Source organism: Drosophila teissieri, unplaced genomic scaffold (genome assembly GCF_016746235.2).
Source record: "Drosophila teissieri strain GT53w unplaced genomic scaffold, Prin_Dtei_1.1 Segkk10_quiver_pilon_scaf, whole genome shotgun sequence".
In the NCBI taxonomy this organism is placed as follows: Eukaryota; Metazoa; Arthropoda; class Insecta; order Diptera; family Drosophilidae; genus Drosophila; species Drosophila teissieri.
The window spans coordinates 375,140-488,302 of record NW_025224980.1 but is presented as its reverse complement, the minus strand read 5'-3'; the positions used below and the strand labels follow the sequence as shown (position 1 = coordinate 488,302).

At 41.2% G+C, this 113,163-nt stretch overlaps 1 protein-coding gene, 1 long non-coding RNA gene and 1 pseudogene across 4 annotated transcripts; 1 reads left to right on the top strand and 2 right to left on the bottom strand.

Annotated features, from left to right (window-relative positions):
• Nucleotides 1–2,029: 2,029 nt before the first annotated feature.
• Nucleotides 2,030–3,096, bottom strand: LOC122625464. Its single transcript, XR_006326599.1, has 3 exons — nucleotides 3,032–3,096; nucleotides 2,546–2,967; nucleotides 2,030–2,456 (listed from the first exon to the last, which is right to left on the bottom strand). It is a non-coding gene; the product is annotated as an uncharacterized LOC122625464 (long non-coding RNA).
• Nucleotides 3,097–6,698: 3,602 nt separating this feature from the next.
• Nucleotides 6,699–7,442, bottom strand: LOC122625463 (annotated as a pseudogene).
• A 33,762-nt stretch (nucleotides 7,443–41,204) lies between these two features.
• On the top strand, nucleotides 41,205–88,209 carry LOC122625461 (unextended protein). 3 transcript variants are annotated; one of them, XM_043805546.1, is made up of 9 exons: nucleotides 41,205–41,422; nucleotides 41,477–41,702; nucleotides 50,511–50,844; nucleotides 59,421–59,609; nucleotides 59,658–59,873; nucleotides 63,148–63,321; nucleotides 63,385–64,030; nucleotides 64,099–64,365; nucleotides 87,084–88,209. In XM_043805546.1, exons 1-9 carry the CDS (start codon nucleotides 41,320–41,322, stop codon nucleotides 87,632–87,634), a joined length of 2,706 nt encoding a protein of 901 aa, XP_043661481.1. In that variant the 5' UTR covers nucleotides 41,205–41,319; the 3' UTR covers nucleotides 87,635–88,209. The 3 variants fall into 3 exon arrangements, with proteins under 3 accessions (XP_043661481.1, XP_043661480.1, XP_043661482.1); XM_043805547.1 differs by having other exon boundaries at nucleotides 41,319–41,428; nucleotides 41,487–41,702; XM_043805545.1 differs by having other exon boundaries at nucleotides 41,205–41,702.
• Nucleotides 88,210–113,163: the final 24,954 nt, after the last annotated feature.

Sequence of the window (113,163 nt, the reverse complement as noted above, 5' to 3'; positions counted from 1 at the left end):
AATAAATAGATGCGAATAAATAAGGCGGATTAAATAAATAAATAAATAATTATTCTACATTTTTTTCTGGCCGAGCTTCTCCCGGGCGGTTTGGCTTGGTCCTCGGCGGGATTTTAGGTTGGAATCCACCACGGGTTCCAGAAAAGGTCTCCCCGGGTCCAAACTGTGGATATCCCGGGGTCAAGAAAATGCCTGTATACCCTCTGCAACCCAGATATATAAATATAATGTCTATGCCCTCTCGGAACGAACTCACATTTATTTTCCACTTCCGGCTGCCGGGTCTTCCTGTTCTGCTCCCGTCCTGCTCCCGTCGATCTCCGGATCGGGTTAAATTATCTGAATTTTCCTATACCAACAATAAAAAAAAACATCACTAAACGTTTCCTCGGAGCTTTCACCTCCGGTAGACCGACCGCACTCACACGTTTATGTGTGCCACCGATTTTAAAATACGGCCGTTAGATTTAGTTTGCGGCAGCGGGTCGTCCGATTCCCAAATTTTCTCTGGCCGCCATGTGGGTCACCTCGCCCTATTTATGGGCTCGGCTCTGCCGGTTCCCTTTCCTATTCTTTTGCTTCCTCCTTTCCCTTCACATAGGTCGAGAACCGACTTCAAGGCCAATGCCAGTGCTCATTTCCCGTCTTAGTGTGGGTGGATGCACTTCGTCGGTGTTCTCCTCTCTCCACATACCATCCACACTTCCCCTTTCTTGGGTGTGGACGGTAGGGGGCGCTTTACATACATCCCACTTTCCCCTTCTCCTCTTGGGACTGCCAACCTCGCCTTAGGTGCTCATTCCAGACGATATTTCTTTCGCCCGCGGCTATCGATCACCGTCAGAATGCAACAATTGAGTGTATAGCAACTCGATAATATGCTCTTGCAAAGTCAAGAAAGTGAGTTATGTTTGCTAGTGTTAATGAAGTGATCATTTGAAGTCGATTTGAATTTTTAAAATCCTAGTTGATATCTATGTAAAAACCACCATAATCAATTAGCTATAATTTTATCAAGCATATGATCATATATCTTGTCTTTTTCGGGCTTAAGTATAGGTAAAGGGCGTATTTTTCGAAGTATAGAACTTAAAGATGGCATTACTGTTCAATATGGCGACAAATTTAAGAGCTTTAAGTGATTTATTCTCTGTTTGGCTTGTAAATAGTGCAATTTTATTTCGAAAATAATACGTATACGGAATACGTATCGCAAATATATCCATTAACCAAGGACCGTTTTCGCACCACATTTTCTCTTATTCACAACCCGCATCCCCACAGACGCAGAAGAAGAAGAAGCTATTGCTGCTGTAGAGCGTTGCATTGAGGAAGACCCGAATTAGTACATCCGCCATCAAAATTTGAATGATTATTTACTTTTTAATTCCTGAATTGAACAACCATTCCCCTTTAAATGGCAGCCATATGCTTAACCTACTTACTGTGACAAAGCTTAGTAAAAAATGGGGGATGTGCGCGCGATGGCACGTGCTAGTCGCGTGTCCGCTTACCACCGTTTTTCTGTGTTGGTTGGTTGCTGAGCGATCCGTCCGTGTCTGTTGGCAGCGGATGCGAGAGTGACGATCGATTCTCTTTTTTTCCCCCTCGCTTGCGTTGGTAAGGAAATAATACTACAAATGCTGCAGTGGTTGTTTTCCTTATAAACTAGGGATAGATATACTTAATAGTAAGAATAAAAGTAGTAGTAGTGATGTAGGGAACTAACTGATAATTGTGATAATAATAATAATAATAGTAGTTATATAGGAAACAAAAATTGTGCGCCTGGAGCTCCGGCTCAGGCGTCACATTATTTTAATAAAATACACGTTTGGTACGCCCTAATTTTACGTCAATTCACCTTCTAGATCTTCTGATTAACACAACAGCGCTTAACAGGGTTTCAGATTAAGTAAGCTTCATTGTTAGACCACTTGTAAGACCGATATATTATCGTCGGGTGCGCGTTTATCACTCTCGGGTTTGTCATTCACTGCCTTCTTCATATTTTCTGACAGTCCGGCTAACCATTGACTGACTATTTTGCGGCAAATAAATTCGATGCAATTTTATTTAAACGCTGAATCGGTTAATCAGTTTAATGAAGCTGAAATAATGGCCGGCTTCAACCGCTGCCAATTCAACATCTTTCAACATTACTAATTTTGCGGATCTATCTTTTCGATCTATGAAGCATCTGTTTCCAAATCTGGAAATTGCTCGAATTAATGGATTCTATTCTGATTGATTACCCAATCCACGGTAGAGTTTAGGCGACGTGACACTGGAGACTTTACGCTCGCTCGAACCCTCGAATGCCAATTATAAAACGGCTTTCAATTTGCTTTGATTTTGATACTAAAGTTTTACTTTTTCCGGCACACGTTCAGGTAATATTTGGTTTAAAAGGTGTCGAGAAGTAGGGGTCTTCGGGAGCTCAGTGAAACATGGATCTGAGGACGCGGGAAAAATGGGATTAATGAGCATCTACCTGGAAGGCTATGAAGACGTTTTTGGAGAAGAGGTGCATCGAAATAATTACTATGGGACAAATTCATTTGGACAGGACGTTGCAAACGTCAAACGAGGTTGGAAAGCATCTGTAGGAATGTCCAGTATGCCAATTCATAAATCGGTTTTAGCAGCCTTTGTCAAGGACCCTGTGATTATTTTGATGATGACTCACTTATCCCAATAATAAAGCGATTTTGGGAAATCAAAGACTTAACTTCGTCAAAGCCATCTATGTTTTCGGAAGATTTGCGATGCGAGCAACTTTTTAATGAATATTGTACTTGACTTGGGAATGGTCAATCCTATGTTCTCCTCTTGTCTACTTCAGGATTTGAATCTCTAGATTCCTATTGCCCGGCTCGTTGTCGTTTCAGTAATTTGGAAGCTAAATTGTATAGAAAGCCACACCTGAAAGCCCGGTACTCAGCATTTTTACGAGAGTATGTCGATCTAGGGCAAATGTCTCTTGTAACAAAGGAACTTTTTGCGCAATAATTGCGTTCGTGTTTCGTACCCTGCGTTTTTTTGTAGTGTATCGTTTGTCGAGTGAACTTCTCGGACAAATTAAGCATTTTTAAATTGAACACTGTGACTTATGGAACCAAGCCAGCTGCCTTCTTGGCTATAAGAGCCATGCATCAGCTCTCTTATGATGAGGAGGATTCAATTCCAGTTGGAGCTAAAATTGTGCGCAGAGATTTCTATGTGGATGATTTCATCCCTGAAGGGGACTTATTTGAGGAGGTGATATAAATTTGTCGTCCGGTGAGCTACTGCCGCAAGGTCACTTTCCAATCCGTAAATGGAGTTTGAACGAGTGAGCGGCCCTGAAAGGAAGGTCTGACTGCGACTATGAGCAGTTAATCTAATTTCACGATGGATCGGATATCGCCCAGGCATTGGATTAGCCTAGGATCCAGCCTAAGATCAACTTTTATTTCATTTCTCTCGTTCAATTAATTTCGGAGTACACACGGAAAGCTGCTGTTGATCGAACAATAAGAACGGAAAAGTACAGACCACCCACTGAAGTATTGGTTGAGTAAAGTGAGAAGTTTACGCTCAGCTGTCACGGGAGAAGTTACCAAGGAGATTCCATCGAAGCCGCAGGCAACATCAGAGTCTTGCGACCGGTCTGCTGAGACCGACAGACCTGGGCAAGACGAAATAAGCAGCCTACTCGACATCGCGAAGACGTATGCAACCGGCGACCGTAGGGCAACATACATGCAACTTGAGACACGATTTGGTGTATCTTCACCACCCCGCGCCACAAGTGGCCACGTTTGCACAGTTCTTGCTAGTCCTTCGGGAAACCTCACCACCCAGCTCCGCGAGCGGCAGCGTATCCCATTGCTCCGTTAAGCTACCTCATGGAGGGTGACCGTACTGAACGAAACATTAGAGCGATATTACGTAACCTAACCAGTCACGCTCGGCTTCAATCCCGAATCTGACCGGAGTTTGATATAGGACGATGAACATTAAATCCTTCAAGTATCATAAGCCAACTCATATTCAGCCCTGCCTATCACGCGGTAATCCGGAAGGCGATTCTGAACTTGATAAGCAACGTTAATTATGCGCACAAACGCACGTGCGTCGTGCCAACTGTCTGAAATGCGAAGACGCAGATTCCTTCGTATCTATTAAGGAAAACCATTCAGGAGAAGAAGAATTAAATTAAATCAATTTATGCTTTATTTGTCTAGGACCGAAAATATCTCTTTAATTTCTAAGCATAACGAACCGTGTATACCACACAAAAAATGTTGTCAGGAATTAATGTTAAAATAACTTTACAAAGCATACTAGCACAGCGTCTTTGACGGGGCCACCGAACCTGCACGAACGGAAATTGGCGTAAGTTAACTATTTTGATTTTTCCTGTCTAAAGTATATTGAAATAATTTAAATATTGTGTCATAGATCGTTAAATAATTTTTCTTGAAAGATTTAAAAATAATTTTGTATTGAAGAATAATAATAGTAGATATAATATAATATATAATAATGATAGATATATTGTTTTTGGTTATTTTATCAATGATGATAGGATTCTTAACTATGTTTGATTGAAGTAAATATTGTGTTCGCGTTTGATTATACCATGCGGCTTATATATGAATTAAAAATGTAATTAATGAATATAGTTGAATAAGGGATAACAACCGATAATTTCTCACGTGTTATCAAGGTAGGGAGGCTACAGAAAAGGGGATAGTATTCGCCCACCCTATTATATTTAAAGCGGTCGCAAATTTATTCAGCTAAACTACTGTTGTAAGCTTATGCTTATAAGTTTATATTTTGAAGCCAAGCTTTTACTTATGCAGTCTGCATCTCCGAATGAACCAAAAGTCAAATAAACTATTCGTGCGTTCTTACTAATTATAACAATATGGTTTGTCTACCGCACAAACAGTGTTGTTGAGGTTTTTCCGTGTATAAGTCTGGCTTGTTTACTTAGTATACCAGGGTTACTGCATCAAATCTGCTTGATGGTATGTTTGTTCTTGGAGTGATATCATTTGTATAGAGTGCTTCTTATAAGTAATAATAGGTGGTTATAGTTGTTTATGTATTCCCTAATATTCCAATGCAATATTTTTAATGACCTTCGATTAATAGTGGTCGGGATGCAATTGTTCGGCTTTTGTTCCTTAGCTATTCGGAGGTGAAAGGTTTATAATCGATGTTTTATTTTAAGCATTAGGGGCTTACATATTACAGATTTGTCTTCATTTTGGCTTCTTAACTTATGGTCTGGTGTCGGTCTTGTCGATTTCCATTTCCTCGTTTTTGCTTTTAGGTGTCGGTGGAAAATTGCAGTCGGGAAGTGGATTGTTTGTTTGTCTAAAACGTCGACGTAGTTAAGTAAAGATCGTTGTTGGGGTTTTTAAATTTGTTTCATTTAGCTATTTAAGCTTCAGTGGCATTTAAGAGGTAAGGCGATGTAGGGTCGTATCTTAGCACTTTGGAAGCCAATTTACATGGTCGCTGAGAGGATTGAATGCCGACTATCGCAAACGCGGCGGAGTTGCAGGTTTCTAGGGTGATGAGTTAAAGAGTTGAAGAGGTCACCCAACCACCCATCCACCCACTCACTTACACATGCATACGTCACACACGCACAGAAACATTGCTTTGAGATTAGAGTAGAACTGCCCGAAAAAGATTTCCATGGAACAAGAGAGTATAAATGGGCAGATCTGGTTAGAGAGTGGTAAAACAAATCGATCGCATCAAGTGAAAGTATTTAAGCTAGCTATGTCTTTTTTACATTCTATGTATATCGTACGTTACATAAATGTGTATGCTACTTCCTAACTACTTCCTTATAGAATTAAAATAAAAACAAACAAAAACCAAAACAAGTGTCGTTTCTATACACTCTAATTATCTACACAGAAAAACCGGTTAAATCTTAATGTATGCATTTATGCATTGGTTTTGGGGAAAAAAAGATGCAAAACCATTTGCTTGGATTTCAATAAACTTAATAGGAATTCTTTATTTCTGGAAAGCAACACTGAACGTTCCGAAATTTGTTGGCAATGGACATCGCTGTCGATATGGCTATACAAGTATTTGTAATTGAAATATACATTGTTATATACAGGCGATACGCTAAAACTAAGAACTAATTGCTACCCAGTATTTTTGTAGTTTAATTCCCGCCCAGCCCTGGCACTCATTTAGTGTATACAATATACTCGTATGTGTTTAAAACTTATGTGGGCGCATCATGTGTGGTTCAGGTTTTTCATTTTCGGCTATATACAACTTTGGACTGGAAGCTGTGTGTGATTTCAGAGAACTCTATGTACAATGCGAAAGAATCGATATCGGTTTAGATGGGCTCTACGAGTTAAAATACTAGGTGCTTAAAATCAAAGTAAATACAATGCCATAATGCTTTCCCAAGCTACCAGTCAGCCAAACATTATAATAGATATACGGATATATGGCGGTATATGCTCTGGGAATGCTCTGGGAATTTCGTTTGAATAACACCGAGGTTTCCAGAAAACTACTTTTCGAAATCGTAGTTATAGATATGTTTGCATGTGGTTTTTAAGTGGGTCAAGTACAGAAATCCGTTGCGCTGCCAGATGGGAAAAAATCTTTTAATTCTCTCTCCTCTTTCTACTGCTCCACTGTGGCTCATCTCCTCCCTCCTAGATGTGCAGGGTGGCTCCGGGCGGAGAGTTGGATCCTCCAGCTCCTAGCATGGCGGTGTTCTGTGGTGGCTCTAGATCCTTTGACTGATCCATGTCGATGACCAGACAGTCGTAGGCCGGAGGCGGCAGCTCGAACTTCACCGCACTATCGTAACTTGGCGGCAGTGAGTCCACAATGGGCAGCACATCGTTTTGGGAGTTTATCTGGAAAGTAGTTCAGCCGTATTAGAAGAATATAAATATGACACATTTTCCATCCAATGATAAACGATTATCAAACTTCTAGAGTGAGTGATGCATCAGCATTCGGCCCAGTATTCACATGTGGCATGGCTCCATTGGTGGTGCGGTTTCCCGCCTCGTCGATGGGTCGTGCCCAAATGCAGACGCCCATGCGATGCGTGACATATCCGCAGATGATCACGCTGATCATCAGCATCCCGATGCCCATGGCAAAGACCAGTCCACACGCGACTCCACACTGCTGTCCCGCAGATTCTTCTCCAGCTGCAGGGCGCAGAGGATCAGCACCGGCACAGTCACCATGGCCACCAGCAGGTCCACAATGGGGCGCTGGGTGCTGGGTCCGGCGTTCAGAGGACTACGTCCGGATCCAGATCCGAATACGTAGGGCGATCCACTGAGATGTCCCCCCAGCGGATGGAAGCCAAAGTTCTGGCTGCTCCTGTTCGGCTTCAAAGTGGAACGGTCCACTACAGTGTTGTGGTTCTGGAGCACCATTCTGAAAGAACAAGGGGGAATATGTTTTAATGGCCTCTAATGGTATTTTGTAAAATGTGTACTTGCGTGTTAAAGGATATTGTGAACGTATTTCATTTTCTCAGACTTGAGTGCATAAATTTGAGATTATTTTAATAACATGAGATATTAATTTAATCTCCCAGTGTAGCTTAGACGCCTCAGGTTTATGTGATGGGAACTTCGGTTAATTGCTGACTCTCAATTGTTAATCCCCAATGAATACCCATGAAATTTTTGCAGTGGAAGCGGTTCCGGTCACTAACTGTAATCGCTGTACTATCCACACAATGGGCCATTATACTCGTATGCATCTGAGTTCTCGTAGATCTGAGTTAATTTCATAATTTTATATTTCATAATTTCATAATTCATACAGAGGCATATTTAAAGTACATAATTAGATTTGAATCGATTTGTAGCCAGTATGGGAGAAATAAAACCGATTATAACTAGATAATTAATTAATCCGAATAAAACTGGATCATTACTATAGTTTTCTTGCCAGACTGTAACAGGGTTTTATTACTCTGTGAATGGAGTTGAATTGTAGGAAATCTGATATTTTTCAATTTTGTTTAGCCAAGAACACTTTTCAGCCCAGTTGCTGTTTTCGATTTGTTTGGCAAATATTTTGCGTATATTGCTTCAGGTTAATAAAACAATAAAAATTTGACAAACGCCCCATCTTTGTCAATAAAATCAACTGCGCCAATGAGACGCAGACGGTGAAAATCAAATATTTGCTAAGCATTTCTTGTTTAGAGTCCAATTAACATTGGTAAGCATTACCGGCCAAGATGTATCATATTCCAAACCCACATGTTTATGTCTGCGATTCTGATTGGGATTGTGCTCTATAAAGTCATAAATAAATATATACATATACATATGTGTACAAGTATGGAATGTCGGTTCGAACATATAGATGTCTCCCAAACGTAAATATTTATCGATTGTCTTAAAACTTTGACCTTGTGAAGTGTCAACCTTGACTGTCGAACCACCATAGTTTTGCGCCAATCGAGCGTCATTATCGTTTACTCTCAGTGCAGTCAACATGTCGAGTTTCGTGCCGAATAAAGAGCAAACGCCGACAGTGTTAATTTTCTGTTTTCATTTGAAGAAAACAGCAGCGGAATCGCACCGAATGCTTGTTGAAGCCTTTGGCGAACAAGTACCAACTGTGAAAACGTGTGAACGGTGGTTTCAACGCTTCAAAAGTGGTGATTTTGACGTCGACGACAAAGAGCACGGAAAACCACCAAAAAGGTACGAAGACGCCGAACTGCAAGCATTATTGGATGAAGACGATGCTCAAACGCAAAAACAACTCGCAGAGCAGTTGGAAGTAAGTCAACAAGCAGTTTCCAATCGCTTGCGAGAGATGGGAAAGATTCAGAAGGTCGGTAGATGGGTGCCACATGAGTTGAACGACATTTCATACTTGTACACCTGGTATATCGGAAAACACTTGGAAGTTGGAATGCTCGGCGTGCAATATTTCCAGCATATGTGCATTCGAATTCTTCTTTTTTAAGCGACAGGTCTTTCAAAAATAAAGGGATGAATGTACTATTTTCTTTCTGAAATCATGCTTTTGTTGACGGGATTCTCAATTTTTTTTCGTGTGTGTTTCACATGGTATTAAACTTTTGATTTCCGCTTGCACTTGCAAATGTACATTTTTAGATTCTCGAGTTTTAAAGGCCTACAAAAGCGAATGATTGGCGGAGTACAATTGCTCTACAAAAGGTTTTCTGATGGATCTAATAGGCGCAGAGGCGTTACTGTCGTTGCTAAACGGCTTGAAACGTCTTCATCTGACTGGCGGCAGTCAGTGTATGCCTGGTTGTATTAAGATTGTCCCGTGCTTTTATCAAAAACATAACTTAATATCAATTCAGTGGATAAAAAGATTGATTGCTTCTTTTTCCTTTCCATTGTATAACTTGATAACTTGCTATTCGTGGTACAGTATGATCTAAAAGATCTCAAAGGATAACTTTCGCTACGGTATCTGTGACATGAATATTGACTGAACGGCAACTTTTTTTTATTAATATTGCCTTATAGTTTGGATAAATTGCAGCCTATTTGTTCTTTGCGTCGTCCTGAATCGCACAGTAACCTTTGCCCACAGGATGTCCTACTTAGCCAGACGCTTCCAACAATAATTCATGCTTATATTTCTAGAGCCTTGAGAGGTCGGTTGCTTGTTATACCCGTTACTCGTAGAGTAAAAGGGTATACTAGATTCGTTGAAAAGTATGTAACAGGCAGAAGGAAGCGTTTCCGACCATATAAAGTATATATATTCATGATCAGGATCAACAGCGGAGTCGATCTGGCCATGTCCGTCTGTCCGTCCGTCTGTCTGTCCGTCTGTCTGTCCGTCTGTCTGTCCGTCCGTATGAACGTCGAGATCTCAGGAACTACAGAAGCTAGAAAGTTGAGACTAAGCATACAGACTCCAGAGACATAGAAGCAGCGCAAGTTTGTCGATTCATGTTGCCACGCCCACAAACCGCCCTAAACTGCCCACACTTTTAAAAAATGTTTTGTTATTTTTTCATTTTTGTAGTAGTCGTGTAAATATCTATCGATTTGCCAAAAAACTTTTTGCCACGCTCACTTTAACGCCCACAAACCGCCCAAAGCTGCCACGCCAACACTTTTAAAAATGTTTTGATATTTTTTCATTTTTGAATTAGTCTTGAAAATTCCTATTGATTTGTCAAAAATTTTTTTGCTACGCCCACAAACCGCCAACAACTGTCAATGTTGAAATTTCTCCTTCGCACTTCCTCTAGCTGATAGCTATACCCGTTAGTATCAGATAGTCGGTGAACTCGACTATAGCGTTCTCTCTTGTTTTTTATTTTTGTAGTAGTCTTGTAAATTTCTATCGATTTGCCAAAAACCTTTTTGGCACGCCCACTCTAACGCCCACAAACCGCCAAAAAGCTGTCGTTGTTAAAGACTCTCCTTCGCACTTCAAATAGCTGAGTAACGGGTATGAGATAGTCGGGGAACTCGACTATAGCGTTCTCTCTTGTTTTTCCGTCTTGTTATGCTTATATAATAGATTTTCGTATTTTAAATATTGTCAGGTCTCGAAGCCAGCCGTTTCTAAATTGGTTTATTGTAAACTTTGGAGAGATAATTAACCTCTATATTTATTGTACACTGTATGCTTAATTTGTAAAACTAAGCTACGGGATGGGTATCTAGCCATAGTTGCAGTGTCTTTCGGCTGGATCTAAATCAATATTTTATATACTTATTCTAATAGAATGCGTACTGGCTAGTTATTAACCAATTAATTACCTGGAAATGTGGGTAAAGTTTAATGAAAACTAATTGTCGGATATTGTAGCTCATATATAATAATGGTTCTTTTATGGAATGTTTATTAATTGTTCGTATTATCTCTATTTTTTTGGATTTGATTGTAAATAACGAGTCGGTGCAAAAACATGTCTTTCCTGTAGTTTTTAATCCTATTTGAATGACAGCTTTGTAGACCGCGGAGTATTCTGGAAGAGTTCCTATTCTTAGCACGAAGTGTTCGGTCGTTACAGCATATCCAATTATTATACCCGTTACTCGTAGAGTAAAAGGAAAATTGCGTTCTCTCTTGTTTTAATATTCAATGAGCCATTTGTATATACAGGGGTGCAATTGTAGAGACTGTCTTTAATTTTCTGGAATTCTTGTTTCTTGGAATCTCTGTATATTACATCGTTTTCAAGCTCCTATAGTGTGTAACAAACTAATATTTGTAATCTGCTCGCTACGAGATACGTGCGGCTAGCTCAGAAGATTTGGTGAGCTCGTCCCACCAAATTTATATTAAACGTCATCACCCAGTAACCAGTAACAACACTTAGCAATTATCGTTTCCTTGACCTTTTTTGACTTGATTTTACAATGTAATTCGATTTCCCGTGATGGGTCTACTCTCCCGTCGTGGACGTAATCATTCGCCAGGTACTGCCGCGGCCACGCGTGATTGGTGGTGAGGAGGTGGGCTGTGGGCTTAGGGAAGCGTCACCGTTCCCAGACTAGAGTGAACAAGTGCTGGGCTCTCAAGGCAAACGCCTTGCTAGCCGCAACCTCCTGTCCCTTGCTCTGTCCCGGCCGGTCGCGCCAGACGCCTGTTCAGTTCCTATAGACGTTTTTCCACCCTAACCCTTTCCTTAAGCTGGTGCGGATGGATCTGGATTGGTCTGCTCAGCGCCCTCGTTTCTGCTGTTTTGCCGCTCTTGTCGTCCTAGATGGTGCGGACTGCGTCGCTGGGTGCCCGACATTTGGGCAAGAGATTGCCGTCGTACGCGGACTCGGCAGCGGTCCCCAAGGCAAACACTCGGTGAAACAACAACTCGTCAACCTCACATCGGCTCTGACTGGTGGTACGCGTTGATTTGTTCCGTAAGTGGCAACATGCAGGCCCTACTTTAGCAATTGACATCTGCATTTGTGCGGAGTTTTATCTCCTCGCATCCTTCCCTTTCTTCGGGAGACATTTAATTCGTTCTTGCCGTCCTTCTTGAACACTCCTGAGCGCCGATCTCCTCTTAGCGAACTGTTCCATTCATTCTTTTGTTCTTCCATCATCTGGTCACACAACCTTCTGTCGATCAATTGTTGCTACTTTCCAGTGAATTTCGAGGCGCCCCCTTCCCTAAGCATATGGTGACGAGGAGGAAATTAGTGGCAGGTAAGTTTTCTCGTTTAATACATTTCTACATTTTCCCTTCATATATTTCATTTTTACTTGGCACCGTGGCCCCCTCATAAATGCCGCTGCTCCTTGTCTAGTGTCTTCAGCCGCACCAGAAACTTCTCGCTCAGTGCAGCTCGACGCACCGGCGCCCTACCCTGCGCCTGGCGTCCCGGATCTCCGGCTCCTATTCGACTCCTGCGACCCAGTCCGCTTTGGGGATCGGAGCCCTTCGCTGGATTTCTGATGTCGACGCCATCCGGGTCCAGGAAGGACGAGACGACCTAGCAGCCACCACTGGAGCGGACATTTGCCGCTGGAGTCTGGGCGTCTTGTTGCCCATGGGTGTCGGCCACACCCATGGCCCTTTCTCCACCGCAGCTCCGGGTGCTACCGAGTGCCATCTGCGGAGAAGTCCCGCACCTCATGGGACATCCGGGGGTGTAGGGTCTTGGTGGGTCTGGTGGGTCTGGTGGGTCTCCTTGTCAGGATCGGCGGGCAGGGTGGCCAGTGCCGTGGCCGGGGTGTGGGTGGGATCCCTGACACCCATACGGGTTATAGGGGTGGTGACGGATTTGTCTGTCTCCGACTCCAGTCGACGGTACTGCTCCGCTGCGTCGTACCGTCTCACCCCTTCCTTCGGGAGACAATAAGCGGTATCTCTGTTGAATCTGTTGAACGGTTGCCTTGCCTCATTCCTTTCTCCGCATCAGCTCAAAGATTTCCTTATCTTCTCGGCGTTTCCTTTCGGCGACTCTGGTTGCCTTCCTGTACCTAGCGTTTCTCGGCTCGCGTCATTGTGTCAAAAACGCAGGGTATTAGCCCGTAGACTCTGATACTCTGGAATTTACAGCCAGCATATTTTCGGGCCATCTTTCATTCCAATTCCTCTGGATCTGCTCGGCGAACTGTGGTTTCATTGTCTTTACAGTTCGGTTCGCCCCCTCCGACGGATTTTCCTGCAGGGTGTATGGTGCCGTATACTGTGGCTTGATCTCCATGTCGTTAAGGAGCTTCTTGAACGCCCGGCTCGAAAACTGCACGCCGTTGTCTGTAATCAGGACTCCAAACCTCGCGACTTAGCGTTCCCCAAACGCTTTCTGCAACGTTTCCGTTGCTGTTGATTTAACGCCCATCTGGCAATTCTTCCCGAAGGGCTTTCTATGTTGTTGAGACACTTCATTGCCATATGACCCAGGAATGGGTCTGTAACCAGTCTTGCCCTCACCTCCTCAAAGGCTTGCTTGGTCCTGTGACCATGTCCACTTGGTACCCTTGCGGAGAAGGTCGTTGAGTGGCCTCACAATGAGTGCGAAGTCAGGCACGAAACGTCGGTACCAAGATGCAACTGCAAGATATTGCCTCAGCTCGATGAGGATAAGGGTGGTTCTAACTGGGCTATGGCTGCTACCTTATCTGGGTCCATACCTATCCCTTGGCTTGTGACGCGGTGCCCTAAGTACAGTAGTTCTTGCTTGGAGAATTGACATTTTTTTGGGTTTATCCTTAGGTTCGCGTTCATCAAGCCCGTTGAAATGTGGACGACGCGGATTGTAAACCAAACGGCATCACTCGCCATTGGAACAGACCTTTTCCTGGGACCGTGAAAGCCGTGAACCCCCGACTTGATTCTTCCAAAGGTATTTGCCAATACCCATCCTTAATGAAAAGACTGCTTATGAAGCGCGTCTTCCTTAGTTGATCGAGGATGTAATTTAATCGTGGCTTTGGGTAGGCGTGTGCATGGCTATACTTGATGTTCCGTCCATCCACGTCGTCGTCTTCGCTGTCGTTTTGGGCAAGTGTGGCCGACAACTTCTCTTCGAGTCACCCGTTATGTCTGCTTCTGGCCGGTATCAAGATACTATTGAAGAAGTTTATTAGTCTTTTTATGTTAATGGAGGTGTGTTTAATCATTTGCAATTTATTTTCTCGTATCCTGGTGTGTTTAGGTGCGAGATTACTTAAGAGAGAGAGAGAGAGCGTGAAAGAGGAGAGCTTAGATGCTCACGCAGCTGATCGGCATAGATCTTTGCGTAAAATTTTTGTTTTGGTTTGTCAAATATTTAAAACTTTTTGTTTGACTAGACTTCAAGGCATTCGTTTCGGATGTGTTTCCAGTTGGGATTTTCTTGTGGTGCAAAGAGTTGTATATTAGCAAGGCCATCCCCCAAACGAAGGAGGAGCCAATGCGCAGGATTCTTGGTCGGCCCACTCCGTTGGTCTTTGTCTCGTCTAGAATGTATTGCATCTAATGAGTTTTTTTATAAGACTAGCTCATTAGCGCATCGTCAGCTTGGGTGTCGTGCTTGGCTTGGTTTATTTGTATGATCTTCACATTCTCGGCGGCTTGATGCTCATGGGACATCTTCTACTGTCCGCAATGTGCTTAGCGTCGGATCTCCTGGCGCTGGTGCATAGGAAGCATTTGGTCTCTTATGAGCAGTTTGCTATCTAGCAGTCGCTGCTAGCAGTCGCTGCTTTTCCGGGCTGTTGTAACGCGCGGCGATGTGGCCGAGCTCCAGGTACTTAAAACCCCTGGCTCTTATGTTGCTCTTTTTGACTCTGCAGACTGTCCAACCCACCTTCAGCTTTCCACCTTTTCCATGACGGCTTGCGCCTTGCTGCACGGTAGTGCTATTATTGCCGTTTGACTATACCTAAAGAAGGGTAGGAGGCTTCTTAACTTTATTGAACTAGCCTTGCATCGACTAGCGGGTCACTGATCGATAGGAACTGCATCCACGAGTCTCTTGACAGAGCTCGCGCAGATGCGACTTCATCCAGCACCGCTTCCATATCGTTCCATCTCTATCCACCTTCATTCCTATTGAGCTCGATCCTTGTGGACGTTCTTTCCCAGTTCCTGCAGCTGTCCGTCAGTTCGCTTGGTGACCAAAGTCAGGACCTCTCCGCTATAACTGCGTCGGGTCCCAGCGGCTCGGGATTCCAGCCGGCTGTGCCACTGCACTATGGCGAATTTGACCTGTTTTGTATAAATTAAATTATTTGTATAAATTAATATCTCGCAAACTATTTAAGATAGGATGATCATTTTTTATAGTCACACCTTTACAATTATTTTGATAAAGTGGGCGTGTCGCGTCAGATTTGTAAATCTTATTTACCGATTCTGAAGCCCCTTCTCCAAAATAGCCGATTGTAAAAACGGTACGGTATTTGTGAATACAACTTATGGTCAAAGCCTCTTGAGCGGTAGAGCGCAGAGGATGTTCTACCGGACTGCTTATCCACTTGCTAATGGTCTTCGCTTTAGTTGGGTTCAGCCCTTGCAACAATTATTCAGAGTTTCGTTTCTGGAGTCTTGAGAGGTAGGCTGCTTGCTTTCTCTGCCCCCTTGCTTCCCTTAACCCAATTAAAGTTCAAGCCTTCCTGCGTTATTAATTTATTTTATTTTCCTGCCAACTTATCCAGCTTTTTATTTATATTTTCCATTTACTTTTACAAACACGCGCGCTTTCTTCCATAAGTAACTTGGATTAATTTTAAATTGGCTGCCATCGAGCCTCATTGCTAATTGAGATGTTGCTATCTAAAATAATCACTCAACAACATGGAAAAACTTACTTACTCAACGAATTTTAAAAATTGTTTGAAACTTGATTCAATCTTGAAATTTTTTTAGAAAGTTGGATGAGGATATCACTTAGTAAAAGCACACCTGAAGATGAAGTATTCATTTAAATTTTCGTGGCTTTAGGCCATGTGGTTGAATAGATACTCACCGATGGCACTTTCTTTATGTTTGCAACATTTGCGTTACATAACATACACCTGTGATCAATTCTTAAAGTAAATTCCATGGCTTTACAAAACAATATAAACTTAAATTTTTAGCATATATTAAAAATAAAAACTGACAAAAATTAGTTTTGGAGATGTTCATTGGGATTATAAGGACTGATCATACTAAGTTTTAAGACTATACATACCTTTTTTTTGTTTTTGTAATTCCTTGCTATTCCTCTCGTGAACTTAGGGCTTCTACGAGAGCCTAATTTTCTCGTATTTGTTTCGGTAATCGATTTAGGATTTTCGACCGATCTGGTGATTGGCCAGATGCGGCTCATCCCAGTGGTGGGGCTGCCACCTAACGTCATCGGGGAGTGGCGTCTACGGTGATGTTGCTAGTCGTAGAAAAGAGAACAGTCTGGTTACGCGTCAGGCCCTGCTGGATGTTGTTGCTGTTCGCAGAACACAGAGTGCACTTGGTAACTATGCGGGGGGACCACGCTTAACTCCATATAGCGCGGAGAGGCGGTTTGGCAAGAGGAAGTTGCCGAAGATTGTTGCATTTAGGCATTTTTTTTTTAGATGGAATAATACTTTCTAAAAACTAGAAAAGTAATTTTTGAGAGGAAAGATTGTGTGGCCATGCTCCCGCCATGGGTGGGGTTTGAACCCACGACCACGTGTTTGACAGGTAGTTGCGCTATCCACTACACTACGAGGCCCCACATTGGGATTATAAGGACTGATCATACTAAGTTTTAAGACTATACATAAAATTGTAACTATTTATTGCTTAGTATCATAATTTATTATCTTATTTTTTTATTTTCTTTGGGACTTAAAAAAAAAGAAAAATTTGTTTACTTTTGGTGTATCGCATTAAATCTATTAGAGCATATATTTATTAGCAGCCCGCATAAATAATAATTGCTAACTATTACAATTTATTAAAATTAACTAATTTTCGCGCACTGACTAGGCCGCAATAGTGACACGTATTTTTAATAGTGTTCCTCTAGTCGCTATTAGTGCTATCGAAGTAAAAGCCAAGCTCTATCACTCAATAAAGCCAGTGGAAATTTTAAAAATCGTCGCGCACGTAGCCTGCAAGTACCAGGCTATTAAGGCATAAAGCAAATCGGCCCTTGGCGAGGCGCTGAGAAAAGCCGTTATTGAGCCCTCTCAAGACTCTCAACAAGATGGCGACGACTTTTGGACCCCACGTCCCAAAAAGAACCGACGACTCTTAGATTTAAGCTTAGCAAGCAACCGAAAACCAACTGTATCTGCCAATCAGTTCTCGGTACTGACGAATATGGACACAGACGACGACGTTTCTTAATCCGTCAACAACAGCCACAACCATGCTAGTACCAGCTCCAGCCACACCAATAGCAATATTAATGACAATCAAGTCAGCCTCAACAACTCCGATTAGGCCAGTGGCAGCACCAGCAACACCAAATGCAACACCAACCAAGTCAACAAAAAGAGGTCCCCCAGCAGCAATTCCACCGCAAATCAGACTACAGGCAGCCGTCTCACAAACCACCCCCAATTGTGGTCAAAAATTGAAAATCTCCAAACGAGCTTATCACGGACCATTAAAAGCTCTGTTTCAATCCTACCACGTCATATCTGGTAACTCAAAGAGGTAAGATCCTACGCATAGTTATCCGAGGTATACAACATTCGTCCCCGATAAGGACATTAAGGAAAGCCCTACCTCACTTGGCATAGTGCGGTTTATTAATAGACCCAGAAGCAGTTTTGACAAAACAAAGCTCGTCAACCTAGTCTTTGTTAAATTAGAGCCTGCTGCCAACAACAAGGTAATACATAAGCTTAAAGCTCTCTGTCGCCAACGGATTCGCGTCGAACATCCACACAAAAAGGACGACGTCATGCAATGGCATCGTTGCCACCACTAGCTTTTTAAAACCTGAGGTCCTGGATCTGGTGCGGCCGAAAAGAGCCCTGCGTCGCAAGTTCATGCGTTCGAGAGATCAGCCACACCCAGAGTCAATTCGTCACGTAAGTCTTCAAATACAATATTGGCACCCCAGTAAAGTTCAAGGATTCAAGGATTTTTCCAAGGCTCTGCCAAAAAAGGGTATTATATTTCTTGTTCACCTGTTCAACTCCATGTTACGTATCCACCACTTCCCTACATGGAAGTGCGCTATCAAATCGATGATACCAAAGTCAGGCAAACAGCGTCCTACAGACCAGCAAGCTTACTGCCAACATTCTCTAAAATATTCGAGAGAATATTTCTTAGTAGAATAATGGAGTAAGTTGCGTTCAGGATGCCATTAAAGATCAGCAGTTCGGCTTCCGAAACCACCATTAAACCCCAGAACAAGCTCGTCGAAAAAGGCAGCATATCTTAGATGTCTTGATAATGGTCAATACATGTCTGCTATCATCTGAGACGAGAATGGAGCCGCAATATCTCCTCTTAACGTCATATTTGCTGAAGCGAAAATTCATGGTCGAAGTAAGAGGTGAAAGATTTGCCCTCCGATGCAGTCAAGCTAACGTTAGTGTTTTGTGTGCTGTTAGACCTCTGATCTGTCATATCCCAGAGAGTCGGATACTCTACTGGCAACATATGCTGATGACACAGCCTTTATCGCAAACTTTTGGACCTATACAGCAAGTGGACGATAAAAAAAATGTTAATCGTCAGCTTTATTACTCTGTGAGAAGTCTTAAAACAGCGAAGAAGACTGGGATGTACGAGGAGCCAAAGGCAGCCAGGTCAAACGGACCTTGGACCCCGCAAAAAATGAGAGATCGTGGAACTTCAGCCCGAGCGGGCCGTGTGCAAAAGAGGGCAATAACGGGATCCCCCCAGCCTATAAAAGGGCAGCGCAAGGGCAGCTCAACACACTGTCAGAAAGCGAGAGACGTCAAATACTGTAGAAGTGGTCTAACAATAAAGCTAACGTAATCTGAAACTCCGTTTTCTCTTTGGTCGGACAAACACACAAAAAATAAACTCTCCGGGTCTTGTCCTCTAGGGCAGGCTGGTGACGAGGAGCAGACGGCAGCAGAGAATGCGAGCTCGAAAAGGATAGAGATGTCACGTCTAGACGCTAGACGATAGGGTCTACTAGGCTGAGGCAACTAGGCTGAGATCGAGAAGGCTCAGTGTCAACGAGAGGAATCTGGAGAAGGGCGCAAGGAAGTTCGAGATGCCCATTCGCAGACGTGCGCTCTGAGCTTGACGTTGCAATTCGTAGCGAGCATATCCAAGGAAAAGAGTTAATTACAACTCAAAAGTGAGTACACTTTAACACTTTCCACGTTGAAGTCTTCATGTAGTTTCCCTGTAAGAGAGAAAATCATCTTAAACCTCGTGTCCTTAATAGAGCTCTCTTTTTGGACTCTCTTTTGAGCCTCTCTCTATTTAGCTACTGATTTCCTAATTTTTATGTTTCTACACTCACAGACAAGCCAAGAATTTTATCGGGCTCTTAAATTATAAAACGCATAAGGAAAAGAAAATAAAGGGAAAGGGAATTGCCCTATATCATTATTTTACTCCTCAATATTAACTTAAACTAAACTCCTTATAACGTATAAAGGCTTAATTTCCTCCAAAAAGACACTTCTTATTTCTAAATTGGCTGCAACATTTACATTTGTTCTGTGCTTTCAGACTCTTCTTGTCAAGCAGTTCATATGTCGGGTACCATGTAGAAAATATAAAATTTTATATTGTAAAATTTTATAAAGAAATAAAATATTTAAACAACACCACCTATTAGGCGATAGTTGGTGTCTTGACTTGGGTCTTTTCCTATGATTCCTCAGACTCCTTGGCTCTCACTTTTTATCAAGTATAAAGATTTTTCCAATTAAACTTTCATGCACAAATGTAACACTGCACCACTCGCTGACAGAGTTCCCGCGTATAACCGACGTCCTGTGGTAGCAAATTTCGATATTTACAGAGTTGTGTCGGTCAGAACTAACGGCAATTTTGGAAAACCATACTGTACATTTGTGCCATAGTTTTGTTAAATGACAGCGTGTTCCAAGAAGTTTGTAAAATTATAAGTTGGCAATTTCTGCAGCTGATAGCACTGCCAACTGATCGCTGTGGGCGATTTTGAGCGTCTGGCGTTGCCAGATCAACAGTGAGATCAGTGTGAGTTGAATGTTTTAAAATTCATTTAAAACATAATAAAGTAGATGGATAGCGCAGTGGGGGGCAATCTCCCGATCTCATCGACCCGTTCAGAAGGAACTTCAGACTATCGAGCTGGATCGGTCATTGGACCTGATCAAGCTGCACGCAGAGGTCACAAACGAGGACATGATGGCATACCAAATTGATTTACTAAAAATCCCAAGTGGTAATGCAGAGAGTAGAGCAGCTGACCTCATTAATTCGCGATGCAACCATGACAAGAACAAAACAAGAGAGAACGCTGTAGTCGAGTTCCCCGACTATCTGATACCCGTTACTCAGCTAGTGGAAGTGCGAAGTGCGAAGCTTCAACTTCACTGTTACTTCTTAGTGATTTGCCCATAAACAATATAGTGCAATCATACAAAGCTGTTTAAAGCTTAAATTTCGCTGGTACTGCTAAGTAAACAATATTTGTCTGCAATAATTGCACATTAAAGCTAAATAACGGATGCTGCCGCTGATTCTTCTTCCCGCTTGAACCAAATTTGTTGTTTTTGCTTTTGCCATGGCTGCTAAAAATTCTGGAAACGTTTCCGCTGATACAAACAGGGTGACAGTTTTCTGGCGCAAGGCGTCTGCCATATATAACAGAGTGAAACAATTATCAGATTCTTTATCAAGTTCTGCGTTAACTTGACCCCAGTGCTTGCGGCACGTTCACAGGTGGAAAAACGAGGATTCCACACTTCTTTTTTCGGTCAATTGTAAAATATGACAATCTATATATATATATCTAAAATTTTGGCGGGAGGCCTGGCTGACTAAACAGCTGATAGCGCTGCCGATCGCGAAAAACGCGGGGCGGCCCAGCTGATTGTGCCGCCAACCGATCGAACAAACCGATTGGCGTGAACCGATTGGATGAACGTATCGGTTGAATCGACTGAAGTGAATGGTTAATAATATACAACAAATAAATAACTCGAAAGCGAAAGAAACGCCTGTGCGATGAACCATCGCTCGAATACATATTTTATGTTTGAAATAGTATAAGCAAATAGTTTTACATCTTCAAACAAAAGACCAAAAAGCAAATAAAAATAATTACTATGAGTCAGAACGACAGTCGCGCTCAGCGTCAACGCGAGCAAGACGATCTCCGGCTCTCATTACAACGAAACAACGCGTACTTCTCATACGTCTTCGCGACTTCTGCAGACAGCGAGAGGTCAATCACGCCTAACCAGATGAATTTACCTGTGCCAACGACTCAAAAAAGAGCGCGTTCTTGCTCTCCATCATTACTAGCTTCGTCCCAAAACCCGCAAGCTCCAAACAATTGCGAAATTTCTCTACGCTTACCTACGGTGACTAGTACTCTGACAACAACAACCACTGCAACTGCAATCACAACAACAACTGGAACGGTATCGTCGGCTCGCTCAATTTCGGCGACGCAAGCTCTTGGTCGCCCTGAGCCAGCGATAAAAAACGCAACTTAACGGTTCTGCTGTGCTATCCGCAAACCAAAACATAAACAAGAACTCCGGGTCGACCATACAGACTGGAATGGATCGCTACATAACAATAAAAAGAGAACTCAGCCCTAAAAATAATACAAATTAACAGAAAATAAGTCAAAAATTACACGCGAAAATTTTACTAATAAAACGCCAGCAAACACCAACAGATTTGAGCTTCTTGCTAATTCTACTGATGAAAGTGTACAAACGGCAAAGTCTTCAAAAGAGGAACTTAAGAAGGCTAAGCCTCCTCCAACATACATTCGCGATAAAAGCCCAAGTGCACTAGTGAACAAAATAGCCACATTAATAGGTGTAAACTCATTCTACGTAATCATAAATGAAACAAAAGTTCAAACTCACACCGATGCTAGCCATCGACTCCTTACCAAATTCCTGGACGATGCAGGAAAAAACTTTTATACATACCAGCTTAAAAGCGCACGGGGCCTACAGGTTGTTCTCAAAGGGATTGAGGCAACGATTTCAGGGGTCGAAATCGTAGAAGCGCTCAAGCAAAATAACTTTAATGCAAAAATGGTCATGAATATACTGACCAAAAATAAGGAACCACAACCAATGTTCAAAATCGAGTTTGAGCCAGAGAAAGAACATACGCAGAAAGAACATAAACAAACTACTTCAAACGAACAAACGCAGCATATACGAGTATCAACTGGAATTGAAACGATGATGATCTCTCTCCAGCAAACTCTAAAGGAATTTATGACATTCATGCAAGCCACAATACACGAGCTTATGCGAAACCAAAATATGCTGATTAAACGTATCGTGTCATTAAAATCAATATAATGCCTCCACTTACAATATCTATGTGGAACGCGAATGGCGTTTCACGGCATAAACTAGAACTTGCCCAGTTCTTATCCGAAAAAAATATTGACGTCATGGGGGCTTTTAAAAGCAAACGCTTAGAATTCAAGCACAGCAAAGCGGCTGCCAAAGCACGTGCCTATAAGGAACTGTTGGATTGCTTAGCTGTCTAAGGAGGACTTGCCCATAAACTCGTAACCAGAAGCTAAAGAAGGGAGGACCCTGATGTCCTGGTTAGCATTATAAAGGAACTATTCCCAATGCAGACCTCGTTTGGCGGACAGCAACAGTAGCCCCTGTCCTCAATTTCCCGTGCGTCACTGAACTCGAAGTCGTCGAGGCAGCCAAGCGAATCGAACCCATCAAAGCCTGGCCTGGATGGAATTCCTGGAGGAGTTGTTAAAGCAGTAGCGTTGGGTAGACCTTACATTTGCAAAAAAAGCTGACAAAAAATCGAATTAGTTCAACATATGGTGACCCCGCCGTGATTATATATAAAAAAAATAATATATAAAAACAATTTAATAATTTAATAATTTAAAGCTTCAACTTCACTGTTACTTCTTAGTGATTTGTCTATAAACAATATAGTGCAATCATACAAAGCTGTTTAAAGCTTAAATTTCGCTGGTACTGCTAAGTGATTCGTGCATAAACAATATTTGTCTGCAATAATTGCACATTAAAGCTAAATAACGGATGCTGCCGCTGATTCTTCTTCCCGCTTGAACCAAATTTGTTGTTTTTGCTTTTGCCATGGCTGCTAAAAGTTCTGGAAACGTTTTGTGAGGAGTCTTAAAACTCCCCACAAATCGGGGTGCAGGAGATCGGCGTAGCAACAGCGAAGACGGCTGGAATGCGAGAGGAGTCAAGGGCGGTCAGGTCAAACGGTAAATAGTAGACTTTGGACCCCGGCAAAGCGGAGAGACCGTGAATTAACGGTACCGCGCTGGACCTTGGACTCAAGCCATCCAAGGGCACAAAGGTCGAACGGTAACGGTGCGAACTTTGGACAGGCACAAAGAGGACGCACCGTGAACTAACGGGACATGTTTGGACCTTGGACCCGAGCGAGCCGTGTGCAAAAGGGGAAATAACGGGATTCCCGCAGCCGATATAAGGGACGGCGCCGGCGCAGCTCGGGACAGTCAAGAAGAAGTACGCGAGGGCCATACAGCCAGACAGTCAAGAAGAAGTACGCGAGGGCCACACAGCCATACGGAAAGCTAAGAAGTACGCGAAGAATCGATACCGAGTGACAGTGAAACGACAGGAACACGAGTGCGTCAAGCGGGCATCCAGAGTGGATCGCCGCACGTGAAGGTCAGCGAAGGACGAGCAAACACAAGGACCCAGCGTGGTCAGAAAGGGACGGTGGAGTCAGTGGTCGCAACGGTGGTTCGGAGGGGAGCACTAGCTTAACTCGCGGACGATACACCCTGCCCCATAACATCCTAAGCCCCGGTCGAGCCCGCAGGCTATCCTTCGGCGAGGACCTAGCGTAGTCAGAAAGGGACGGTGGAGTCAGTGGTCGCAACGGTGGTTCGGAGGGGAGCGCTAGCTTAACTCGCGGACAATACACCCTGCCCCATAACATCCTAAGCCCCAGGCGAGCCGGTACGGATCCCCGTCGGCAGCGACGCAGGCGTACGACGGAAGAACGACGAGGGAGCAACGACGTGCATCCAGCGGCGAGGATCACCAAATCCTGTTCAGCAGGTGACGCTAAATAAAAGTGGTTAAATCTGAGAATCTGTCTTCTTCTTGGTCGGGCAATCACACAAATCATAAATTTGGTGGGACGAACAAACAAAATCTCTGAGCTAGCCGTTGCATTTCGTAGCGAGCAGAAATAAGAAAATCAGTTCGTTACATCTGGCGCCCAACCGTGATTGTCCTGATCAAAAAGAACAGAGGAGAAGATGGGGAAATCGTGGCTATACAGCCTCAAGAGGGATGACTTTCCCGCAATAGCAAGCGCCCTAGGCATTAAGCTCGAAGGGTTGGTCGAGGATATGCGGAGGACGCTGTCCGAATTTATCCAGCAGACCACAGACGAGCCCGAAACAGTCGCCATACTGGAGGCGTTGGAAAGGGAATACGCAAGAAGACCAGCCCCGGAAATCAAAGTCACCGGTGTGGAAGGCCTGGTGGGGAGCCTCGATGTCCACAGCATGATCGAGGCCAGCGGGAGCAGACCCGAAAGGCAGGAAACCGGGAGTGAACGGCGGGAAAGCAGCCGCGAGAGAAGGGAGAGGCGGGAGCCCAGCCGCGATCGGCGAGACATCGCAAGGGTAGCCCCTCCGGATTACGCAAAGGTGGCGAAACAGGTGCGGGAGTGGAGATTCCGGTACGACGGTCACGACAAGCCATTGGAGTTCCTGGAACAGGTGGAGTGGTCAGCAATGACGTACGGCCTGGATATCAACCAAATCCCACGAGCGATGCCGGAACTGCTGAAGGGCAGGGCCCTAAAGTGGTTCATCGCCAACAACAGATTCTGGGAGACATGGGCAGAGTTCATCCATAGCTTCCAAGAATTCTTCCTGCCCAGAGGCTTCATGACGAAGCTGGCAGACCAGGTCAGGCAGAGGAAGCAGCGGCATGGCGAGTGCTTCAAAGATTACATGGTGGACATGCAGACCCTAATGCGGCCCTTGGGGATGTCCCACAAAGAGATCCTGGAGAGGATAAGGGAGAACAGCACTCCGGCTCTACGGATGTTTGTCCGCCCATACGAGTGCCGAAACCTGGATGCTCTGATGGTCCTGGCCGACGAATTCGAGGAACTGGACTCCCAGAGGGAGCGGTTCGAGTCAGAGCGGACCCAAAGAGCCCGCCACCAGCGGGATTTCCAAAGAGGGGAACAGCACACGGTGTGCAGAAGGTGCCAAGAGGAGCCCACAGGACCGTCGAGGCACGAGACGAACGGGCGAGGACCAGACCCGGCGCGGCGGGGGTTTGTGTTAAACCCAGCGCAAGCCTGCCATAGGTGCGGAAGCCAAGAGCACTGGATGCGGGAGTGTCGGAACCGACCGATCACATTTTGCTGGTCGTGCGGGAGAATCGGCCGGAAGACCGCAGAATGCTGCCCAAGATCGGGAAACGCCACGCGACCCCATCCTCAGAGGGGCAACCAGGGTTCGCAAGGTGCTGCCCCTCAAAATTAATGGGCAAGCTGAAGGCGGAAGAAAGGCAACTGTCCGCCACAGTGCTCATAGACGGAATGGAAGTTAAGGCCACGATGGACACCGGAGCCACAGCAAGCTTTATTAGCGAAGAGTTGGCGGACAGGTTGCGGGCAGTGGGAGAGGTCGTAGCCACGAGAAGAGAGGTGCGGATGGCTGATGGACGGTTCGAGGAGGTCACATCGCTGCTCGAAGTAGACGTAGGACTGGGAGAGAGGACCGTAAGAATGCAACTGCTAATCCTCCACAACATCATCGACGCTCTAGTACTGGGATGGGATTTCCTAACGAAAGTTGGAGCCAGGATAGCATGCGCGGGTCTGAGCGCAACGATACCGGCGGGACAGCGGGTGCGAAGCAATGCACGCGAGAAGCTGTCAGTGGCAGTCGTGGAAAGGACGACCGACTTTGCGGAGGAAGATATAGACGGCTTCCTGAAGGCAGAGTTAGCAGAATTGGGAAGAGTCCAAGGGACGTCAACGGTGGCGGTGCACAGAATCACGATGAAAGACGATCAACCAGTCAAACAGCGCTACTACCCGAAGAACCCGAAGATGCAAGTGGAGATCAACGCCAAGGTCGACGAGTTGCTACAAAAGGGGTGCATCGAGCCGTCTAGGAGCCCGTACAGCTCTCCCATAGTGATGGTGAAAAAGAAGACGGCTCAGTGGCGCTTGTGTGCGGATTTTCGCCAAATAAACGCAAAGTCCGTGAAGGATGCATACCCGATGCCAATGATCAACTACATTCTGGATCAATTAAGGGAGGCGAAATACATAAGCAGTCTGGATTAGAAGGACGGGTACTGGCAGATTCCGTTGGCAGCGGCAAGTCGGCAATATACGGCATTTACGGTGCCGGGAAAGGGCCTGTTCCAATGGAAAGTAATGCCGTTCGGACTGCACTCCGCATCGGCAACGTTCCAGCGGGCGTTGGACCAGGTGATAGGACCAGAGATGACGCCACACGCATTTGCGTACCAGGACGACATAATTGTGATCGGACGGACACTACAAGAGCACAAGCGTAACCTGAAGGAGGTGTTCCGGAGGCTGAGGGCGGCAAACCTGAAAGTTAACGCAGATAAGTGCAAGTTCTTTCGAAAGGAGCTACAATACCTGGGCCACCGGGTGACGGATCAGGGCATCGGAACGGATCCGGAGAAGGTAGCGGCAATAGCTCAGCTAAAGCCCCCGGGAAACGTTAAGGAGCTGCGACAGTATCTAGGAGTGGCGTCGTGGTACAGACGTTTTGTACCGGATTTTGCAACGTTGGTACAACCACTGAACGCACTCCTCAAGAAACAAGCAAAATTGGAATGGACTGACGCCCACCAAGAAGCATTCGAGGCCGTCAAAACTAGGTTGGTCGCCGACCCGATCCTGGCATGCCCCGACTTCACACGGACGTTCGTGCTACAGACGGACGCCAGTGACTACGGGCTGGGCGGTATCCTCACACAGCACTCCGAGCAAGGCGAGCGGGTGATATCCTACTCCAGCAGAGCGCTGAACGGAGCGGAGAAAAATTATTCTGCAACAGAGAAGGAGTGCTTAGCAATAGTGTGGGCTGTCAGGAAATTAAGACCATACCTGGAGGGCTACCATTTCAAAGTGATAACGGATCACATGGCCCTGAAGTGGCTGAACAGCATCGAGAGCCCGTCCGGAAGAATCGCGAGATGGGCATTGGAGCTCCAACAATACGACTTCGAGATTTCGTACAGAAAGGGCCAGCTGAACATCGTCGCGGACGCCCTATCGAGGCAGCCGCTGCAGGAAACGAGCCGCAGGATAACGGAAGAAGGGCAACCGGACGAACAGCAGGAGTGCAAGTGGATAGATGGGATGCGGAGGAAAATGAAGCAGGAGCCCCAAAAGTACCCGGACTACCTGGAGGAGGCCGGCCAATTGTATAGGCACATTCCGCACCGGGCAGGACACGAGGATGTGGTGTCATGGAAGCTGTGTGTACCAACCAGGGAGAGACAGCGCGTCATGGCCGAGAACCACGACATGCCGACGGCGGGACACCTGGGAAGTCGGAAGACTATGGCGAGGGTGGCAGCCAGGCACCACTGGCCAGGAATGCACCGAGACGTCAGGAAATACGTGAGGAACTGCGAGAGCTGCATGAGATACAAGCCCAACCAGCTGCAAGCAGCCGGGAAAATGCTGACACAGGTGCCGGAAGAACCGTGGGCCACCGTATGTGCGGACTTTGTGGGCCCCTTGCCGAGGTCAAAGCACGGCAATTCGATGCTGCTGGTCCTGGTGGACAGGTTCTCCAAGTGGACCGAGATCGGAGTCCAGTTCACGAGCAGGGCATTCAAGAGGTTTTTGGAAGAGCTGGGTGTAAAACACCAGCTCACGGCTCCATACACTCCACAAGAAAACCCGACCGAAAGGGCCAACAGGACCGTGAAGACAATGATCGCGCAGTTCACAGGGGCCGATCAGAGGACATGGGACGAGAACTGGCCAGAGCTGCAGTTGGCGGTGAACACGAGCGTGGCAGAAACCACTGGATACTCGCCGGCATTTATAACGCAGGGAAGAGAACCGAGGCTGCCGAATGCGTTGTTCGATGAACAGACGGCCGGAACGGGCAGATGTCCACAGACGCCGGCGGAAAACGCGGGAAAACTGAAGGAGATCTTCGAACTGGTGCGAAGGAACATGGAAAAGGCAGCGCAGGATCAGGCGCGCCACTATAATCTCCGGAGGAGGCCGTGGAAACCCAAGGTGGGCGAAACTGTGTGGGCCAAGGAGCACCACCTATCAAAAGCAGCTGAGGGCTTCGCGGCAAAGCTGGCACCGAAGTTCGACGGGCCGTTCAAAATAAAGAAATTCACGTCGCCGGTGATTTGTATTTTGGAACACGCAACAACGAAGAAGACAAAAACGGCTCATATTAGCGATTTGAAGCCGGGAAGCGCGGGCGCCGGCGGGCCAGAGGACAACGAGAGCGACACACCACAATAAAACCCTTTCGCGAAGAAGGGGGGAAGACGATACAAGGTATCGAGAAGTCGGAAGTCGCAGTTAATCACTCTCACACACACACACACACACACAAAAGGCCCGTTGGAGCGCGAGAGCGGGACAGGGAGGGTACACAGCCGGAAAACCGTTAACGGCTAACGCACATTGAGAATTCCGTAGGAGGCAGGTGCACGGAGGAGAATCCCGTTACCGGTACAGGCCCCGCGGAATAACGGCGGAAAGGAGTAAATCGAAAACCGAGGTTTCGTCGCGGCGGGAAAACCTAGAGGCTTTCTTTTAAGATCAAGTCGGCACAAGATGAGTAGCAACGCACAGAACAACCGGGAGGTGAGGGTGACCGGCACTGGGGAACAGCCCAGAGCGATATGGAGGGCGGACTCCGAGTCCTACCTCCAGCTTCTGGCGTCACCCTTGGTGTCGCGATCCCCATCCCCGGTCCAGGAGGACACGGAGGAGGTGCCCGACACGGAGCTGTCGGAGGACGAGGCGATGGCCGAAGAACCCGTGGAGTATGTGTCCCTCTCTTCGGAGAGCGAGGAGGACGACGGGGGTGAGACCGTCACCCCGGTGGTGTCCTCGGAAGAGGACGAAGGAGGCCGGAGCGCGAGGGCGAGGATGGCCTACCGCAGCGTGCGACGCAGGGCCACGGTCGGATTCGGCTTGAAGAGGCGATGCCGTCGAAGGACCCGCGGGAGATACGCGAGTTCGCGGACGCACGGATCGCTATGCTGCGGCGGTTCGATCGGATGGTGGTGGAGCGGAAGGCAGCCGCCGCCAAGGCCGCGTGCCACCAACACCACCGCCGCCGTCGCAGCCATCGCCACCGGCGACGCAGCAGCAGCAGGAGCAGCCGCCGACGCCGGAGCCGCAGCACCCAGAGATGCCGCAGCCACTGACGCCGCAGCCACAGCCGCCGCTGCCGCAGGTCGACGTGAGGAGGATGGAACGTTGAGGATCAAGATGCCACGTCGAGATGCTCGAATAGGCTGAGACGTAAGGCTGCGATCAGGAAGGCGCAAGGAGGTTCAAGATGCCAAGTCAAGACGCTGAACGACGGGGTCTAATAAGCTGCGACTGCCAGGCTGAGAACAGAGGGCGCAGGGTCGACGAGAGGTGATCGAGGAAGTTGCCTATGCAAGGAGGAACCGAAGCAGAGGACCGCCGGAAGCAGCATTCTTTTTAAATCTTCCGAAGAAAGGGGGAGATGTGAGGAGTCTTAAAACTCCCCACAAATCCGGGTGCAGGAGATCGGCGTAGCAACAGCGAAGACGGCTGGAATGCGAGAGGAGTCAAGGGCGGTCAAGTCAAACGGTAAATAGTAGACTTTGGACCCCGGCAAAGCGGAGAGACCGTGAATTAACGGTACCGCGCTGGACCTTGCATAAGGGACGGCGCCGGCGCAGCTCGGGACAGTCAAGAAGAAGTACGCGAGGGCCATACAGCCAGACAGTCAAGAAGAAGTACGCGAGGGCCACACAGCCATACGGAAAGCTAAGAAGTACGCGAAGAATCGTTACCGAGTGACAGTGAAACGACAGGAACACGAGTGCGTCAAGCGGGCATCCAGAGTGGATCGCCGCACGTGAAGGTCAGCGAAGGACGAGCAAACACAAGGACCCAGCGTGGTCAGAAAGGGACGGTGGAGTCAGTGGTCGCAACGGTGGTTCGGAGGGGAGCGCTAGCTTAACTCGCGGACGATACACCCTGCCCCATAACATCCTAAGCCCCGATCGAGCCCGCAGGTTATCCTTCGGCGAGGGCAACAAGTGCCTGGCACACGCAGGAAGGGACGGTGGAGTCAGTGGTCGCACGGTGGTTCGAAGTGGAGCGCTAGCTTAGCTCGCGGACGATACACCCTGCCCCATAACATCCTAAGCCCCAGGCGAGCCGGTACGGATCCCCGTCGGCAGCGACGCAGGCGTACGACGGAAGAACGACGAGGGAGCAACGACGTGCATCCAGCGGCGAGGATCACCAAATCCTGTTCAGCAGGTGACGCTAAATAAAAGTGGTTAAATCTGAGAATCTGTCTTCTTCTTGGTCGGGCAATCACACAAATCATAAATTTGGTGGGACGAACAAACAAAATCTCTGAGCTAGCCGTTGCATTTCGTAGCGAGCAGAAATAAGAAAATCAGTTCGTTACAGTTTCCGCTGATACAAACAGGGTGACAGTTTTCTGGCGCAAGGCGTCTGCCATATATAACAGAGTGACACAATTATCAGATTCTTTATCAAGTTCTGCGTTAACTTGATCCCAGTGCTTGCGGCACGTTCACAGGGGGAAAAACGAGGATTCCACACATATTTTTTCGGTCAATTGTAAAATATGACAATCTATATATATATATCTACAATTTTGGCGGGAGGCCCGGCTGACTAAACAGCTGATAGCGCTGCCAACCGATCGCGAAGAACGCAGGGCGGCCCAGCTGATTGTGCCGCCAACCGATCGAACAAACCGATTGGCGTTGCCAGACCAACGGTGCTGCCACACATAAATGCTGCCATAAATTCAAACTTGAACGTATCGGTTGAATCTACTGAAGTGAATGGTTAATAATATATAACAAATAAATAACTCGAAAGCGAAAGAAATACATCGCTCGAATACATATTTTATGTTTGAATTAGTATAAGCAAATAGTTTTACATCTTCAAACAAAAGACCAAAAAAAAGCTATTGCTCGCCCTGAGCCAGCGATAAAAAAAACGCAACTTAACGGTTCTGCTGTGCTATCCGCAAACCAAAACATAAACAAGAACTCCGGGTCGACCATACAGACTGGAATGGATCGCTACATAACAATAAAAAGAGAACTCAGCCCTAAAAATAATAAAAAATAACAGAAAATAAGTCAAAAATTACACGCGAAAATTTTACTAATAAAACGCCAGCAAACACCAACAGATTTGAGCTTCTTGCTAATTCTACTGATGAAAGTCTACAAACGGCAAAGTCTTCAAAAGAGGAACTTAAGAAGGCTAAGCCTCCTCCAACATACATTCGCGAAAAAAGCCCAAGTGCACTAGTGAAAAAAATAGCCACATTAATAGGTGTAAGCTCATTCTACGTAATCATAAATGAAACAAAAGTTCAAACTCACTCCGATGCTAGCCATCGACTCCTTACCAAATTCCTGGACGATGCAGGAAAAAACTTGTATACATACCAGCTTAAAAGCGCAAGGGGCCTACAGGTTGTTCTCAAAGGGATTGAGGCAACTGTTTCGACCCCTGAAATCGTAGAAGCGCTCAAGCAAAATAACTTTAATGCAAAAATGGTCATGAATATACTGAACAAAAATAAGGAACCACAACCAATGTTCAAAATCGAGTTGGAGCCAGAGAGCCAGATACTGAAAAAAAAACAAGAGAGAACGCTATAGTCGAGTTCCCCGACTATCTGATACCCGTTACTCAGCTATTCGAAGTGCGAAGGAGAGTCTTCAGCACATACAGTTTTTGGCGGTTTTGTTGGCGTTAGAGTGGGCGTGGCAAAAAGTTTTTTGGCAAATCGATAGAAATTTACAAGATTAATACAAAAATGAAAAAATATCAAAACATTTTTCAAAAGTGTGGGCGTTGCAGCTATGGGCGGTTTGTGGGCGTTAGAGAGGGCGTGGCAAAAAGGTTTTTGGCAAATCGTTAGAAATTTACAAGACTAATACAAAAATTAAAAAATATCGAAACATTTTTTAAAAGTGTGGACGTGGCAGTTTTAGGCGGTTTGTGGGCGTTAGAGTGGGCGTGGCAACATGAATCGACAAACTTGCGCTGCGTCTATGTCCCTGGAGTCTGTATGCTTAATCTCAACTTTCTAGCTTTTGTAGTTCCTGAGATCTCGACGTTCATACGGACAGACGGCCAGACGGACAGACGGACGGACAGACGGACATGGCCAGATCGACTCGACTACTGATCCTGATTAAGAATATATATACTTTATATGGTCGGAAACACTTCCTTCTGCCTGTTACATACTTTTCAACGAATCTAGTATACCCTTTTACCAAAGACATTAGAATAACAAGATGCGTAACGCCATACGATTTTTTTGCACACGATTTTTTTGTGGTGGCTTTTCAAGTGGCTTTTCGCTCTCTCGAAATTTTATTCAAAAGCCAGAGAGCGGAGAGCTCTAGAGCCACCAGCTCTCTTGTACGCATACAGCGACAGCTGACCACTGTATTGGTGCACACGTATGCACATGCATTGTAAAAATGACAAAATATGCCCTTCATCTTAGAAGTTCTTAGACTTTAAATCTATATTATTTTTTATAAATTGACACCACTTAAAAACTCTAGTCTTGCATTGCCTTAACATAACAATTATTCAAATTTAACACAGAAATAATAATAGCACAATCTATGTACAAAAAAATGCATAATAATTTTAAAAGATGACTTTATATTAGAATAATTGTCATTAGAGTATTCAGCGTGCGACGTGTGAAAAATATAAGAAGACAATTATTCTTCGGTGCTTATGTCCGCACTTCGTGCTTCAAGAAATCAATTTTGCAATAAACAGATTCCATATTTTTATTTATTTTATAAATATTAATTTTTTAATATGAATTATTTGTATGAAATATTTGCTTTTGAAATGTAATTTCTTTTTTTGGAAATTCTTTGTTTTAAATTACAGTAGTAATAATAATTTACTTTGTATACGTTTTAATTATTTACTGTAGTTATTTAGTCAAATTACTAGTATGAAAATTAAGCATTTTCAGTATTTAAAATGCAACTAAGATTCATTTAAATTATTTTCTTATATTTCATTTTGTTGTTTTTAAAACAGCCCGCAATTATGGGTAGGCAGAAAAGGGCGCCAATTTTTTTTGTTTTTTCTTTTAATACGTTTTTTTTTTCTCTTAAAACGTTTGCTTAAAGCTGACTATACGTATAGCTCCTCGATTTTTTTAAATTTCGCTATATAATTGTATTTATAATCAATTAAAGTCGTTTTGTTGCATTGGTAAAGTACGGAAATATATTACATATATTACATATTAATAATTATCAATATAAATATAAATATAAATATGTAACCGGTAGCTAATTCGAGCGGCGATTTTATCAAACGAATATTAAAAAAACTTCTTTCAAACCATAATAGTTTTGAATCGAAATTGACCAAAACATTAATCAAATTCGTTTCTTAGATCAAAATTGATTTCGGCCCAAAAATCGTCTTCTAGCAGAAGCACGCACACATACACACTATCTCCTTTAATGTTTTAACTCACACAAGTAAGACAATTCTATTTTTAGATTTTTACGCTCTCAATTTTAGGCGAGCGAAAAGAGAGCAATTTTGGTCGTCACCAAAAAAGTGGCTGCATAGTGCAAAACTAATGTATGGCCGTTACGCATCTTGTTATTATAATGTCTTTGCTTTTACTCTACGAGTAACGGGTATAATTAAGTTCACCCAATCTACAAGTTACAGCTCCTACTGCATCGGCGTATCACAGTAGAAGAGCCACACAAGCGCAATTGCCCAGTGCAGTGCACTAGATGCCAAGAATATGGCCACACTAAGACTTACTGTACACTGAAATCTATTTGCGTAGTCTGTTGTGAAGCCCATAGCACAGCGAACTGTCATAAGAACAAGGAAGATAGCTCTGTAAAAATGTGCAGCTGTGTAGTATATAAGAATCTAAAAAACCGTCTTAACAAACATGGAGAATCAACACGAGCTCAGGTCACACAAATCAGTCACACTCCGCCACAATTAGGCCCCTCTTGCACGGAACCCCTTCCTAAACATCGTACCAATCCTAGTGTTTCCTTCGCTAGTGCCATAAAATCGGGAATGAAATCTGTGAATCCTATAACACAAAAGTCTACTACTACGCAGAAAGAACAGAAACAAACTACTTCAAACGAACAAACGCAGCATATACGAGTATCAACTGGAATTGAATAGATGATGATCTCACTCCAGCAAACTCTAAAGGAATTTATGACATTCATGCAAGCCACAATACACGAGCTTATGCGAAACCAAAATATGCTGATTAAGCTTCTCGTGTCATTAAAATCAATATAATGCCTCCACTTACAATATCTATGTGAAACGCGAATGGCGTTTCACGGCATAAACTAGAACTTGCCCAGTTCTTATCCGAAAAAAATATTGACGTCATGCTCCTCTCTGATACACATCTAACAGACAAGCACAACTTCCATATTCCAGGATATCTATTCTACGCCATAAAACATCTGGACGGCAAAGCCCATGGCGGCACTGGTATACTTATCAGAGGTCGCATCAAACACCACCTTCATAATAGAACTGAAATAGACTACCTGCAATCCACTTCTATAAGCATGCAATCTAGCAACGACCCCGTCACTGACCACCTCGTTTTGTAGTTTCTGAGGACCAATTCTTCAAGTTTTTCAGTTCACTCGGTGAGCGATTTATAGCGGCCGGTGACTACAATGCCAAGCACACGCACTGGGGATCACGCCTTTTGACCCCAAAGGGCAAATAACTTTACAACGCGCTCAATAAGCCGCGAAATAAGCTCGATAATGTGACTCCGGGTAGGCCTACATACTGGCCAGCAGATCCCAATAAGCACCCGGATCTCATAGACTTCCCAATAAAAAGAAAGATCCCAAGATATAATATTACGGCCGAGTCACCTGCAGAACTATCATCTGATCACTCTCCAGTTTTACTAACTCTCAGGCATCGACCACATATAACTGAGCAGCCTTACAGGCTGACAACAACAGGACCAACTGGGCAAGGTACACGAAATATGTTTGTACTCACATGGAACCAACTCCAACAGTGTTTACCGATAAGGATGTTAAGCGCCTGACCGAATCTGTGGAGGAAACACTTGTTTCTGCAGCCAAGGCCTCTACCCCTCCAGACACACACAAAATGACAAATCATATCAAGAAAACTCGCGAAATCAAACAGCTAGTACTTAAAAAATGAAGACTATGAAGAGAATGACAGAATCACAGATCCCCAAATGCTAAGGAACAGCTAAAAACAGCAACACGTAGACTAACCAAGGCACTTAAGCTTAGGGAAACAAAGAACCAGCATTTATACATAGAACAACTATCGCCTGCAGTAATTAAAATCTTGCCACCAATAAATATAATAACATTTAGCCAAAGGGAAATAGCACCTATCATAAAAGATCTTAAGCCCAAAAAAAATTCCCTGGACACGACTTGGTGACACCAAAAGTGATTAAAGAACTTCCATTGTGTGCGATTCTGACCTTATGCAAACTCTTTAACACTATTACGAAACTTGGATACTATCCCCAAAGGTGGAAAAAGGCGGTCATATTGATGATTTCCAAGCCAGGCAAAGACAAAACGCAACCCTCATCCTACAGACCTATCAGTCTCCTAACGTGTCGCTCGAAACTGTTTAAAAAGGCATTTTTAAAACACCGAGCTCCCTACTTAAGAAGGCGAAACACAATACTATCGCATCATTTTGGTTTTCGCAAAAATCATGGAACGATCGAAAAGGTCAATCGCATCACAAACGAAATTCGTACTGCTTTTGAGCACCGGGAATACTGCTCAGCTATATTCTTAGATGTCGCACATGCATTTGAAGGAAGGACTAATGTACAAGATAACAAAACTACTTCCAATACCCACAAAGGTTTCGAATCTTATCTCTTCAAAAGAGTGTTCTCATTTAGGTGTAACAGTTCGGCTTAACACGACCGCGTTATACATTCTGGAGTCCCCCAAGGTAGTGTGCTGGGCCCCGTTCTTTAAACCCTATACTACACCCCTAACTATCAGCTCACAACTTCTACTTTTGCTGACGATATCGCAATACTCAGCCGATCCAAATACCCAACAAAGGCAACAGAAGGGCTTGACTGTCATCTTAAAACAGTGGAAAGATGGTTTGCGGACTGGCGCATTAAGATAAAAGAGACCAAAAGCAGACATGTAAAATTCACACTGAAAAGACAAACCTGCCCTCCATGTACCCTAAGCAATACATTCATGCCACAATCAGACGTATTAACATATTACGGCGTTCACCTAGATAGATGCCTCACCTGCCGGCGACATATAGAATATAAAAGAACTCATATGAAGCTTAAAGCGGGCAATCTTCACTGGCTTATTAATTACAACTCTCCACTTAGTCTGGAATAGAAACATTGAAATTATACAGCGAGCTGTTACGTCGGCGTATTAGTGTCCCAGTCCCGGGTAAGGACTAAGGCCGAGGGAGGGGCATCCGATGTTCAGGCACCATGATGCCAGCGTAAGCTCGTCGATTTTGGGTCGTGGGATCTTGGTAAGCCAATAATAACGAGAATAAATATTAGTAGTGCCTGTAAAAGTTCGTACCGTTCGTCAGTCAGCAGTCTTCACTACCCCACAAGCTGTAGTTTGATCGTAAAACAATCGGGCAATGTTTCGGCCATATTCCCTCCCCTACATGCGTCCGTATGCCCAATGGATCGTCGCGGGCCGCGCAATACGATCCCCTTTTGACAAGGTTGTCCGAAAAACGTAATGTCATCATTTCTGACCTACTCCACTTCTCGCGTCAGCACCCCTTTTGGAAATGTGTACCTACTCATTTTGTTGTAGTTAAATTAATAGCATAACTTTATTGATCAATAAAGTTTTTGCCTAGTGCCATGTGTAATACAAAAAGTAAAGGCTAGCATACAAAGATTATGAGAAGTTGACTAAAATTGTTTTTAGCGGGGAGAATCGAATTCATCACCGGACAAGGGTGCGCACGCAACAAAGATTGTTGGCTATTCACGTCTTACAAACGTCCTTCTGAGGGCTCTTGTCTTTGCATATCAAAAACAAGGAAAAGTTATCTTTATTTAAACAATATTAAACATTTCATTTTTATTAATGAAATATATTGCCTGGAAGAGGCTAACAATAAAATAGTTTGGTTACCTTTGATTACCATTATTGCAATAATATACATATATTTACTAATCGTATAAAAATAAAATTGGCACGAGAATATATGCACATATAAAACAAGAGAGAACGCTACAGTCGAGTTCTCCGATTATCTGATACCCGTTACTCAGCTAGTGGAAGTGCGAAGGAGAGTCTTCAGCACTGACAGTTTTGGCGGTTTGTGGGCGTGGCAAAAAGTTTTTTGGCAAATCGATAGAAGTGAACAAAAAAATCAAAAACTTTTTCAAAAGTGTGAGCGTGGCCGTTTTTTGGCGGCTTGTGGGCGTTAGAGTGGGCGTGGCAACATGAATCGACAAACTTGCGCTGCGTCTATGTCTCTGGAGTCTGTATGCTTAATCTAAACTTTCTAGCTTTAGTAGTTCCTGAGATCTCAGCGTTCATACGGACGGACAGATAGAGGGACTTGGCAAATCGATAAAAATTTAAAAGACTAATACAAAACTGAAAAAATATTAAAACATTTTTTTAAAGTGTGGGCGTGGCAGCCTTATGCGGTTTGTGGGCGTTAGAGTGGGCGTGGCAAAAAGTTTTTTGGCAAATCGATAGAAATTTACAAGACTAATACAAAAATGAAAAAATATTAAAACATTTTTCAAAAGTGTGGGCGTGGCAGTTTTGGGCGGTTTGTGGGCGTTAGAGGGGTTGTGGCAACATGAATCGACAAACTTGCGCTGCGTCTATGTCTCTGGAGTCTGTATGCTTATTCTCAACTTTCTAGCTTTTATAGTTCCTGAGATCTCGACGTGCATACGGACGGACAGACAGACGGACAGACAGACGGACAGACAGACGGACAGACAGACGGACAGACAGACAGACGGACGGACAGACGGACATGGTCAGATCGACTCGGCTATTGATCCTAATCAAGAATATATATACTTTATATGGTCGGAATCGCTTCCTTCTGCCTGTTACATACTTTTCAACGAATCTAGTATACCCTTTTACTCTACGAGTAACGGGTATAAATATGCACCGGTTCACTTCTTCTTTTTTTATTTGTTTTGCCGGATTTTATGTTATGTTCGGTAATAAGCAAGTGAGTTTGCATTGATTGCACTGCTTTGACTATATCTGCTAAGCGGACTCCGTTTCCCGCGCTATGCACTTTTGGTGTTGAGGAATACTGGATACGATCCTTTCCAGGGTATTTTGATGATTCCGACGCCGCTGCACTGATCGTTTGTAGATCCTTACTAGTTTCAAAAGTGCCAGCAATACTAACATCATGTAGTATTCCTTATGCTGGCCCTTGATCTTGCCATTCTATGTCCTGGTATCCTGGAGGTTGGTGCAGGATTGAGTCCTTGTTCCTCTCGCCACTTTTCTTTTGACCGAAGTTCTGCGGCCGTTGATCTAGTCATCGGACACTCGTTTATTGTCGACTTGCATCTTTGTCGCGTTTTGTCTAACGATATGGTAGTACCCCTTCACCTGCTTTAAATTCTGGGTGTGAATCTTCAAAGTCTTATGATCTTACAAAAAGGGTGTACGTAATAGTGGCATAGTTAGATGCATTTGACAGAAAGTCAGTAGAATAATACCTAACAGAACCTCCACGGCAGATTTTGTAGTTACCCCGTTAGGCTCCGGAGACGAAGTTAATGTATTTTATGTATTTTTATCAATTAAAATGTTTTTTTTTTCTTTATTCAAAAATATAATCTGACAGCGTTAGAGCTTTACTCATAGCCCCGCCGTATAAATTCTTTTCATTGATATAACTATATATATACAAATCTATATATAAACAAGAGATATTGCTATAGTTGCCGGACTATCATACCCTTAACTTCGCTTTTGGAAATGCAAACAGGAAATTTCAACATTTTTTGGAATATCGCGTGACAGTTCTTGGCGGCTTGTGGACGTTAGAGTCTGCTTGGCGACATGGGCCAACAAGCCCATGTTACAAGCTTAGTATACCAATTTTTATACCCGTTACTCGTAGAGTAAAAGGTCTGGCCATGTCCGTCTGTCCGTCCATATGAACGTCGATATCTCGGGAACTATAGAAGATAGAGAGTTTAGATTAAGCATGCAGACGCAGCGATTCATGTTGCCATGCCCACTCTACCGCCCACAAACCGCCCAATGCTGCCACGCCCACACTTCTGAAAATGGTTCTGATATTTTTTCATTTTTTTGTAAATTTCTATCGATTTGGCAAAAATCTTTTTGCCACGCCCACTCTGACGCCCACAAGCGTCCAAAAACTCGAAGTGTTGCAATTTCTCCTTCCTACCTTTCGTCGCTAGCTGAGTAACGGGTATCAGATAGTCGGGGAACTGTACTATAGCATTCTCCCTTACTTTTATTAGGAATAAGGATACGTTTAAGCGGGGTCGGGCGTGTGGACGAAACATTGTCATTGGTCTCGAGCCCCGGACCACATGAGATTGATTGTGATGATCACTAACTACAGGAGCTGGTCTCAAACTTTAGTATCTCTCCGCCAGGAATGAACACCAAAATCTCGAAGTTGGTGGGCCACACCCTGGGCATTCTACGTTTCTGTTGTTTTATTATTTTATTAAATTAGATTTTTGTTTTTCCGATATATTACTAGTAGATTAACAAATGATGTTGGAAGATAATGGTAGTTTAGGCAAGGTAAAAGAAAACAGGAAATAACGCTATAGTGGAAGTGCGAACAAGAAATTTTAAAATTTAATATCGATAGAAATTTTACAAATAACATAATAAAACGAAACAAAATTTTAAGGCGGGCAGTTTTGCGCGGTTACGAACGTTAGAGTGGTCGCGGGCAAAATGTTTGTGGTATACCTTTAAAAATTGGCAAGACAAGTAATAACAAAAGAGAACGCTATAGTCGAGTTCCCCTACTATCTGATACGCGTGGCGAAAAGTTTTTCTGCAGATCGATAGAAATTTACAATACTAATTTACAATACTAAAAATATGAAAACATTTCTCAAAAGTGTGGGCGTGTCACTTTTGGGCCGTTTGTGGGCGTGGCCACATGAATCGACAAACCTGCGCTGCTTCTATGACTCTGGAGTCTGTATGCTTATTCTCAACGTTCTAGCTTTTGTAGTTCCTGAGATCTCGACGTTCATACGGACGGACAGACGGACATGGTCATATCGACTCGGCTATTGATTCTGATCAAGAATATATATACTTTATATGATCGGAAACGGTTTCTTCTGCATTTTACATACATTTCAACGAATCTACCCATTTACTCTACGAGTAACGGGTATAAAAACGATTGTTTCGTTTCTACACCTTTTTTTTTAATAAAATAAAAAAAGAAATACGTGTGAAATCTGGAAAGGGAAAATAACTGAACATCTAAATAAAGTAAAAAAAAGCTAACAGATCCGTTTTCATTGGTAGCCGACTTTGGCTATAATAATGGAGATAGAAGTGCAGTTTTGCTGTTATAATTAAAATGCAGGCATGAAGAGCCTTTAATATTAATAATATTCGATAGTAATATCGATGTACTCATCGGAATATTCAGTGGCACTGACTATAAGAAGAACATTTAAGAGAAAGTGAAAAGTTAGAGAGTAAGATTAGCGAGAGTGAGAAAAAGGTATATAAGGAACTTCCAATATACAATTAAATAAGTGCTTTGAAAATCGTTCTACTTTTATTATTACAAAATATATTAAAATAAATAATTTCTTTCATTCAATAAGAAAATTTAAGTGATTATAAAAGTGGTCGTGACAGATGCCACTAAAATACTCCCAAGAGCGTAGTATGCAAAATAGTAAACAGTGCATACACATGTGTCAAATACAGACTAAATGGGTTGAACTCTTAAAATACACCGGTAAAGGTAGTTTCTTTGAAAAGTGTTTAAAAGTTATTTATTTTGTAATACTAGAAGTTTACAGCCTAACACAATTGAACAATAAAAAATCAATAAACGGAGTATACATATTGCTCGGTTCGTCTAAAATGAAAAGCACATATTTGACATCATTAATTACCATAATTATTTTCGCTAATGGTATAAATGGAATTTCTACGGAGACAAGAAATAAATTCTTGCTGGAGAAAGCGAATGCCTTTAACTCCTTATCGTCTGAATTATCACAAAATTTAGCAAGGCAAGTTTTTTTTTATAATTATAATTATAATTATCTCACATCATAATTACTTCATATTCAAAAGTCCACATTTCGTACATTTATTTCTAACCTTTTTTAAGAAGAGTGCTATTTATTTGATATGTATATGCTTATATACATATGTATATATTTATTGTTAACGATCCAGATATTTCAGGTTGTAAACTGCTTTAGCCTAGACATGTGAAGCATGTATACATACAGTAACTTAAAAATGTATTTGTAAATCGATTACGTAAGTTGTTTAATATTTTTCAGTTTCTTTAGTAAGTAATAATTTACAATAGAAATTTGGAAAAGGCTACAGAGCAAAACAAAGAAGTACATATATATGTATTCCTAAATATCCAGATATATCTGGTTGTAAACTGCTTATCCCTAAACCTGTTGAGCATGCAATCACTTTTCACTGTTTTTGTAAACCGATTACATAAGTTGTTGAATAGTTTTTTCTTCACTGTCAGTAATGTATAATTTTCAATTAAATTTTGGAAAAAAGTGCAAAGAATAACAAAGACGTATGCATGCAACAGGTACGATATGTAAAGCATATTGGCCTTTAGTTTGCTATATATCTGCAGACACCTTGGTTGAAAGTTTACTGATATTGATTGGGGCAACTAGGACCAGATATTTATATAATACCCTTAAAAGTAATACAGTAATACACCCAAAGTAAAAACAAGAATGCGTTTTCATGTTAGATGCCCTTAAATAAGGTTATAAAGTGTATCTTGTACGGTGTACATACTATACCATATACAGTTTTTATGTATGTATATTGATTCTTCTGCGAATTAGTATTACCGTTTCTGCCCAACTTATTCTTTTTTTTTTGTATGTACATACAGTATATTCTTGATCAAACTGACTAGGCGAGCCGGTCTGGCTCGTGTGTCTGTTCGTCTGCGAAAAAGTATAGGCTACGTCCACTACTCTAACGTCCACAGACCGCCCAAAACTGTCTGGCCCACATTTACTAAAAAGGTTCTGATAACTCTTATTAATCTTATTAAACTATTTTCCTTACAAATTATATTTGCTATGACATCAAATAGTTTTTTTCCTATGACTCCCTCAACTGAGTAACGGGTATCCGACAGTAGAGGAAATGGGCTATTACTTCTCTTTTGTCTCTATAAAATACGAAAAACTTTGTTATTTCACATATATGTAAGTATTTAAGCAATCCAACTAGCCCTGAAATTTAACTTCATCATCCCAGTGATGCATACGAAGCCATTCAAAAATATCTGGATTTTGTCGGTCCTAGGCGATTGCCGATTTAAGATAAGGACTTTTTTTTATACGCACGTTTATGTTTATAGCGCTTATTCGGAGAGTAAAAGGGACAGACTGAATAATATGTCGGTTGACTCAGATAGTGATTCTGATAAAGAATGTACATATGTATATATTAGAGGATAGAAAATGCTTATAAGTAAGCACCTCTTTCTTGCCTTTCAACAAAGTCGTCCGATTAACACTCGATATTTTATTATGTTTAAAAGCTGGTGTTTACCGAACATTAATCAAAATTTGGATCAAAAACGTATTGTTTATACCCGTTACTCGTAGAGTAAAAGGGTATACTATATTCGTTGAAAAGTACAGCTGCAGTCAAAATAATAGTGGTGCCAACAGAGGTTTTGTAAACAATCCAAAAAATTGACTTTAGATAATTCATAAGACTTTTTAGAAAGAAATGATAGTAGTGAAATTTTTTAAACAGCATCACAGTCAAATAAAACATTTTAAGTTTAAACGATTAGGTTCAATAGCCGAGTCGATCTGGCCATGTCCGTCCGTCTGTCTGTCCGTATGAAGGAACTATAAAAGCTAGAACGTTGAGATTAAGCATGCAGATGCCAGAGACATAGACGCTGCGCAAGTTTTTTGACCCATGTTGCCACGCCCACAAACCGCCCAAAACTGATATTTTGATATTTTTTTATTAGTCTGGTAAATTTTTATCGACTTGCAATCTTTTTTTTTGCCTCGTCCATTCTAACGCCCACAAACCGCCCAAAACTGCCACGCCCACACTTTTAAAAAATGTTTTGATATTTTTTCACATTTTTGTTAACGTACATCGTGTACAGCGTCATCAGGGTAATAGAAAATATCTAAAAGTTTTGGGCATTTTTAATTATACCCGTTACTCGTAGAGTAAAAGGGTATACTAGATTCGTTGAAAAGTATGTAACAGGCAGAAGGAAGCGTTTCCGACCATATAAAGTATATATATTCTTGATCAGGATCAGTAGCCGAGTCGATCTGGCCATGTCCGTCTGTCCGTCCGTCTGTCCGTATGAACGTCGAGATCTCAGGAACTACGAAAACTAGAAAGTTGAGATTAAACATACGGAGTCCAGGGACATAGACGCAGCGCAAGTTTGTCGATTCATATTGCCACGCCCACTCTAACGCCCACAAACCGCCCAAAACTGCCACGTCCACACTTTTGAAAATTGATTTGATATTTTTTCATTTTTGTATTAGTGTTGTAAATTTCTAACGATTTGCCAAAAAACTTTTTGCCACGCCCACTGTAACGCCCACAAACCGCCCAAAGCTGCCACGCCCACACTTTTGAAAAATGTTTTGATATTTTTTCATTATTGTATTAGTCTTGTAATATTCTATCGATTTGCCAAAAAACTTTTTGCCACGCCCACTCTAACGCCCTCAAACCGACAAAAACTGTCAGTTTTGAAGATTCTCCTTCACACTTCCACTAGCTGAGTAACGTGTATCAGATAGTCGGGGAACTCGACTATAGCGTTCTCTCTTGTTTTAATTTTGTTTCCACCATTACTTTCGTATGATAAACCTGTGAAAAACCTGTCACGAAAATGGAGTTGAATATTCTTGCCTTGTTACGCGCTTATCGTATGGATTTTAACGTTGCAGCCTTCGCCTTGTAGAGTTATTCTAGTCGTTGGTCGTATCGACTTTGTCATCTTGACCCTCGAGGTCTTGGTTGCACTTCTCGCTCACTAGCGGTGACAGTTTTTACACATCTCAATCTATTTGACTTTTCTCAATGACGAAATTTCTTTGACTTGTCCTCGCGTACCCCTTCGGACCCTGTTTCGGTTGTCTGGTCTCACGCTTCCATACTAGTAACGCTTCCCCTAGCTGAGTAACGGGTATCAGATAGTCAGGGAACTCGACTATAGCGTTCTCTTTAGTTTTATACTAACATATTAAGTCAAATTAAAAATAATACATTCTTGTTAAAAAAAAAATTTATAAATTCGAAATTCGATAATTTGATTCTATTTTAGTAAAAGGTTGATGAAAAATGCTCCTGAAAAGCTAGAAAAAATTATACAAAAGAGCTGAAAACTTATCTTTCTTCAGCAATGAGTGGGGATTTTATAATTAAAATTTGCGGGTATTAACTTTGACGATTTTGTGCAGTTTTAGTTTTGTTTTGTTTTGTGATGGTTTTGTCTTAGCGATGCCAATGTTAAAATCATCATATTTTTATACAAATTGAGCGTGCCAGATGAAAAATAATAGTGAATAATATGTGGTGATACACATGATGAAAAGTAGTGTATGGAACTGCAGGGTGGTTACAAAGCACTGGTTTAGGAAAGGAGCTGGTGAATTTTAAATAAAGTTACCATAATTGCAACAACGATATGTAAAGCAAGTCAAGTTGTTCCATTGTAGGAGAAGGACACTCAATATAGATAGACCTGGTATTTTACAAACCAGGTATTTTGCCATCTTCCAGACCAACAAATTGATTACATTCTGTCAGCTTGTGCTCAATAGCGAAACTATTAAAAGTAAATCAAGATATTTTAGATTACCGCGGAACCGAATGTTCGAACAAGAGATATAAAGAAACTATTGTAAACCAGCATAAAAAGCGTATGTTATAGTATTCCCTTCGGAAACTCGTGAACTAAAAGAACTCGAGATCACCTTAATGTTATGCATGCAGATTCCTTTGTAACGCCTTATATTTTGATATTACTACTTGTCTTGCTAAATTAAATTAATAGAATTTTGACTCTATGACCCACAAATTACAAATTCCATATACCAAAAGGTAATGGCTTCTTTTTGCCAGTAAATGCAGTTGAAAAGTAGTATAAGCTCATAAAGTGTAAGAATTAATTAATTTTAATTTTTAATAATTTTAAGATTTACCATGGTCAATGATTCTAAGCTATAAATGTACACGCTAGGTGGCGCTCCTGAACTTTTTTTTTGTAATACTATAAAAGTTAACATTAAAAAGCGTGTTTTGTTTATTATATTATTTATATATATTTATTTATATACTTCTTAGCCAATGAGCTTTTTTATTAGCTTTTTAATAATTAAAAACACTTATTGTTCTAATAATATTCTTGGTTTATTGTAGTTTATTTGACAGCGAAAGGGTCAAACCAGCGCAAAAAGTTTGTATGCAGGCGTATTATAAAGACGACTGATATCAAAAATGAGAGAGTTTGTCTCTCCAAACGCTCTGTACAAAGATGAGCGTAAATATAAGGACGTATACAAACGTTTGCTTAGAAAAATAAGCAAATAAATTGCTCATTAGAGGAAAACAATGATTGATTTACGTTTATCTTAACTATTACAATTGGTCTTGTTTAATGCTGCCAGCTGCGTCGCCAGACATGCTTAAGTCAGACTTTCAACAAAGTCCTTTGGGGGCAGCAGACACTGCTTGTTCACTGCACGTCTTGTCTCTCCTGACGAGGTTTTCAGTACGGCAACTAGAAGAACTCTAGCTAGGGGTCAGCTCATTGGGGGTAGATTCTCGTCCTTGACAAGAACAATGTCGTTCACCGACAGACCAGGCCTTGTAGATCGCCACTTACTCGCCAGATACTCTTCCTTCCTCATAGACCAGAAGATTTTCTGCAATTAGCATACGCGCTGTCATGCATCCAATCGGCTGTAGTTGAGACCTGTCACGTCAGGCTCATCGAAAAAATCAGGAGCACCGCCGTTTCAGAAATGTGGTGAAGTAGTAACATCCAGATCAGCGGGGCTCTCTGAAAGTGAGACTAAAGGTGTAGAATTATTCACGGCTGAGTCCTCAGTTCACGCCAGGACTGAAAGATCCACAGCACGATAAAAATAGTGCTTGGCCGTTCTCACCGCCGCTTCCCAAAGCCCATCAAAATGGGGCGAACGTAGAGGGATGAAATTCCAGTCGATAGTTTTAGATAGCCAAAAATCGAGCACCGACTTCTGGTGATCACTGCTCAGAAACAGGCGCTTTAGCAAATAAATACGCAGACGTAGCACTTTATCGGGGCTTGCTGCTAGCATTCGACTTGTAACCATACATGTAACATGTAACCATTATTTGACCATAAAAGCATGATGCCGACATAAGCGAATACACGTTGAAGCGAAGTAAAGGAGTTTAGAATCAAATTGATATGTTCACATACGGAGATTTTCCAGCTATAGACTTTGACGAAGCCCAGGCAGCGGCTTCTCAGTGAGACCAGCAGATGGCCAATCTGTCTCTGACCCGATTAGAAAGGACGGGTGTGTCAAGACTGGGAACTCGCAGAGCTGAGAGGGAAGAACACCTCTGGAGAGAATCTCTGATGGATTTATGGCCGTCGGAACATAGCTCCAAACCAGGGAAACCCGTTACTCGTAGAGTAAAAGGGTATAGTAGATTCGTTGAAAAGTATGTAACAGGCAGAAGGAAGCATTTCCGACCATATAAAGTATATATATTCTTGATCAGGATCAATAGCCGAGTCGATCTGGCCATGTCCGTCTGTCCGTCCGTATGAACGTCGAGATCTCAGGAACTATTGAAGCTAGAAAGTTAAGATTCAGCATGCAGACTCCAGAGACATAGACGCAGCGCAAGTTTGTCGATTCATGTTGCCACGCCCACAAACCGCCTAAAACTGCCACGCCCACAAACCGCCTAAAACTGCCACGCCCACACTTTTGAAAAATATTTGGATATTTTTTCATTTTTGTGTTAGTCTCCTTAATTTCCATCGGTTTGCCAAAAAACTTTTGCCACGCCCACACTTTTGAAAAATGTTTTGATATTTTTTCATTTTTATATTAGTCTTGTAAAATTCTATCGATTTGCCAAACAACTTTTTGCCAGGCCCACTTTAACTCCCACAAACCGCAAAAACTGTAAGTGTTGAAGACTCTCCTGCGCACTTTCACCATCTGAGTAACGGGTATCAGATAGTCGGGAAACTCGACTATAGCCTTTTCTCTTGTTTAAGTTAAAATTGGCAAAACGGAATGTAATAAGATGCGATTGCGAGCCGGAATCAAGCAATGCCCGACCGAGAATGAACGATCAATTACGGCTGTTAACTAAAACTGACGCAGTGGCTAAAAGGGCAATATCACTACCGAAATCCTGGGCAATGAGTGCAGTGGCATTGGTGCTAAGACTTAAAGCTGAAGCAACGAATGCATCAGGTGGCACTTGCTCGGAAGAAGAGATTGCATTTTCAAAATGCAGCAAAGTGTGATGCTTAGACACAGAGCAAGCCTTTTCACCCACCCTTAAGACTATCAGATGGCGTTAACTCCCGGAACCGGGAACAATAATAAATTGCATGACCTACATCACGGCTGACCAAGCAACCAATAGTAGTTTGGGCAATAGCTATAAATGAGAATCTGTTATCGTGTCTATTTTTTCCCCACCTGGCCGCCTGGCGTGTAGGTTGCCATAATGTTCTAATGTTCTGCAGTGCTGCTCCAAAAAATTTTCCATCGATTCCCACGACGAAATCTAATTAATGAATGCGAATGAAGGCGAGCCCAAGCCTTTGAGAGCGCGAATATGAGCATTAAATAGTTCCGATAGTTCCAGTAGTTTAGAAACTGATCCATTACGTGATGCTTTCAAACCTATCTCCGTAATGTGTGTCCAAACGGAGATTATAAAATCGTTTTTGCAATAAATCTAACGCATTATCATAGTTGTCGTTCGAGATTTTCAAAGATCGGAGATCGCAGAATCATTCAAACAACACTTAAGGGGCTGCAATGGTAAATGGTAAGGTCCGGATGGCTGTCTATAATACTTATAAAGATCGAGTAAAAGTCTGTCCAGTTCGCATAACCTCCGCTGAATTTTGGATGCGGCAATGCAGGCGACCTATGTCGCGGCTGATGCTGTGGATAACTGCAGTTATTCGGCGTGATACCCTCGGCAAACGTAGAATGCGTAGCAAAATTGGCATTACTTTTGCATATTTCCTCTCGTATGATAGCCTTGAATTGGGGGGTCACCAAATGTTTAGCCAATGAGCTTTTTCAAAAGCCTTTGAATGAACAACTTTTATTGTTTAAATAGTATTCTTAGTTTATTATAAATTATTTGACAGCGAAAGGGTTAGATCAGCGCCAAAATGTTTATATTCAGGCGGAGTATGTAGCCGACTAAGATTAAAACTGAGAGAGTTTGTCTCTTCAAACGCTCTGTACGCTCTTAACTTTTAAAATTGGTCTTGTTTAATGCTGCCGGCTGCGTGGGCCGACATATACATTTATAACAACCCACAGCACAGGTTTTTAGCTTAAGAAGCTGTAGGCGAAGAAAACCTAAAATATAGCAGGGTTCCAAGAGTATAATCAATTTATAAAAATGTATTTATTTAGTAACTTATTTATTTAAAATAATTTATTTTTTATTACAAAGTAATCAAAAAAATATTATAGTAAACCGTTATAAAACAAAAAATAATTCATAAAGGTGGTGATTAGCCAATGAGCTTTTGAATTAACAACACTTATTGTTCAAATAGTATTCTTAGTTTATTATAATTTATTTGACAGCGAAAGGGTCAAAACAGCGAAAAACGTTTGTATGCAGGCGGAGCATGTAGACTGAGATCCAAAATGAGAGAGTTCGTCTGTCCGAACGCTCTGTACAGAGATGAGCGTAAAGATAAGGACGCATACAAACGTTTGCTTAGATAAATAAGCAAATAAATGAGACGAAGACAAGCTTTCCCGTCGTCGATGAGCTTAAATGTTTTTGAAATTCGAATATTAGCCGTGTCCGGATTTTCACAACAAATTTCGTTGTAATTGCTGTCAGAATGGGCCTAACAATGTTTTGTTTTTAAAATCTTTAGTCTTTCAAATTAATTTTAGATGATGAAAATCTGTTCAATATTTATACCCTTTACTTGTAGAGTAAAAGGGTATACTAGATTCGTTGAAAAATATGTAACTATAAAAGCTATACAAATGTTACTTAAGCATTGCAGATTTCAGGGACATAGACGCAGTGGTAGTTTATAGACCCATGGTGCTAACTAGTTTATATTACCAATACAAGGTTTTAACCAGAAGTACTTTTAATAAGTAATATGCACAACAAATAGACTGGGTAATTAAAGTGAAATTCCTGATACCGAATATAAACTGTGAAAATAATGATCATCATGATTTATTAAAAATATAAAATATTACTATAGATAAATAATTAAGACAATAACAACACAAATCTTACAAAAATTAAAAATGTTAACGTAAACTATATCGATTTCTTTCAGTAAAATGCCATTTGAAAAACAATAGTATCAACCCCGTTTGCATTTAAAAACGTTCAATTTTAAAAAATTAAAAAAACCATCAATACTATGTCACCATAAATTACACATAAATATATTTCGAGTTTTAATGGCTTAGTCCTGGCCATATTTATTTTTTTTTGCTGTTTATAACGTTATTCGTTTGACATTATTTATTTGTAGCAATAAACGCATTAACAACTCAAAATATCAATTTTTTCAGTACACGGACGCGGCGAACCATTGCGAATTCTTTTCGTATAGTTGGAATTCGTTTGGAAGACGAAACAGTAGAAACAGAAAACGGAATACCAACTGTGTTAGTAGACAAGGAACAACATTTTCGAGTGTTTGGTAGCGGATTAGAAGAAAATACAGCTATAACGTTTACAACTGAAAAAAACGACTATGGCGGTCCATGTCTAAAGCCAGCTACTGATCTGTTCACACCGATAGAAGTATCCAGCGATGGATTTTCAGCACTATACTCCGTAAAATTTCCATCATTTATAAATGAATTTTTTATTTGTGCCAAAACAGCTGAAAAAACAACAAATGTAAGTTTTTAAGTTTAACTTTCTATAAGGTGGTGTTGAACCAAATAAGGCAAATAAGCAAACAAATAAAATCAGTTCGTTTGTTTAAGTCCGTAAATTGCCTTATTAGACCCGTTACTCGTAAAGTAAAAGGGTATACTAGATTCGTTGAAAAGTATGTAACAGGCAGAAGGAAGCGTTTCCGACCATATAAAGTATATATATTCTTGATCAGGATCAATAGCCGAGTCGATCTGGTCATGTCCGTCTGTCCGTCCGTATGAACGTCGAGATCTCAGGAACTATAAAAGCTAGAAAGTTGACATTCATCATGCAAACTCCAGAGACATAAAAGCAGCGCAAGTTTGTCGATTCATGTTACCACGCACACAAACCGCCCAAAACTGCCACGCCCACACTTTTGAAAAATGTTTTGATATTTTTTCATTTTTGTATTAGTCTTGTAAATTTCTATCGATTTGCCAAAAACCTTTTTGTCACGCCCAATCTAACCGCCAAAAACTGTCAGTGCTAAAGACTCTCCCTCGCACTTCAAATAGCTGAGTAACGGGTATGAGATAGTCGGGGAACTCGACTATAGCGTTCTCTCTTGTTTAATTTACACACATTGTCACCCTTGCAACGTGCCATTTAAGAAAACTGTTTTTACATCCATTTGATGGACTTTATATTGTACATAATCATTATCATATCATAATATATCTCGAAAGCTGGATATTCTAGCTACAGGACCAAAAGTCTCTTCATAGTCGAAGTGGTATTTCTAAGTAAATCCTCTGTGATTGTCTAGGTATAATTTAGTTCATGAGCACTTAACTCTGCTTGTACGGCTTTTTCCTAGAAGAATTAGTCATTTTAATACTGAATTTTATCGTATGAATTTGGAACATCGTCAAAGATAGTGTGAGCATTTAAAACAAATGTATTAAATTAAACTATTTTCATCCTCATTATATAATATCTGAAGCTTTCTTTTTAATCTCTCAAATTTTTAAATTTCTTAATCTTTTCAAATTTAACTGCACTAGAATTAACCACATTGGATTCATCGACAACCACATCTTCTGCAACGAGAAATTTTTCATTAACAGCATCCCAGAGTTTAAAACCATTTGCTTCGTATCCGACTAAAATAAAATAATAAAATCTGAATAAAATATCTTTCCCTTTTTGATTTTATTTTGTACATACACAGTGTCCCCAAACACTCTCAAATGTTTTAAATCATTCTATTAATAATTTCTCTTGGAATTCTCTTAATTAAGTAAGTTACAGTTAACACTGTTTCACCCGAAAAATGTTCAAGATATGCACCACTCACCATGGCACGAGCTTATTCTGTGATGGTTCAAATCATTCTTTCAAAAACATCATTTAACTGTGGTGTGGCACTGTGGCACTGTAAAGTGATAAGTAATACCCTTTTTAACACAAAATTGACCATTCTCATTTGAGAGATATTCTCTCCCATTGTCCATGTACAAATTAACAATTTTAAAATACAAATCAGTGTCACATTTTGCTACAAAGTCTTCAAACATATAAAATACGCATATAAAATATAGCTTGTTTATTGTATTTATTATTATCTTTATTTTATTAATTTAGTATTCTTTTATAGTGGTAGTAATTCTTTTAAATGTCCCTCTTTGTAAGTGCACACTGGGCCAGATTCAATTTTTTTGACATAAAGTATTTAAGCTAGAGAATTTTTGTAGAATTGGTGCATTTAAACAAGAGAGAACGCTATAGTCGAGTTCCCCGACTACCTGATACCCGTTACTCAGATGGTGAAAGTGCGCAGGAGAGTCTTCAACACTGACAGTTTTTGCGGTTTGTGGGCGTTAAAGTGGGCGTGGCAAAAAGTTGTTTGGCAAATCAATAGAAATTTACAAGACTAATACAAAAATGGAAAAATATCAAAACATTTTTCAAAAGTGTGGGCGTGGCAGCTTTTGGCGGTTTGTGGGCGTGGCAGTTTTAGGCGGTTTGTGGGCGTGGCAAAATGAATCGACAAACTTTCGCTGCGTCTATGTCTTTGGAGCCTTTCTAGCTTTTAAAATTCCATGAGATCTCATGGCGCTCAAGGAAGCGTTTCCGACCATATAAATTATATATATTCTTGATCAGGATCAATAGCCGAGTCGATCTGGCCATGTCCGTCCGTATGAACGTCGAGATCTCAGGAACTATAAAAGCTAGAATGTTGAGATTCATCATGCAGACTCCAGAGACATAGAAGCAGCGCCAGTTTGTCGAATTATGATGCCACGCCCACCCTAACGCCCACAAACCGCCTAAAACTCGATTTGCCAAACAACTATTTGCCACGCCCACTTTAACGCCCACAAACCGCCAAAAACTGTCAGTGTTGAAAACTCTTCTGCGCACTTTCACCAGCTGAGTAACGGGTATCAGATAGTCGATGAATTCGACTATAGCGTTCTCTCTTGTTAATAAGTTCTACATTTGGTGCAACTAAAAGATTGATGGCTTCTTCCGGCAAGGCGACTTTTTTTATTTTGAGATGTCCTTTTGTTGATATTTAGGCTTGAAAGTAAAGGATCCGATGAATCAATGGATCGGTGATATATGTACGTCCGTTAAATGGTTAACACGAGCACTTTGTCTCGAATATGATCGTCTATCGCGCTTGTAGAATTTATTACGTTATTCGAATGCGTTCTCTCCAAAGAAACCGATAGGTAAACCGAGGATGCTATTATCTGAGGAACGTTAATCAAAACTTTGTGGACAGTTGCGGACATCGGATACCATTTATAGTTATCCATATACAATAATACAGTTCGTTAACAGAATTGTTTGAATTTGGAAATATTTATACGAAATGAAAGTTTAATATTTCGGCGGTTTTTATAAAATCTTTTGGGCTGGCTCCACAGATAAAACACACCTGTCAAGATTTCCTTACAGTTGTTATATTCAATACCCTTTCGTCAATTAGAGATGGAGGGAAAAAGTGACAACTATTTTTCTGTCGACTGAAAAATTGTAAGTAAAATCTGTGAGGTTTTGAATTTGTGACTCTAAATTCGACTTTTCCGTCAAAATAAGTTCTTTTGTTTCTTTAGCGAATTCAATCTTTAGGGGTCTGCAAAATCGTACTGATGGGGGCTCTTATTTATCCATAACGGTGTCTCTTAATCATCTGTTAATTTTAATGGAATGAGGCTGGTAACGAAAATTTAGTCGCCTTCGAGATGGGATTCGTCTTCTAGAAATCTCTGCTTGTACATGCTCTGCCCGGTTGTATGTAAATCCATAGCTTGCGATCAGTTTGACACCTGTTATGTTCTTATGCCTCTTAAATACCTCCTATTGCATAAGAATAATTCGACTGGCCGTATGATTCAGTAAATTTTGGAGAGATAATTGGGCTCTGGTTTCTGTCACATGAACTCCCGCACTCTGACTTTATTATACGATGGATCAATGTTGCTAAATTGTGTTTTATTCAAAGCTCTCATGTCGTTGTATCGGGTTTTGGTTAGAGAGCTGTCAATCAAAAATGCAAGAGCCTGAATTGTTGTGAGTTGTACTGGCTCTGAGAATATCAATTTCTTTCTAATTTCAGTGGATGCAGTTGAAGTAGAAATGGTTTGCTTTAAATTGAAATTGATGCTGCATGGACAAAAATACTTGTTGTATTTTCTTCAATATTAGCCAGATCCGTTGCCATTTATTTTTGTGCCGTGATTCTTCATCACTGTAAGGGAGTCGTGGTCGTCCCATTTGACAGTCTGAAGCGACTTGGTTGTTGTTTTGGTCCACGACAACCATCATGGTGGATGAAAGCCAACTGGAATGTTTTTTTTAAATGCTTCAAATGTACGGTTACATTTAGCTAGATTTTCATTATATAGAGGTGACAGCTTCTGATTTGCTTAGGAATTTTAGCTTTCTGGTCAATAGTAATATCAATTAATTTAAATTCGCCAACAACCCAGTCAAATAAGGCTTTGTAATTTCGACATCCTCTGATCCACTCATCCACCAGAACCGATCGGCTAATCTCAAACTTGGCTTTAACGGCAAAATATAAAGAGCATAGGCTAATTTAGGCAAAAGGCGTTACTAACATAAATTTAAATACAGTTTTGAGTAAACACATCAGTTATTAGTTTTTGGCACAAGTTGGCACAAATTATTTCTCACTCCACAATAGACGAACACTTTGCTTAGATTTTTCCTAAACTAAGACGTTAGCAAAGACAACAACAATTACAACATGGAACACATAATTCTAAATCAGTAAGTTATATATATATTAAGCATACCTTAACCTTCATGTTCCATTTTATTTGCAAATAATTGGATACGTGGTGTTTTTTTAACAGAAGCACAAAGTTGAGTAAAAGCTTCCCGCCAATTTTGCTAGAACAAACAGCTGATCAAACATATGAATTTGTTATCGGATAAATAATGCAGTATTGCAACTTAAATGTTATTAAATATCGTTTTGGTGTCCTTAATGTATGCTTTTTATAATATATAGTTAATTTCAAAATATAATTTATAAAATTTTTCGACTTTATGCCAAAAAATAGGGAATCTGTCCTAGTGTGCAGGTGACATTAATTCTAGATCCTAAATGTTTCTATGTTAGTACGCGATTTTACATTGTTTTACAGCTGTAGTTTTTATTTTGCACAATCAAATTTAAAAATATTCCTGCTGGTGTCTTTATGATCATTTTTATACCCGTTACTCGTAGAGTAAAAGGGTATACTAGATTCGTTGAAAAGTATGTAACAGGCAGAAGGAAGCGTTTCCGACCATATAGAGTATATATATTCTTGATCAGGATCAATAGCCGAGTCGATCTAGCCATGTCCGTCTGTCCGTCCGTATGAACGTCGAGATCTCAGGAACTATAGAAGCTAGAAAGTTGAGAGAAAGCATACAGACTCCATATAGACGCAGCGCAAGTTGTCGATTCATGTTGCCACGCCCCCTCTTACGCCCACAAACCGCCCAAAACTGCCACGCCCACACTTTTGGAAAATGTTTTGATATTTTTTAATTTTCTTATTAGTATTGTAAATTTTTATCGACTTGCTAAAAAACTTTTTGCCACGCCCACCCTTACGCCCACAAACCGCCCAAAACTGTCACGCCCATACTTTTGAAAAATGTTGTGAAATTTTTTCGCATTTTTGTTCGTCTTATAAATTTAACTCTATATACCAAAAATCTTTTTGCCACGCCCACTCTAACGCCCACAAACCGCCAAAAACGGTCAGTGTTGTAATTTCTCTTCGCACCTTCACCAGCTGAGTAACGGGTATCAGATAGTCGGGGAACCCGACTATAGCGTTCTATCTTTTTTTTGTATTAGTCTTGTAAATTTTTATCGACTTGCTAAAAAACTTATTGTCACGCCCACTCTAACGCCCACAAACCGTCAAAAACTGTCAGTGATGAAGACTCTTTTTCACACTTCCACTATCGATTTGCTAAAAAACTTTTTGTCACGCCCACTCTAACGACCACAAACCGTCAAAAACTGTCGGTGATGAAGACTCTTCTTCACACTTCCACTAGCTGAGTAAGGGGTATCAGATAGTCGGAGAACTCGACTATAGCGTTCTCTCTTGTTAATTTTAGTTTCAACCTATTCTTAACCAATCCCAATGTTAAATTATCCTCTGATAATGGGTGTGATGACGCCATCGTAAGCCGAAGGCAATGTAATAAACAAATGAGACACTTTTTCCATCTCTTCTGTTTTGACACCTGCGGCCAATTGATAGATTTAGAGAAAGCAAGAGTTTGCGAATTCCCAAATTTCCAAGAATTTGACGCGCCGTTGTATCGCTCGTCGCAAAGTTTAGAAATTAATTTTGCATAACGCTCAGCTTTCATCCACCATTGAATGGCTTTTTATTTCGTTGTGTGCACATATACACAGTTCTATAAGTATAGGTAAACGCACGCGGAACTAAACTCAATGCAATTTTACAAGAGGTCGCAATTTCACAATACTTCTAAATTACGAATTTACTCAAGAATGCGAAGAATAGGAAAGACTTGAAAAACTAACGGGACTTTTATTTTTTTTATTTATATATTCCTATCTACCATAAAAAGTGGAATAAGCTGACCCGTACAAAAAGGAATATGCCAAAATACAGTTGTATATCTTAGCTTCGCCTGCACTTCTATTTCAATGAACCACTATATCATACAGCTGCCATTAAAATAATTCAAATAAAAACGTATCTTCTTAATTTTTTATCATAAAGCGTTCCGATTTTGATCAAATCGGTCGACCTTATCGAAGTCTTCACAACCTTGCAGTAAATATATGTATATATATATAATATATATTCTAAAGAAAACTGCTTTATACTAAATAAGAGCACGGTTCCAATTTCCACTTCCGAACTTTAACTTTTACAGACCTGTTCCAAGACTCAGACGGAATCTATTTTCCCGTTGTTATTCCCCTATTCATCTCCGAAAAACCTCACAAAAATGCTTGCTTTTCATGCATACGATATTTTAATGTTAATTTTGGCGTCATAAGATTTTATCATCATCCGAAATTCAATTAATTGTTACGTTAACTTTTTTTTTGTGGAGTCTACCACATAGTGGACGGGCTTGACTGAGGCAGAGCATACGGCCGACTTCAAAGTCAAACCATACCACATACACCTAGGATCATAGTACTTTGTAAACCTTTTCTAGTTTCGATTTAAAAACTTGAATGATTTATTTTTTCGGACGTTCAAGCATCGTATTAATGCTGAATTAGAGATGGATCCCTGACTGGCTTCACAATTTTAAAATTTCGAACAAATATTGATTGGATTGAACTATCCCAAATGTGTTCAAAGCTAAAGTTTTCTAATGCACCCAATACTTTGTTAAATTGATTGCAAAATGTACAAATTAATGACCATTTTAAGAACAACAACTATACACTACTTTACACAATGGTTCTCGAAACAAGGAAATAGTAGGCTTTGCAATAACAACAGAAGGCGAGACACTGAAACAAGCAGTGCTTCCAAGCTACTCCTTAGTATTCTAAGAAAAAGCCATTGCCATCTTGGATGCAAGGAAAATACTATTAAAAAAAAGGGGGAAAAGCTGCATCTGCTCCGACTACACAACATTCTACGTCTCAACGATGCGCTAGTTACTCATTAAATATGCTCCTAAAATAAAAATTCGATGGGTCCCAAGTCACATCGACATCAAGGGCAATGAATACGCAGACACCGCAGAAGCAACAGAAGCAACAACTCGCCCCTTAATAACTATACCAAACTTTAACCACACCGATAAAAATAGATACATAAAGACAAACATTATTAATGTCAAAACCGATTACATTAGAAATTCATCTTCGATAACCCCAAATAACGAAAACATAACTGATTATACCAAACACTGTAAAACCTGTGATATACCCAGAAGAGATCACTAAAAATCATAAGACTACATCTAGGACACACCAGACTGACCCATGAGTACCGATTTTCCCAGCCAATCAACAGCCAATGCCGTTTCTGCAATATTGACACCATATAAACATAGATCCTCCAAAAACATAGATCCAGCAATCCGAATTTAAACCTTACAGATATCTTAAACCACACCCAAAAATCTCCAGCATTTACTTAAATTTCTGAAATAAGCAAACATAATCCATCTCCTGTAAATATTATTTCGTAGTACAAATAGCAAATTTTCGTAATCCCCCAATTGTTAATCACTGTATATATATTCTAAATAATTGTAAATATTGTTGTAAATAAATACTTAAGTAAAAATTTTTGAAGTCCGGCTGAAAGCCCCAGCAGCTATAGCCGATATCTGTTGTAGCATAAGTTTACAACTTACAAATAAATAAACAGGAGAAATGTGAACAATTCCTTGCCGACATAGTAAGATTATAAAAACCAGCAAGGCCTATATTTCAGTTTCTAATTCTTTGATATTTTAAAGTAAGGTTCATTTACTACCGATCAGGTATGTTTAAGAAGCAAGCATTGTTTCCCAGGTGCCGTTAGTTAGTTAGCGAAAACCGTTGCGCTCAACATTTGTATTCCCGAAAACATGTTATGACAAAAGGGTCTCCTCATTTGATATAGGCGTTAAAGTGGGCATCGCAAAAAGTTTTTTGGCCAATCAAAATTTTACAAGACTAATAAAGAAACGAAAATATATCACAACAAATTACAAAAGTGTGGTTGTGGCAGTTGTTGGCGGATTATGGGCGTTAGAGTTCGAATGTCAACGTACTGAAACAAACTTGTGCAGCGTATGCGCCACTAAATTCATCATGTCTAATCCAAATCTTTTTAGCTTTTATAGTTCCTGATATCTCGACGTTCATACAGACGTAGAGACATACAGACAGACGGGCATGGCCAGATCTTTTCGGCTGGTTGTACTAATTAATAACATATACACTGTTACGGTTGGAAACGCTTTCTTCTTCCTGTTACATACCATTCAACAAATCTAGAACATACACTTACGCCTTAAGCTCTCTTTGATAATGTGCACAGCACAAAGATTAAAAGTGTTTTTTTTTTTAGCACAGCAGAGCTGCAACGACGACACCTTTGGAACATCAAGGAAACTCCAATTTTTTAAAAATAAAAACATTAGAACCGTTGTTACCTGTTTGGTTGGCCATAATCATCATCGTAACATGCTTGGGCTTTTCGGCTTTGTTTTCAGGCCTTAACTTGGGTTTAATGTCGATGGACCGCACAGAATTAAAGGTAATAGCGGAATATATAATAAAATCTTTTAATATCTGAAATCTTTAGATTTTGCGGAACACTGGCACGGAAAAAGAAAAAAAATATGCGTCAAAGATAGCACCTGTTCGTGATCAAGGTAATTATCTTTTGTGCAGTATCCTCCTGGGTAATGTGTTGGTTAACTCAACCTTTACCATTCTGCTGGATGGTTTAACTTCTGGACTCTTCGCTGTTATATTTTCCACATTGGCCATCGTACTTTTCGGTGAAATTACTCCACAGGTAAGATTTCTTAAATTTCTGATCACATAAAATAAAAAAAATAATAAAAATGAACAGAACAAAAATAAAAATGAATACAACGATTTTATCATTTCTATTATATATATACTAGAGATTAAGACCTAAGTAACTTACTCACTTACGTATTACGTATAATTATCCTACATTCCTTTATTTAGTTTTAATTATAATTACTTTTTGTATTATTGTATGTATATAGTTAAGGACAAGTGCAAATTATGTAGAATATGTCTAAGGACGACTTATTTTAAAAGGCGTAGTTGTTTGACGCCACAGGATTACTTTGGTGCGACCTAGTCTTATGCGGTTTATAATAGATTGCTGTCTTCTATCATAGTCGGTCAGCGTAATGGGAGAGCAAGTGGCGGCTAGTGACAACAGGTATTGCTATCAATCGGACGTTTTTTGGTGTATTTCCATATTTTTGTAATACTCTTGCTGATTTGATTTCAACCAGAACTTGTTACGTCCGCTATTAGTTCCCTGGTTCTGGGACGGACTTGGCTCTAGGCAGTTGGGGCACGATTCCGGCAAGCTAAGCTCACCGAGGTCCTTTTGAACCTTTCCCGTATTCTGAATGGATCGTATATAGATATAACTGGACGGACACACACTTTTGTATATTTATATTATATTGTATATATTATACATATATATTATATTATATTATATATAATATATTATACATATTATACATATATATTATATTATATTATATATATTATACATATTATACATATATATTATATTATATATATTATATTATATTATATATATTATATTATACATATATATTATATATATTATATTATACATATATATTATATTATATTATATTATATTATACATATATATTATATTATATTATAAATATTATATTATATTATATTATATTATTATATTTATACGAAAAGAATACAAGACAAAATAAGTAATAAGTCGGGACACGACAGAATTACATCCTGGGTTACAAATATATCAATATATAGCATGCGCATTCCCTTAAAATATTAATTTTATTAGATACCGGAATATTTTCTTAAAACGCTATAATGTAGTTCCTCGGTATCAGATAGATAGTGTGAGTGTAAGGGAGAAAATTCGAAATTCTTTTTTCAAATCGATTGAAATTGGTAAGCCAAATATTATAATACAAAAAAAAATCGAATATTTGAATAGTGTAGATGTGTCAGTGTTGAGCGATAGACGATTAGACGTGGCCGAACATTTTTTAAAAGTGTAGGCGAGCTAGATTTGGACGTGTGGGCGTGGCTACGTTCAGAAACTTGCGCTTAACTTCTCTATAATCTGCATGCTCCATATCCTAACTCTTACAGTTTGGAGATATCAACGTTCATTTGGACGGACAGGTGACATGGCCAAATCGACTCGATTAGTGATCCTGATTAAGAATATGTGTACTCCTTGTAGGGTTGGAAACGAATTTACTTATAGCCCTATACAGGAGGATAGCATTGTTTTTGCCTCCGTGTTTTTAATACCTGTGTTTCCAGTGTATCCCTTTTTCCTCATTCAAGCTAAATGACGCATTTCTGGAATTATCTGTGATCAGCTTCTTTTGTTCACTGGATTTTGTTCTGGTGGCTGGTCGATTTTTTAAGCTAATTTCACAAATTTTTTTGTTTTGTTGCAGTTTGTCGCATTCAAGAATTTTGGTGCTTTCGCCTCCTATTGAACCACGTATCCAACCTTATTTTCGGCGTTCCTATATTTTCTCCTTAACTGGGCCCGAAACACAACGCAGTTAAGGATATATATTCTTGATCAGTATCACCAACCGAGTCGAGATAGCCGTCTGTCCATTTCTGCGCATGTAGTTTCGTTGTTTTTGATTATAAAGTGTTCTTCGGTACACACCAGTTTTTTTTTATTTATAATCATAATATTATATATATTTAATATATTATATTTAACGTATTGAAAGCTTCCTATCTTGCTTTTATGTTTCTACTTTAAGTAATGATTTATGTATACTTTGGGGAATTGTATGGCTTTTTCAGGAACTCCATTGCCTATGTGGAAAGAAAGTTAAGATCTGAAATGGCGTAGTATGAGGGAAGGGAGAAACATAAGAAACACAATAATTTTGCTAGAGAGTACAAATCGGCAAAAACGCTGTGTTAAAGCAGTTTGGCGTGTCAGGGATACGTGTAGAATTAGATCCTGCCATGTAAACAAATTAAGGGTTGGGACATGTGTTTATTAGTTAGAGGAAGAGCGGAGTTTTAATTCAATTAACTTGGGAAGTGGTTGTTGCAAGTGATTTAACTATAAGGTTGATATTTTATTAAGATAATGATAGGTGTATAACAATTTCTACAGGCCTTTTAAGTTCTGCTTTTTGTTTGGTTATGTTCCATTTGTGCATATTATTTGTACATTATTATTATTAATTGACAGACCTACTATTAAAAGTGTGTGTTAGTTGTTTAGATGTTTTTGAAACCAGTGAGAGTAATACAGACGCAATTGTGTTTGCGGCGTATGTGAAGTACTTGGTTGTATTTGTTTGTTTAAGAGATGATAAGGTGAAAATCACCGTATGCGGAGAAATTAAACTGTGCCTTCCAGGTTATAATTTGCATGATTGGGCTGTAGCCAAGACAATTGTAATCTCTAATATGCGTAACTGCGCTTAATAGATTAAGCACTACACAAAGAAGTCGATATCGTTTGCACAAAGAGACCGTTTAGACATTAAGAGAGAGCTCTATGTCGCTGTATGAATACAAGTGAGTAGTCGGCAGAGTCCCATTAAACGATCATATGAAATATCTCTGCCCGTCTTCTGCATTAGGACTATAATATATCATGAGAATGAGGCATTTAACAGGTAGAATGAAGCGTGTCCGACCCAATGAAGCATATATACAGATGGGGATCACTACCTGTGTAGATCTGGCTATGTACGTTTGACCATACACCTCCTGTCCGTATGAAAGTCGGGATCTTTGGAAGTTTGATATTGGGCATGCAGATTCTGTTACATTTTTATTTATTTATTTTGTTATTGTTTATAAGCTGTTGGTATTGACCAATATATCCCATTTTAGCCACGACCACTGTAACACTCACAAACCGACAAAAACTTTCACGCCCACTCTAAAGCCTCCCATTCAGTCTAGCGAAACACAAAAATTGGCCGATTACTCGAACTAACTTGAGCTGAGTAACGGCCTATTGATAATCAGGGAACTCGACTGTTTTTCCACTACATTTTGTTTAATTACAGGCAGTGTGTTCAAGACATGGATTGGCAATTGGTGCTAAGACCATTTTAGTAACCAAAACCGTAATGGCTATAACAGCCCCACTATCTTATCCAGTTTCTCGTATTCTTGATAAATTATTGGGCGAAGAAATTGGTAATGTTTACAACCGAGAACGTTTAAAAGAACTTGTTCGTGTGAGTACTAATTATGTTATGTTTGTAAATATTTTTTAATCAGTTATAATATTTTAAATGTAGGTTACAAACGATGTAAATGATCTTGACAAAAATGAAGTAAACATAATATCCGGAGCTCTCGAATTGCGTAAGAAAACGGTTGCTGACGTAATGACGCATATAAATGATGCATTTATGCTGTCATTGGATGCGCTACTTGATTTTGAAACAGTGTCAGAAATTATGAATTCTGGTTATTCTCGTATTCCGGTATACGATGGTGATAGAAAAAACATTGTTACTTTACTTTATATTAAAGATTTGGCATTTGTTGATACTGATGATAACACTCCTTTAAAAACGCTTTGCGAATTCTACCAAAATCCTGTTCATTTCGTATTTGAAGATTATACCTTGGATATTATGTTTAATCAATTTAAAGAAGGAACAATCGGTCACATTGCTTTTGTGCACCGCGTAAATAATGAAGGGGATGGTGATCCTTTTTATGAAACTGTCGGGTTAGTTACTCTGGAAGATGTAATTGAAGAACTGATTCAAGCTGAAATTGTTGACGAAACCGATGTTTTTGTTGACAACCGTACAAAAACCAGAAGAAACAGATACAAAAAAGCAGACTTTTCAGCGTTTGCCGAACGTCGTGAAGTGCAAACTGTTCGGATATCCCCTCAATTAACACTGGCTACTTTCCAGTATCTTAGCACTGGTAATACATTTTTTATCTTTATCATATATTTATATTTTAATGTTTTAACTTAATAACGGAACTTTTAGCTGTCGATGCTTTTAAAAAAGATGTAATTTCTGAACTCATTTTGCGGAGGTTACTTAATCAAGACGTGTTTCACAACATAAAAACAAAGGGAAAAAATAAAGATGATCCCAGCCTTTATATTTTCACACAAGGAAAAGCTGTCGACTTTTTTGTACTTATACTGGAAGGACGTGTAGAAGTCACAATTGGCAAGGAAGCGCTTATGTTTGAAAGTGGGCCTTTTACTTATTTCGGAACACAGGCGTTGGTCCCGAATGTGGTTATCGGTAAGTAAAAACATTGTTAATTAAAAAAAAATTATTAATTAATTATTATTACAAAAATTTTATTAATTTTTTAACGAGAAAAATTTAGTCAAACAAGAAATATTTGGCTAAGGTATTGTTAGGAAGCACTTACGTGCTTTCTAGGGGACTCGCTTTGTAATTCTTATTGTTCTTGTCCTAGGCATAAGTTTACAATGTCTGTCTATGACTTCAGTTTGTCATCCTTTAGTTAAGAAACAACAATAGAGAACGCTTTAGTCGAAAAAAAAAAAAAAAAAAAAAAAAAAAAAAAAAAAAAAAAAAAAAAAAAAAAAAAAAAAAAAAAAAACAATAGAGAACGCTTTAGTCGAGGTCCCGAGTATCAGACATCATTTACTCAGTTAGTGGGAGTGCGAAAGAGAAAGTTGAACAATTTTATATATCAATTACATATCGATAGAAATTCGCCAAAAAAAAACTCTAAAAAAAAACTACGCAAATTTTTCAAAAGTGACAGTCTGTATGCGTTAGAATGGGCGGGAAAAGAGTTTTTTAGCAAATCAATAGAAATTTACAAGACTAATAAAAAAATTAAATGCTTTCATGTCTCTGGAAACTGCATGTATAATTTCAACATCCATATGGACGTGCAGACGGACAGATCGACTCGTTAATTGATCCTGTTTCTTCTACCTGTTATAGCCGATTTCATAGGCCAGATCTGGTAGATCGACCTTCAAATGCCAGGGTGAAGGCTACCCATTCCAAACCACTGAGAATTTATTGCTCAAGTACTTTTGCAAAAAGTCTGAACCAATGCTAAGCCAGAACTGACCTTATCATGCCCAAGGCCCCTGCAGCAAGTCAAGTTCGAACTTAAGATCCTTATGTTTCGAGATCCTTTTTGTGCAGTTTGAGATACCGATACCGTGATGGTCGTCCTCTCTGGAATTTGGTGCACCTGCCCTGCTTGGCCCTAGCCGAAGCTCACCGGCGCCGCTGTATCTTCATCCCCACCGTATACCTGTCATTTGGCTTGTCGGACTTGGCCGAAATAACCGTTACCGACATGTTAGTTTTCGTGGCTACCGTGGTCAACCTCTTCAAGGCTACTTCTTCCCCAAAGCCGCGTTATCTGTCTGCTGTGGCTCGCCCAGCTTCGTCGTCTTAGTCCCAGTTCTTACACGAGCTTACGGCGAAAGCAGTGTTTCCTAGATTCTCCATGGGTTTCATCTCATACTTTCCAACGCCTGATATCTCTCTCTGTAAGCAAAGAAGGGTTCTTCATGGCCAAATCCCTAAGGAAATTTACTGTCAAACGGTATCTTCTGTGCGGCTTGCGATCCTTGAATGCGTCATGCGTGACCCCAGCTAGGATGAGATGGGATTAGATGAGATTATTTATTTTATAAATAATAATTTTTATGTATGTATTATTTTTATAAAATATGATTTCAAAACATATGTTTGATAGAATCGGACTTTGGACTAAAGTCACCATCTGTTTTTTTTTATCTGTAAAATGCACATTATAGTTTTTGAAAATATATTTTTATAATATAAAAATTATATTTATAAAATTATTATAAAATAATAACTGTATACAAATTGTATTTTAAAACAATGCAATAAGTGCACAAGGCAATGTAGTGATTATTATGGTTTCTCTCAAATAGTAAAACTTATAAATATATTACTTTTTAAGTATTGCAAGTGGACTGTTATAACTGATAGAGCATTCTATCTTATAAATGAAAAAACAAGAGAGAACGCTATAGTCGAGTTCCCCGACTATCTGATACCCGTTACTCAGCTATTCGAAGTGCGAAGGAGAGTCTTCAGCACATACAGTTTTTGGCGGTTTTGTGGGCGTTAGAGTGGGCGTGGCAAAAACTTTTTTAGCAAATCGATAGAAATTTACAAGACTAATATAAAAATGAAAAAATATCAAAACATTTTTCAAAAGTGTGGGCGTGGCAGCTTTGGGCGGTTTGTGGGAGTTAGAGAGGGCGTGGCAAAAAGTTTTTTTGCAAATCGTTAGAAATTTACCAGACTAATACAAAAATGAAAAAATATCGAAACATTTTTCAAAAGTGTGGACGTGGCAGTTTTGGGCGGTTTGTGGGCGTTAGAGTGGGCGTGGCAACATGAATCGAGAAACTTGCGCTGCGTCTATGTCCCTGGAGTCTGTATGCTTAATCTCAACTTTCTAGCTTTTGTAGTTCCTGAGATCTCGACGTTCATACGGACAGACGGACGGACATGGCCAGATCGACTCGGCTACTGATCCTGATCAAGAATATATATACTTTATATGGTCGGAAACGCTTCCTTCTGCCTGTTACATACTTTTCAACGAATCTAGTATACCCTTTTACTCTACGAGTAACGGGTATAATAAAATTTAAGTAACCGACCTTACAATACTAGACAAAATACTGTGACGCAAAAAAAAATTGTTTATTTAAATATAGCGATCTCATATGACCTAAAATTAGCTTAGGATTATTTTCCAATGCTTAGTTGTAGGATTATTTTTAATAATAAGCATTGTCTTTTTTTTAGTAGTTCGAAAAACAGGAACTCGTTTAAAATACATTTAAATACTCATAGACTTAGCCAGTGCCAGGGAACCTTACAAGAATGTTTTTGTAAATTGAAGGGGGACTTGTAGTAGGAATCCCACTTGGCCAGGAGCACCCGTTTGGGTCGTGCCGCCGCCGAGCCCAGTACATGGGCGCGGACGTGGTCGGGGCACGAGGGAGGGTTATGCAAGTTAACAACAAAAATGTTTAAATCCAGAACAATGAACCCCAATAAGCAAGCTTCAATCTGCAAGCTCTTCGTCTGCATAATTTCCTGCACACGCCGAGCTGCCAAGCAGAATTCGATAATTTCCTGCACACGCCGAGCTGCCAAGTAGAGTTCGAAGAATCTGATTGGTAACAACTTCCGCTCCCACCAATGCAAGTGATTCCAAGAGGACTGTACTGATTTGACCAGCAAAACATCAGCCGATGTCGTGGCCTATTGGAAAGCTACGGAGCCGACGCCGATCCTCTGCCACCAAGGGCAGCGCAGATCACAGCCAAAGACTCACAGCTTGCTAGGGACAGCTTAGGGTAATTTAGTTGCAAATTGGATTTATACAAATAAAGTCGTTCTTAACTGAACTCCAATTTATTTTATTATTTTTTTACCTTGCTAACCGCAAAGTAATTAACTTGCACGCGCTGGCACGTGCTTTCAAATACTTTCAATAGTCCAGTCATTAAAACCAAAAATGTTGGCTCGCTTTTCTTCCCACCCAAAATAACGCGCTTTTAAAAATATCAAACAAGAAAGAACGCTATAGTCGAGTTCCCCGACTATCTGATACCCGTTACTCAGCTAGTGGAAGTGCGAAGGCGAGTCTTCAACACTGACAGTTTTTTTCGGTTTGAGGGCGTTAGAGTGGGCGTGGCAAAAAGTTTTTTGGCAAATCGATAGAAATTTACAAGTCTAATACAAAAATGAAAAAATATCACAACATTTTTCAAAAGTGTGGGCGTGGCAGTTTTGGGCGGTTTGTGGGCGTTATGGCGTGGCAAAAAGTTTTTTGGAAAATCGATAGAAATTTACAAGACTAATACAAAAATGAAAAAATATCAAAACATTTTTCAAAAGTGTTCGCGTGGCAGTTTTATGCGGTTTGTGGGCGTTAGAGTGGGCGTGGCAACATGAATCAACAAACTTGCGCTGCGTCTATGTCTCTGGAGTCCGTATGTTTAATCTCAACTTTCTAGCTTTTGTAGTTCCTGAGATCTCGACGTTCATACGGACGGACAGACGGACATGGCCAAATCGACTCGGCTACTGATCCTGATCACGAATATATATACTTTATATGGTCGGAAACGCTTCCTTCTGCCTGTTACATACTTTTCAACGAATCTAGTATACCCTTTTACCAAAGACATTAGAATAACAAGATGCATAACGCCATACGATTTTTTTGCACACGATTTTTTCGTGGTGGCTTTTCAAGTGGCTCCAGGCTCTCTCGAAATTTTGTTCAAAAGCCACAGAGCGGAGAGCTCTAGAGCCAGCAGCTCTCTTGTACGCGTACAGTGACAGCTGACCACTGTATTGGTGCACACGTATGCACATGCATTGTATAAATGACAAAATATGCCCTTGATCTTAGAAGTTCTTAGACTTTAAATCTATATTATTTTTTATAAATTGACACCACTTAAAAACTCTAGTCTTGCATTGCCTTAACATAACAATTATTCAAATTTAACACAGAAATAATAATAGCACAATCTATGTACAAAAAAATGCATAATAATTTTAAAAGATGACTTTATATTAGAATAATTGTCATTAGAGTATTCAGCGTGCGACGTGTGAATAATATAAGAAGACAATGATTCTTCGGTGCTTATGTCCGCACTTCGTGCTTCAAGAAATCAATTTTGCAATAAACAGATTCCATATTTTTATTTATTTTATAAATATTAATTTTTTAATATGAATTATTTGTATGATATATTTACTTTTGAAATGTAATTTCTTTTTTTGGAAATTCTTTGTTTTAAATTATACAGTAATAATAATTTACTTTGTATACGTTTTAATTATTTACTGTAGTTATTTAGTCAAATTACTAGTATGAAAATTATCCATTTTCAGTATTTAAAATGCAACTAAGATTCATTTAAATTTTTTTCTTATGTTTCATTTTGTTGTTTTTAAAACAGCGCGCAATTATGGGTAGGCAGAAAAGCGCGCCAATTTTTTTGTTTTTTCTTTTAATACGTTTTTTTTTTTATACCCGTTACTCGTAGAGTAAAAGGGTATGCTAGATTCGTTGAAAAGTATGTAACAGGCAGAAGGAAGCGTTTCCGACCATATAAAGTATATATATTCTTGATCAGGATCAGTAGCCGAGTCGATCTGGCCATGTCCGTCCGTCTGTCCGTATGAACGTCGAGATCTCAGGAACTACAAAAGCTAGAAAGTTGAGATTAAACATACGGACTCCAGAGACATAGACGCAGCGCAAGTTTGTTGATTCATGTTGCCACGCCCACTCTAACGCCCACAAACCGCATACAACTGCCACGCCCACACTTTTGAAAAATGTTTTGATATTTTTTCATTTTTGTATTAGTCTTGTAAATTTCTATCGATTTTCCAAAAAACTTTTTGCCACGCCATAACGCCCACAAACCGCCCAAAACTGCCACGCCCACACTTTTGAAAAATGTTGTGATATTTTTTCATTTTTGTATTAGACTTGTAAATTTCTATCGATTTGCCAAAAAACTTTTTGCCACGCCCACTCTAACGCCCTCAAACCGAAAAAAACTGTCAGTGTTGAAGACTCGCCTTCGCACTTCCACTAGCTGAGTAACGGGTATCAGATAGTCGGGGAACTCGACTATAGCGTTCTTTCTTGTTTGATATTTTTAAAAGCGCGTTATTTTGGGTGGGAAGAAAAGCGAGCCAACATTTTTGGTTTTAATGACTGGACTATTGAAAGTATTTGAAAGCACGTGCCAGCGCGTGCAAGTTAATTACTTTGCGGTTAGCAAGGTAAAAAAATAATAAAATAAATTGGAGTTCAGTTAAGAACGACTTTATTTGTATAAATCCAATTTGCAACTAAATTACCCTAAGCTGTCCCTAGCAAGCTGTGAGTCTTTGGCTGTGATCTGCGCTGCCCTTGGTGGCAGAGGATCGGCGTCGGCTCCGTAGCTTTCCAATAGGCCACGACATCGGCTGATGTTTTGCTGGTCAAATCAGTACAGTCCTCTTGGAATCACTTGCATTGGTGGGAGCGGAAGTTGTTACCAATCAGATTCTTCGAACTCTACTTGGCAGCTCGGCGTGTGCAGGAAATTATCGAATTCTGCTTGGCAGCTCGGCGTGTGCAGGAAATTATGCAGACGAAGAGCTTGCAGATTGAAGCTTGCTTATTGGGGTTCATTGTTCTGGATTTAAACATTTTTGTTGTTAACTTGCATAACCCTCCCTCGTGCCCCGACCACGTCCGCGCCCATGTACTGGGCTCGGCGGCGGCACGACCCAAACGGGTGCTCCTGGCCAAGTGGGATTCCTACTACAAGTCCCCCTTCAATTTACAAAAACATTCTTGTAAGGTTCCCTGGCACTGGCTAAGTCTATGAGTATTTAAATGTATTTTAAACGAGTTCCTGTTTTTCGAACTACTAAAAAAAAGACAATGCTTATTATTAAAAATAATCCTACAACTAAGCATTGGAAAATAATCCTAAGCTAATTTTAGGTCATATGAGATCGCTATATTTAAATAAACAATTTTTTTTTGCGTCACAGTATTTTGTCTAGTATTGTAAGGTCGGTTACTTAAATTTTATTATACCCGTTACTCGTAGAGTAAAAGGGTATACTAGATTCGTTGAATAGTATGTAACAGGCAGAAGGAAGCGTTTCCGACCATATAAACTATATATATTCTTGATCAGGATCAATAGCCGAGACGATCTGGCCATGTCCGTCTGTCCGTCCGTATGAACGTCGAGATCTCAGGAACTACAAAAGCTAGAAAGTTCAGATTAAGCATACAGACTCCAGAGACATAGAAGCAACGCAAGTTTGTCGATTCATGTTGCCACGCCCACTCTAACGCCCACAAACCGCCCAAAACTGCCACGCCCACATTTTTTAAAAATGTTTTGATATTTTATCATTTTTGTATTAGTCTTGTAAATTTCTATCGATTTGCCAAAATACTTTTTGCCACGCCCACTCTAACGCCCACAAACCGCCAACAACTGTCAGTGTTGACAGCTGAGTAACGGGTATCAGATAGTCGGGGAACTTGACTATAGCGTTCTCTCTTGTTTCTCTTAAAACGTTTGCTTAAATCTGACTATACGTATAGCTCCTCGATTTTTTTAAATTTCGCTTTATAATTGTATTTATAATCAATTAAAGTCGTTTTGTTGCATTGGTAAAGTACGGAAATATATTACATATTAATAATTATCAATATAAATATAAATATGTAACCGGTAGCTAATTCGAGCGGCGATTTTATCAAACGAATATTAAAAAAAACTTCTTTCAAACCATAATAGTTTTGAATCGAAATTGACCAAAACATTAATCAAATTCGTTTCTTAGATCAAAATTGATTTCGGCCCGAAAATCGTCTTCTAGCAGAAGCACGCACACATACACACTATCTCCTTTAATGTTTTAACTCACACAAGTAAGACAATTCTATTTTTAGATTTTTACGCTCTCAATTTTAGGCGAGCGAAAAGAGAGCAATTTTGTTCGTCACCAAAAAAGTGGCTGCATAGTGCAATACTAATGTATGGCCGTTACGCATCTTGTTATTATAATGTCTTTGCTTTTACTCTACGAGTAACGGGTATAATGAGTGTTAATTAATGTTGAACTAGATTTTAAATATACGGGACCCTATAAGGTAAAACGTATAGACGATGGAGATAATATAATAATATCAGGAAACTAGAAAAACAAGAGAGAACGCTATAGTCAAGTTTCCCGACTAACTGATACCCGTTACTCAGCTAGGGGAAGTGCGAACAGAAATTTCAGCACTGACCGTTTTTTTCGGTTTGTGGGCGTTAGAGTGGGCGAGAGAAAACGATTTTTGGCAAATCGATTAACCTTTACAAGACTAATACAAAAATTGAAAACATCTAAACATTTTTCAAAATTGGGGGTGTGGCAGCTTTGGGAGATTTGTGGGCGTTAGAGTGCGCGTTGCAAAATGTTGTATTCCAAATCGATTAAAATTTAAACAACTAATAAAAAAATATATAAAACGTTTTCAAAGTGTGGGCGTGGCAGTTTTGGTCGGTTTGTGGGCGTTAGAGTGGGCAACATGAATCGACAACTTGCGCTGCGACTATGTACATATGTCTGCATGCTAAATCTCACTTTCTAGCTTTTATAGTTACTGAGATCTCGACGTCCATACGGACGGGCAGATCGTCCATTGCTAGTCCCTGAGGGGGCACCGAAGACGATTCGCTGTTTGGTCGATTGAGGATCCTTCTTAAAGACAGTGTGATGCAGGAGCACACAGGATGCTACGTGCCTATTCGTCGATCGTGAAGTATTCCTCGATCTTCTCCACATATTTGGTCCACCGTTCTGGGCTGCTAGACAGACATCTTTTCAACTGCAGGAACCGATTAAGTGCCATTTAATGAGATCTTCCCAGAACCATGGCTGGATCTCGATAGAGATTGGGCGTACGGTGAAAGTAAATTTATTTCTGATTATTGTACATTAAAGAGTAGTAATTGAACTATATTCTGTGAAATATTGGTTGAAAAATATTGAAAATTGACCGAATGGCAGCAATTTTTCGCAGGCGCCTCAGAAAAAATACATTTTGCGGTGCACGTCATACCTCAGCACTGGATGATCTGATTTGAAATAACCCAAGGTTTTCCATCAATTTTTATGTCCCCCTAGGTATCCCTGTCGAGTTTTTCCATTTTTTTTTTTTAATTTTTGAACTTTTTACAAGACTTGAAAGTGAAAATACCGATTTTCGGCAAAAATTCATGACTATTGTTGTTAATAATAAAAAAATTAAAATCAAAAACGAAAAAATCTCGACAGGGTTACCTCATAAATTATGTAAGGAAATACTGTAAAAAATTTGAGAACGATCGGTTGAATAGATTTTGAGATACAGAGTGCACCGACTCAAAAAACATCGATTTGAGAAAAACGCGTTTAAAGTTTTTGTGGCTGTCTTCCGCTGAGCGGTTACAGCTCAGGTAGTCGTTCGAGACCCGCCTACTTGGTGAGTTTTGCTCCGATTGACTTCCTATTTACAGACAACAATCTTGAGTTACTATACTTTCATAATATGCAATAAAAAAAAAATCACTTTTTTTGAATCATCAAAACCCTACCCCCCCCTTAAGGGCAACCGCACTACGTAGCGGCCATCCGATCGACGCACAAAAGTCTTCTGAAAAAAGGACACGCACCACAGGTCCTCGTGTGTTGCTGTGGGGCGGTCTGGAACCGACTTGACCTCACAGAAACGCTTCAGTAATGCCTCGGTGTCCAAAAGCACTCGAAAAATAGATGCTCGGGTGGCTTACCGCTTCAGGTGCAGACACTGAACGACGTGTTCCGATACTATGGTTGCCTCAGATCCTTGATCAATGAAAGCATTTACGACTGCTTGTAGGCCGTTGATCGAATTCCGTACGCAGTGGTGAGAAGCACATTCCTCGAAGGGACATTCGATGGAGTGGCCGAATGGGTCCTCCGTCGCCTGCAAGATACGTTCTCTATGGCTGCAGGTGCCCTAAGAGGCGGCGCTGAAGGCCGGATCAGATGCGGCTGTGCGCGACTCGACGATTGATTATGAGCCACTACTGGGAAATGCAACAGCGTGTGATGGCGCTGCCCACAAACTTGGCAGCTCTTATTGCTGGTGCATCGTTACAGCGCATGTGATTTGCTCAAGCAATTAATGGATCATTTCGCCCTGCTCACTATATCCTTCCTCCTATAGCAATCCAAGTCTATAAAGGTTGCGCAACGACGCAAAATATGGTCGCCGCCGCAGTGGCGCTATTCGGGCGTCTTGAGCGCTCCTGTGCATTTTGCACTCGCACTCGTTTCCTCGGGTCGTTAGATCCTGGGCCATAATTGGAGTCGTACGGCGAAATTCGGTTTTCAATCGCATCCATTATGATCAGCCGATCATTCAAAAACGATTCTAAATCTATAGGAACGGTGACACGGTTCATTTGGAGCGAATAAACGAGACAAGAATTATTGTATCTTTTAATCATCAGTCCCCAAGCCACGGCGTAATTTGCCTCCGTGAGTCGGATGTCATTATCGCGCCCTCCTGGCAACGACTCTTTGAGAAAGTGTAACCGTTGCACATTGCTCAGATTGTTGTTGTTGTGCATAAGGCTTGTGAAGGCGTCATAATAGCCTGGCCAGTCCACACAATTACCCGAAAATTTGGGCACTGACATCTCTGGCATGTTTAGCCGAATCGGCGCCACCGCCCGCTTGTGGTGGCGGCGGAGGATTCTCGGGTGGAAGTTTATCCAATTCCTCGGCGATTGCGCAATAGGGGTCCATATAGCGCTCCTCGAGTTCCGATTGGAAATTCTTCGCGACATAGTTCGAACCAGCGAACCCTACTAGGTTCACGATCACGGAATCCGTGTCCCGAAACGCGTTCCGCAGATCTTCCACTTGTTCTAGACGCTTCTTTAAATAAATCTTCGTTTTCCTTGACTGCGAATCCTTCTTAAAATTTTGAAACGTCGATTTACCGATTTTCGTCTGGTACCGATTTGCCTGCAAATTTACAAATTGCTCCAATGTCGGAGCCTCTGAATTCGATTTCATGATGACGAGTGTAAAAACAACGAAACTTAGCGCAACTCACCTCCCCAAATAATCATGTAATAAAAAAAATTCTATAAATTCTTGTCCCGCACACAACTTGTCCACTTACTCCGTTTGTGCACCAGATTCGAAAAATCCGCCAAAAAACTATAGAAGCGAGCGTCACTTGCGGCGTCTATGTATCGCGCGTTTTTCCCGCGTTTCGCGAAGCCAAAAATAAGCGAAGAAGAAGAAGCCAAATTCCAAAACAGCCGTTGCTGCGTCTATTTATGGCAGTTTTATTTATTATGCGTTTATAATTATTCACTTATTTATTTAGCTAAGCTAAGAATATGTACATGCGTGTGTGTGTATGTGTATGTAAAAGAAAAAATAGATAGTTAGACCGGCGGCGGGCATTCAGCGTCGTGTGCAAATTCAGACTGAATTTTGGCCTCTCCTCCATTCTCCTTCTCCCCGTTGTACGCGCTGCCCAGAAACTAGCTGATCGGCGCTCTTCCGCACATTGGGACAAGCAGCAAACTGAACACGCAGAACATCATTGAGTTACACTTCTTTAATAATAGATGCGATATAGAAAATAGTAAAGGAACGAGGAAATATATAATATAAATATTAGTAAGTTCCAATTATGTGTTAAAAATATGATAAAGCTTTATAAATTCTTAAAAATGAGATCATATTATGAGATTATGAGATCATATTATCTCTGATTGCATCTTTCGTTTTCAATCAGGAGTAAAAAAAGCACAAAAGCCCGATTTTCGGCATGCCTGCAACTGTATCAAAATTATACGACACATGCCAATTTGTTAGATTGTAATAGTTAAACCCGTTACTCGTAGAGTAAAAGGGTATACTAGATTCGTTGAAAAGTATGTAACAGGCAGAAGGAAGCGTTTCCGACCATAAAAAGTATATATATTCTTGATCAGGATCAATAGCCGAGTCGATCTGACCATGTCCGTCTGTCCGTTCGTCTGTCTGTCCGTCCGTATGAACGTCGCGATCTCAGGAACTATAAAAGCTAGAAAGTATAAGCGTACAGACTCCAGAGACATAGACGCAGCGCAAGTTCGTCGATTCATGGTGCCACGCCCACTCCAACGCCACCGGCCGGATCAGATGCGGCTGTGCGCGACTCGACGATTGATTATGAGCCACTACTGGGAAATGCAACAGCGTGTGATGGCGCTGCCCACAAACTTGGCAGCTCTTATTGCTGGTGCATCGTTACAGCGCATGTGATTTGCTCAAGCAATTAATGCATCATTTCGCCCTGCTCACTATATCCTTCCTCCTATAGCAATCCAAGTCTATAAAGGTTGCGCAACGAAATATGGTCGCCGCCGCAGTGGCGCTATTCGGGCGTCTTGAGCGCTCCTGTGCATTTTGCACTCGCACTCGTTTCCTCGGGTCGTTAGATCCTGGGCCATAATTGGAGTCGTACGGCGAAATTCGGTTTTCAATCGCATCCATTATGATCAGCCGATCATTCAAAAACGATTCTAAATCTCTATAGGAACGGTGACACGGTTCATTTGGAGCGAATAAACGAGACGAGAATTATTGTATCTTTTAATCATCAGTCCCCAAGCCACGGCGTAATTTGCCTCCGTGAGTCGGATGTCATTATCGCGCCCTCCTGGCAACGACTCTTTGAGAAAGTGTAACCGTTGCACATTGCTCAGATTGTTGTTGTTGTGCATAAGGCTTGTGAAGGCGTCATAATAGCCTGGCCAGTCCACACAATTACCCGAAAATTTAGGCACTGACATCTCTGGCATGTTTAGCCGGATCGGCGCCCCCGCCCGCTTGTGGTGGCGGCGGAGGATTCTCGGGTGGAAGTTTATCCAATTCCTCGGCGATTGCGCAATAGGGGTCCATATAGCGCTCCTCGAGTTCCGATTGGAAATTCTTCGCGACATAGTTCGAACCAGCGAACCCTACTAGGTTCACGATCACGGAATCCGTGTCCCGAAACGCGTTCCGCAGATCTTCCACTTGTTCTAAACGTTTCTTTAAATAAATCCCCGTTTTCCTTGACTGCGAATCCTTCTTAAAATTTTGAAACGTCGATTTACCGATTTTCGTCTGGTACCGATTTGCCTGCAAATTTACTAATTGCTCCAATGTCGGAGCCTCTGAATTCGATTTCATAATGACGAGTGTAAAAACAACGAAACTTAGCGCAACTCACCTCCCCAAATAATCATGTAATAAAAAAAATTCTATAAATTCTTGTCCCGCACACAACTTGTCCACTTACTCCGTTTGTGCACCAGATTCGAAAAATCCGGCAAAAAACTATAGAAGCGAGCGTCACTTGCGGCGTCTATGTATCGCGCGTTTTTCCCGCGTTTCGCGAAGCCAAAAATAAGCGAAGAAGAAGAAGCCAAATTCCAAAACAGCCGTTGCTGCGTCTATTTATGGCAGTTTTATTTATTATGCGTTTATAATTATTCACTTATTTATTTAGCTAAGCTAAGAATATGTACATGCGTGTGTGTGTATGTGTATGTAAAAGAAAAAATAGATAGTTAGACCGGCGGCGGGCATTCAGCGTCGTGTGCAAATTCAGACTGAATTTTGGCCTCTCCTCCATTCTCCTTCTCCCCGTTGTACGCGCTGCCCAGAAACTAGCTGATCGGCGCTCTTCCGCACATTGGGACAAGCAGCAAACTGAACACGCAGAACATCATTGAGTTACACTTCTTTAATAATAGATGCGATATAGAAAATAGTAAAGGAACGAGGAAATATATAATATAAATATTAGTAAGTTCCAATTATGTGTTAAAAATATGATAGTATTCGCTTTAGGATTAGAGATAATAGGATAAAGTCAAACCTCCTGCTCAGAATTATACGACACCCCGAAAATATTAGTTTCGACCCTCGTAAGTCGATGGGGAAACACAGTACAACAAAATCAAGTATGCAGAATGAAAGCTTTATAAATTCTTAAAAATGAGATCATATTATGAGATTATGAGATCATATTATCTCTGATTGCATCTTTCGTTTTCAATCAGGAGTAAAAAAAGCACAAAAGCCCGATTTTCGGCATGCCTGCAACTGTATCAAAATTATACGACACATGCCAATTTGTTAGATTGTAATAGTTAAACCCGTTACTCGTAGAGTAAAAGGGTATACTAGATTCGTTGAAAAGTATGTAACAGGCAGAAGGAAGCGTTTCCGACCATAAAAAGTATATATATTCTTGATCAGGATCAATAGCCGAGTCGATCTGACCATGTCCGTCTGTCCGTTCGTCTGTCTGTCCGTCCGTATGAACGTCGCGATCTCAGGAACTATAAAAGCTAGAAAGTTGAGAATAAGCGTACAGACTCCAGAGACATAGACGCAGCGCAAGTTCGTCGATTCATGGTGCCACGCCCACTCCAACGCCACCGGCCGGATCAGATGCGGCTGTGCGCGACTCGACGATTGATTATGAGCCACTACTGGGAAATGCAACAGCGTGTGATGGCGCTGCCCACAAACTTGGCAGCTCTTATTGCTGGTGCATCGTTACAGCGCATGTGATTTGCCCAAGCAATTAATGCATAATTTCGCCCTGCTCACTATATCCTTCCTCCTATAGCAATCCAAGTCTATAAAGGTTGCGCAACGACTCAAAATATGGTCGCCGCCGCAGTGGCGCTATTCGGGCGTCTTGAGCGCTCCTGTGCATTTTGCACTCGCACTCGTTTCCTCGGGTCGTTAGATCCTGGGCCATAATTGGAGTCGTACGGCGAAATTCGGTTTTCAATCGCATCCATTATGATCAGCCGATCATTCAAAAACGATTCTAAATCTCTATAGGAACGGTGACACGGTTCATTTGGAGCGAATAAACGAGACGAGAATTATTGTATCTTTTAATCATCAGTCCCCAAGCCACGGCGTAATTTGCCTCCGTGAGTCGGATGTCATTATCGCGCCCTCCTGGCAACGACTCTTTGAGAAAGTGTAACCGTCGCACATTGCTCAGATTGTTGTTGTTGTGCATAAGGCTTGTGAAGGCGTCATAATAGCCTGGCCAGTCCACACAATTACCCGAAAATTTAGGCACTGACATCTCTGGCATGTTTAGCCGGATCGGCGCCCCCGCCCGCTTGTGGTGGCGGCGGAGGATTCTCGGGTGGAAGTTTATCCAATTCCTCGGCGATTGCGCAATAGGGGTCCATATAGCGCTCCTCGAGTTCCGATTGGAAATTCTTCGCGACATAGTTCGAACCAGCGAACCCTACTAGGTTCACGATCACGGAATCCGTGTCCCGAAACGCGTTCCGCAGATCTTCCACTTGTTCTAAACGTTTCTTTAAATAAATCCCCGTTTTCCTTGACTGCGAATCCTTCTTAAAATTTTGAAACGTCGATTTACCGATTTTCGTCTGGTACCGATTTGCCTGCAAATTTACTAATTGCTCCAATGTCGGAGCCTCTGAATTCGATTTCATAATGACGAGAGTAAAAACAACGAAACTTAGCGCAACTCACCTCCCCAAATAATCATGTAATAAAAAAAATTCTATAAATTCTTGTCCCGCACACAACTTGTCCACTTACTCCGTTTGTGCACCAGATTCGAAAAATCCGCCAAAAAACAATAGAAGCGAGCGTCACTTGCGGCGTCTATGTATCGCGCGTTTTTCCCGCGTTTCGCCAAGCGAAAAATAAGCGAAGAAGAAGCAGCCAAATTCCAAAACAGCCGTTGCTGCGTCTATTTATGGCAGTTTTATTTATTATGCGTTTATAATTATTCACTTATTTATTTAGCTAAGCTAAGAATATGTACAGGCGTGTGTGTGTATGGGTATGTAAAAGAAAAAATAGATAGTTAGACCGGCGGCGGGCATTCAGCGTCGTGCGCAAATTCAGACTGAATTCTCCTCCATTCTCCTTCTCCCCGTTGTACGCGCTGCCCAGAACCTAGCGAGCGATCAGCTGATCGGCGCTCTTCCGCACATTGGGACAAGCAGCAAACTGAACACGCAGAACATCATTGAGTTACACTTCTTTAATAATAGATGCGATATAGAAAATAGTAAAGGAACGAGGAAATATATAAATATTAGTAAGTTCCAATTATGTGTTAAAATTATGATAGTATTCGCTTTAGGATTAGAGATAATAGGATAAAGTCTAACCTCCTGCCCAGAATTATACGACACCCCGAAAATATTAGTTTCGACCCTCGTAAGTCGATGGGGAAACACAGTACAACAAAATCAAGTATGCAGAATGAAAGCTTTATAAATTCTGCTTAAAATGAGATCATATTATCTCTGATTGCATCTTTCATTTTCAATCAGGAGTAAAAAAAAAAGCACAATAGCCCGATTTTCAGCATGCCTGCAACTGTATCAAAATTATACGACACATGCCAATTTGTTAGATTGTAATAGTTAAACCCGTTACTCGTAGAGTAAAAGGGTATACTAGATTCGTTGAAAAGTATGTAACAGGCAGAAGGAAGCGTTTCCGACCATATAAAGTATATATATTCTTGATCAGGATCAATAGCCGAGTTTTTCGGCATGCCTGATCTGCCCTGTCCGTCCGTCCGTCCGTATGAGGTCCGTAAGCATGCAGAGACATAGAAGCAGCGCAAGTTTGTTGACCCATGTCGCCACGCTCACTCCAAGGACCACAAACCGCCCAAAACTCTTACGCCCACACTTTTGAAAAATGTTTTGATATTTTTTGTTAATATTGGAAATTTCTATCGATTTGCTAACTTTTTGCTACGCCCACTCCAGCGCCCAACCGCCCAAAACTGCCACGCTCATACTTTTGAAAAATGTTTTTGATATTTTGTAATTTTTTAGTTAGTCTTGTAAATTATTATCGATTTGCAGAAAAACTTTTTGCCACGCACACTCTAACCCCACAAACCGCCCAAAGCTGCCACGCCCTATTTAAAAAATGCCAATTTTAAAAAATTGGTTTATATTTTGTAAATTTTTTATTAGTCTTGTTAATTTATATCGATTTGCCCCGCCCACTCTAACGGCCACAAGCTGCCAAAAACTGATTGTGTTGAAATTTCTCCTTCGCACCTCCACCAGCTGAGTATCAGATAGTCGGGGAAGTCGACTATAGCGTTCTCTCTTGTTTTGATTTTGCATAAGGGGTTCTGGTTTAGGGCGTTAACATAGGAAATACCGTAAATACATAGGAAATAAAGATACTAATGATGATCTGGCTGCTTTTGCAAAGTAAACTTCCGGTGTGGTTTGCGAACTAAAGTAAGTATCCTGTAAGTTTTAGGCGTAAGCAGTTATGGCACGTTGGATTCGTCTTTTCAGCTGCTCGCAAACAGATTAGCCTCTGAACTTTGCTAAATGGTTTTCTTCATACTTTTTTATAACCGTGGCTTCATTGTTAGCAGAGCACGGTTCGGATTTGTGGCCGTCTCCTCAACGTACGCAGACTGTTCACTGGCCAATTCCGCTTGTACGACTCTGCTACTGTCAATTTTGGATGCAACCAGTACTACAGTCTAAATATTAAGTAAACTTCGTTTATCTTTAATATTTGGTATCTAGTTCTAGCTCAACCTTAGGTATTTTGACTCATTATGTTACTCTATGTGCTTATGTAATTTTAGAGGGGTCACATCAGATTCTTTATCTTTCAGGATAACTTGCAAGCCTTTGATGCTGTTTTATAGTTTCTTCTTTAACCATCTAACTTTTTGGTGACTATTCGGAAGTGTTCTTCCGTTTTGAATTGCAGTTTCGCTTATAGTTCCTTTTGCAAGTGGAATTACGTAAAAGTTAACTTCCCCAACCAGCTTAACAATATTTTTAATCAATGCGTCTTCTCGGCCTTTAATTTTTTTGGAGCTCTCCGTTTATTTTTCAATTTTATATTGTCATCTGTGGTTAATTCACTATTGTCTTATTGGCAGTATATATTGCACGATGGCTAAGCTTCCGTTTCGTAACTTTTAAGTAGCAGTCCAAAAAAATCAGCATTGCCGTGGCCACTTAATGACTTTCTTTATCATGGCACTGGTTTTGTTTTCTGTTCTTGTACTGAAGCTTACTGTGGCATTTTCTTTCCGGTGCTGAAGGCTGTGACGAAAAGTTTCGCCGTTGTAGATGCCGTTGGGAAACTGTGCTTGTTGTTATGGCGCTATGCTTCGAAATTGCTGGTGGGGCATGCAATGCTAACTGCATGCCGTTGGGGTGCTCGCGAATAGGAAGGAAGAACCAAAAACATGCTCACTAATTTTTGTGGATTTGCGTATCGGGCTTTGTTCTAAATCATCTTGTTGTTTATACTGTTGAGCGCGGATCTTGTTGAACGCGTTTATCCTTTACCTTCAGCAGTTTTTTCTTTTATATATTTTTTTTTACTTCTACAAGTTTAGTCTCTTAAATTGTTTGACAATCTTATGTTTTTACTTCTTCCGAGCCGTTAAATTTGCAAAACCAAATCATTGCCCCGTTACTCGTAAAGTAAAAGTATACTACATTCGTTTAAAAGTCAAAAGACATGTACAAGAACAAGTTTTCGACCATATAATCAGGATTAATAACCGACTATAGGATTTGCTCTTGTTTTTATTCGAGTGCGCGGACAAGCGACGCAGGATATCAGATACAAGTACATGTCCAGTTTCGTCCGCAGATGAAGTCTCTGAAGTCTCTTTTACTGGGGATATTGCTGCACAAGCATATTGCCTTTTCAGTTCCTAGAACCTTTAAATCTCTCTTTCTTCAATATACGGAATGTTTTGATTTTTATTCTCTCACTCTTATTTTCTGCGTACTTGTGTTTATATTATTGAATGAAGTAAACATCAAATGTGGTGTGAAAATAGAAGTTTGCTATTATCCATTTTTTTCTTCGGTTTAAAAATCTTTCAGTAATTAAACCTCAAAAATAAAATATTAATGTTTGACCCATATATGCGATATACTGTCATCGTCAGCGTCTGCTTGCCGATTCTCTTCAGTTCCGGCAATCTCGCGGTCTTAGGTGGACGAACAAACAGTAAATGCGCAACGCCTTTGCAAAAATTGGTCAAGAATTTGAATTTAAAACAAGAGAGAACGCTATAGTCGAGTTCCCCGACTATCTGATACCCGTTACTCAGCTAGTGGAATGCGAAGGAGAGTCTTCAGCACTGACAGTTTTAGTGCGGTTTGTGGGCGCTAGAGTGGGCGTGGCAAAAAGTTTTTTGGCAAATCGATAGAAATTTAGAAGACTAATACAAAAATGAAATAATATCAAAACATTTTTCAAAAGTTGTGGCAGTTTTGCGCGGTTTGTGGGCGTTAGAGTGGGCGTGGCAACATGACAAACTTGCACTGCGTCTATGTCTCAGGAGTCAGTATGCTTAATCTCAACTTTCTACCTTTTGTAGTTCCTGAGATCTCGACGTTCATACGGACAGACAGACGGACAGACGGACGGACGGACGGACAGACGGACGGACAGACGGACATGGCCAGATCGACCTGGCTATTGATCCTGATCAAGAATATATATACTTTATATGGTCGGAAACGCTTCGTTCTGCCTGTTACATACTTTTCAACGAATCTAGTATACCCTTTTACTCTACGAGTAACGGGTATAAATATATACCACACATATGTACCACAGTTATCTTAATCGTTAAACCTAACAATATTACTTCGATAGTAATATGCAAAATCCTCTCCGATGTTCAGGCACCAGTTTGTCAGCATAAGCTTACCGTATTTGGGACGTAGGATCTTGGTAAGACTTTCTAGTTCTAACACATTAAAATAAACTTTAATTGTAATTTATTTTTGCATTTGTCGCAGATCACGTTAACAAAAATGGGGAATGTTCACGACGTCACTTTGCTGGCTCGTGTGTTTATACATACGAACAAAATACATACCATTGTAACGAACTGAATTTTTGCGTTCTGCTCGCTTTGTAGCTTTTGGCCGTTCATCCCACCAAACTTATAAAAGGCGTGTCAGTAACAACACTATGCAGTTATGTACATATATGCTATTCAGTGATCTTAATTTTCTTCAATCTTACAAACTTAAATTAGCGCCATCCCTGCTCTTATATGTTGCTGAGGTCCTTCTTGCTCGATGGCTTTGTTGCCCTATGTACTCACAGAGCCACTAACTTCTCCTCCCTTGCTCTGCACCGGTAGATCCCATTTGATGCCTGTTTACATTTAATGCACGGTCTGGCAAGCTCACTAAAAGACGGACCACCCTAGCTGCTCCTCAAACTGGGGCGGGCGTACCTGCGTCTTGCTTCACTACCAACGTGAGTGCTTTTTAGGCTTACACTGGCCGAAATGACAACACTTCTACTCCACGTCTGCTCCAAGTGGTCGTGGCGGAACTATACTGTCCAAAAGTTTGATGTCATGATAAGATAAATTCAATCGTTATGGTTATGCCATATCTTATAAAGCTAAAAGCGTAAAAGCTTTTATAAAACGCTTGGGTACGGAATTTGCCTACGCTGTGAAACGGGTAAACACTTTAACTACTTACTTTGGTAGATGGAAGAACCTGTGATGCTGTACTTTTCCTACACAAACTCATAACATCGAATCAGATTAACTTCTAACATCTACAACTGGAAGTTGCCGAGCAGAGCTTTCCCCGAATAAGTCCTCTTACTTTGCCAAAGTTTGTTTGATTTGTTTGAAAGACGTAAACCAGTTCATCGATCGCGTCAAAATAGTAATTGATGCCTACCAATGGGACGATAAGTTTTACTTGAACTTGAATTTATTATTTATTAAGTTTCTTTTCACGTTGGTATATTTTGTTTTAATTCAGAGCTTGGTTTTCATTTGAATCTGAATAATTATCTACTTTGGGTATTTTTTCATTGAACTTGTAATTACCAAAACGAGCATTAATGTTTGATGTGTTGTTAATACTTTAACTTGTGGTGGTCATTATTGAGATTAAAGGGCTTCCATCCCTTTAAAGGGATGGCCCTTTTTCTGCTCTCGACATATTAAATTGGTTTTTGCTTAAACCAGTAGTGCAAGCATATTCCTAACAAAATCCAAATATTTAAACGTACAGATTGCGCCCTTGCGGTGCATTTTACTGCTCGCTTGCAAGTTTCAATTTTGTTTTATTTGTAATTGAAAAAATTATGGACACAAATGTTGTCTACTTTCCTAAAGCCTACGCAGTTAAAGGTGACTAGTTACCTCTACCATTAAGTGGTGCCCACTAAGGGCGCTGGTTTTAGCGGTCAAACAAATGATGACCAGGTAGGTCATACCAGGTTTCCGTTGACGTCATTCGTTCTAGTGCAAAAAACTGTTGCAGTTTTCTGTGATGCCCCCTGGACTAAAGCGTGGGGGTTTTACAATAAACATGTATTCTACCACAACTAGGAGATTTCCGAAGATGCTTAACACAACGATTCTCTATCGCGGAGCGATTTTTCTTTTCATTGTCTAGGCCAAAATCGCTGCAGTCACCTGCTCCGAAGACATTCTTCCGGCGAATATCCATCTACGTTTTGTGTTTTGAATAATTGATCCTCCTGCGATTAACTGAGTCCGGTTGGGCAGGAGCAATAAATAGTAATGCTATGCTTCCATAAGCCTGTCAGTCCTTCCTGGCTAATCGAGCAAGATTTCTTGCTCATTTCTTGAATGTTTGCTCCTTTTCCCTGTGTTGAGCCTTTTAAAGCGTGCTCATAAAGCCTCTGCTTGCTAAATTTAACTTTTGCATAATAATAGCTATTAGTTAATGTCCCATCTGGATACATTAATACTGATATAATACAACTAGTTTAGTGATTTAGCATCGTCACTGTACCTATTGTCTGGGCTTGTTGTAGGCGTCAGCTTATCCGCTCACATAATTATCTTCGTTTGTGTCGACGCCATGCCGATCTGAGCTTTTTCGAATTCTATTATTTTAATAGTTATAAAGTTCTCCACTTATCTGAGTTATTGAGATCGTTATTATCGAAACGTTAGTCGACCGTAAGCTTGAACATATCCATCTTCAATTTCACTGAATATGTTTTGTATTTCCGAATAAATCTCGAAATCTTTTGCCTGACCTCACGTTGTAGGTCTAATGCCTCTCTTGGCTGACGTTTCCCTGTCGACTTCACCAAAATGACTGTCAGCCGAACAAGTGATCATCAAACCAAGGGCACAAATCTAAAATACTCTTGTTATGCTTGCCTTGGGTTTGCGAAGATGAAATCGTTTATGCGCCAAACCAAAGGTGACTTGAAGGGAGAGATCAGCATTTTTCGCGTGGCTAGATATAATTTCGTTGGGCTGATGTTCTCTTATCCGCGCTAGATTCGCAGTTTAATAGCCTTATGCTATTAGAGCATTATTACGCTGGTGGTAAGGGAACGACCCGCAGTCTACGGCATGTGATCAACAGGTCACGGCTGATCAGCTGACGATCGCAGCAAAGACCCAAATGTTGCTAAGATCGGCAGCAAAAAAGGATTCGGAGCAATCCGATCATCGTTAAAAAAGATTTTTTAAAATGTTATCTCTCCTCATTTGCAGCACCGTTGTACATCAATTATATCACCATGTCAGCACGGTTTTGTAAAACGCAGATCAAGAAGCACTAACCTTACAGATGTACACACAGATGTCATCTACCCTGATAATTATTATATATCACCATGTCAGCATGGTTTTATAAAACGCAGATCAACAACCACTAACCTCTCGGAGCTAACATTCTTTGTAATAGAGGGGTTAAAAAAAAACTTCACACAGATGTCATCTACATACACTGACACTAGTAAAACATTTGACTGATTTCTTAGTATCGTCTTTCTCTTAAAATCTACTTTATTCTATCGCTTATCGATAGCATTTTGTATCTCGTTCACACGAAGGCGCGCAAAACAAAATGGAGATGTTTACAGTTTAAGATATTTCTTGCCATTCGGAATTGCAATCCGATCCAAACAACTTTCAAATATGGTCCCGTGATATGTAATAAACTTAAGTTGCTCTGTCGGTTCTAGAGCGATCATTACTAACTTATATAACACATAAATAGATCTTACTAATATTTATATATTTTCTCGTTTCTTCACACTGTCCTATATTGAGTCTACCTTCTCGAGAATCGAGCCGATCTGTCGTATTGTATTAAAGCTTAAAGTTTAAAAATTAAAAAAAATGTGTTAAGCTAATTAAAAAAGGTCCGTCACCTTATTACATGCTAGAGCATTCGCATTCTATTAGCACAGTAACAAAAAAAGTTGTGGAACTCGACTATAGCGATCCGCCCTATTTTATGATTATAAAATTACAAACAAATTCTCATTAAATTCTTCTTTTTTTCTAGACTCTCCAACACAAATGGGTTCTCTGCAGTCCTTAAATATGGACTCAAAAATACGCCAATCTTTTGTACCTGATTACTCAGTTCGTGCTATATCGGATGTGATTTATATAACAATCAAAAGGGTTTTGTATCTAACTGCAAAAAAAGCTACACTGTTGGAAAAAAGTCGAAAATCTGGAACATTTTCCAGTGAGACATTCGATGACGAAGTGGAACGTCTATTGCACTCTATAACAGAAGATGAAAAGCCTTTTTGCCTTGCATCAAATCAAAGTACGAGACGTCTATCTATACCTAACCGAAGTGTAAATTCTTCTCCAACAAATATGAATAGGTCTCCCGATTCGGTATATAATAGTGTAGACGAAGCAATTCAAGACGGCAAGAAATTAAAAAACTTTAAGCATGAGGGCAATGTCTCAAAAAACATAGGTTCTGAAGTAGAGGAACTTCATAGTGGAGAACACGATGACAAAGATACGGCAGCTGCTTCCATGCCCCTTTTGCCAAAGCTAGATGATAAATTCGAAAGCAGGCAAAGTAAGCCTTAAACAGAAAATGCAGGCCACATTTATATACGAGCAGTTATTAATATTATTAAAAATCATTTGTTGTATTTAAAAGCTTTAACCCATTGATTACGTTCAAAAATTATTTTCACCTTTCCCATTTTTTATACCAAATAGCTTCCCGAAAGAGTTGATGAATATATATATTAATGCATTTATTGCCTTATATAATATATTCTTTTCCTAAATATATTTATCTTGTAAAAAAACTATAAAATTTCACAAAATTGCTTTCCCAAAACGGTGTATTAATATATATCTATACATATATAAATATATATATTTAATTTATTGCCTTATATATTCTTTTCATAAATGTATGTACCTTAAAAGTTGCCTCATAAACTACGTACTTAAAAGATTTCTTTCCTTTACTTACTCTTCCTTAGAAATGGTTTTTGTAGGGCTAAAAGCGATGTTAAAGAAATAAGTTGCCTGTTTACATAAATTGCCTGTTAAAATATATTCTTTATTAAACTTAAATGTGTTTGTGAACACAGCCAATCTGGTGTATTTTATTTTCATGTCGAGAATTGAATAAACAAATTCAAAAACTACTCTATAGTTGTATAATTTATTGATTACTTTTAATATTAAGTTAAACCATCCTGCAAAAATATGTTACAAGAACACATTTTAACAAAACATGCATTGCATGATTAACTTTTTTACATATTAAAAGTACGGTTCAAGAATTAGGAAGAAAATGTTGTTCCGATCTGAGTTTTAAAAAGTTTGTAAATTAAATAAACAACTTATTTGTATACTGATTATCTGGCCATGTGTATTTGTGTACGGCCATCCATATAAAATCTGTGATCTAGGGAACTATAAAAGCTAAACAAAAATTGATACGCAGATTCTAACTAGTTTTAAATCGTTTCCACGTAAACATTTACTATTTTGTTAATTTCTTTCCAATATCGACATTCCAAAAAAATATCTATATATATTTTTATATATGTAAATTTATGTAATAGTCGAGGATGTCGACAATACCGATCACGCTTGTTCAAACTGAATTGTTTTAAGACGCAACTACCTTAAAAGCCCGAGAAAAGGTTTTTTTGCAGTTAGTTCTTTCAAATATAATTAATATTTATTTAGGGTGATGCCTGAAGTCGCCCTGCTCACTATATCCTTCCTCCTATAGCAATCCACGTCTATAAAGGTTGCGCAACGACGCAAAATATGGTCGCCGCCGCAGTGGCGCTATTCGGGCGTCTTGAGCGCTCCTGTGCATTTTGCACTCGCACTCGTTTCCTCGGGTCGTTAGATCCCGGGCCATAATTGGAGTCGTACGGCGAAATTCAATTTTCAATCGCATCCATTATGATCAGCCGATCATTCAAAAACGATTCTAAACCGATGACACGGTTCATTTGGAGCGAATAAACGAGACGAGAATTATTGTATCTTTTAATCATCAGTCCCCAAGCCACGGCGTAATTTGCCTCCGTGAGTCGGATGTCATTATCGCGCCCTCCTGGCAACGACTCTTTGAGAAAGTGTAACCGTTGCACATTGCTCAGATTGTTGTTGTTGTGCATAAGGCTTGTGAAGGCGTCATAATAGCCTGGCCAGTCCACACAATTACCCGAAAATTTAGGCACTGACATCTCTGGCATGTTTAGCCGGATCGGCGCCCCCGCCCGCTTGTGGTGGCGGCGGAGGATTCTCGGGTGGAAGTTTATCCAATTCCTCGGCGATTGCGCAATAGGGGTCCATATAGCGCTCCTCGAGTTCCGATTGGAAATTCTTCGCGACATAGTTCGAACCAGCGAACCCTACTAGGTTCACGATCACGGAATCCGTGTCCCGAAACGCGTTCCGCAGATCTTCCACTTGTTCTAGACGCTTCTTTAAATAAATCTTCGTTTTCCTTGACTGCGAATCCTTCTTAAAATTTTGAAACGTCGATTTACCGATTTTCGTCTGGTACCGATTTGCCTGCAAATTTACTAATTGCTCCAATGTCGGAGCCACTGAATTCGATTTCATGATGACGAGTGTAAAAACAACGAAACTTAGCGCAACTCACCTCCCCAAATATTCATGTAATAAAAAAAATGCAATAAATTCTTGTCCCGCACACAACTTGTCCACTTACTCCGTTTGTGCACCAGATTCGAAAAATCCGCCAAAAAACAATAGAAGCGAGCGTCACTTGTGGCGTCTATGTATCGCTCGTTTTTCCTGCGTTTCTCCAAGCCAAAAATAAGCGAAGAAGAAGAAGCCAAATTCCAAAACAGCCGTTGCTGCGTCTATTTATGGTAGTTTTATTTATTATGCGTTTATAATTATTCACTTATTTATTTAGCTAAGCTAAGATTATGTAAAGGCGTGTTTTTTTTTTTTTTTATCATGTTTATTGTTGTGGGTAGATATTAGTATGTACAAGTTGTAATGGTGTGGGGGGGTTGGAGGGTGTTGTGTGTAGGGGGGGGGGGGAGGGGGGGGTTGTAAGGTGTTGTGAGGTGCGAGAAATCCTGGAGTCCCTGCGGTACTACCGCGAGGCTATGCTTCGCAGGGCCAGGATGCGCTCACTTATCCCTAGCTAGGATCCTGTTGACTCCGAGCGGCTCTCTCTCTTTCCGCTGCCCGCAGCCTCTTCATCGCCACTGCAGCGAAGTTGCTCATCTGATCCCAGAACGTCTGATCCGAGATCATGCGCTCCCCTAGGGTAGAAGGATCCGTTACGTCCTCCATGAAGCCTTCCCTGTCACGGTCGAATCGCTGGCAATTAAAAATGATGTGCTCAGCCGTCTCGTCGACGCCGCATTCTGAGCAGTGGCTGTCATCGTCGTGGCCAAACCTGGCCAGGTAGCTCCTGAAGCATCCATGCCCGCTGAGCATTTGGGTGAGCCAAAAGTTCACCTCGCCATGCTGTCTTCGCGTCCATGCGACCACATCCGGGATGATCCTAAAGGTCCATCTTCCCTTCGTCGACTGCTGCCACCGTCTTTGCCACCTTTCCAAGCTGTTGGTTCTGGCGTTGGCTTTTATGGCTCGCTTCTGGGCCGAGCTGCACTGTCCCACAATCTTCTTCACCTCGTGGTGTATCTCCTTCGCCTCCAAGGCCAGCAAGTCTATGGGCAGAGTTCCCGCTATGACTTGGGCTGCGTCGTCTGAGATTGTCCGAAAGCCGGAGCACACCCTTAGGGCGCACAGCCTGTGCGTCGATTCCAGGCCCCTTATGTAGGACCTCTTCTCCGCAGCTTCCGCCCATATTGGGGCTGCGTACAGGGCTGTTGCCCTGCAGACGGACTGTAGGAGTATTCTGCGCCCCTGTCTTGGGCCCCTGCAGTTGAGCATTATTCGCGCTAGAGCCCTAGCGACTCTCGACGCCTTCCTGTTCGCTTCCGCCAGATGCTCCTTGAACGTTAGCCTAGTGTCTAACAAGACCCCTAGGTATCGAATCGCTCGCGCCGACGTGACCGTGGTGTCTCCGACTCGGATGGTGGCTGTCTCTACCTGCTTGCGGCTAGATATAAGCACTGCCTCCGTTTTGTGGTGAGCAATGTCCAGGCCGACCGCTTGGAGCCACTCCACTATGATGCCGATTGCCGCATTCGCGAGGCTCTCGGCTTCATTGACGGTTTTTGCCACGATTACCACGGCAATATCGTCAGCGAAACCAATTACTTTGGTTCTCCCTGGTAGTGGCAGCCGTAGCACACCATCATACATTGCGTTCCACAGCAGCGGCCCGAGAACCGAACCTTGGGGGACCCCGCAGGTCACCCTGTGCTCAAGTGTGCCTCCTTCTGTGTCGTACAGTAGCACTCTGTCGCTGAAGTAGGCCTTGACTATGCCCACCAGAGCGTCCGGTACCCCTAGGTGCTGTAATGCCCTTATGGTGACGCCCCATCTCGCTGAGTTGAACGCATTTTTTATATCCAGTGTTACCACCAAGCAGTACTCCTTGCTGCCACCGTGCCATCTTGTGCCTTCAATTGCCTTCGAGGCGATCTCCTTGACCGCTGCTATGGCGTCCACTGTCGATCTCGCTTTCCTGAAGCCGAACTGCATTTCTGAGAGGTCCCCTGCAGCGGAGATGGCCTCGTGCAGTCTGAGGCTGATACAGCGTTCGAAAGCCTTGCCGATGTGGTCGATCAGGCATATCGGTCTGTATGAGGATGGGTCCTCGGGCGGCTTGTTGGGCTTGGGGAGCAGTACCAGCTTCTGTCTCTTCCAGCGCTCTGGAAAGAAGCCTTCCGTGAGACACTGGTTGAAGACGGCTGCGAATGCTTCCGGGTGCTCGTACATTCCAAGCTTGACGGCGATATCTGGGATACCGTCCGGCCCTGGCGCCTTCCCCGAAGGCATATCCTTTGCGACCTCGCGTATTTCCTCCTCGCCAACCAGCCCCCTTACATAGAATGAGCCAATGCGCAGGTTTCTTGGCCGGCTTGTCCCGTTGATTAGGATCGCGGCGCTTCCTGTACCATCCAATATGTAGTCAGACCCGGGGGTTTTTCTATACGGCTCGCTTATTAGCGCTACGTCGGCTTGGACTTCGCGCATGGTTTGGCACAACAGATGGTGCGCCGCTTCGCAGTGATTTAAGTTGATCTGGACGATCTTCATTTCCTCGGAGGCTTGGTACTCAAAGGACATCTCCTGCTACCCGCAATATGCCTAGCGTCGGCTCTCTTGGCACTGGTGCATAGGAAGCACTTGGCCTCTTGAGTGCAGCTAGCAATCTTGTGCCCGGTTTGTCCGCACTTAAGACAGCAGTCGCTGCGATTTGCAGTGCTCTTGCAACGCGCTGCAATATGGCCGAGCTCAAGGCACTTGAAGCACCTGGGTCTGGAGTCGCTCTCCTTGACTCTACAGACTGTCCATCCCACCTTCAGCTTACCCTTGGCAAGGACCGCCTGTGCCTCGCTGCACGGCAGGCCCACTACTGCCGTTTGGGTGTCCCTGAAGGAAGGTCGGAGGCTTTTCAGCTTAATCGAGCTTGCGTCAACTTGGAACTGGTCCACCAGCGCCTTTGACAGGTCCTCTTTAGCGACTAATGGGTCCAAGTCGCAGATCGAGAGGAATTGCAACCTCGAGTCTTGCGTCAGAGCTCGCACAGATGCGACTCCATCCAGCACAGCCTCCAGATCGCTCTTCATTAGCGATGCGCTCTTCTCACCATCCCTGCTTAGCTCGAGCAGGAGGTTACCACTAGCTGTGCAGCGAACCTTGTGCACGTTCCTTCCCAACTCCTGCAGTTGTCCGTCGCTTCGCCTGGTGACCAAAGCCAAGACCTCGCTGTAGGTTTTTCCCTTCGCTTCGACTATGACAGCGTCGGGTCTCCGCGCTAGGCGTGCCTTCTTCCTAGTCTCCGCCTTCGTCCACGTGTCCGGCTTCCCACGGCTTGGGACTCCCGCTGGCTGAGCCGGGATTTGCTCCGCTGCTTTCGCCTGCTGTCTTGGGGGGCTCGCTCTCTTATCCACCGGCTTCTTTCCCTTTGCCGTTTGGTCCGTTTGCACGAAACTGTCCCGTTTACGCCTGGGGGTGGTCTGCTGCGACTTTTGCTCGGTCTTCCTTCGTTTGTCCCCACACTTGGGGCACCCTGGGAGGGCGTGGCGCTGTTCGACCTCCATGTCCAGCCCCCGGCTGGCGTCTTCTTGGAGGGCCTTCATCCTGGCGAACATCGCCTTCATCTGCACGTTTATGTGCCTCACCTGCTTCACGTTGGTCAGGTTTATTAGCTGATCCAGAACCCGTCCGATTTCCGATAGCTTGTCGGCGCAGCTAATTTGCCCATCCGCCTTCGTCCTCTTTGGAGGTGTGCTGCGGCTCGAGCCGGAGGGGCTGCTCGGGGTCCTTGCCCGCTTCGGCGTGTCCTGTCCATCTCCCATCTCGGCCAGGACTGACCCACCAGTCTGTGGTGGCCCAGGTGATCTTGGTAGGATCGGCGAACGCAGGATCTTTTTACTGCTCTGAAACGCTCCCGCGTTGTCCATTTCGCTGTAATGATTGCTTGTTGCGATCACTGTCGAGGCGGCCAAGCTTGCCACCACCTCGCCAGGTTGGTTTAGAACGTGGTTTGGGGCCTCCAGAATCCGTGCCCCTGCCGTGGGATTAACCACGGGTGGATTTCCAACTAAGTGGCTGCCACCTGGAGTAGTAATGTTATTTACCGACATTCCTCACTTGGGTGCATTTTATCCCTACTGCCAGGTTTATGTTGCAGATTTATCCCTTCTGCCAGGGTTGGGTTTACTGCCGGCCACTATGGCGCAGACGCAGACCACGTAGCCGCCCACTCTGGGTCAGACGCTCCGTGGATTTTTGGTGAGAGGGGTGTGAAGGGGAAAGGGTTTTATTCGGTGGGAGTTATACCGCTCCTGCTCGGTCGCCAGAGCCCCGTCTTACGGTGTACCGCGTTAGCGGCGGGGTTGGCTGTTGGTCCGCTCCTTGACCTTTGACACCTCTTATTCCTAGCCCCATCTTATTGGTGCTATTTTCGCAAGGATTCCATGCGTTGCTGGCAAGGATTCTCGTCAGCAGCCCAGGAAAGTATGCTACGTTTAGAGACGAGATCGTTTGGCTAGTTATGTAGCAATTTGCTTCTGATCAGTAGCATTTCACTAGAAGCGCCACCTGTGTTTGGGGTCGCCTTCGGCTGTGCAGCGCTGCCAGACCGGTAGCCTGAGCCGTATTCCAACACTGGTTTAGCAGCTGAGAGTGAGATCAGCTGGTGTGACAGTGCATCTCTAGTTGCACACATGGAAAAGCGGACGGAAGAGAAAAACCGGAAGAGAAAGCTTCGAATTTTCTCACCCTGACCTGTCCCATGGGCCTGGAGATTGGGTCCTGCTGGCAGTCCATGGACCTCTGGAGAGCAGTCTTCCGCATGTAAGTGACCGGGGCCGTGACGCCAATGCACGCTGTCACCCATTGGTGCGTCCACGCTGGCTCAACGCGGAAATTTTGGGGTTTTTCCGGGAGCGCTAACGCGACGCGTCCGTCATCAAACACTTCACACACCATGTAAAGGCGTGTGTGTGTATGTGTATGTAAAAGAAAAAATAGATAGTTAGACCGGGGACGGGCATTCAGCGTCGTGTGCAAATTCAGACTGAATTTTGGCCTCTCCTCCATTCTCCTTCTCCCCGTTGTACGCGCTGCCCAGAAACTAGCGAGCGATCAGCTGATCGCCGCTCTTCCGCACATTGGGACAAGCAGCAAACTGAACACGCAGAACATCATTGAGTTACACTTCTTTAATAATAGATGCGATATAGAAAATAGTAAAGGAACGAGGAAATATATAAATATTAGTAAGTTCCAATTATGTGTTAAAAATATGTTAGTATTCGCTGTATTCGATTAGAGATAATAGGATAAAGTCTAACCTCCTGCCCAGAATTATACGACACCCCGAAAATATTAGTTTCGACCCTCGTAAGTCGATGGGGAAACACAGTACAACAAAATCAAGTATGCAGAATGAAAGCTTTATAAATTCTGCTTAAAATGAGATCATATTATCTCTGATTGCAAATTTTTTTTTTCAATCAGGAGTAAAAAAAGCACAAAAGCCCGATTTTCGGCATGCCTGCAACTGTATCAAAATTATACGACACATGCCAATTTGTTAGATTGTAATAGTTAAACCCGTTACTCGTAGAGTAAAAGGGTATACTAGATTCGTTGAAAAGTATGTAACAGGGAGAAGAAAGCGTTTCCGACCATATAAAGTATATATATATTCTTGATCAGGATCAATAACCGAGTCGATCTGACCATGTCCGTCTGTCCGTCCGTCTGTCTGTCCGCCTGTCTGTCCGTTTGTCTGTCCGCCTGTCTGTCCGTCTGTCTGTCCGGACGTGGAGCCCAGTGCACATCGATATAAAACTGGACCATCTGAGCAGTCAGCAAATCAGTTCAATTAGCCAAATTTATAGAGCAGTACGCCCAGTCACAGAAGCAACACCTCGACTGAAGCCTTCAATTCAGGACTAATTAAGGAAACGGAAAGGAACGTAACACGTCAAAAATGTTGCAACAACAATGTGTCCGTCCGTATGAACGTCGAGATCTCAGGAACTATAAATGCTAGAAAGTTGAGAATAAGCGTACAGACTCCAGAGACATAGACGCAGCGCAAGTTTGTCGATTCATGTTGCCACGCCCACAAATCGCCCAAAACTCCCACGCCCCCATTTTTGAAAAATGTTTTGATATTTTTCCATTTTCTTATTAGTATTATAAATTTCTATCGATCTGCAGAAAAACTTTTTGCCCACGCTCACACCAAAAGCCCACAAACCGCTGAAAACTGCAAGGCAAAACTTTTGACAAAATGTTTTGATACTTTTTTATTTTCTTATTAGTATAGTCAATTTCTATTGATCTGCAGAAAAACTTTTTTCCACGCCCACTCTAACGCCCACAAACCGCCAAATACGGTCAGTGTTGTAAATTCTTTTCACACTTTCACTAGCTGAGTAACGAGTATCAGATAGTCGGGGAATTCGACTATAGCGTTCTATCTTGTTTTAATCTAAATTGAACAAATTTCATTACTCGAAACACATTTTATAAGCAAAGGTTTTTTTTTTGTCGATGAACTAAAATCTTTACGAAATTCAAAGATGAACCCTGTTAGACAGGCTCTGAAAACAATTTCCAAAAACAATTTCGTTGTAATTTCTGTCAAAAAGGGTCGAAACATGTTTTGTTTTTAAAATCTTTTGATCGTACAAGAAAAGAAGATAGGAATCGTAAAGTCCGTCGGTTTCTGACGACGCTGTCCCACAGCTTAGCTGTCGCTTGATCGTAAAACGATCGGGCTATATTCCTAAGCCCTCGTATCCCATCATTTGCCAAATAGATCGACGCGCAAAACAGTATTTATGTATAACGTATGTATGTTTTATTAACTGGTTCACATTATAAATTTATTTAAAACAAGAGAGAACGCTATAGTTCCTCGACTATCTGATACCCGTTACTCAGCTAGTGGAAGTGCGAAGGAGAAATTTCAACAAAACAGTTGTTGGCGGTTTGTGGGCGTTAGAGTGGGCGTGGCAACATGAATCGAAAAACTTGCGCTGCTTCTATGTATCTGGAGTCTGTATGGTTAATCTGAAGCTTTCTAGCTTTTGTAGTTCCTGAGATCTCGACGTTCATACGGACGGACAGACGGACATGGCCAGATCGTCTCGGCTAGAATATATATACTTTCTATGGTCGGACACGCTTCCTGCTGCCTGTTAGATACTTTTCAACGAATCTAGTATACCCTTTTACTCTACGAGTAACGGGTATAAAAAAAAATTGTTTGGTTAGCGTAAATTGCGTTGACAAATAAATTTTTATGTATATGTGGGTAACGTAGGTGCTTGTAATAATATTATAATTATAATTATAATAATAATATAATGTATATAAATATAAACCACAAGAATAGTAGAGACTGTGTTTCGTCAAACTAAACACTTTCTACCGGGCGGTGAGGTCTTGTCGCGCTGGTTCCGGATATACTCATGTATATATACTCATGTATATATACATATATACATATACTCATGTATATATATAATCATGAACGTTCAGCTTTTCGTCATTAAATTGTTTTTACTTTGTTGAATTGTTTGTTTGCGATTGTAAAAATTTTTAATGAGTTATAAGTTACGATTCGATCAGCTCGCATGTTCTTTATAAAATATTGTTTGGTGGCTTGCTCAAGTGCAGTGCTTTTGCCAAATTGTATAATTTATATACACATTTTTTAACGGTAAACTTGTATGCCTACAACTCGTTAAGATGGGGGTTATTTCTAAGAGCAATATGAAAAGAATATTGGTTACTTCAGTGGACTATAGAATTCAGGAATGGTCGGTAATTTTCAAGAACAGCCTCAACGTCTACAGATACCTCCATCATAGGTAATTTTTTCTGATACCATTTAAAAGATGTTGGCGTTCGCTTTGCTAGTTGCTAAAAAGTAGCTACTCTTAATCTAAGGCCCAAAAACCGGTTTCATCCGTATCGTCAACCAAAATTCTTCTAAGAACGACCTTTTCACAGAACACGTGGATTTGACAAAGCTCACAAATGAACCCTCAACCCCATTTGAACAAGGGAAGTTCTTTGTCGTTTATTATTAACTTATTTGACTTCTCCCGCATTCACTTTAATAAACGTATAACTAGGAAACCGCAATCCTTATATATCCAAACAACAATTTCTCGATTTTTTCAACACCTTAGGGTTGAAGTGGTTCATTGACTACACCTGGTTTTTTTCGTCACCCCTTGTAAAAAACCAGTTGTAAAAATTCCACAAAATTCCTTTTTTGATTGACTTTGCAATCACCAAAAATATCCCTAGCAACATCATTATTGCGGAATCTCTACCAGAATTATCACCTGTACACTCACAGGGTTGGCTAAATCTGAATGTCCTCCAACGATTGTAGTCTTACAATGCAGAATCACTATGAAAAGCGCATTCCAGTTTAACCGCATAAGTAGAAACTATCATTAAAAACAAGAGAGAACGCTATAGTCGAGTTCCGCGACTATCTGATACCCGTTACTCAGCTAGTGGAAGTGCGAAGGATAGTCTTTAACACTGACAGTTTTTGTCGGTTTGAGGGCGTTAGAGTGGACGTGGCAAAAAGTTTTTTGGCAAATCGATAGAATATTACAAGACTAATACAAAAATGAAAAAATATCAAAACATTTTTCAAAAGTGTGGGCGTGGCAGCTTTGGGCGGTTTGTGGGCGTTAGAGTGGGCGTGGCAACATGAATCGACTTGCGCTGCGTCTATGTCCCTGGAGTCCGTATGTTTAATCTCAACTTTCTAGCTTTCGTAGTTCCTGAGATCTCGACGTTCATACGGACAGACGGACGGACAGACGGACGGACAGACGGACGGACAGACGGACGGACAGACGGACATGGCCAGATCGACTCGGCTACTGATCCTGATCAAGAATATATATACTTTATATGGTCGGAAACGCTTCCTTCTGCCTGTTACATACTTTTCAACGAATCTAGTATACCCTTTTACTCTACGAGTGACGGGTATAATTATTGCAGGTAGATGGGCCCGAAGCGACAAAGACAGAGCTAACAAATTTGCAACGCAGCATTTACATTTGTTCCAGCCGAAAAATGTTTTAAATTCGTGTGTAACCGACGGTAAAAGTCGACAACCGAGTACCACATGAGCGAATCAAAATCCAAGAACAAAAACGTAAGCATGACTTCACAAGAGTGCCTCTTGATCATCATAAACAACACCGTACTCCGTCAGAAAATAGATTGTTCATCCAAAATATAAGTACATTAGCAAATCAATTTCACATTCTAACAACCCAGCGAGAAGTCCTACCCGGGTTTGCGACCGATCTCGTCTTCGCCGCAACGGCCTTCCGACCAAACTGTTTAGGTTCGTATTTTTCCAGAATACAGTTCAAAAGAATGTTTAATATGGTATATAATTAGAATTTCATAAGTTATTAATTAGTTCATTAAATTATTAAAGAATTATTATTAATTATTGTTAACGCAAAGTTATATTACAAAAAAAAATTATTTTTTATATAGTTTTTTGAAATTTTACTTTTAATAACTCTATTTATTAGCCGTTAAATACAAGTATTGCAAATATAATTATTAAATGTGTTAAAGATATCGTAAGTATCATTCCCTCGCTGCGGTTGTTGCCTGTGCTTGCCGCTGGGAATTAAATACGTTATTCGGAAGAACCTGAAAAAGTTGCAGGAAACGGTTTTTTATTAGGAAATCCGTTCCATGGATAGTTGTATCGGACTGAAGTAGAATAATAATAATATTTTTTTTTTTTTTTTTGGGTTGAGGAGGGGGAATGCCTCACGCATCTCTCGTTTGCCGTCGCAATAAAGGTATGTGGGGCTTGCACCCACTAATTTTATACCCCATACCCCATGGGTCAGTATTGACCCATTTCCAAATGGCTGTGGTCAAGTCCTTCTTGGATTTCTTAAACTGACTTTCCTGTTCTGTAAACTGTCCTCTCCGTCTAGCTCTAGTAAGGCGGCTTCTGTTTTTGATGCTCGCTTCTCTGAGTTTTTATCTCATCTGTCCACCAGTACACTTCATGGTGTTGTCTTCGAGGATTTCCCATTTTTTGCATTGCAGCGTTGCACGCTTGTTTGTTCGTTGCCACGTTGTGGTTGACTATGTCTCCGCCAATCTGTCGGTTTTGTCTTGCGTTGTAACGAACTGTTTTCATAATTCCTTCTCGAATTGCAACGGCTAGCTCTCTCTGGATGCTCGCTTCGACGCACTTGCACTTTCGCTTGTTCGCTTCACTGTGTAGCTCTCCACGCACTTTCTCGTTGACCGTCTGCCCGTGTGGCGTACTTTCTCGCTGACTGTCCGTGTACTCCGTGTACTTGGCTGTATGGCTCTCCGCGCACTTTCTTATTGACTGTCTGTGTACTCCGCGTACTTTTCCTGATCGACTGTCTGTGTGGCACTCCGCGTACTTTTCCTGATCGACTGTCTGTGTGGCACGCTTCGCGCTTGCACGTATCGACCCTGCGCCCTTCGTTCTCAGCCTGGCAGTCGCAACTTATTAGACCCCGTCGTTCAGCGTCTTGACTTGGCATCTTGAACATCCTTACGCCTTCCTGATCGCAGCCTTTGAGCGCTCTAGTTCAGCAGCTTTCCAGCTCGATCGGGAATTTTCTATGACATCAAAGAGCTCACTCATTTCTGAGGTGCCATCCTTGACGTCCATGCTGATTTTCCGTTGCTTCTGCATTGCTATCTTCATTTTCCTTAGAATGGTTTTGCATTGCGATAGGGCCTTCTCTTCTAACGCCTGCATCTTTTATATAAGCTCCTGTCGTGGGGAGCTTGACGTCGAGGTCTGTGTGAACAGGGCAGCCGGTTGCGGAGGGTGGTATAAAGTATATATATTCTTGATCAGGATCAATAGCCGAGTCGATCTGTCCATGTCCGTCTGTCCGTCCGTATGTCCAATGCATGACATCAAGAATTAATTAATAATATCTCCTGCAGTTTAGTTATTTTAATATGAATATGAAATATGAATATGAAAAATGTTTTTATGCTGCAAATTAAGTGTTCAACATGGCATATTAATTTTATGGATATTTATCGGTCATTTGTTAACAATTCATATTGCGAAGTATTTTTCGATTATTCTTTGATTGAATTTAATTTCGATTATCAAAAAAAACGGATGTAGTTATGGTTAACTACAAAAGCTAGAAAGTTGAGATAAAGCATACAGACTCCAGAGAAGCAGCGCAAGTTTTTCGATTCATGTTGCCACGCCCACCCTCTCGCACACAAACCGCCCAAAACTGCCACGCCCACACTTTTGAAAAATGTTTTGATATTTTTTCATTTTTGAATTAGTCTTGAAAATTTCTATTGATTTGTCAAAAAACTTTTTGCCACGCCCACTCTAACGCCCACAAACCGCAAAAAACTGTCAGTGTTGAAATTTCTCCTTCGCACTTCCAATAGCCGAGTAACGGGTATCAGATAGTCGGGGAACTCGACTATAGCGTTCTCTCTTGTTTTTGTTAGAAAATGTGAGATATTTAATTTATTTTTAATGATGTTTTGGTACCAATTTGAGGAATGCAAGAATGTGTTATTAGCAAGGGAGTTGAAATATTTAGAGACATATGGATGGCGTAAAGCATTTTTGGCTGCTAAATCTGCAAATTCATTGCCAGTTATGTTGACATGGCTAGGAATCCACAAAAGAGTGAATTTTGGAAAGTGTCTAATTAGTAAGTTTCGAATTTCAGTGGGATAATTTGTAGATAATAGGTGTTTTTAATAACATTGAGGGATAATAATGAATCTCAGCAAATTTCTTTTGAGTGTTATTATGGCTTCATACATGGCTATTATTTCTGCTGTGTAGACGGTAGAATAGGTTGGAAGAATTCACATTTTTAGAATGCTAGAATTGGTTGTCACCTCAAAGCCAGTGAGATCCTTTATTTGTGACCCATCCGTGTAAATAAAGGATGTTTTATTGCTATTGAGTTTGGTTTGTATTCTGAGACCCCTCCTTAGGGGTTTTATATTTTTTTATAATATTACAAATGGGCTGATGCATGTGAATAGATACGTGGTAAGGAGCTTTTGTCTAATGGCGAGAGGCGCAATGATGGCCTCAAACAGCATATTTCGAGTTGAAATAGTCTAATAGCTGAATTTAAAGTCGAGTTAACTTTATTTAGGATACTTTTTGGAGCAGTTCCATAGAGTGGTAAAGCAAAATTTAAGCTTTCACTACAGAAATTAGTGTTAATGTGCTACAATTGCATTTTGGATTAGATAGACATTTTATAATATTAAGCCGTTTCATCAGAGCAACGACAATATGATCTATGTGTGACGTCCACTTGTGTTTGTTGTTCAATATCAGGCCTAAAATTTTGAGTGATGTTACATTGGAAAGTTGAAAGCTGTTGCATATATGCATGTGCTTACACTTTTCGGGTGAAAGGTTAGCACCAGAATAAGAGCACCAGTTGGTTATGTCATTGTATATCATATCTAAATTTAATATCCCATTTTTTGTTTTATTCATTTTAATAAGCAGGTTTTGGTATGCTATGACAAATAATACCACTGATAAAGGCGATTTTTGTGGGATACCATTATAGAGTGGAAGAGTGTTGGAGGAATGTTTGCCAACTCTAACTTTTATCTTCCTGTTCGTCATAAAATTGGGAACATAATTAATGACTTTGGGGTTAAGTTTCCACTTTAATAGTTGGTTGATAATCGCATGTAAACCAATTTTATCAAGTGCTGTGCAAAAGTCGAGCGAGATAATAAAAAGATGATTCTTGGTAGTCAAGATTTTGTTAACAAGATATATATAAAGAGTAGACTGTCCATAACTGCCTTTCCTAAATCCTGTTTGGCTATTGTGGAGAAGTTTGTAGTTAGTTACAATCAACAATAGCCTTCTGTCCACAATTTCATCTAAAAGTTTGGCCATGCAAGAGTAAGCAAAATTGGGCGGTATGATAATGGGTCGGTTTTATCTTTGTCGCGCTTGAGAATGGGAATGATAACACTAATTTTATATTGTTGTGGTATGCGACCGCATTGTATAAGATTATGTAAGTCGATTATCCGGTGTCATAATTAATTCTCTCAAAGCCTGAAGTTTTTCCTTTCAGTGTGTTAAGAGCAAAGGAGAATTCAATAATGTTGATGTCAAGCTCTATTGGGATAGCTCTTTTGTCGGGTGTGTGTCGTGTGTTGTCTTGAATTATTTTAATTTTGCTTTCATAAAATGTTTGGGAGAAATTGCGATCCAGTGATTCAGATGACAAATTTTCGCAGAACAAGTCAGCTATGTTTTGTTGATGGGTGATGAATTGGCTAGGAATGTGTGGGTGACTTAGACAGTGAATTCTCTTGGTAGAATTTAGCCCGCAAAATCGGCGGATATTAGTACATATCTTTTGTATGGACGACTTAGGATTAATCTCCTCGGTAGACTTGTTAATTGCGTCCCTTTTTTGAGATTCTAAGGGCGCGCCTAAAGATCGCTGATTTTTTTCTGTAATAATGTTTTCGGTGGTAATATTTCTTTTAAGAGCATGCCATGTAGTGTTTTTGGCAATGCGTAGGGTTTAGAGCCCTTTGTTTCACCAAGGTACTGACCTTCGTCTTCTTGAAGAAAATTTGGGTATGCTTTGGTGTGCACTTTAAAAAAAAATATTATTGATAATGGCTGCCAGGTTGTCAGATTAAATGAGTTGGACAGCGATTCAAAATATTTCCAGTCAGCTTTGTCTGTATTAAATGCGGATCTATTTATCAATGAGTTGTTTTGGGTGGAATGAAATAAATGCGTGATGGTGATCACTTCCAAAAAGAGAGTGAGGTCTATGTGTGTGAGAGTGTTGTGTGTGCTCAAGTGTGTGGGGCTCTTGTCATCAAGAACGATATAGTTCGACTGCATAATGAATTTTTTCAGGATGACTTCTTTTTTGTTGTTAGTGGGGGAACCCTAGCTTCTATGCCACGAGTTGAAATCTCCAGTAACTAGCGTTGGCTTGTTGTTTGAAGGGAGCACTACTGCTTGCAGATTTTTGATATTAAACATGGATTTTGATTGGAGGTAAGTGGAGATTATATTAATTTTCTTTAGGAGCATATCTCAATGCAGATTGCATCGAAATCAGTGGCGAGAGAAATTTCTGTGAACTGAATTGTCTTGTGAATAAGTATTCCAACACCACCATAAGAAGGTGATGAGTTGAGTGTGGGAAAAAGATAGTTTGGGAATAGGGTATATTGAGTTGAATCTAAGATGAATCTCTTGCAAAGTTAATATATGTAGGATATTTATTGTTTAGCACAATTGTTTATCTTAGTAATATTTTGATATTATAATAGTTTGCTTATTATATTTGGTATTTAATAAAGAGATGTCTCATGCCAACACTTCTTGATCTCCGGACATACAACGACTACACAACTTTGCCTAACTCCGGACACGACATCTTTCGGCTTGACGTATTTTTACTGCACAACTTTCAACTCGCTTTGTTCTTCTTCGACTGACTCTATGCTTGTCCTTTTTCTTATAACTCCTTCTTCGTCTTCTGCCTGCGCTCACGACGCTACCCTTTGCGATGATTATCGATCAATCGATATGCGATCGATATGCGATATGTAACTATCGTTACATTCGGCCATCCTGACCCAGACGATCATAGATCTTCATTTGTAGACGCGTACTTCCATAGCTTCATATTTTCTGCACATGTTGCAGTTATTGTAATGCCTTCCACCTGAGCTGCTTTCCGTACATCGTATCGGCCGTTTCTTTTTACCTTAGTTACTTCATATGGCCCGAGAAAACTGCTAGCTAGTTTTTTGCCAGTCACAAACTGAGTTCGTTTAATAGCTACCAGATCTCCTTCTTTATATGTACGCTCGCCCTTGCGTTTGCGATCATAGCCGTCTTTATACTATTGCTGCGCCTGCTGCGCCTGCTGAATATGTGTTTTTACCTCCTTGCGTAATTCAGCTCTCTCGACGTCGAGAAATGAATATGGGCATTGATCGCTTTCTGCACCTGGGATACATGCTTGTACCACTTTGAAGTGTCATCAATTGATAACTTGCTGTTTATTGATAGAATGCATCTGTTGACTCGCTCTATCTAACCGTTGCCACGAGCAACTCCTGTTGTTGTCCATTCTTCAAAGCTGTTTGAGGTAAATGCCTCGCCCCTGTCACTGATAATGCGTAGCGGCTGACCAAAAATATTACACCATTCCTCCAACTTTTTTACAACTTCATCGGTGCCGGTGCTCTTAGTGGTGAAAAGCCATACGAATTTGGAAAATCCATCTACGATTGCAAATATGTATTTGTAGCCCTTTGACGTTGAATCCATGGGCCCCAATTGGTCGATGTGGAGGGTATGAAGTGGCTTATTTCCCTTTTCAATGCAGTTCAAAAATCCTTCTGGCTTTCCCAACTTCTTGTTGACAATAATGCACTTGACGCAAGTGTTAATCAGCTGGGATACTTTTTGTTCCATATATGGTATCCAGAACTGCTGCTGTAGGGTGTGAATTGTTTTTTGCAATGAAAAATGGCCAACACTGTGTGCATCCGCTATAACTTCATGCTCCATTGTTTTGGGTACGACCAACAAGTCACTGCCGTTCATGGTTTTGTATACAATTCCACCTTTCAGCTTAAAATTTTCATACGGCTGCAATTTTAATATTTCTGCTATAGCTTTAATGTAGTTATCCTTTTCCCGGCCAACTTTTAATCTAGCTGCAACTTCTGAAGTTATGGCAAAAACATCTTGTGGATATCGGCTGAGACTGTCAACGTGCTTCATCCTGCTGCCGGAGCGATGCTCGACTTCGAAAAAGCCCTTCCTTCATTATGAACGCTATAAACTTGCGGCTGGACTCCTCAATTGGTACGTGGTGGAAGCTATTCTCCAGATCCATAACTACGAATACCTTTGCGGACTGAAGCTGTTCCAGCACATCATCCATGCGTGGCACTGGGAAGCAGTCCTTAAGTACCATACTATTTAATTGACGAAAGTCAACACAGATTCTGTCCGTGCCATCCTTCTTCTTGACCACGACGACTCGACTGGCAAAGTTCGATGAAGATTTGCGCACAATGCCATCCTGCAACCAGGCGTCAACTTGTATTCTGATCGACTCGGATTCCACAGCTGAGTGACGGCTTGGTTGATAACGAAATGGTTTTGTACGCTCCTTTAGCACGATCTTTATCGACACCGGGCATTTAGCGTTGTTTTCGGCTGGCTTGTACTCTGCTATCATTGACTCGATGATCGGCTTGTACTGTGGAGAAGCATCTATGTGATTACCAGTCTCAACAATATTGTACATACTTAGTTTTTTTTGATTCAGCGCATTCCGGCCGCTCTGACGCCTTTGTAAAGATGAATTTTCCGTCATTCAAAGTCACGCAGAACTGCGATGCAAAGTCAAAGCCAAGTATTACGTCGTTCTCGATGTGATTGTTTGGTATCACAACAAACTTTTGTATGGCTTCGATCCCGTCAACGTGTACTCTGCCCATAAATGAACCTAGCGGCTGCGTCTTAGCGTTTCCAAGGCCTCGTAGAACGGAATAACACTTCTGCATCACAGTACTTTGAAGTTTATTGTACAAAGACTGAGATACGATTGACACATCGGATCCTGTGTCCACAAGGCAGGCGACCTCTGTACCGTTCAGCAAAACTACTTTCAAGCGCTTAGTATCTTTTACGACTTGAACACTTTTTACAGCTTGTGGACAATTTGAAGATATATGACTGCTGCCCGCACATTTAAAACATTTTGTTTCTGCCTTGCAGTCTTTTCTCATGTCTTCATTAAAACCGCAGTTGTAGCAACGAATACTTTTTCCATCGGTTATATTTTTTCTGCCACCACTGTATTGCTTTTGCGGTTTTTCGATAACACACTTGCTCTCCTATACTTCATATTTTTCCAACAGTTCGCTGTATGATTTGCTGCCGTGCAATGCAAAATTGAACTCGCTCTTAATATCCAGCCCGTCAACATCGATTTGTCCAAGCGCTGCAATTTTTGTCATCGTTAGCATGTATTCGTGCATGCTTTCGTCGCTCTTCTTCTTCCTGTGCGTCAACTTTGCATGTACATCGGCACTTTTCGTCGCGCGCTTAAATTCGCCCATTAGGACATTTTTAAGTTGCTCATATGTGCTCACCAACTCTGACTCCCGAAAAAACTTGGTCATTTTAACCATATTTCCTCGTGCCTGCACATATCGTTGTTTTTCCGTAAGCTCATATGCATCTGCATTCTGCTCAAAATTTTCAAGCCAAATCTCCACTGGGATGCTGACGCCATCGAAGTCGGGTACAATTTTTGCAAAATTGTTAACCATATTTCCTCGTGCCTGCACATATCGTTGTTTTTCCGTAAGCTCATATGCATCTGCATTATGCTCAAAATTTTCAAGCCAAATCTCCACTGGGATGCTGATGCCATCGAAGTCGGGTACAATTTTTGCAAAATTGTCTGCAGTTACTTTCGGCTCTTTCTGGGTAATTTCATCAGCTTGAATCTTAAGAGTAAGCTGCTGAAGTATTTGTTGTAGACTTTTATAACTTGCATCTCTTTTATTTGGTCTGCACACACTTCTGATAGACGATGCTCTTCTGCATTTTCATATTCGTCTCCTCGCTTTGCCGACGACCGTGTGACAGCACCATATCGCTGTCCCTTTCTCTACTCCTCACTCATGCTTTCGTATTCGCTGCTTGATGCCAACTCAATTTTATTCACCACGCTTCTAGAAATTTCCAACCGACGCCAACCAACTTGCGAAACTCACCACGTTTCTAGAAATTTCCGACCGACTCCAACCAACTTGCGAAATTTCCCACGCTTCTAGAAATTTCCGACCGGCGCCAACCAACTTGCGAAATTTCACAACTTTTTATTTACAACTTTATATTAGGCACTTTTGACGTAATTCCACAACTGTTCAACTTTCTGCCCTTTACAAATGGGTCATCTTTTTATTGTTTTATTGGTTGAACCCCCAAATGTAGATGTTTATCTTAGTAATATTTTGATATTATAATAGTTTGCTTATTGTATTTGGTATTTAATAAAAAGATGACTCATGCCAACACTTCTTGATCTCCGGACATACAACGACTACACAACTTTGCCTAACTCCGGACACGACATCTTTCGGCTTGACGTATTTTTACTGCACAACTTTCAACTCGCTTTGTTCTTCTTCGACTGACTCTATGCTTGTCCTTTTTCTTATAACTCCTTCTTCGTCTTCTGCCTGCGCTCACGACGCTACCCTTTGCGATGATTATCGATCATCGCATATCGTAGTTATCGTTACATATATATGGGTGGTGCTCTTTTATTAATGTTTGCAGCTCAGTGGTAGTTATTGACATAGCCATTTATGTTCCATTGAGGAATTCTTAGAGACCTAAGGTTGGTTGGGAATTAGAGAAATGCTATCAAAGAAGGAGTTAAGATGATATGCAGATATCTGGAGGCCTACGCTGTTCGACATCAACTACAGTGAGTACCGCTGTAATTTCGAGACGGTTTTTTAAAGTGTTTAATTGTTATACCCGTTACTCGTAGAGTAAGAGGGTATACTAGATTCGTTGAAAAGTATGTAACAGGCAGAAGGAAGCGTTTCCGACCATATAAAGTATATATATTCTTGATCAGGATCAATAGCCGAGACGAACTGGCCATGTCCGTCTGTCCGTTCGTATGAACGTCGAGATCTCAGGAACTACAAAAGCTAGAAAGTTCAGATTATGCATACAGACTCCAGAGACATAGAAGCAGCGCAAGTTTGTCGATTCATGTTGCCACGCCCACTCTAACGCCCACAAACCGCTCAAAACTGCCACGCCCACATTTTTTAAAAATGTTTTGATATTTTTTAATTTTTGTAATAGTCTTGTAAATTTCTATTGATTTGCCAAAAAACTTTTTGCCACGCCCCCGTTAACGCCCAGAAACCGCCCAAAGCTGTCACGCCCACACTTTTGAAAAATGTTTTGATATTTTTTCATTTTTGAATTAGTCTTAAAAATTTCTATTGATTTCCCAAAAAAATTTTTGCCACGCCCACTCTAACGCCCACAAACAGCTGTTGACAGCTGAGTAACGGGTATCACATAGTCGGGGAACTTGACTATAGCGTTCTCTCTTGTTTTTATTTTCATTCGCCTTAGTAGGGTTTTCGCACTATTAGATAAGTTTTTGGACAAAATTTTAATGAAGGAGCTGAGAGAGGTAGTTGTAGGTGAGCTGGGAGAGTGTTTTATTTCGCTAGTGGTATTTAGTGTTTTCGAGCAGCAATAATTGCCGCATCTTTGGATGTGGATGGTTAGTGGGATTGTCTTTTTTATTATAATTAGTTGCTAGGTTGGTGTTAACATTGATCCGTCGTGGGCGTGCCTCGAGTTGAAGATTGAAATAGCCTTTTTAACGTCGACTTTTTCCAGAGTTTTTATGGCATGGTATTCTTGCTGCTTGACAAAGATCGGGCCACCGCTGTAAATTGAAGAGTGGTTGCTGTCGGGTATCTTGGCGTCTTTGCAGTTAACGCAGTTTTTGTCATAAGAACACGTTTTTTCATTTTCTGGATTGGTGTGGAAATCGCTTGCACAGTTGATGCAGAGATTACTGTTGCGGCATACGTTGGAGATGTGTCCGAACCGGAAGCAGTTGTTGCAGCGCGGACGTTAACTGATTCATAGCCTATTGTTATATTCTCCGGAGTAGAGACAATGGCGAAAGTAAGAATGACTAATCCAGTATCGAGGGGGCGTAAATCATTTGAGTAAATAACGCCTTTTGTGGTATTGAGCGTTAAGTGTTCCGAAACTTTAATTGTGAGCTCTCCCATGATTTTAAGTCTTTGTAGTTTAAATGCTTGGAGGCCAGTTTTGATTCCGTTCACGTGTTTTTTTTAGCAAATTTATATAACTTCTCCTTTACTGGTAAAGTCAGTTTGTTTTTTATCGGAGATTGATTGATTGTCTTTACGTTTTATAATTAGAAACCGTGGTTCGTTAAGGTTAGGGGTCTTATCAGGTGGATCATCTGGACCCATATTGCTGATAGCGTAACTGTATCAGAACTTTTTTTTTCTTTGTTATATTTTTTGGTTCGTAGCAGTGCTTTGGTTTGTAACTGTGATTAGAGATAAACACTTGCGGAGACACGTCTGGTCAGTGCGAAAGTCGAACTGATAAACTTAAGGAACATCATTGAAATAACAGAAAGGTAATTATAATTAATAGATAAATATGTACAGTGAAAAGCACAAAAGGCGAATCACATATATGTATATGTCGGAGCATACTTTTGTATGTGTTAGTGTTTGGGTATGCTTTTAGTGTATTTCATCATAATGGAAATATGGCATCAGCCTCTATTTTCGCAGTTATTGGTCGCCTGTATTTTGTAGTTTTGGGAAGAACCGTTATAGCGCGGCGCCAGCGTGCATTTGTAGTTGTGGGAAGAACCGTTATAGCGCGACGCCGGCGTGCATTTGTAGTTTTGGGAAGAACCGTTATAGTGCGGCGCCAGCGTGTATTTTGTAGTTTTGGGAAGAGCCGTTATAGCGCGGCGCCAGCGTGTTGTCGCTGACGCCGAGTGTGGTTCGATGCACGTGTGGTAAGCACGTAGAAGAGGTGTGCGATACACGGTAGTTGTGCGTAGAACTTCAGTGCGATCGAAACTCATTGCGCTAACATTAAGGCGAAAGTGTACCTTTGACATCAGAAGTGGGATCGGGTTCGCTACCTGATATGTCTAGTGGGCCATGGCGGAATTTAATGGAAATACAAAATACAAATTTTATCGAGCTCGTTAAAACACTGCAAACAACGGCATCCGAAACAACAAATACAAATTCAACGCAGACGTTGTTGGCGCCGATGCAACGGCGTGGTGCTCTACAGTTGACATAATTTTAACAGAAAACACCATAAAAGGCAGCGCGTTGGTGATGGCTTTGAGTGCAGCGATGGAAGGTAGTGCTTCGCAGTGGCTGGCTCAAATATGTTATCCTGGCATAACTTGGGCCGAATTTAAAGAACTTTTCGTTCAGCGTTTTGCCAGTGCGGAAACTCCAGCGGCTATGTTTTTGGCAATGCTGGCAGATAGTCCGACTGACGGTGAATGCCTTTCCAATTATGCTAGTCGCATGATGACGTCACTTATTACGAAATGGCGTGATATGAATGTGGAGGAAATAGCAGCTTCTGTAACACTTGCTAAGATGGCAGATGTGGATAGCAGATTGCGGCGATTGACATTTACTTCAAATGTACGGACCAGAAGTGAATTGAAATCGGAACTCAAAGCATTTACCTTCAACAAAAGGAAGAAAACTCTGCAAGAAGAAGCGGCTCCGTTTGGAATAAAACGTCATAAACTTTCAACAATAAGATGTCATTTCTGTGGAAAACTAGGCCACAAGATGATCGAATGCAGAACTAAACAGCAGCAAAATCTTTCATATCGTGCTAAGGACAGCAACGACAGGAGCGCAGTTGGTCACCAGCAAAAATCGGATGTAACCTATTTTGACTGTGGTGAACGTGGCCATATTTCAACATATTGCAGGGAACATTGCAAATACTCAGCAACGTAAAAATTAACAACTATTGTATTGAGATATTGTTTCATGTTTTGGACGATGTGCATTTAAGAATTGATATCATTATTGGTCGAGAAGTGTTCTCAGGATTTAATGTAGTAGTATAACCTGGCCAATTTGAAATTGTCAGATCAAAAACTGTAAACTATTGTTCAAATGATGTAGAACGTTGTGGGTTAAATACTGATTTTGTTGGTGAAGATCTAAAGAAACTAAAAAGTCTAATGGGAAAGTACTCAAAATCTTTTATTAACGGAACTCCTTTGTCTAGAGTTAGCTCTGGAGAAATGAAAATGAAATTGGTAGACCCAAATAGAATTGTTCAAAGAAGACCATAAAGGCTTAGTCCAAATGAAAGAGAATTAGTGGCTGAAAAAATTAAGGAGCTATTGGAGTGTAAGATTATAAAACCGAGCAAATATGGTCTCTGATAGATATCCTTTGCCTCTTATATCAGATCAGATAGCTAGACTTCATGGGGCGAAATATTTTACATGCTTAGACATGGCAATGCCGTTTGGGTTCAAAAATGCTCCCTCTGTTTTTCAGCGTACAGTGATGCAAGCACTTGGAGATCTTGCAAATACATTTGTTGTCGTTTATATGGATGACGCAATGGTGGCTGCTTCAACAAAAAGTGAGGCCTTAGAAAGGTTAGATTTCTCTTGATTTTCTCACCAAGGCTGGATTTACATTAAATTTAAAAAAATGTTCTTTTCTAAGTCAACAGTTCAATATTTGGGATACGAAGTGAGTGCAGGTGAAATTCCTCCAAATTCGTTAAAAATTGCAGCGTTAACTGCTTTACCACCCCCTCAGTCGGTCTCTGCTTTACGACAATTTATAGGATTAGCGTCTTATATTAGACAATTTATGCAGGGATTTCCTTGCTTTATGAAGCCGCTATATCTTTTGACTTCGGAAAGGAATGAATTTATTTGGAATGCAGAGCATTAGACAAAGAATTATCTCTATCCTTACACATAAGCCAGTTTTAGTAATATTTGACCCGCGACCCCCAATAGAGTTGCATACAGATGCAAGTTCTCGTGGATACGGTGCAATCTTATTACACAAAATCAATAATAGGCCTCATGTCGTCGAATATTTTAGTAAGGCTGCTTCACTTGTTGAATCACGATACCATTCTTATGAATTGGAAACTCTTGCTGTTGTTTTGGCTGTAAAACATTTTCGGCATTATTTACTGGGTAGAAATTTTTTTGTCTTTACTGACTGTAACTCTCTTAAAGCATCAAGGACCAAACTTGACCTATCTCCCAGGTTACAAGGATGGTGGGCTTATTTGACTTTCTTTTTGACTTCTTTTCGAGAAATTTGACTTCAGCTGATGTAGTTGCTACAAAGGGCAAGATTCCTGAAAAAAGAGTTAATCTAGCAGAAATATCCAGTAATTGGCTTTTGGCTGAACAGCGTCAGGAATCCGAAATAGTAATTATCGTAAATAAATTGAAAGATTATTCTTTTCCTGCGGAGGTTGCAAAAACTTATGAATTGAGAGGAGGAATATTATATCAGAAAATTCAGTGAATCGGTAGAACTCGAATTGTTCCAAGATCATTTGGATGGTCTGTTATAAATAAAATTCATGAAGCAGTTATGCCCCTGGGTTGGGAGAAGACATTAGATAAGGCCTATGACTTTTACTGGTTTGAGAACATGTCTAAATATGTTTGAAAGTTCGTTGAAAACTGCATTACTTGTAAAATGTCAAAGACTTCTTCCGGCAAAATTCAAGCAAGCCTTAATCCAATATCTAAAGTAAATAT

Excerpts from the sequence above, each read along its gene's own strand:
- LOC122625461 (XM_043805545.1), top strand. The coding sequence starts at position 41,320 with ATGCCACTAAAATACTCCCAAGAGCGTAGTATGCAAAATAGTAAACAG. Across the intron at positions 59,874-63,147 it reads TCGGTGAAATTACTCCACAG|GCAGTGTGTTCAAGACATGG; the intron begins GTAAGATTTCTT and ends GTTTAATTACAG. Across the intron at positions 63,322-63,384 it reads GTTTAAAAGAACTTGTTCGT|GTTACAAACGATGTAAATGA; the intron begins GTGAGTACTAAT and ends TTTTAAATGTAG.